Raw genomic sequence first — 144,179 nt, forward strand, 5'->3', positions numbered from 1 at the left:
TATTGTCACAGGACAGAAGTTTATCAGAACAGAATGTGTGGCGTGTAACAAAGTGGACGACGCCCCTCGGCTCAACCACAGAACTACGGTGGCCTGCAGGTCAGTCTGAGGAAACTCAAAGTTCAGATCATTATTCACCAATGAAAACAGGGATGATCTTTTATTCCGTGTCTGAGCAAATCGCCACGGGAGGAAGGTTTGGATTGATTCTCCATCAGAGAGAGAGAGAGAGAGAGTCCCATTGGGTCTGTAGGCACGTCATGATAATGCGTCAGGATAAGGTTCTTTTTTTTGGTCTTCATTTTTTTTCAAGGTAGGCATCAATGAGACATGTGAAGACGTCTTTAAGACAATCTGACGTTGCATGTGCAGATTTCTAGATGATGCTTATTTTAGTTATACGTATTTAGAGCAAGACGTGTTAAAAACATACAAAAAAGAGACAAAAAACAAAAAGAAAACAATGCATCACGAGGGAGTGATCTATTCTCTACTTTACATCCATTCATTTTTTAAAATAAAAAATCAGGTCCATGGGGTCTGTGAGACGTTTTTTTTTAGGTTCTTGATCAATGAGGTGATTTTGAGTCCTCCGGGTCCTGAGGAGAACCAATGAGGATCCAGATACCAGAACCAATGAGGCTCCAGATACCAGAACCAATGAGGATCCAGATACCAGCCCCAATGAGGATCCAGATACCAGCACCAATGAGGATCTAGATACCAGAACCAATGAGGATCCAGAGACCAGACCCAATGAGGATCCAGATCCAGCCCTCGATGTGGGACGTTGTGAATGTGTGGCTGAGTCTGACTTCCTGCTCCGCGGTCGTCATGGAGGCAGCCGGCAGCCCTCCATCGGGGGTCTGAGGCGGTGATGGATGGGCTGTGGAGACCCCCCCCCCCCCCCCTCTAGCTGCAATCAGTCTGCCCATCACCGCTGATAACACAGCGTGCCAGACCGGGTTAATGGTGCAGGAGGACCCCCCCCCCCCCCCCAGGTCTCCCGTAACCCGGTGGGTCCTCTCGTCCAATCAGAGCCGGTTATTGTCCCGCAGCGTCTCTTCATCCTCCTCTAAACCTCTTGACTGGGTGTCTGTTCATTTCTATATTCTTTTTTCTGCTTTTTATCTTCTCTGTTTATTTACTTTACCGCTTCATCTTTTACAGTGTTGAACTTTTAACTGTCGACATGTTTAAACATTTAAACCTGTTACTGATGAATAGTTTAAATGAAATACTGAACTTTGTGACACTTTTTCTGAGATAAGAGCAAAAATATATAAATATACCTTACTTACTTATTTACCGACTTACTTACTTACTTGCTTACTTACTTAGTTACTTACCTACTTTCTTACTAACTTACTTATTTGCTTTCTTACCTACTTTCTTACTTACTTACTTTCTTACTTACTTGCCTACTTGTGCCAGTTCCGGTAGGACACGCCCCCTACCCCACAGTACACAGGAAGGAGGCGGAGCTTGGCCGTGACAAATACAACATAGTTCATCTGTGACTCTCCTCAAGTCGTCTTCGTCGTAGCCTCCCGCTACACAGCGTTTTATTGGGTGACGCCCACGCGGCTCGAGGCCGGCAGCGCCACGCCGCCACAGACGCAGACGGGTAATGAGCATCAAGGGAGGAGCTGTGTCCTGATTGTCACGCGGACATTAATGACCTCGTCACGACAAGCACAACGCCCGTGGACGCGTCCCTCCCAACTTTGCTGAAGAGATGATTCGCCGTGGGGGGTTGTGATGAAGCCCGCGGCGCGGCGGACTCAAAAGGATCCGCCGCTCGCGTAAATGTTTGATGAGATGTTTTCGTTGATGTGCGACCGGCTTTTGCGCGATAGCCTCAGAGGAGTCTCGCGGGTTATTTATTCCCTCGTGCCCGTTGGTGTCAGATCGAGGACTGTGGGAGAGATGTACCGATTCCACACACACATCTCATTTGTCAAAGGTCAGCGGCGTTGATACGAGGAGAGAGCAATTACCATCGACACCCTGCGTTCAACAGCACGGGCCTCGTGGGGCGTTACCTCGTGTCCATCTGAGTCCTCAGAGCCAAGTCAAGTCTCTTCATACGGGATGGATCACAGAAAACACCTTCAGGCTCAGGGCCTGGATTTAGAGAAGGAAGCGTCACTCTTCAGGGAGAGCTTTCATCCTTGACATGCATATACTCGAAATATGTACTTCTATATATATAAATATATATAATATTTATATATATATAAATTTATACGTATATAAATATGTATTTATTTATATATAAATATACATATAAATATATGTATACATATTTATTTATGTACAGTATGTACTGTATTTATATATATATATATAAATTAATATATATAAATATATATATAAATAAGTATACATATATATATATGTATATTTATAAACATATATATATTTATATACTTATAAATAAATATAAATATATATGTATATATTATGTAAATGTATATTTATGCATGTATATATAAAGAGAGGGATTGAGAGATAGAGAGAGAGAGAGAGAAAGAGAGAGAGAGAATATGTGCAGTACAATACAGGGGAACAGATGGACATTGGGCCTAATGCAATAAACACTCATATGAGTACATTTCAATAATGTTTTTTTGTTTTTTTAAATCCGCTCTATCCAGAAGATGTGATTAAGGAATACCATGTCTTACTTTTAATACATTTGAATAATACAAATGTAAATCTAGAAAATACAGCTTTATGCAACATTCGAGTTCTATTGAAGAATCATCGACTTTCTTTTATCTGAGATTTGGTTCATGTTGTATTGACTGTTCATAGAGTTCATAGTTCTGCACACATGGCATCTATTATTCTGTCCATCCTGGAGGGTTTTTACCTTTTTTCCCCTCTTTTCTGTTTTTTGGGAGTTGTTCCTGATCCGATGTGAGGTCAAAGGTCACGGATGTTTTATGTGTATGAACTGAATTGAATTAACACCACTACTCTTTCTAACTCCTTGGTAACTTTGAAAGAATAGAACAGAACAGGAAGTCGTTGTCCAGTGAGGACTGTACGGACTCATGAACGATAACTCACCGGTGATCCGCTTAGCGCGAAGTTTAGGAATCTGCGTGGACACTCTCATATGGGCATGGCGCAACATAAACAGAGAGAAAAGTTGTTCAGGATAATAATTGTCGGCATTCATGAAGAAAACGGGTTGTGGTTTGCCATGTGCCACCAAATTCCGGTAGAAACTTTACCGAAAAACCTCCTCTGTACCGTGAAAACATGCAAGACACAACTCACAGAGGCAGGAGAGACGAGAACGACCGGGTCTCCTGTTTCCATTGGTTACGATACTGTCGTAAAGTCACTGAGACGTGGGAACATCTCTAAGCCTACATCCCGGGCTAGAAAAGAAAGGTCAGACGGGAAGTGAACTCCAGTCAACAACAGCCGAGCCGGATCGTATGAACCGGTGACCTCGGAGAGAGAACGGTTTCTATCACACCTTTCTGCCTGTCCGTCTGTGTGTGTCGGACAGAACTATGGTGCGAAATACAAACAGATGAAAGTAACTAACGACAATTGTCTTTGGCCAGAGTTGTGCATCTTCAACAGGCCTCCCCATGATAACTGACGAGTCGTGACTTAGATGCCTCTCAATAGGGCGCTCAATAGTTTCTTCTTAGCAAAGCTCTACGTGACTACGTGTTCAGAGAAATCTGGAGTCCTTTCTGTTTAGAAAGTGTTTTCAAATGTCGGACAGCAACAGCCTATACTATATATATAGATGTGTGTGTAGGTGTGTGTTCCTGTGAGTAACCTCCTCTCTCTCTCTCACCCACTTCTTCTGTCACTCTCCTAAAAAGACGCTCAAAAGCCATAAAACATCTTTAAAACATTTCTAACCGCACAATAAATGGCCGAAAAAGCCGAAATAATCAAGTAAACATGATTTTGATTTTATAGAAAAAGATTACATTTCTGACACATTTCTGACACATTTCTGACACATTTGTGACACATTTGTGACACATGTTATGGTATTAAGTGTTGAACAAAACATAAACGCTCCACGGTTGCACCTTCACGCCGGCTGAAGCCGTTAACGGTCCAAGGTTTCATCTAATGAGCCCAAATCTGATAATGTTACAGCGACAGATAATTGGAGCGTATATATAAATATCCTCCGGGGACTTCTACAAGACATTTATATATATATAAATATCCTCCAGGGAGTTCTACAAGACATCCGCGTTGGCCGACGAACGCCCCATGAATGTTTCATAGAATGTTCTGGGGACCTTTTTAAACCCAAACGCATCGCTCACAGCCGACACGCCGCGTTCCCTCGATAACGATGACGACCCACGTGATAATTCATCGGCGACTGCTCCGCAGCTCGGTCTCGGATGTGAGGAAACATTGTAGGTGCGATGAAGACCTTGTCGTGATGAAGGTTGTGGCTTTGCTGCCTCCCTGATTCCTGAAGTAATGCGAGTCGTTCTTTTTAATCTGGTGCTGAGACGGCGACTTGACAGAAACACGTACAAACATTTTGTGTTTACTGATGAAAAAACAAGTTGCGTCAGCGTCCTTGTCATATGATATGACAGATGTGGACATGCTCAGTTAAATAAGCTCAATATTCTGACTCTGCCAGGCAGTTTGAAGCTGTATGTAATGTTGTTGTTTTCAATACAATTCACTTTTCTTTATTTATATCAAAAAGGCTGAATTTGTGCCTATTGGAATCGCAAATCCTTATATTTTAATAATGGGACAAAATTCAATCCACATCAGAAAAAAATAAGCTGAACAACGAACCACCGGGGGTGCAACACATCGTATGTCTTGTATAACTTGAGTCAGGCTCTTCTCATCCAGCATTCGTAGCTATACTCCAAAGAAGTGATGACCGTAATTCATAGATAATACAAAATTATGATTGAGGAAGTGTAAGGGTCCAACAAACACCCACCTTCCAGCCAGGACACTGGTATTAGTTCAACATATGTCATTAACTCCACTTCCTTTGTATTTTTAATCCAAAAGACAAACCTTTCCTGAACCCAAATAATATTTCAGGGTCTTTTAAGGAACCTAACTTTATATATTTCTTCACGAAAACATAACCAAGTATTTCACAACCTTTTTTTCTGAACCCCAACCAAGTATTAAAGTTCCTGTTAGGATGCTCTTCACTCAACCTGTGCTTCTGCTTCCCTCTTCTCATTTACAGAGACACAAGGTTTTCATTTATTCTTCTTATATGTATCAGGTTGTTGGAACGAATGAGCCACACTACTATCAGAAATACAGGGAAGGAAAACGTGTGTTTAATTGAAGTGTTAATATATATATATATATACAGTATATATATATATATATGGATATAATGATATTATATATAATTGTATTGTATACATATATAATTATATTATATATATAATTATATATATATATTAATATATACAAATATGTATATATATAATTATATTATATACATATATAAACTTAGATATATATATATTTATATATAATGATATTATATATCATTTTATTATATACGTATATAATTATATATATATATAATTATATATTATACATATATAATATATACATATAATTATATATAATTATATTATATATAGATATAATTATCTACATACAAATTTATAGATATCATTAAATGTATATATATAATTATATATGTAGTATAATTATATATATAATTATACGTAGTGTAATTATACATATATATATATAATTATATAATATTTGTATGATATGATATAATTATATTTAATATAATATGTATATATATACATATATAAATATAAATAAATATACACTACCGTTCAAAAGTTTGGGATCACTAAGAAATGTCCTTATTTTTCAAAGAAAAGCATTGTTTTTTTCAATGAAGATAACATTAAATCAATCAGAAATACCCTCTATACATTGTTAATGTGGTAAATGACTATTCTAGGTGGAAACGTCTGGTTTCTAATGAAATATCTCCAGAGGTGTATAGAGGCCCATTTCCAGCAACTATCACTCCAGTGTTCTAATGGTACATTGTGTTTGCTAATCGCCTTAGAAGACTAATGGATGATTAGAAAACCCTTGAAAACCCTTGTGCAATTATGTTAGCACAGCTGAAAACTGTTTTGCTTATGAGAGAAGCTATAAAACTGGCCTTCCTTTGAGCTAGTTGATTATCTGGAGCATCACATTTGTGGGTTCGATAAGACTCTCAAAATGGCCAGAAAAAAAGAACTTTCATGTGAAACTCGCCAGTCTATTCTTGTTCTTAGAAATGAAGGCTATTCCATGCGAGAAATTGCAAAGAAACTGAAAATTTCCTTCAGCGGTGTGTACTACTCCCTTCAGAGAACAGCACAAACGGGCTCTAACCAGAGCAGAAAGAGAATTCAATTCAATTCAATTCAGTTTATTTGTATAGCCCAATTTCACAAATTACAAATTTGTCTCGGAGTGCTTTACAATCTGTACACATAGACATCCCTGCCCCAAAACCTCACATCGGACCAGGAAAAACTCCCAAATAACCCTTCAGGGGGAAAAAAAGGGAAGAAACCTGGAGGAGAGCAACAGAGGAGGATCCCTCTCCTAGGATGGACAGATGCAATAGATGTAATGTGTACAGAAGGACAGATTTAGAGTTAAAATACATTCAATGAATATGACAGAGTGTATGAATAGTTCATAGTAGGCATATTCCACGATGGAGACCTCCACGATCCATCAGGCAGATGGCGGTGGGGAGGAGGAGTGGGCGGAGTCTCAACAGGACAGTGGCGTAGTCATGAGCAGGAATTCCACGACCCAGACGATCCATCAGGCAGATAGATCTATGCCGTCTCATAGGGTCCGATGACCCCATGAGACGTAAAGTCAAAAGGACTTCCGGGAAGAAAGCAGAGTTAGTAACGTGTGATTGAGAGATGAAAATTCATCCTTAAGGAGAGAAAAAAGAGGAGATAGGTACTCAGTGCATCCTAAAACGTCCCCGGCAGCTATAAGCCTATAGCAGCATATCAAGGGGCTGGACCAGGGCAAACCTGATTCAGCCCTAACTATAAGCTCTGTCAAAGAGGAAGGTCTTAAGTCTACTCTTAAACGAGGTGACTGTGTCTGCCTCCCGGACTGAAATTGGAAGCTGGTTCCATAAAAGAGGAGCTTGATAACTAAAGGCTCTGGCTCCCATTCTACTTTTTAAGACTCTAGGAACTACAAGTAGTCCCGCATTTAGTGAGCGTAGCTCTCTAGTGGGGCAATATGGTACGACAAGCTCCTTAAGATATGATGGAGCATCACCAATCAAGGCTTTGTAGGTTAAGAGAAGAATTTTAAAAGTGATTCTTGATTTTACTGGGAGCCAGTGCAGAGCAGCTAGTGCAGGAGTGATGTGATCTCTTTTCTTAGTTTTAGTGAGAACACGAGCTGCAGCATTCTGGATCAACTGGAGGGACCTAAGAGATTTATTAGAGCAGCCTGCTAATAAGGAGTTGCAGTAATCCAGTCTCAAGTAACGAACGCTGAACCAATTTTTCTGCATCTTTTGAGACAAGATGTGCCTGATTTTTGAAATATTACGTAGATGAAAGAATGCAGTCCTTGAGATTTGCTTTACGTGGGAGTTAAAGGACAAGTCCCGATCAAAGATAACGCCAAGATTCTTTACAGTGGTGTTGGATGCCAGGGCAATGCCGTCTACAGAATCCACATCACCAGATAATTGATCTCTGAGGTGCTCAGGGCCGATTAAAATTACTTCGGTTTTGTCTGAGTTTAACATCAAGAAGTTGCAGGTCATCCATGTTTTTATGTCTTTAAGACATGCTTGAATTTTACAGAGTTGGTTGCTCTCCTCTGGTTTTATCGATAAATATAGTTGAGTGTCATCTGCATAACAATGAAAGTTTATGGAGTGTTTCCTGATAATATTGCCCAAAGGAAGCATGTATAAGGTAAATAAAATTGGTCCAAGCACAGAACCTTGTGGAACTCCGTGATTAACGTTGGTGGTTATCGAGGCGTCATCGTTTACAAATACAAACTGAGATCGATCTGATAAATAGGATTTAAACCAAATTAGTGCCGTGCCTGAAATGCCAATCGACTGCTCCAGTCTCTGTAACAGGATGTCATGGTCAATGGTGTCGAATGCAGCACTAAGGTCTAACAAGACCAGGACAGAGAGGAGTCCTTTATCTGCTGCCATTAAGAGGTCATTTGTAATTTTCACCAGTGCCGTCTCGGTGCTGTGGTGTTTTCTAAATCCTGATTGAAATTTCTCAAATAAACTATTATGATGTAGAAAGTCGCACAACTGATTTGCGACCACTTTCTCAAGGATCTTGGAGAGGAAGGGGAGGTTAGAGATCGGTCTGTAGTTAGCCAATACCTCTGGATCCAGAGTGGGCTTCTTCAGGAGAGGTTTAATAACAGCCACTTTGAAGGAGTGTGGTACGTGGCCTGTTAGCAGAGACACATTGATAATATCTAATAGAGAGCCGCCAATTAAAGGCAAAACGTCTTTAAGCAGCCTCGTCGGGATGGGGTCCAAGAGACAGGTAGACGTGTTGGAAGTAGAAACCGTTGAAGATAATTGGTCACGGTTGATAGGAGAAAATCCCTCCAAATATACACCAGGGCATACAGCGGTTTCCAAGGCCATTCCACTTGAGAACAGATTGGCACTGGTTATGGGCAAGAGATTATTAATCTTGTCCCTAATAGTTAAAATCTTTTCATTAAAGAAGTTCATAAAGTCATTACCACTAAGGTTTATAGGAATGCTCGGCTCCACAGAGCTGTGACTCTCTGTCAGCCTGGCTACAGTGCTGAAGAGAAACCTGGGGTTGTTTTTATTTTTCTATTATTGATGAGTAATAGGCTGCTCTGGCATTACGGAGGGCCTTCTTATATGTTTTAAGACTATCTCGCCAAACTAAGCGGGATTCTTCGAGATTAGTTGAACGCCATATGCGTTCAAGCTTTCGTGACGCTTGCTTCAGTTTGCGGGTCTGAGGGTTATACCAGGAGCAAACCTCCTCTTCCTCACTGTCTTCTTCTTCAGAGGGCTATCGAGTCCAGTGTCATTCTCAGAGAGCCTATGGCACTGTCAACAAGATGATCAATCTGGGACGGACTAAAGTTAGACCAGGAGTCCTCTGTTATATTGAGACGTGGTATCGAATCAAATACAGAAGGAATCGCTTTAAATTTAGCTACAGCACTATCAGTTAAACATCTAGTGTAGAAACTTTTGACTAACGGAGTACACTCCGTAGTATAAATTCAAAAGTTATGAGGTTGTGGTCTGACAGAAGAGGATTCTGTGGGAAGACGTTCAAATGCTCAATGTCAACGCCATAAGTAAGAACAAGATCAAGCGTGTGGCCAAAGCTGTGAGTGGGTTTCTGTACTCTCTGACAGAAGCCAATCGAGTCCAACAAGGAGATGAATGCAGCACTAAGGCAATCATTATCAACATCCACATGGATATTAAAATCTCCAACAATAATAACTTTATCGGTTTTAAGAACCAAACTTGATATAAATTCTGAGAATTCAGATATAAACTCTGAATATGGACCTGGTGGCGGTACAGAATCACAAATCGAATTGGCTGTAGTGTTTTCCAGGTTGGATGTGAAAGACTAAGAACAAGGCTTTCAAATGAGGTGTAGTGTAATTTTGGTTGAGGATTAATTAATAGGCTCGATTCAAAGATGGCTGCTACTCCACCTCCTCGACCGGTGCCTCGAGGAATGTGAGTATTAATATGACTTGGAGGAGTCGATTCATTCAGGCAGACATATTCTTCATGGCTCAGCCAGGTTTCAGTTAGGCAACATAAATCAATGTGATTATCTGATATTAAATCATTCAGTAACACAGCTTTAGATGACAGAGATCGAATATTTAGGAGACCACATTTAATAGACCTATTTTGTTGCACTGCTGAAATAATTGTGTTAACTTGTATAAGGTTATTGTGTACGACTCCTCTTCTGCTTACTTTTGATTTATTTAATTGAAGTGGCCGTGGGACAGACACAGTCTCTACTCTAGAGTCATGGGTGGGTAACTGCTCCAATGGAAGAGCAGAGAAGGGTGTTAAACTACAACTCTGCTCCCGGTTCCTGATCTGAACCCTGGGTTGTCATAGATTAAGTCCGGTGATCAACTTGGTCATATTCGCAGAAATGAGACGCGCTCCGTCCAACGTGGGATGAATGCCGCCTCTCCTCATCAGATCAGGTTTCCCCAGAAAGTCTTCCAGTTGTCTACGTAGCCCACATTATTCGCTGGGCACCACCTCGACAGCCAGCGGTTGAAAGACGACATTCGGCTATACAATTCGTCTGTCTGCAAATTTGGGAGAGGGCCAGAGAAAATTACGGTGTCTGACAACGTCTTGGCATAAGCACACACCGATTCCACATTAATTTTAGTGAGTTCCGAGCGGCGGGCTCGGGCGTCATTACCACCGGCGTGTATTACAATCTGACTGTATCTCCGCTTATCCTTAGCCAGCAGCTTCAAACAAGACTCCACGTCGCCCGCTCTGGCCCCCGGGAGGCACACGACTCTGGTCCGTGGCTTCGCTATTTTCACGTTCCTGACTATAGAGCTCCCGATAACCAGGGTGTGTTCCTCAGCGGTGGTGTCGCTGAGCAGGAAAACTGGTTCGGAACGTGAAGTGGTCTATGCACAGCGGCTGTCTGTGTAGACTTACGACTCCTGCGAACAGTTACCCAACCATCCGGCTGCACGGTTACTGCCGGGCACAGCTAACAGCTGACTGTAGCTCCGCGCCGACTACGGGAGAGGGCGGGCTAACTAGCATAGCTGTCTGAGCTTCGATAGCGCGGAGCCGTGCATCTAACCCACTTAGACCTGCCTCCAACCTAGCAAATAAACTACACTTGTTGCATGTATCGTTATCATTAAGGGAGGCAGGGGGATAACTATACATGAGACACACTGAGCAAGAGGGAGCGGGAGGGAGAGAAGAAGAAGTCATGCTCGCTGTTGAGCTGGCAACCAAAGCTTACCGGAAGAGTGAGATGATGCGTTCAGGAGCAGCTGGGAAAATCAGACTCCTTCTTCCTTCTCAACCTGTGAAGGATATTGCACTTATCACAGACCAAGTGTCACAAAGTGCAGTACAGTTGTTAATGAAAATGATTTTGGGTTCGATGGTTGCGGTGGGAGAAGTGGGAGGCCCCGGTGCACAACTCAGCAAGAAGACAAGTACATTAGAGTCTCTAGTTTGAGAAATAGACGCCTCACAGGTCCTCAACTGGCAGCTTCTTTAAATGGTACCCGCAAAACGCCAGTGTCAACGTCGACAGTGAAGAGGCGACTCCGGGATGATGGCCTTCTAGGCAGAGTGGCAAAGAAAAAGCCATATCTGAGACTGGCCAATCAAAAGAAAAGATTGGTGTGGGCAAAAGAACACAGGCATTGGACAGAGGAAGATTGGAAAAAGGTGTTCTGGACAGATGAATCCAAGTTTGAGGTGTTTGGATCACACAGAAGAACTTTGTGAGATGCAGAACAGGTGAAAAGATGCTGGAAGAGTGCCTGACACCATCTGTCAAGCATGGTGGAGGTCATGTGATGGTCTGGGGCTGCTTTGGTGCTGGGAAAGTGGGAGATTTGTACCAGGTAAAAGGGATTTTAAATAAGGAAGGCTATCACTCCATTTTGCAACGCCATGCCATACCCTGTGGGCAGCGCTTGATTGGAGCCAATGTCCTCCTCCAACAGGACAATGACCCAAAGCACACCTCCACATTGTGAAGAACTCTTGAGGGAAGAAGCAGGCAGCTTGCTGTCTGTAATGGAGTGGCCAGTCACCAGATCTCAACCCCATTGAGCTGTTGTGGGAGCAGCTTGACCGTATGGTCCTCAAGAAGTGCCCATCAAGCCAATCCAACTTGTGGAGGTGCTTCAGGAAGCGTGGGGTGACATTTCAACAGATTACCTCAACAAATTAACAGCTAGAATGCCAAAGGTCTGCAATGCTGGAATTGCTGCAAAAGGAGCATTCTTTGACGAAAGCAAAGTTTGAAGAAAAAAAGTAATACTTCAAATACAAATCATTATTTCTAACCTTGTCAATGTCTTGACTATATTTTCTATACATTTTGCAACTCATTTGATGAATAAAAGTGTGAGTTTTCATGGAAAACACGAAATTGTCTGGGTGATCCCAAACTTTTGAACGGTAGTGTATATATATACATTTATATTTATAAACACTTGAAATAAACACACAAGTTTTCCTGTATCTCTGAAGGTAGTGTGGCTCATTCATTGCATCAACACGATGCTCATGTTTTACTGCTTGACAGATCATGCTTCAGATATTTGGATCGAAGAAATTAAACTTTGGTCATTGTTGGACCTCTGTTCTTCTAGAACCCAGCTTATGGTCATAAACATCCATAAACTTCACACAAGGGAGATTTGCTTAATCCAAATGCATTACTTGAAGTCTTACGAGGTTCACTTTTGTGTGAACTTGTGATATTGCAATGATCCAGCTGCTGTGCGAGGTAACTAAACACCGGCCTCCAGGGAGTGAGTCTCAAACACCCGCTCCCTGGAGGCTAGAGGTGTGTGTAGGACTGGGTGTGTGTGGTGTCGCAGTTACACTTATTATTGTTAAGAATAGCCATATATGTGGTCAAAATGCAGTTCTGCTTCTCAACAGCCCCAAGGCCAACTCCTGTGATGACAACCAGAACTCACCAGGGGGCGACTCCTCTGGTTGTATAGAAGTCTATGCTTCATGTGTTAAAGCTGCATTCTCTCTCCTGACCACCAGGGGGCGATTCCTCTGGTTGTATAGAGGTCTATGCTTCTTGTGTTAAAGCTGCATTCTCTCTCCTGACCACCAGGGGGAGACTCCTCTGGTTGTATAGAAGTATATGCTTCATGTGTTATAGCTGCATTCTCTCTCCTGACCACCAGGGGGTGACTCCTCTGGTTGCATAGAAGTCTATGCTTCATGTGTTAAAGCTGCATTCTCTCTCCTGACATTACTTCCATTACAGCCGTTTGTATTACTAATTCATGTAAATATATGCAAATGTGAAATTATAAAATCAAAAACATTCCCAGGAGAGAAATGTGAATATTAAAGACGTGTTTAAAAAACAGTCATTTTGCTGACACATTAAGGTCTACGGTTGTTATAGAAAGGAATTATGTCACGATATGATGAGATAATTAATTATCTGATTTATTTTATACAAATAATTTAGGATATGAATATATGAGCATGTCTGCTTCTCCCTTTTCTTTCTTTCTGTTTTGTATATTAAATAGAATAATATTCTATTGTACATAGCATAATTTTCTTCTTTAAAGAATTCACCATATTTTAATAGAATAGAAACAAACAAACACACGTTGTGAAGACGCTCCAGGTGAATGTGGTAAATAAACTAATAAAAATCACTGTGAAACTCCCTCGGTCATGACATTAAGGCAAACAGCTTTGTTTAATATGCAAATGAGGCATTTTTTCCACGAGAAATATACAGATATGAATGAACAAAGCAGTAAAATAAATACAGAAATTAATTATTGGGATGTTTTATTTCCTTTAGTCTCAAAAAAGAATCATTATGAAATCACAATAGACTCAAAATTGTCTCGTGCATGAAACACTTTGATCTTTCCTGTCGTGTCTTAACCATAAAACTCCCTCAACCGCCTTATTGTATATTACAATCATGCATTTGTAGTCCTATCTGAAGGTGGACTGATGTATTTGTAGTCCTATAGGTGGACTGATGTATTTGTAGTCCTATCTGAAGGTGGACTGATGTATTTGTAGTCCTATAGGTGGACTGATGTATTTGTAGTCCCATCTTATGGTAGATGTATTTATTTGTAGTCCTATCTGCATATGGACTGATGTATTTGTAGTCCTATCTGCATATGGACTGATGTATTTGTAGTCCTATAGTTGGACTGATGTATTTGTAGTCCTATAGTTGGACTGATGTATTTGTAGTCCTATCTGTAGGTGGACTGATGTATTTGTAGTCCTATAGGTGGACTGATGTATTTGTAGTCCTATCTGTAGGAGGACTGATGTATTTGTAGTCCTATCTGAAGGTGGACTGATGTATTTGTCGTCCTATCTGAAGGTGGAATTATGTATGTGTAGTCCTATCTGTAGGTGGACTGATGTATTTGTAGTCATATAGGTGGACTGATGTATTTGTAGTCCCATCTGAAGGTGGAATTATGTATTTGTAGTCCTATCTGTAGGTGGACTGATGTATTTGTAGTCCTATATGTAGACTGATGTATTTGTAGTCCTATCTGAAGGTGGAATTATGTATTTGTAGTCCTATCTGTAGGTGGACTGATGTATTTGTAGTCCTATCTGAAGGTGGATTTATTTATTTGTAGTCCTATCTGCATGTGGACTGATGTATTTGTAGTCCTATCTGCATGTGGACTGATGTATTTGTAATCCATGTGTCGTGTGTGAAACTATATTTATTGTTATTTGTCTCATTTCTGTATTTTCTGTTGCTCACTTCTTGATTTTCTTTTGTTGTTCTCGTTGTTTCATGTTTTCATTTGAGCTCCTCTGATTGGTTCTCGGCCCTCCGGCTTTCACCTGCTCTCTACTTTTTGTTTTTTAAATCAAAACAAACCTTCCATCATACCCACTACTTCCTGTTTGTATTCCTCTTCCTGCCCGCTGCTTTGTGCAGAAGTGATGATAACATTTGGATTATAAATCTGGATTATAGATCTGGATTCTATATATGGATTATATTTATAGATTATAGATCTGGATTATAGATCTGAAATATATATAGATTATAGATCTGGATTATAGATCTGGACTATATATGGATTATATATATAGATTATAGATCTTGTTTATGGATCTGGATTATAGATATGGATTATAGATCTGGATTATAGATCTGGATTATAGATCTGAAATATATATATGGATTATATATATAGGTTATAGATCTGGATTATAGATCTGGATTATATATATGGATTATATATATAAATTATAGATCTTGTTTATAGATCTGGATTATAGATCTGGATTATAGATCTGAAATATATATATGGATTATATATATAGATTATAGATCTGGATTATAGATCAGGATTATATATATGGATTATATATATATATTATAGATCTTGTTTATAGATCTGGATTATAGATCTTGATTATATATGGATTATAGATCTGGATTATAGATCTGGAGTATAGTGAATGGATGGATGAATGGATAGATAGATAGATAGATAGATATATGGATGGATGGATGATGGATGGATGGATAGATAGATAGACTGATTGATGGATGCGTTATTCATTTGAAGCAGCGATCATGTTCACAATAAAATGAAATAAATGAGAAGAGAAGTTTCACAATGGTATCTTCGAAATGTATGTACGTAATTTTACAATTCATATTTTTGGGGTTTTTCATTTTTTAAATATTGTATTAGTAAAATCATCGTGAACATGTTTCACATGTTTCAATAAGTCCCGCGTTGAACACCAAAGATACTAAGACAACAACTAAAGAATATTTATCAAAATCTACACATTCATGAAATCTATGCAAATGACCACATGTCCATGAGGATGTGCTCACCTGGACACTTTACAGACACAAAGATGTCCCAGTGACTGAGTGAGTGGAGGGGGCGTGGCCAAGCGCTGCATGTCCCCACATTCAGATTCCAGCGGCACACAGGCCCCGCCCCCTCCCCGTTGACTCCCATTAACGCTGCACTGGTGTCGGATAGCCTCGAACACCGCGTAGACACGCCCACACAAATCACCCTATGCATAACAGAGATTACAGGGACGCGTTCCATTCCGCTTTTCTCTGTTGCGCAAAAGTTTTTGACGCATATCATTTAGAAAGTGAACTCTTTTTTTTTGGGCGCTCATCATTTTTCAAAAATAAAGGTCGCAACATTTAATGCGTTGACGCTGCATTGCGCGGCGCACTGTTTTTGGTGTGCGGTTTTTTTCTTCTTCTTCCTTAAATTAAGCAGCCAAGGTGACAGCGCGGGGAGCCGGATGAGGATCCGGATCAGGACTAGAGGAGCCGGATGAGGACTAGAGGACCCGGATGTGGACTACATGGTGGGTGATCCACTTGAGACTGACACGTCTCTCCTCCCGTCGCGCGGACACGAACACCGCAGCCCCCAGACTTAAGCACCGCGGAGCAGCCCACCGTCTCTCCTGCAGAGAGAGAGAGAGAGAGAGAGAGAGAGAGAGAGAGAGAGAGAGAGAACTTCACCGCCGCGGACTGAAGCTGTAGTTTTGCAGCATGCTCCATCCTCGGCGATCTCCGTCTAAAGCCGCTCGTCCAGCAACTGTTTGATTTTTTTTTATTAGCTGTTTTGTGTATTTATTGATTTTTTTCGTGGGGAGTGGGTGGAAGGAAACATTCTCCTTTTTTATCCTTCTTCTTTTCTTTTTCGGCTCTGCGACCTTCTCTCCATCTGAACGATGTGGACCTCTCACGATTCTGTTGGATTTGTTTTCATGGCCGGATTCTGTGTGCAGCTGGGATTCTGCTTTGAAGGTAAAACATATACATATATATATATTATTATTACATTTTTTTAAAAGCACATTTCCACCCGAACGACACGGCGTCGAGCTCCGGAGAGGAGAAAGTGTTCAAAGTGCGCAGTGTTTGTCGGAGGCTGCGAGGAGGAACCTTCTCCAGATGAAGTGAGGAAGAGTGATGAACACTCAGGACGTGTTGATCAGAACCTCATGGAGGTTCTATTGTTTTAATTATTGTTATTTTACCTCGTGATGGAGATCGAAATGCAACTGGTGCTTGTTTCACATCAAGTCGATTCCCCCCGCGAGGAGGAGAGCGCGCGCGCGCGTGTGTGTGTGTGTGTGTGTGTGTGTGTGTGTGTGTGTGTGTGTGGGGGGGGGGGGGGTTATGTTTTCATGCCAGTAGAAATAGATTCTCTTCAAAAGGAACGGAATTTATTTGAAGAGGCTCCGCACGTGCGGGTGGGTTCAGGCCCGCCGCGGACCGGGAGCTGTCCCCGGTGCTGAACCCACCGGCTCCCCCTCCTTCTCCTCCTCCTCCTCCTCCTCCTCCTCCTCCTCCTCCTCCTCCTCCTCCTCCTCGTGCAGCTGAAACCCACCAAATCGGTGATGAATGCGCGCGAGCCTGAAGATGCTCTGAACCCGGATTCACCCCCCCCCCCCCCCTATGAGCGTCCTCCAAACCAAACTCCCTCTATTTGTTTCCCTCATGCCCCCCCCCCCCCCCCCGCCAATGCTTTCTTCTGTTTACCCTGAATTCTGAGTTATTTATATAAATATATATTCGGTATGCATTCGCAGAGCGCGCGCGACACGCGGCCACAGGATGACTTCAGAGGATTTTAAATGTATTTGTTTAACTCCCGACATTCTCATCTTTATATGAATGAATACCGTTCTGGTCACACCGTGTTCATCTCCATCCCTTCAGGTGCACAGTTCACCCTCCACACGGAGGGCTGCGTCCACGCGCGCGCGCAGCAGCAGAGGATTCATAATTGTCCTCATCGTAACGCCCCCCCCCCCTCCTCTCGCCACGCAGGGCGCTTCACGGACGTGCCCTCCAACATGACGGTCAAGGAGGGCCAGAACCTGGAGATGGTGTGCGCGTTCCAGAGCGGAACCGCGTCCGTGTATCTGGAGATCCAGTGGTGGTTCGTGAAGGCACCGGAACCCACCGACAGCAAGGAGGAGGAGGAGGCGGGGGACCAGGAGGTACAAGGGGAGCTCTCTCTCTCCCTCTCTCTTTCTCCCTCTCTCTCTCTCTCCCTCTCTCTCTCTCCCTCCCTCTCTCTCTCTCCCTCTCTCTTTCTCTCTCCCTCTCCCTCTCTCTCTCTCCCTCTCTCGCTCTCTCCCTCTCCCTCTCTCTCTCTCTCCACCCAACAAGTGTTTGCGCGTTATTACGCGCCTCATGTCATCAGCTCGCGTGGCAACTGCTAGATAAAAGACCATGTGGCGTTCACTGCCGGTGGAACTTTTGTAACCTGTGGTGCTCTCTCTCTCTCTCTCTCTCGCTCTCTCTCTCTCTCTCTCTCTCTCTCTCTCTCTCTCTCTCTCTCTCGAGGTGGACGACGGTTATGATTGGTGTCACGTGTTGCGCAACATTCATGCAAATGAGGCGTTATGTCATTAACTGTGCGGCCGCGGCGCATGGAGTTATTGTTTCATGTTGATGACGTATGAGAGTCAAAAGTTCTCATGAGGACATTTTATATTTATTTCTATAATGTATATTATTTATTTGAGAATCCTGCAGCCATAAAACCATAAAGCCGCTCTGTGAATAACATGTATAAATAGGACGATGAATGATAGATGAACCCCTCGTTAAAAAAACCTTCAGAATAGAGAGAGAGGAATGAAAGTGGCTGTGAGGTCTTTAAAAACATGTTTTAGATTAATAAACTTATAGATATCACCAGGAAAACATCCACAGATTATTAGTGTGTTCATGTTTTTGAGACGGATGAGTTTTGAAGAACAACTTGTCTGAAATTCGTTTCAAAATGCAAATGAGGTCTTCTCTCATGGTAACGAGCCGTGCACTAGAAGAAGTTATGGAAGAAAGAAATATTATTGATCTGTGGATGAAACATAAGTTTATGAGCCGCTCTAAACTTGTTTAAAAGGGACGTTAAAATCACCTCGTATGTTTATGATTATAGTTTTGGCTTCTTTGCCTGAAACCCTTAAAATAATAAAACAATAAAATAATAAAATAATAATATAAGTAAATAATACAATAATGAAATAACGAAATAATAAAATAATGAATTAATAAAATAATAAAATAGTTCTCCTCCACACCGAGCTGTCCCATCTAAAAAATTAAAAAAAACATGAATCAAGAACTAGAGAGAGAGGAACAGAGCTGCTTCTGGACATGAGTCACGTGATCAATGAGGAAACGATCCCACTTCACGAAGGATGAAAACTGATAATCAATAAACAGACACATAATATTCTGGAGTATCGCCTCATTAACCAATAGGAGGGCTGCTTTGTGACAGCTGCTCTGAGAGAGACTGACAGCGACATCAAACACTGCTGCTTCCTCTTCTTCTTCTTCCTCTTCCTGTTCTCCTTCTCCTTCTTCCTCTTCCTCTTCTTCCTCATCCTACTTTTTCTTCTTCTTCTAATTCTTCTTCCTCCTCCTCCTTCTCCTCCCCTACTTCTTCTTTTTTCTCCTTCTCCCTCCTTCTTCTACTTCTTCCTACTTTTTCTTCTTCTTCTAATTTTTCTTCTTCCTCCTCCTCCTTCTTCCTCTTCTTCCTCCTCCTTCCTCCTTCTTCCTCTTTCTTAGTCTTCTCCTCCTCCTCCCCCTCCTTCTTCTTATTCTTCTTCCTCTTATTCCATGACAACAAATGAAGATAGATGTGTGTGTGTGTGTGATGGTTTCCACCATGTGGTATTAGTTATTGTCCCCTTGTCGCCGGTCTTTCACGGCGTGTCTTTGATGTTTGATCCCACGTGACTCCGGATGTCGGCTGAAGTGACTGATGCCGACGTCTCATTGTCCCCACATTTCTTATCGCGGAAAAGCCTGTTTGAATAATGAAAAGCCTTGTGTGTGCGTGCATGTGTGCGTGTGTGTGTGTGTGTGCGTGTGTGTGTGTGCGTGCATGTGTGCGTGTGTGTGTGTGTGTGCGTGTGTGTGTGTGCGTGTGTGTGTGTGTCCTGCAGTGCTGCAGAGTCAAGGTAGTGTCAGGGATGCGTCTTGGGAGTCAGCTGGTCTCCTGGACATTGAGGGGACATGAAGCGCACCACATCATGGAATTCATTCAAATATGTCTTTATTTATTAAATATAAGCTGTTTGCATGAAGAAAAAAAACAAGAGTTGTTGGATCTGCAAAAAAAGAGGAATTTCAAGAGAACACATTTAAAATAATGCCGGAACCTGGAAGTGCCTCAACTTGCATTCTTACTCTTGGCCAGCAGGGGGCGACTCCTCTGGTCGAGTTATCACCGACATTGTAAACATGAGTTTATTACTCTATTTCTAGTTTCAAGTCTTCTTATATACAGCATGATGTCATCATTTATACTTTATGGTCATTTAGAGTCAGACCATAAAGCGGGGGATGCTTTAGGGGCGGAGCTCCAGGGTGATTCACAGGTTTCCATCCACGACCTTTAAATAACCTTTTAGTTTATTTCAGGTCATTTTTTAAATTCAGTAACAGATCAAATCTTCTCAAATCTACTAATTCACATCGTGATTTTATGACGTATTGATACAAAATCGACGTCTGGAGACGAGATGCATGCTGGGAGATCTTTGGAAAACATTCACGTCTTCTACGGACAGCGACACATATTCTATAAAACATTTTTTTTTTAAAAGATTCTCCAAACTCTTCATCAGAAGTCATTTAGTAACGTGACTTCTAGTGTTGACATGAGGAAGAGGAGGAGACTCCAATAACAGAGGAAAGTCATCGGTGATGGAGTCCGCTGAAGATGTTCTGTGATGTTTGTGAATGAGTCATAATTACACACAAAAACTAAACATTCCCAAATCTCCGTGACGTCCGAAAGCAGATTCTTGGTGTGATTTGAGTATTTTTGGATCATGATCTGCAAAGACACAGAAGGAAATCATCAGTCTGATCATATTTAAGTAACGAGACTCGCTTTGAGCGCTTTGTACGACGCGTCTGTCTCTTTAAAAAGAACATTTTACGTTAATTGCAATATAATTTCCCAGCGAAGCCGTTTTCATTTTAAATGCCGGATTCGTTTCATTAGCAGATTTTTGGTCAGATTTTTGGATATTTTGGATTATGATCTGCAAAGACACGGAAGAAAATATTATTTTACGATGACGTTTGAAGTGATGATGCTTTAAGGGCTTGTACGACACATTAAAACATAATGTTTGTCGTTTATTGCAATATAATTACATTTTAAATGCTGGATGCATTTCTTTAGCATATCTTTGGTCTGATTTTGCAAAGACATGGAAGAACATATATTTTTTACGATGACGTTTGAAGTAATGATGCTTTGAGGGCTTGTACGACACATAAAAAAAAAAATATTTGTCGTTTATTGCAATATAATTTGATTTTAAATGCAGGATACATTGTTTGAATCCACTCCAGTTGGATGAGGGTTTTTTCTCTATTACAAACTGTTGGTCTGACTTTGGGTATTTTTGGATTCTGATCTGCAGAAACTGAAGAGATGCAGAAGAATATCATTTTTTTTACGATGATATTTTAAGTTACGAGCCTTTGAGCGCTTTGTTCGACACATCTGTCTCTTTAAAAAACTAATTTAACGTTTATTGAATATAATTTCCCAGCTAAGACGTTTTCATTTTAAATGCCAGAAATATTTTTTAAATACAAATAATACAATTAAAAGAGGTTTGAAGTATTCTCCCCCCCCCCAAATGTACTGGTGCGGCAAATATATGGCACCACGCCAATATCAGTGTGTGTGCGTGTGTGTGTGTGTGTGTGTGTGTGGGGGGGGGGGGGGTAAACGCGTGGACTGATTGTGCCATTGATCGGCAGAAAGATATCATCTGACAAATCGCTCGTGTGTACTTCAAACATTCAAGTCCATCCACGGATGACTCATTAGCCTCAGAGGGTTTTATATCTGTACGACATCCTGACCTTTGACCTCCCATCGGATCAGGAGATACCAAACAGAAAGAAAACACGGCTTCTCTCCCCGTGTCGCCTTCATGTGGTCACAGACACAAACGAAAGACTGCTTTGGAAATAAATATTTGAAAGAGATTATTAGAGTAGCTCCGCCTTGATGGGCTGGAGGCCGGATCCCAGTCAGAGACACAGCTGGGTGTGTGTGTGTGTGTGTACCTGACCCGGGTTTAACTGACCCGGGTTTACCTGACCCAGTATATAGACCCAGGTTTACCTGGCCCGGGTTTACCTGACCCAAGTTTACCTGACCCGGGATCTGTTAACAGCATGTCTGTAACAGTGAGATGAATTCTGAAAAGCCAAGTGGATCAGATCCGGGATCAGCCGCGGTCAGAATAAAACAGAGCGTTACATAAACATGGCGCCGCCACACAGAGCTTTACTCCTCCGGACCAGATCATGAGTTCAAGAGGTCAAGAGGTCATGAGTCCAGCAGCAGGAGGCCCTGACCTCTGGGTGACCTCAAGGTCGACCTCCTCCCACACTCACGCTGAGATAACAGCATCTGGAGTCAATGGGGTGCACCCGGTAACTGCTCATCACACACACACACACACACACACACACACACACACACACACACACAGGCACACACAGGCACATGCACACATACACACACATACACACAGGCACACACAGGCACATGCACACACATACACACACATACACACACACACAGGCACACACACACAGACACACACATACACACACACAGACACACACATAAACACACACAGGCACACACACAGGCACACACACAGGCACACAGGCACATGCACATACACACACACAGGCACACAGGCACACACACAGGCACACAGGCACATGCACACACACACATACACACACACAGGCACACACATATACACACACACACAGGCACATGCACACACAGGCACACACATACACACACACACACACACACAGGCACACACACACACACACACACACACACACAGGTAGGTCATGATTGTAACGGTTTCTCAGCAGGACGCCGCCATTTGTGTGAGAGCATCGACCGACATGTGGGAGGAGGAGGAGGAGGAGGAGGAGAAGAAGGAGTAAGAAGAGGACTAGGAGGAGGAGGAAGAGGAGGAGGAAGAAGAAAAAGAGGAGGAGAGGAGGAGGAACAGGAGGAGAAGGAGGAGGAGGAGGAGGAAGAATAATAGGAGGAGGAAGAAGAGAAAAAGTAGAAGAATAGGAAGAGGAGGAGTGAGAGGAGGAGGAAGAGGAGGAATACATTGTTTCTATATCAGTCTAAAAACACAATAATATCATGAATATAGTTAAAAGTGTCCTCATTATTCTGATTGATGATTTCATTCACTTGAACTACTTCATATATTTTATTAACTAAACATCGGTTGGTGGACGGCTGGCTGTCAGCTGCTCTCCTCAGGGGGCGGGGCTTATTGGAGCTGCTGGAACACCAACCCTCCAGACCGGCCAATCACATGACAGTATTTCTGTGGTGGCAGATGTTTGATTCGTGACTTGAGAAGATGAAGCAGCAGATGTTGACGCTTCTGAAACATTTCAGATGATGATTTTAATCATTCGTCAGGTTTTTGAATTTCGGATGAAAATCATAAAAAAGTCTACAATGGAAACTTATGATAAATGTTTCTCTGAGAAGCCGAAGATCCTCAATTTATTGACGAGTGACAAAAGCATGGATGTGGAGGAGGCGGAGGAGGAAGAGGGGGAGGAAGAGGAGGAGGAGAAGGAGGATGTGGAGGAAGAGGAGGAGGAAGAAGAGGAGGAGGAGCATGAAGAGCAGGGGGCAGGAAGAAGAAGAGAAGGGGGAAGAGATGGAGAAGGAGGAGGAAGAAGAGGAGAAAAAGGAGAAAACATTGTTACTAGATCATAGTGCGGAGGAGAAGTAGGTGGAAAAGGTGGAGGAGGAGGAAGAGGAGGAAGAGGAGGAGGAGGAGAATAAATAGTTACTATATCACAGTGCAACAACTCATAATGAATACAGTTTAAATTGTCCTCATTAGCATAATGCCCTATTTCATATACAATATTCATGTCTCTATCATTATTATTATTGATGAATTCATGTAATAACTTGAACTACTTTATATACTATATATACTATATACTCGACTATGAATAATAGATCATAGTTTACAAGTTGATTTATTTTTGGTTATCTGAAAATGTAACCAAACGAGTAGTTATGTCCAATAAATGTCCTAAAAATTAAACACGGATATTTATATATATATATATATATATATATAGTAAATATATATATATATATAAATATGGTATATATATGGTATACCATGTATATATAAATATGGTATATATATGTGGTATATATATTTATATATAATATATATATACCAAAAATATATATATATACATATAGTATATATATATATATATATATATATTTATATATATATTTCACTGTGATGTAAATACTGCAGTAAACAAAGGGCTTATGAATAAATATGCTAATGAGCTACATTATCAACACAAATAGTTAGAATCAAATGTTTCTGTGTTCAGCTGCAGGTCATTCAGGCTGAATATGAATATTAATGAGAATATGAAAATGTCTTTTACAAAGCACCAAATAACCAATTCAGACGTCTCACGAATATGTATTTAAATGTTCTCGGAGGTTTTTTAGTTTATTCCACCAGCCTGTGGAACAGTGACACACACACACACACACACACTCACACTCACACACACACACACACACACACACGAGTCATCGGGTTATGATGACATAATGTGTTTTTGAAGGTCACGTCGACGATTTTCATTCTTTCAAACATTTGATTTTCATTCAGACATTTTGTTTTATTTGTTTAACCTTTTGTTCTTTTGCAGATGAATACGGTGATTGATCCAGTCTTCATAATAAACCAACGTTTACTGTAAATCCCACCGGCGCCTTTACAAAGACATGAATGCATTTGATAATGTGTATGAAGAGGGTTTCCATGGAAACCAAAGAACCAGACATAAGCCTTTGGATGTATATCATATTAAATGTAATGTGTTCCTTAATATTTACTCAGAATCCAATAAAATCACCTTCAATTAGCAAAGGGAGAAATATAATAAGAGTGCGATAATCGCAAAATAAAAGAACTTTGTCATACCCTAATCGGCCAGTAGGGGGAAATGCAACACGCTGCTTTAATAGTTAATTATGAGCTGAACATAATGTTATGTAATGTAATGTCTGCAATATTTAGATGATGACAAATCAAACCCGTCACACCGGCTAACGGGGCTACGACAACCTTCACAACGCATTCTCACACAACGATTTTTATTTTTTATTTTTTACTTTTAGGATCGTGACCAAAACATCTTCCCCTCCTGCCGGCTCTTTTGAGCTTCGGTTGTCTTTATACTTTTTTTTCATGATTACGTGGATAACGTACCGAATAATTTTGTAGGATATCTACGGTATTTCTCCGTAGGGATTACTACGATGCTACGATGCTACGATGCGACAAGCCTGACTTTCACAGTCAGCCAGGCAGACGAGACTAACGAAGGTCAAGAAATGAGTTGATCCTCGTTAATTCTTTCAGGCACGCATGAGGAAAATATATCATCATATTTTATCTGCAGTGGCTGTTATAATTCTATCTCTATTTAAAGGGATCTAGATCTTCTTAATGGAAGTCAGAACTTTTATTAATTCATCATTTCAAATGTTGTAAAGCGGTTTAAGTCAGTAAAACATATTTATCGAAGCAGGCGCACATATTTAAAAAAAATCCACTTCCTTTTCAAACAGTGAAGAAAACCTTTTTAAATGCCACTGTTTGTCTGATCGGGGCATGTGGAGCCCGTTCATGTGCCGAAGAATGAAATGATGGAGGGATGAGCAGATGGAAAAAACATATGGGAGATGTGAGGCAGTAAGAGTACGGGGAACCTTTGGGGGAAAAATCTGTAGCAGATTCACACATGCAGAACCAATAATCCTCCGTAACCGCCCATGAGCCTCCCACGGCGCCGCACGGCTGTTGGACATGAACGCAGTCGGCTCACAAAGTACGGAGCAGGCAGTCGGCTCACAAAGCAGGCAAGCAGTCGGCTCACAAAGCACGGAGCAGGCAGTCGGCTCACAAAGCACGGAGCAGGCAGTCGGCTCACAAAGTACGGAGCAGGCAGTCGGCTCACAAAGTACGGAGCAGGCAGTCGGCTCACAAAGCCCGGAGCAGGCAGTCGGACGAGTAAAAATAATTTACTTGAAAAAATAACTTGAGTAAAAGTTAAAGTCACCGATGAGAATACTGCTTAAGTAAAAGTCTTAAAGTATCTGATATTTACTTTGCTTAAGCATCAAAAGTAGTTTTCTGATATTGAATGTACTTAAGTATTGAAAGCAAAAGTAAATGCTATTAATAAAAAAAGCAAAGGGTTTAAATTGTGAGGATGTTGAAGTTTATGGTTTAAGTGCTGCGGCCACAATGACCGAGGACACGTTGTGTTGGCTTTGATCCACCGGGAGCAACGCCGCTCTCCATAATGTAGTGAACACAGGTCTGCTGTTGCATCTACTCTGGACATCATGTCATCATAAATCTCAGGAAAGCAATATGACACCATGAAGTGCATTTATACAGATGCTCGACTAGAGGACGGAGAGGGCAAACACATGAAACGTGTTGTTTTGGATGCGTGAAGTTGTAAACAGCATTATATTAAGTTGTAAACAGCATTTCTTTAACCACAGACTCACATGAACCATGGACTTAGTGAGCTCATTCAAAACTTCTCCCATTGTGTAAGTAAGCAAGTAAATGACATCATCAGCATACATTTGAATATTGGTATCAGGACATCCTGATGGAAGCTCATTAAAATATAAAGCAAATAGTAATGGGCCCAGGACAGAGCCCTGTGGGACGCCTGTGGACACGTGCAGGGCAGTAGATTGATCGTTCTGAATTTGGACATTTTGTGATCTATTTAGCAAATACGATTCAACCTATTGAAGTGTACCTGAGGAGACATTGTAACGGTGCAGCTTGGACAGAAGAATGCTTTGACTAACAATGTCAAAGGCCTTCTTGAGATAAAGAAACACAACTCCAACCACACCCCCTTCGGCCAGTAGAATATAGATTTTTTTCTTCCTGTGAAGAAACAAGTGGCGGTGTCAGTAGAATAATTGGCTCTGAAGCCGGATGTCATTGGATGAAGGGCAAAGGGACTGGTGTTCAAATGGCAGATGATTTGCTCGGCTACCAACTTCTCCGTAACCTTCGATCCCGTCGGCAGGACTCAGACGGTCTGTAACGAGAGGCAGAAAGGGATCTCCGGGTTTGAACCCTTGAAGAACAGCAGTTGTTCAGCATTCACTGAGACAACATCTCTCAGCTGTCAACACGTCCTCAGCTCACGAACTCGCTAGCAATCTGTCTAGCACACTAATTGTCTCATTTTATGTTACGATAGCTAGCGAAAATTAGCCTATCTGTTTTGGTAAAAAATATATATATAGTTGTGATTGAACTGCAGGAGACTATGAAACATCCAGACACTAATCTCCTGAAAACAATTAATAAATGCAGCTGCAGCGTGGGTAGCGTGGTGTTTTAAACGACAGCAGCTGGGATCCACTCGGGCAGCGTTGTGCTCCCTGAAGCTCCGCCCCCTGGAGGAGAGGACGCTGACTCATCGTCATCGAACCAATATATCATGCTTTTTATTCAAGCCTGTAATGAGGCGTATGTGAGAAGTATTTATAAAACGTGTTTCTTTGTTTCCGAAACATTAATATTCAATGTGACACAAACAGAATGTTTGGCAACGTTGTTGATTCAATACAAATAAGAACAAAGCAATGTTTAAATCCAGCCTGTACAACTGATTGGAGGTCAGTGTGAGCGGAGAGCAGCGGGTCATAACTCTCCTTCATCACTCACAAGTGACGCTTTTCACATGACAGTCATGTGATCCATTGTTCATATTAACGTATTCATTAGTGCAGCTTTAAATATCCTCAGAGACACTGACACCTATGAGGAGCTCTTTGAATTTGATTCTGAGCTCCTTGTTTCTCTTTTTCATTCTTTTTTCTTTGGTCTTAATATCGACACACAGAAACATGGAGGTTCCATCTGGAACCCGAACATGGTTCTTCAAACATGGTTCCTAAAGGCACCATTTATGGTTCCACACAGAACCTTTGAAACCAGGGTTGTTTAAAGAACCATTTCCTTAAAGAGTTCTTCAAGGAACCTATAAAGCTGTTTTAAAGAACCTTCAACAAATGGTTCAAGGCACCATTTATGGTTCCACACAGAACCTTTGAAACCAGGTTTCTTTAAAGAACCATTTCCTTAAATAGTTTTTCAAAGAACCTATAAATGTGTCTCAAAGAACCTTAAAACATGGTTCTATAAGGCACCATTTCTGGTTCCACAGAGAACCTTTCAAACCAGGGTTCTTTAAAGAACCACTTCCTTGAATAGTTCTTCAGGGAACCGATAAAGGTGTCTCAAAGAACCGTCAAGAAATGGTTATTTAAGGCAACTTTTATGGTTCCACACAGAACCTTTCAAACCAGGGTTCTTTAAAGAATCTATAAAGGTGCCTCAAACAAAGAAAAAAAAGGTTCTTCCTAATAATAATAATAATAATAAACATTTTATTTATAAGGCGCCTTTCAAGACCCTCAAGGTCGCCGTACAACACATTAAAACAGTGAAGACAACCTCCAGTAGGTGACGGTTCTCCGTAGAACCACAAAGCCTTTTAACAACCATTTGAGAGCCATTGTTTTTCTGCGTGTCCCGAGAAGTTGAACTCGCTCCAACTACAAACTTTTCATCTATTTTTCCCCTCCCCTGAAATGAACTGCTGGACAACCGTTCAAAACAATAGAATGTAAAACCTGCATGAGTACGGGAAGAAAATATCCAAAAACTAAACAACCCCCCCAACTTCCACACATCATGGATTAAAAAGCAACCAACAGAAGCTCGGAGCGCAGCCCACGTCCATCAGTCACTTTCCTTGCAGCCGATACATATTTACCAAGCCGCTTCTCCATAATCCGCCATATTCTTTTCGGTGCCTTCATCAGCAGCAGATAATGACCGATGATTACAGGAAGAGAGCTCATGGACATCGCAGTGGGACAGGAAATTAAACGTGGATTATGGAGACGGTTTATCTTTTGCTGTTTGATCACAGAGGCAGATAATTACAGTCCGGTAATGACGGAGGTGTTCAGGGCGACTGACTTTAACTCCACGGAAACCAGTTCCTCTGCAATGTTTTCATCAACTCTGTTTCTTATGTTATATTGCTGATATGTCGGTGAGGATTATGTGGCAAAAAATGATGCTTTAAAATCATCGCGCTTCCCTGTGGCGGTGGACGTTTGGGTATTTTTCGACCTTGACTTGGCATCCAGAGGAACCCATTGACCTCCATCGTATTCATTCATAGAACAAGTTTTTTAAAATTGCTTTCCTGCGTCCCGCTGGGGGAACCGGACCGTCCTGAGCTGCAGGCCAAACTCTTGTCTCTCTCTATCCGGCCCAGACTTGTTATTTTCTCTGGCGTTGCATTTGTTCAACGGCGGGGAGAGAATCCAGCGCTGCAGACGGTCGGGGAAAATGAAAAAAGAAAAAACAGCAAAGTCACTTTATTGCTTTTGATGCTGACCCCTTGAAAGCGGCGAGGAGGCAGCAGGCGTCTTCAATATCTGCCTCCTTCTAACAGCTGCTGCAGATAATTCAATCTGCCGTCACTGTTCCTCTTGACCGCGCCGTTAGCCGGTCACCGGGAGAAAGGGAACGGGAACGGAATCCGTTCGGAGAAGTACTTTTCAAATTGAATCAACGGCTTCTCCAAACGCCTCGGATGACGTCCGTGAGTCTGGGAGCGATCGTCCGTCGTTGGAGACGCTGCCGAGCCGCCGCCGTCCAATCACAACTGTTTATGTGATAGTTATCATGACTAGGTGCTCATGCACGTACATTCCTTTTCCAACGTTATATTTTTTGTAACATTTTGGTCAAATGTTGGGGTTGATATATAGATGAATAAAGATAACTGAATTTAGAGTTGGAGGCGGGGCCTCGTTTATTCCTATTTAAGTTTTCTAAGTGATGCGTGAAGCAAGACACATGTAAGTTTAGACACCAGCCACTAGCCACCAGCTACTAGTCACCAGCCACCAGCCACTAGCCACCAGCCACTAGCCACTAGCCACTAGCCACCAGCTACTAGTCACCAGCCACTAGCCACTAGCCACCAGCCACTAGCCACCAGCTACTAGTCACCAGCTACTAGTCACCAGCTACTAGTCACCAGCCACCAGCCACTAGCCACCAGTAACGGGCAGGAAGTGAGGCGTCGGCGGCCATTGGCTGTTTCCAAACGGGCCGCGCCGGGTGGTTTCTTTTTGTTGAGAAAGTGAGACGCACTCGAGGTCCGAGCGCAAAGACGAACACGACGGAGACGCTCGGTGTAGCAGAATGCGGAAATCACTGTGGACGGACACACACACACACACGCACACACATACACACACACACACATACGCACACACACACACACACACACACACACACACACACACATACACACACACATACGCACACACACACATACACACACACACACACACACACACACACACACACACACACACACACACACACACACACACACACACACACACACACACACACACACACACACACTCTCATTGGGTCTAATGATCTCCTGGCAGAGAGGCTGTGGTCCGTCAGCCTTGGCAGGAGGCTGACTGTTGAAAGGTTTTTCTTAAACCAAAACTAAAGTCTACGCACTTATCCTGGGATGGTCCGGGCCGCCAGGAGCCGCTCACAAAGTGTCCAACAACAGAGCCGACTCAGCTTCTTTTGAAGTAGCAGGTTTATTTTTTACTGAGTAAAATGTCGAGTTTTCTGAATTGGACCTCCGGAGATTTAAAAATAAGAAACGCAAGTCGTTAGGAGAAGAAGAGCCCGAGGAAATCACCTTCAGTGCGTTTACATGCTTAGTCGGACTGAAATCGAATTATCCGTTTCATGTAAACACCTTCGTCGGACTATGTGCGGTCCGACTTCGGTCCGATTAACACCCTGGATAGCTCGATCCGATCCAGTTGATAATTCGACTCTCGCGGCATGTAACGGTGAATTCGATTCGGAACTGGACTTTGCGTCTTTGCGCATGCTTGAGATCCCACCGCCCTCCTCCTCCCTCCCTCCCTCCCTCCCTCCGCCCTCCTCCCTCCCTCCCATGTCGTGACCCGGAAGTCGAAAGAGACGATAAATTAAATTCTCTGTGTACCTTCGGCGACGGCGTCTTCTCTCCGTTATCAACTCAGCCAATAGCGCCATTTGCATTCGCTGTCCTCCTACTAACACCATGGAAGAATAGTAGAGGGATGTAGCTTCGCCTCGCTCTCTGTTCGCCATCTTTCTCCAAATGTTGTTGTTGGTGGTGGTGAAGAGGTCAAGCGGAAATGGCTGTATCACCACGAGTTGTAATGAAAACAGCGCCGCCTATCGTATCGGATATGACATGCTTTCAAAGGCCAATGATTCAAATCACTCACTGCCATGTATATTGGGATAACAGCAGATCCCCCAAAAGAGAGCAGAGTCCGACTAAAGCAAGATTCGAATTATACCATCATGAAAACGCACTGATTGAGACCAGATGAACCACCTGGAGACCACATGAACCACCTGGAGACCAGATGAACCACCTTGAGACCAGATGAACCACCTGGAGACCACATGAACCACCTGGAGACCACATGAACCACCTTGAGACCACATGAACCACCTGGAGACCAGATGAACCACCTGGAGACCACATGAACCACCTGGAGATCAGATGAACAACCTGGAGACCACATGAACCACCTGGAGACCACATGAACCACCTGGAGACCACATGAACCACCTGGAGACCAGATGAACCACCTGGAGACCACATGAACCACCTGGAGACCAGATGAACCACCTGGAGACCACATGAACCACCTGGAGACCAGATGAACCACCTTGAGACGAGATGAACCACCTGGAGACCACATGAACCACCTGGAGACCACATGAACCACCTGGAGACCAGATGAACCACCTGGAGACCACATGAACCACCTGGAGACCATATGAACCACCTTGAGACCAGATGAACCACCTGGAGACCACATGAACCACCTGGAGACCACATTAACCACCTTGAGACCAGATGAACCACCTGGAGACCAGATGAACCACCTGGAGACCACATGAACCACCTTGAGACCAGATGAACCACCTGGAGACCACATGAACCACCTGGAGACCAGATGAACCACCTTGAGACCACATGAACCACCTGGAGACCACATGAACCACCTTGAGACCAGATGAACCACCTGGAGACCAGATGAACCATCTGGAGACCACATGAACCACCTTGAGAGCAGATGAACCACCTGGAGACCACATGAACCACCTGGAGACCACATGAACCACCTGGAGACCAGATGAACCACCTTGAGACCAGATGAACCACCTAGAGACCAGATGAACCACCTGGAGACCACATGAACCACCTGGAGACCACATGAACCACCTTGAGACCAGATGAACCACCTGGAGACCACATGAACCACCTGGAGACCACATCAGAATCAGATTCAGAATCAGAAACAGTTTTATTGCCAGGAATGTTTACACAAACGAGGAATTTTTTTTGGTGGAAGGTGCAACATTTGGACATGACAAACAAACAACAATCAACACGACAGAAAGACAACAAGTAATGTGAAAGTGTTTGGGTGTGTGCTTCAAGTGGTGTGTTTTAGTTAAAAGTGTATGTTACGCGTGGCGTGTGTTTAAGTTAAAGTGCATGCAAATAAAGTGGCATGTGTGTGGAGGAGGCCTCAAGTTAAAGTGCATGTTAAAGTGACGTGTGGAGGAGGGAAGAAGAAGGAGGAGGGAGGAGGACTGGGAGGAAGAGGGAGGAGGAGGAAGAGGAAGGAGCGGGAAGAAGGAGGAGAGAGGAAGGTGAGAGGAAGGTGGAAGAAGAGGTGGTAGTCCTGGGGGTGACAGTCAGTCAGTCCGGGTTCCATTGATGAGCCCGACTGCCGACGGGAAAAAACTTTTGGTGTGGCGGGTGGTCTTTGTCATGATGGACCGCAGCCTCCTCCCCGAGGGGAGGGACTCGAACAGGGAGTGTCCAGGGTGGGAGGGTCAGCGACAATCTTTCTGGCCCGCTTCAGTGACCTGGAAGTGAACAGGACCTGGAGGGAAGGCAGATTGCAGCCGATAACCCTCTCGGCCGAGCGGATGATGCTCTGCAGCCTGCGCTTGTCTTTGGCTGTGGCTGCAGGGTGCCAGACGGTGATGGAGGAGCAGATGATGGACTCAACGATGGCCGTGTAGAATTGTACCATCATCTTCCCTGGCAGGTTGAATTTCCTCAGCTGCCTCAGGAAGAATATCCTCTGCTGGGCCTTCTTGGTGATGGAGCCGATGTTCAGCTCCCACTTGAGGTCCTGGGAGATGATGGAGCCCAGGAAGCGGTAGGACTCCACAGCGTCGACGGGGGAGTCACACAGGATGAGAGGGCGGGTGGGGCTGCATTCCTCCTGAAATCCACAACCATCTCCACTGTCTTTAGAGCGTTGAGCTCCAGGTTGTTCTGGCTGCACCAGGTCACCAGGTGGTCAGTCTCCCACCTGTAGGCGGTCTCGTCCCCACCAGAGATGAGCCCAATGAGGGTGGTGTCATCCAGGAACTTTAGGAGCTTGACGGACTGGTGACTGGAGGTGCAGCTGTTGGTGTACAGGAGAACAGCAGAGGGAGAGAACACAGCCTTGGGGAACCTGTGCTGGTGGTCCGGGAGCCTGAGACGTGTTTCCCCAGCCTCACGTGCTGCTTCCTGTCGGTCAGGAAGTCTGTGATCCACCTGCAGGTGGAGTCGGGCACGTGCAGCTGGGAGAGCTTGTCCTGCAGCAGGGACGGATGATCGTATTGAAGGCAGAGCTGAAGTCCACAAACAGGATCCTGGCGTAGGTTCCTCGGGAGTCCAGATGCTGGAGGATTTAGTGAAGGGCCATGTTGACTGCATCGTCTGCAGACCTGTTGGCTCTGTAGGCGAACTGCAGGGGGTCCAGGAGTGGGTCGGCGATGGTCTTGAGGTGTGACAGGACCAAGCGTTCAAAGGACTTCATGACCACAGAGGTCAGGGCGACGGGCCTGTAGTCATTGAGTCCTGTGATCTTGGGTTTTTGGGACGGGATGATGGTGGAGGCCTTGAAGCAGGCTGGAACGTGGCATGTCTCCAGGAGGTGTTGAAGATGTCGGTGAACACGGAGACAGCTGGTCAGCACAGTGCTTCAGGGTGGAGGGGAGGCGGAGTCCGGGCCCGCTGCTTGGGGGTTCTGCTTTTGAACAGCCTGTTGACGTCTCTCCAGGATGACGAGGCGTCGCTGAGTTGATGGAGGGTGCTCCAGAGGTGTGAGCCCTGATGGGCTGGGGAGGGTGGGCTGATGGTCTGTGGCTTGTTGATGGGGCTGTGGGGGATTGTCTCAGGACTGCTCCATTGTCTTTCAAAGCGGCAGTAGAACTCATTGAGCTCGTCTGCCAGAAGCACATTGTTCATGGAGTGGGGTGATTTGGGCTTGTAGTTGGTGATCTGCCTGAGCCCTCTCCAGACAGAAGCAGAGTCGTTTGCTGAGAGCTGCTGTTGCAGTTTCTCAGAGTACAGACGTTTAGCATCTCTCACCGCCTTGCTAAACCTGTATTTGGACTCTGTGTACAGGTCCTTGTCCCCACTCCATGAACCACCTAGAGACCAGATGAACCACCTGGAGACCACATGAACCACCTGGAGACCAGATGAACCACCTGGAGACCAGATGAACCACCTTGAGACCACATGAACCACCTGGAGACCACATGAACCACCTGGAGACCACATGAACCACCTGGAGACCACATGAACCACCTTGAGACCAGATGAACCACATGGAGACCACATGAACCACCTGGAGACCACATGAACCACCTGGAGACCACATGAACCACCTGGAGACCAGATGAACCACATGGAGACCACATGAACCACATGGAGACCACATGAACCATCTGGAGACCAGATGAACCACATGGAGACCACATGAACCACCTGGAGACCACATGAACCACCTGGAGACCAGATGAACCACATGGAGACCACATGAACCATCTGGAGACCAGATGAACCACCTGGAGACCACATGAACCACCTGGAGACCACATGAACCACCTGGAGACCAGATGAACCACCTGGAGACCAGATGAACCACCTGGAGACCAGATGAACCACCTGGAGACCACATGAACCACCTGGAGACCAGATGAACCACCTTGAGACCAGATGAACCACCTTGAGACCACGTGAACCACCTGGAGACCAGATGAACCACCTTGAGACCAGATGAACCACCTTGAGACCACGTGAACCACCTGGAGACCACATGAACCACCTTGAGACCAGATGAACCACCTTGAGACCAGATGAACCACCTTGAGACCACGTGAACCACCTGGAGACCACATGAACCACCTTGAGACCAGATGAACCACCTTGAGACCACATGAACCACCTGGAGACCAGATGAACCACCTGGAGACCACATGAACCACCTTGAGACCACATGAACCACCTGGAGACCACATGAACCACCTGGAGACCAGATGAACCACCTGGAGACCACATGAACCACCTTGAGACCACATGAACCACCTGGAGACCACATGAACCACCTGGAGACCAGATGAACCACCTGGAGACCACATGAACCACCTGGAGACCACATGAACCACCTGGAGACCAGATGAACCACCTGGAGACCACATGAACCACCTTGAGACCAGATGAACCACCTGGAGACCAGATGAACCTGCACCAGGTTCTCAGAGGAACCGGTCGGTTCTCCTGGTCCATTTCTAAACCCGGTGGCGAGCTAGGAAAGAGGAGTCAAGCCCACTGGCCTCTCACATTTTCACTTAAATACAATAAAATACATGTAACTCTTCACTAAATACACTTAAATATATTTAACTGTTCACTTAAACACACTTAAATACATGTTACTCTTCAATTAAATACACTTAAATATATATAACTCTTTACTCTAGATTCTGAAGCCGGAGGCCCGAGGAGATGAGGTGACATGGGGGGGGGGGGCGGTATGGAGAAATGAGATTGAGGTCTATTTCATTGGATGTGCTCAGTGTGCCCTGGAAGTGTTAAGATGTTAAGAGTGTGTGTGTGTGGGGGGGGGGGGGGGGGGGTATATATAATGTTAAGCCCACTGAAGCCACAGCGGCCAATGGGGCAAAATATGAGGTGTCAAAATGAAGAAAATCAGTTTCAACCTGCCGCACCCCAGAGGAGGAGAGGAGGAGAAGAGGAGGAGAAGAGGAGAGGACGAGAGGAGGAGAGGACGAGAGGAGGAGGACGAGGAGAGGAGGACGAGGAGAGGAGGACGAGGAGGAGAGGAGGAGGACGAGGAGAGGAGGACGAGAGGAGGAGGACGAGGAGAGGAGGACGAGGAGGAGAGGACGAGAGGAGGAGGACGAGGAGAGGAGGACGAGCACATTAGAGGGCGAGATGTGATGAGAGCGCTGCGGTGCTGATGTGAGGCTGACGTTGACGGGCTGGATTTGAGACTTGATGCTGACTGACGGGGAGGAGGAGGAGGAGGAGGAGGAGAGACAGGTAATGAAGGAAGGGAATAAAATAGAGGAAACACAAAAGGGGATTATTTCAAAAAATGAAATAAAAAACGAGAAGACAGAAAAATGTGAACCGGTTGGCGTGTGCGATATCGCCGCGGTGCATCTCGTTAAAGATGGATGAGAGAGAGCGTGTGTGTGTGTGTGTGTGTGTGTGTGTGTCTCCAGGCCTCCTCTATCCAGGGATAATGGAGCTGTCACAGTGTTGTGACTCGGCGCATTGATTCCTCCTCTAATTGCTTCAGGCCTGCGGCTCGCCGGGCGGCGGTCCGAGGATATTAAGCGTAATGTATCGCCGCGCCGCGGCGGTTATGACGCTGATCGCGCGCTGATATGTACTCATGTGTTGTCAGCACCAATAATCCTTTTTTTTATCGATCGGGAAGGTCCGCCTCCAAACAATTACGCCGTGGTCGCGGGGCGTAACTCAGACGGAGCGTCGATGTTTTATGGAGTCACACTTGTGGTTTCCTGCATCCATCGCCCTCTGGTTTCAATACGGGGACAATGGACGGACCTGGAGAACACGGATCACCAAATTGGGCTGCGGGATTATGCTAACGTTGGAATCACCTGGAAACGCCGGGGTTCGCCATCGACTCTCGTGAATTCAGTCGCCATCAGATGAAAGACGTCTCGGCGAAGGGTTCTCGCCCGGTGATGCGTCTCTTGGTGAAAGGTGTCCGAGTCCCAGAGGTGGTTTCAAGCCAAGTGGTTCCTTCCCCTCCAGAGATGGTTCCTTCCCTCCAGAGGTAGTTCCTTCCCCTCCAGAGGTGGTGTCTTTCCCTCCAGAGATGGTTCCTTCCCCTCCGGAGATGGTTCGTTCCCCTCCAGAGATGGTTCGTTCCCCACCAGAGGTGGTGTCTTCCCCTCCAGAGGTAGTTCATTCCCCTCCAGAGGTGGCATCTTTCCCTCCCAGAGATGGTTCCTTCCCATCCAGAGATGGTTCCTTCCCCTCCAGAGATGGTTCATTCCCATCCAGAGATGGTTCATTCCCATCCAGAGATGGTTCCTTCCCCTCAAGAGATGGTTCCTTCCCCTCCAGAGATGGTTTATTCCCATCCAGAGATGGTTCCTTCCCCTCAAGAGATGGTTCGTTCCCACCCAGAGATGGTTCCTTCCATCCAGAGCTGGCTCGTTCCCCTCAACCTCGATTCAGTCTGTCGAAGAAGCCAATGCATATCACCCCCCCACCCCCTCCACCTCCATCTCCCCCCCCCCCCCCCTGACTGCAGCAGACATGTATCAGTGCTCAGGGACTGGATCGGGTTGGTCTGCCCCGTCTTAAGTGACGGGTGGAAAAATGTGAAAATCCCCTTTGCGTCTGCATTAAATGTCAGAAAGGCCGACATATGACGGAGAGGACGGAGGACATGACGGAGCAGCAGCCGTCCTCCCTCAGGACGCCGGGTGCTGCTCTAAATAACCTTCTGGCCGTCAGCGTTGGTCTCAGAGGCATGATTCCATGGCCTGCTGATGCCCAACCCCTCTCCTCTCTTCCTCCGTCTGGCTCATGGATCGTGGAGCTCTGGCCCGTGGTCCATGCCTACGACTCATTTTTCATCATTTGTGTCATATTCATTGAATTGTGTTGTAACTCCGTTCATCTGGTCACATGACATCTATTGTTCTGGGATCCTCCTCTGTGGCTCTCCTGAAGGGTTCTTACCATTTCTTCTTTTTTAGGGGGGAGTTTTTCCTGATCCGATGTGAGGTCAAAGGTCAGGGATATCGTAATTGGACAGATTGTAAAGCCCTCTGAGGATATTTAATAATTTGTGATTCTGAGCTATAGAAAATAAAACTGAAAAATCTAATACGGTGGGAGAGCCGACTCCCTGAATAACTTGCAACAATTTATGGCATTTACAAAATAACTTTAAGCGCTTTAATAATGTATTTGTAATTGCTCGTCTCAACACTTACCTGCTTAGCGATGTTTTTATAATCGCTCTCCGCTGTTAGGGCTAATTGTTGACTGTAGTTAGCTCACCTTAATGTAGCTTTTCTTAATGAAGTTTCATATTGGTTACCCAATGTTTACAGTTATGGGGCCTTTTAAGGAGAAGAGGGCGTGATTGTGGTCTAATTAAACTCTCGAGTGTAGTGCAGTGGAAATCTGCACTGTACTCAAGAAAAGTGCCGTACAGGTCCATAGACATCTATTTTTTTACGATTTTGAAATGTAGTAATAAGGGACAATGTTTAAATATATATCTATATTTATATATATACTGTATATATATACTGTATATATATATATATATATTTATATCTTTAAAAAATCTATGTATATTTCAAAAAATATTTCAAAAAATGATGCACAACTAAAGTCGCAATACTAGAAATGTCTATTGACCACAATACCAGTCAAATATCTAAATTATTTAACTATATAAACTTAGAAATAGCTCCTTTGCTCTTGGCATTAATTCTAACAATTTCAATTGAGGGACCAGCATATTAAAATCAATGCTTTTTTCACTTAGCAAATTCCATCAGTTTGTCCACAGACATCACGAACTCTAAACACATCAGTGTTGCATCGGTAGATTTTGACTTTCAACAAAACACGGACAGAATGTTAAGGCCACTTAAATCTGGGCTCATCCAGTGAGCTTTAGTTTGGATTACTTCCAGCCTGTTGCTCTTCTTTCCTCTCTCCATCTTATATATTTGTGTCTGGACCCGTGAGCCATGAATGTCACCATGGCAAAGGTCTCGGAAAACAGAAGAGACGGGACGAACGGGAGGATGATTGCTGTTGCTGTGGAAGTGAAGACGAGTTGTCACAAGCTTGGATTAACATCGAGGCAATTTTTTCACTTCGTGTTTTAAAGATGATGAAGCCGCAGAGCTTTGGCATTCAGGGGTGGAGGGAGAAGGGGGGGGCTGCAATTATGAAGTATTTACTGAGGTCTTCCCGGGCATGTCCCCAGATGAGAGGGCACAACGCTGACATGTGGACGAACCACATGGCTATAGCTTCTGAAGAGAACATCTCAGGAATAGAATTCAACAGAAGAGAAAAGATAAGGTAGTCATGTTCTCCAGACACTGTTTATTCAAATTCCACCATTGCACAATCGATTGGTGGCTGACTACATAGATTGAAGTGAACACGCCCCCTGCAGTTCCATCAGTCTCCGGTCACCACAGTGTGAAGGCCAGCATGCCATGGGGACGAACTCTATGGCAATGGCCTCTGAAGAGAACATCTCAGGAATATAATACAACCAAATAGGTGAAATAAGGTAGTCATGTTCTCCAGACACTGTATATTCAAATTCCACAATTGGACCAATTGATTGGTGACTGAATACACAGATTGACGTGAATACGCCCACTGCAGACACTGTAATGAGAGTTCTATCAGTCTCAGGTCACCACAGGGCGAAGGCCAGCATACACGTTGAATGAAGATAATAATACGTTCTGTGTGTGTGTGTGTGTGTGTGTGTGTAGGTGTAGGCAGGAATGACTGATTCAATATCCTCATGTGGAAGCAAACAGAAAGCACTTTGGGTGAGTAAAGAAAGTAATTTTGAGCTGTCAATCAAAGGCAATCGCAGACATCTGCTCGGAGGTGGAGGTATCAATCCCCCAGAGTGCAGTAGGGGTTTACACATGGTAACATGTGACATTAGACTCCAGGGTGAGGACTGGTTAATAGGGATCACTCTCTGCTCATGATGGAATGGAGAATCTGTCTCTTTAATTCATTTCATGAGTTGGTTACAGCTTCTTAGTATCTTTAATTTTGGGTTCTTAAAACAAAAACAGAAATAGACTCATGGTTTTGTGTCTCTGTGCTCATCAGGTGGGCATCATGTTCCATCAACAGTCTGCAGACGTGCTACGGAACATTAGTTTTGGCAGGTATTGACTTGATGATGGTTGATGAAGTGATAACAATTTCTCCTTACGGGAACAATAAGCTCGCAATAGGATCTTTCACTAGAACTGAAAAGTGTGTCAATCTGCTGGTAGCACTAGAAAGAAATGTCAGAATAAACCATGAATGTCTTTTTTCAGTTGTGTAGATCCCAGTGTGAGTCCGAATCATGGCTGGAGTAACCTGTTTGAGAGGCTCGGGGTAAAACAAGTGCCCCTGTTGCCCCTCAGCTCTCATCCAGCACATCCCTGAAATTTATAGATGCTAATGTGATGACATTCAACCTCAGGGGTTCCAACCAACAACTCTTATCACCAATTGATCTCCTGATTATTTCCTTGATTAATAGCTTCATCAAGTGTGGGGCCCTCTCCAAGACAGGAGCAACATATGATGTGATGGTGGCAGAATCCTGTTGATATTGTACTTGTGTTCAAACTAATTGCCCATCCTTTATAATACAGATGCAAAGTAGACATGGCTTTGTATTAAAAAGTCCCCATCATGGTTTCTAATTGCAGACCATTGATGAAAAACTATTTTTAATTGACAGGTTCTGTTCATGCCTAACACATTCAGAAACTAGAATGGGCACTCTGTAGAGCGCATACCTTCGCATATCACAAGATTGGGCATTGAATTATGAACATTTTGGCATTAGTTGCATGCCAATTGGATACAAATTGACCGCGCTATTGTAAAAAGAAGATTTTGACCTTTTCTTGAGCTTGACCTTTGAACCGATCGATCCCAAAATCTAATCAAATGGTCCCCGGATAATAACCAATCATCCCACCTAATTTCATGTGATTCAAGAAGATGTTGACCTTTTCATCACCTTGACCTTTGACCCGATCGATCCCAAAATCTAATCAAATGGTCCCCGGATAATAACCAATCATCCCACCGAATTTCATGCGATTCAAGAAGATGTTGACCTTTTCATCACCTTGACCTTTGACCCGATCGATCCCAAAATCTAATCAAATGGTCCCCGGATAATAACCAATCATCCCACCAAATTTCATGCGATTCGGTTTAATGCTTTTTGAGTTATGCGAGTAACACGCATACAAATAAATAAATAAATACACGGCGATCAAAACATAACCTTCCGCATTTTAAATGCGAAGGTAATACGATTTCTAAGAAAACAGGCACAAGACAGGACACCTTCAAAAGATGTGACAGCGAGAAAGGTGTGCGGATAAAACTCAAATCAAAAAAATGTCAAGACTTCAAACCTTTATCCTGAAAAGTAAACAAGCGGGGCGAGATGATGGATACACAACTGCAGCAAAGTTTGTACCATTCTATTTAAGTGAGGGTTAGTTAATCAGGCGGCTTCCTGCTGATGGACAGGTGGGAGATTAAGGTTCAGTTGTGTTCAGATAAGAACAGAATGTCTGATAGCTTCTGGCAAAATCTCTGAGCTGTGTCCCAGGATAGTGTGAGGTAAGCTCACGAACAACAGCAACACAAACTTTTGTCTAACACAAACCCTTCGGATGTTATCCTTCAGACATGGTGGCAGGAGAAGGTAGGTAGGTGGATAGATGGATCGATGGATAGGTAGATTGGATGGATAGGTAGGTAGGTGGATAGGTAGATATAATGGATGGATAGGTAGGTAGGATGGATAGGTAGGTAGAATGGATGGATAGGTAGGATGGATGGATAGGTAGGTAGGATTGATAGGTGGATAGGTAGATAGAATGGATGGATAGGTAGGATGGATAGATAGATGGATAGGTAGGTAGAATGGATGGATAGGTAGGTAGGATGGATAGATGGATAGGTAGGTAGAATGGATGGATAGGTAGGTAGAATGGATGGATAGGTAGGTAGGATGGATAGATAGGTAGAAAGGATGGATAGATAGATGGATAGGTAGGTAGAATGGATGGATAGGTAGGTAGGATGGATGGATAGGTAGGTAGGATGGATAGGTAGGTAGGATGGATGAATGGATGGATAGGTAGGTAGGATGGATAGATAGGTAGGAAGGATGGATAGATAGGTTAGATATATAGCTGGATAGGTAGGTATTAAGGTAGGTAGGATGATGGATAGTGTAAGGTATTCTCAAAACTGGGGCACTGCGCAGATGGTGGAAAAACAGGCTTCCGGACGCGCATGGATTAAGTTATCAACATTTAATGGCAAGAAGTGTAAAACAAACATTCAACGCGCTCTCCCTCGTGTCCAGGCTGCCGGCTCCCGGCTGCTTCCGGAAGCACAGCCTCCTCCGCCCTTACCCCAAAAGAGAACAAGAAAACACGCTGTTTCATTATCCTCCCTTGCGCCGGTCAAAACCGTCACTTCCGGTTTCAGTCGCTTTCACAATAAGATTCCCGTCAATAAAAGTCACCTTCACAATAAAAGTCTCTTCACAGTTTCAACCGGCTTCTTCAATCTATAATACTAACATACAGTCACTCTCATGCAATATACACTAATTCTTGCCATTTACATTTGCATAGAGTAAACATTACCCCTATGCTTCATAATACATTAATAACAATATCAATATTCTCCTTAATATTGTCTATTATAATATCTTTCTATATGTATTAATTTAAACCATAAGACCTCTGCAGATGTTATCAAAATAAACTATTACAACTTAACAATCCCTCCTTTTATACTTATCCAATAGTATAAACAACCCAGTAATAGCCCTTTTATTTTGACCCTCTATGTAAACAAACATTGTATAACATTTTAATTAGCACTCATCATTCAGCATCCCTGTGGAAGAAGAACATCACTCCCTCCTTGCATCCCTGCTTCTCAAGGAAACTAAATAACACTAAGTGTCAGTGTGAATGTATTCATCACACAGGTGAAAAATCTTGCTGGGATGGTTCCGGTTGATGATACGTGTGCACTGTCTAAGTGTCTATCTGTGCAGGTGTCTGTGAATCCAGTCCCTCCGCATACATGCTCTGCAACTCCAGTTCCTCCAAGCAGATTGTCAATGATGGTTGCGATTGTCCCACTCAGCTGAGGGAACATGAACTACTGCGTCCACAGACTGCAAGCAGTTAACTGTCTACCAGCAATTCACACTCACTAAATCTCAGCTGAGGACTTCTCAAGGATCTCGGCCTACATGCAGCTACCTGCATGCAGTGGTTCTCTGCCGTCATCCAAAAGGTCGGAAAAGCCTTGTCTCTCTGGAACCTGTCTCATACCTCCCGGGCGTCCCAGCCCCTGGGGAGATATTATTCCTCATGGTTTTCACTGGCTGAGCCGTCGGTGGATTCGCATATCCACATGATGTCATCTGTCCCTCTTCCTCTGCATCGTTCTGTCCTCTGCTCCGAATGGCATTGCAGGGGTCCTCAGCATGGCTCCGTCTGCTCCTCAGTCTCTGAGCCGGGTGATGATGGTGTCCGATGCTCCTGTGGGCAGCTCCTCATGGCAGGTCCTCACAGCAGGCAGCCAGCACACGATGGTCGATGCTGGAGCGTCAGCTGTAGCTGTTGAAGAGAATGAGAAAACACAACACAACACGCCGGCCACTAGGCCGGATCTATACAGAATGTGACACTTGACTATGAAAAATTGTCTATATTTTAATTTCTATATTTAATAAGTATCTAATACTTTCTAGGCTTGAATTCGCAATTTTTAACTGAGTCCAACAGAGTCTCAATTACTTATCCAATCCAATCTAACTTTATTTATCTTTACCGGTTATGATAAGTGTAATTGATCCTATCTATGGCCCTTGACTAGGGCATAGAAATATTCAAATCCTACTAGGATCTGATAGCAGGCAGGTATTCGTCCAGCACCCTCCTTTCTCGTGCTTGAACCCTAAAACAGCTTATGGGGAAAAACAAAACATTTGCACATTGAGGTGCCATTAATGACAGGAGACAGTGAGAGTGTCGATGTTATCTGCACACATCTTCCTGTGTTGCAGTCCTAACTCTCGCCTAATGTCTCAGATATGAACATAATTACAAAAATGTGAAATGGTGTCACTTGTGTGAGACCACTCACATCGAGGGCGCTCCGAGGTCCTTGCAATGACTTCAGAGTACCCCATTCGCCTGGACTTAGTCCACTGGCTCCTGGTGGGCTCCGGTAACCTGCTCAAAGAAAAACTTAACTGTGGTTAGTTCATTTCTCAAACATTCTCCAAAACCACGCCCTGGGCTCTGCTATCCCCTCCCTGGGCGATAGTCTGCTCCTGTGAATGTGTTCTCTAGATATATTTCTTCATGTAGGTGCTTGTTTCTAAATGTGTTACGTGTTTGGTTGCAAAGTTGTGCCAGTCAGACCTGATCTAGATATATTTCTTCATGTAGGTGCTTGTTTCTAAAAATGTTAAGTGTTTGGTTGCAAAGCTGTGCCAGCCAGACATGATCACTCCTCGAACGCCACATCTCGGTACCAGCCACAACTGTCTCTGCATCTCCCATCCCTCCTTTTTCTGAAACAACCTTTGATTCAGAAAACTCAAGGTGGATGCATGTTGCAGTGAACTTCTTGCTTGTTAAGGGGGATCAGGTACTGAGGCTTAATATATGTAAGGAAATGTAAATGTAGAGAACAGAAATTCCTAAAAAATTTCAGATCAAAATCCCTCAAAAATCGTAAATCGATTTTTCGAAAGAAATCAAAGGGAAATTTATTCTACACTATGTGTCTAGTTTGTGGATGCGGTGCAGTTGGAAAAAAATGCAAATTGGGGTGAATAATACAGTGATATTGAACAGCATACAAAATACATAAGAATTTTATGTAAATTGGGGTGAATACAGTGCAATTGAACAGCATACAATATACATAGAATTTTATGTAAATGTATACAACCCCCACAACATGTGGTCGGACAAAGGACCAAATGTCCCTTGCTCTCACAACCCCCCGACCATGTGGTCGAACAAAGGGGAACTACCATCCTTCCTTCTCAAGCGAACTCAAAATGGTGGATTTAAAACAGGACAAACAAAAAACAAAAACACGCTGTACTTCTCGCTTCCAAGTGTATTCAGTGAGTCCTCTTTTGTAACTGCGACACGTTCAACACGACGGTCGACACGCTTACACGAGCAACCTCACTGATTTATGCGGTCTAATGATCTTGTAACTACGACACAATTCAAAATGACGGCCGCCACGCTTACGTTATGTAACTTTAATCTCGTAAATAGCAACGATCACGCACTAATTTAGGATTTTATATTGGATATCTAGCGTTGTCTCAGTGAGACCCCGCGTCGTCTTCGTCCGATTAAACTATGTGCGTCAAACTAGCAAACTAATGTACAGCCACACCTATAGGCCACAATGGGAGGTAATGATCCTGATCCACGAACTGCCACGCGACTGCACACATCCTGCTTCTAGTACTAACTCTCATGCACATCAAATAGCCGCAAGTCTTGTCCACAAAAACGTGTTACTCACAAAATAAACGAACAACGAGGACGCACAATATGACAAAAACATGAACCGCGTAGCACACAAACGCTGTTGCAGCAGCGACACACCTGGTGTAAAGCGCACACACAGGCCACACTCACCCGCACCACGTGGCAGCTCACACGCACCACGTGGCAGCATACACGCACACAACACACAAGCTAACACATAGAAAAACGTGAAAAGAGAGTGGAAAAATCTCCACAATAACACAAGGAACAACAGAAAAAAGACTAGAAGTGGAGAGAGTCTCCACACGAGGAACGGTAAGAGAAAACAGGAAAAAGAAATCACGTGAAAAGCGCGAGACAGACATACGAGGAACGCACAATAGAAAAACACATAAAAACACACACACACAGCGTCGATTGCTTGTTAAACTCTCCGGCGGGCTTGTGCCCTCCGTCCTGTTCTGACGGCATAAATAGTTCGATAGCTTAGCGCGAGCTACTCACCTCATGAACGCGTCCTTAGTCCCGTAACTCTGGCGGCCCATCTCAGTTTCGCCTTTCGTGGTTTCCAAATTGTAAGGTATTCTCAAAACTGGGGCACTGCGCAGATGGTGGAAAAACAGGCTTCCGGACGCGCATGGATTAAGTTATCAACATTTAATGGCAAGAAGTGTAAAACAAACATTCAACGCGCTCTCCCTCGTGTCCAGGTGCACAGCCTCCTCCGCCGCCTTACCTGTAAAAAGAGAACGAGCTCTCTAAAAACACGCTGTTTCATAATCCTCCCTTGCGCCGGTCAAAACCGTCATTTCCGGTTTCAGTCGCTTTCACAATAAGATTCCCGTCAATAAAAGTCACCTTCACAATAAAAGTCTCTTCACGGATTTCAACCGGCTTCTTCAATCTATAATACTAACATACAGTCACTCTCATGCAATATACATGAATTCTTGCCATTTACATTTGCATAGAGTAAACATTACCCCTATGCTTCATAATACATTAATAACAATATCAATATTCTCCTTAATATTGTCTATTATAATATCTTTCTATATGTATTAATTTAAACCATAAGACCTCTGCAGATGTTATCAAAATAAACTATTACAACTTAACAATAGGTAGGGAGGTAGGTAGGAAGGACAGATAGGATAAAGGATGAAGAGATTTTGTATTATCATTGTTGTTATGCAATGGCATTTAGTTTGAGGGCCCACAGCCAGCCAGTAGCAGCACACAACAAAGGTAGACAATGTACAATGTAATAGATACATATATATATATAGATGGATGGGTGGATAAGTAGATAGATAGTATTGTCCCCAAAGGGGAATTCGTATTTTCCAACCAGTGCAAGCAGCGCTCAGGTAGTTCTGTTTCCTGACCTTGACATTGTCCTTGGCTATGGGAGCATAGATTCAAACCAGTGGGTCTCATAACGTACGTGATGGTCACAGAGTTGTATGGCTATGAGACACATGATGCAACTAGCTGCCATCACTACCAAAGACTTATAGTCCTGATGCATTTGTCACACACATAACTGCGGTGCCTCTATGAACCGAGCCGTTGTGCTTGGATGCCCTCACAGTCCATAGCTTTGGGCTTATGCCAATGAAATAGAGTCCTCACTTCTTGCTCACATATGCAGATTTATGCTTTTACCTGACTATCATGAGTCTTATGCATTGGTGAACCTGCAAGGCTGGTACATAGAGGCAGAGTAATTGGTTGAAATAAACCGTGACCAAAGCCCAGTAGCATTTACATAATATCACTCCCTGCCTCAGCAGTGACACCTGCAGAGGTGGTGCTGTCCTCCCTTCGTACTTCACCTCTTTTATCTCTTTAATGTATTCCACTTTTTTGATATTGGTCAAAACGCGTAAAATGACGCTCCAGGAGAGGACGTCCGGCCTCGGGGGTCAAGCGACCACTATAGTAGGATATCAAGATTACGCTGAAACGGCGATTTACAAATGACATTAACAATCTGACCATGTGACGAAATAGTGGGAAAGAGATACTGTAAATAATTTAACAATTTCGCCATTTTTACTTTTAAACAACAGAAATCCCCTTTTGAAAATCCGCCATTTTAATTGTGGGTTTCCTCGTCATCAAGAGGAGAATTTCTCCTAAACGTGGTGCCTCAGAAGAAAAGAAATGTCCAAAGTGATTCATATTCTTGGGGTTATAGATATGCACAACTGTCTTGGTGATCTGGCCATGATCTTGAGATAACTTCCTCTGGACCAAAGTTTCGACAGACGACAGACAGACGGCTCGACTTCGATGAATCCCATTTATTTTGTACCTTTTACCTCCACGTCAAACCTTTCCTGTTGTAGCCTCAGACATCTGCAATACAGTTCCCTCCTTCACATTTTCTTCCTCTCCATCTGCCTCCCGACGCCTCCGCAATCTGCCGTGGATGTTTACCTCATAAAAATTGATTAAGACGCTCGCGGTTGCCTGCGAGAGAGAGAGTTGAAGAAGTTGTCCAAGGTTGCATCCTCGGATTGAAACGACGCTATCCATTACAACATGCAATTAAACGACAGGACCGACTGCTGTCAGGCTGATGAACAGGCTGGGGAGGCTCATCCCTTGTGCTATCTGGAACCAACGCTTTAACTGTGAGAGTCCAAGCTCTGATGAATGAAAATGTTCAATGATGAAATATAAGCCTAATATTCAAGGAGTTAAATCTTGCGCGGTATATCAGGCTCACTTTTAGCAGGATCATGACTTCTTAGTGCAAGTCCTCTCCTCCCATGCTTTCATTCCTCTCCCTTTTAACTTTGGGAAATTGTGTGATAACTATTGCATTACCTTCTGAAGTCAGGCATATGAACTTTAAAGCTGATATGGATTGGTACCAAAGTATTCTGACTCTCTCTCTCTTTCTTGGTAACTTTTTATCTGCTTAAAAGCGGCCTATTGCTTGTAGAATCAAAGCACTGCTGGAGCACACCCCCTCAATAATGCAGCACGCACATCTTACCTGGCTGCGGCTCAACGAAGAGGAAAGTGAAGAGGTTCTTTTCCAAATCCCAGAGCAATTGTTAAATTCATTGATTTGAACCACCTGCCGCATCATCACATTCATTTCCACCGCGACGGACCGAAAACAGCTGCGACGCAGCGTCTCCATCGCCACGACTCTGAGCTCGTTCACATATTAATATGACTCCCCGTGTCACCCCCATGTTTAATCTTGTGATAAAAATTCCCTCTGTTTTTGGAACATGATTAAACCTGCGATTGAATTTAGCATCCATTTATTTTCCCGAATGTGTGATTGATGTGCCAATTAATTTCCACTGGAAAAAGATAATATCTTAACACTCTTATACACCCCGGCGTAAGTAATAGCTTTCGCATAATCACAGTAATCATTCAGCGTGGATATGACAAAACGCCTTAATGGCACCGCGATCACAACATGTTGCGGAGTTCGCGATTAGATAGGGATGACTCGTGTTTTAGGACTTACCTTTAGCCAGAAGTTTAGTTCCACGAATTTTAAAGCACCTCCTGTTTGCAGTGCACCAATACGCAGACGTATCACTTCCACTAAAAACCTGATGGTTCTTAGGAAAGTTGTTTGGTATATACAGGGTATACACAGGGTATATACAGGGTATATACAGGGTATACACACGGTATATACAGGGTATACACACGGTATATACAGGGTATACACAGGGTATACACAGGGTATACACAGGGTATACACACGGTATATACAGGGTATACACAGGGTATATACAGGGTATACACATGGTATATACAGGGTATATACAGGGTATACATAGGGTATATACATGGTATATACAGGGTATACACATGGTATACACAGGGTATATACAGGGTATACACAGGGTATACACAGGGTATATACAGGGTATACACAGGGTATATGCAGGGTATACATAGGGTATAAACAGGTTTTATACAGGGTATACACAGGGTATATGCAGGGTATACACAGTGTATATACAGGGTAAACAAATGAAGCAAAGATTGCTATACAACCAGAGGAGTCACCCCCTGGTGGTCAGGAGAGAGAATGCAGCTTTAACACATGAAGCATAGACTTTTATACAACCAGAGGGGTCGCCCCTGGTGGACAGGAGAGATAAATCAACTTTAACACATGACGCATAGACTTCTATACAACCAGAGCAGTCGCCCCCTGCTGGTCAGGAGAGAGAATGCAGCTTTAACACACGAAGCAATAGGATGTGATACAACATGGCATATTCAAGTCCTGTCCATACTCCATGGGATATGCCATCCATCATCTGAGAAAAGATGGACATAAGCAAAGCCATTACTGGTGCATGTCACCCCCCCCCCCCCCACCCTCCATATGAGAAATGGGCCACAATAAAACACCAGGATTCATTTTGTCTTTTCAAACTCACCTTGATGCAAATGACAACTGCCAGGAAACGTCCTCAGAGAAGTATTGAAAGAACACATTTTTGGAGCGGAACCAAAATATTTGACTGAGCTCCCTCAGAGGCGGATATTTTCATCTGTTTGTACTTTTTACTGTGAGAAAACCCACAAATCATCCTGCTTTCTAAACAGCAGAGCATGCTGTGTGCTGCAGTTTTAGTGATCAATAGTGACATGTTTACCATTTCTTTCCACAAAGATTTTGAAAATCTCGCAGCTTAAGTTGTCAAGCGGAAAGGTGATGGACCGTGTTCGCCTGTGGGGAAAGATGCTGTTTGCTTTTTTTGGGGAGTCAAAAATATTCTGATGTGAAAAATGTGCCAATCGTTCCCTCCTCCCTGTGACATTCATGAGGACCGGTAAACCTACACTGCTTCATGAGGACCGGTTGGTTATGCATTTTAAAAGTAACACAGGATATTACAGAAAAGCCTCCCTGAGCTGTGATGTGCGTATCGTGACGTTAACACTGATTGTATAGAAGTTAGACATAGACATGTATACACATGTATATATATATATATATATATATATATATATATATATAGGTATATGTATATGGTTCTCTAAAATAAGTATTTTCATGAAATCATAGGTTAGGGCATTATAAGCTTGATAGCTTCAGCCTTGACCGTTTCGGTCAGCCACTTTCTTCTTTTGTTGAAATTTTGATTTTTGGATATTATTGCTGATCGAAATAAACTAAACTAAACTAAATAGAAGTTAGACATGAATAATCTTCTTTTGACATTTTGAGGCCCAAACTGGAGAATACATTCTGTTCTGTCACACTTCACTGATCTGATTCAATATATTCACCACTGAAAAACAAATGGACACGTCTGGCCAATTCTGCGTCGCTATGGTGATGACCTTGGTAGAAGTGTGTAGGCGTTCTGATACATGAGGCAATGTGTGCAAAATTGTTTTAAAAAATCTGGAATTTATCCAACACAGTCTCACGGTAGTTCGTGAAATAATGCGAAAAACTGTTGGTCCGTACTGACTTTTCATTTTTTTTATCACATCAGGATCGTTTTCCTGCCGAGCGACACACAACTAACTGTCAACTCGCGTCCCTGTACACAAAACAATGATGTCACTGTGTCACAAACAACTCCACTTGAATACCAGTTCTTCTCTCGGGGTCGAGAGGTCAGCTGGATGTAAAGTTCCACACAACAGGAAGTCGAGTGCCAAAGAGGATCTGTAGCAAGCTACAGCAAGAAAGCAAAGTTCAGCTAACCCATAACTTTTTTATTTAAATATAGGTTTGCACTGACTGGAACCAAACCAATTGGACCCCCTATTTTTGTAAACGGTGTCAGATTTTGTACCTTTTGAGTTCGTAAGTTATGGAAATGTGGCTCAAGCAAAAGTTCAGTCAGGAAGACTCTCAACACTCTGGTTCTTCCATAAGCGGTCTCTTAGTCTCGCATGATGAATGAACCAATCGGAGGCGACGCAGTCCTGTGAGCCAATAACAGCGTCTTTAAATAGGTTCTCCTCGGGTGTGCTCTGTGCCTTGAGGGTGAGGAAGAGAAATGCCAGTTTCTAATAGGATGCAAAAGTATGCGCTACACCCTCAGTTTATAGCTCTCTCCCTCAGGTGGAATTTGAATAATGGATGCCCGGCACAAGTTGGTCGGCACACGGAACCGTGTGGGGGTTTCAAAACGGCTCAAAAGCTAAAGTAAAATGGTAATATGATGACTAATGGAAAAAAAGTCATAAGTAAAGTCATAACATGACTTCCTGAGGGAATAATACCGTAAAATGTAAGATATTACACGTTCTGAATAACTTGCTCAACGCCAGGTAGAAGGGAATGAGAACAGCCGGAGTCCATATTTAGAGTTTGTTCTTGTTCATGAAACAACTCTTTGAGCACTAAAGGGTAACGATGACTTATAAAGGATGCGTCCAGAGCATCTGGAGCCCGTTACCTGAACTGATCCGCCACTTTCTTCGGCAGTAGTTGGAGATATCGTGGTTTTCGGAATTTGTTGGTGAAAGAACTGAAATCCTAGCCGGGATGATAGAGTTCTTCCCAATGATAATGACCGATGCTCTTTACACTCAAGGAAAGGAGCTTTTGTGAGAGTTCTTGTTGCACATTTCCTGAGGTCACAGGTCCTTGACCCTGAGCTCCATGTCGGCCGTGTTTCTTCACCGAACATACAATTCAATTCAGTTTATTTCGTATAGCCCAAAATCCCAAACTCCCCTCAGAGGGCTTTACAATCCGTGCACATACAACATCCCTGACCTTTGACCTCACGTCGGATCAGAAAAAACCCTTTCATGGTAAAAAAAAAGAGGTGAACAGCGTTACAGAAATACTCTGTAATGATTCCTTCTGGTCACATGGCATCTCTTCGTCCGACCATCCTGGAGAGGGATCCTCCTCTGTTGCCCTCCTGAAGGGTTCTTACCTTTTTTCCTTGGGTTGTTTGTAAACTGAATTGAATGGAATTGAACACATTCAATGAATTTCTGACAGAATTATGAATAATTAGTAGTAGGCATGGAAGACGATCCAGATATTCACAATCCATGAAACAGCAGGACCACGGAGGCAGGAGGCATAATTGTATGTATCTACCATTGCAGTGGCATAAATCAATCAAATAAGTATGCACAGACAACATGTACTTTTTCAATTTGGTGGAATCAATACAACTTGATTTTTTTCTTCTGGTGAGAGTAATTTCTCTGTTTTTTATCCTTGTGACCAGTCCCCTTGCGATCCGGGCATCTATTGGTTGTCCTGGTGGCGGTGAGAAGGCGTTCTGCAGAGCGACTGCCAACTTCCCTCTCCACTCGTCCCCTGCTGACACATAAACTGCTAATTGTCATTCGACGAGATCGGACTGCATCTGTAATTGTGATGGAGTTAATTCAAAGTCCGCCTCTATAATCGTACCACCCGTGCCGCTCTTGTTTTTGGTGACAGTCCCACACCATCACCGTAAGCAGAGCTTTGAACACACTTTCCGCCCTGTGGCTCACGCATCACGTCTTTGTATCTCATGAGGAATCTATCCTGTGGAGCTCGATGTGTTTATTGTGCTAAGATCATCAATGTGTGTCTGAAATGTAAGTGATCTCATCGGTTCTATGTCCAAAATCGTAATAAAGCTGACATATTATAATGTATTTATAGAGAAGCCCTGATTGGATTCCTCACATGAAGAGCAGATAACTCATGTGGACGTTGGTAGTCTTGACTCTAAGCTGTAATCTGCAGTCGATGTAAGCGTCCAATATAAAACCACAAAGGATAGCCGGGAGAGAAAAGGTCTTCCCGTTAATTGAGCGGCTGTAGTTCCAACCCTTTCTCCCAAATGAAATGCTTGTGTGAAAGGTGTCTCCGCCTTGGCAGTGAGCAATGCACGACTCCTCCGGGGATTTTCTGGGCCATTTCCGTTCAGGTCTTCTTCTTTTTTCGGCAAGCGGTTGTCAGTCGTCGCCGTCAATGAACCCAACGGCCCGGCGGAGCTTTAAAAACCGGACGGACCGCCATCACAAGCCGGCCTTCTCCTCAAATGTCACCTCTCGGCTCTCATTAGGCATTCCCGTGGCGGCCAGTGAGTACTTTGTCATTCTGGGAGCCGCCGTCGACTCAAATTGACATTTCACTCAGTGTCTTCTCGTTTCATTCAGTATTCTTTGGAGACTTCCTTTCCGCCTTTTCGTCCCCTCAATTTCCCAGCTGGGCCGTTTCAGCTTTTTTTTTGTCTCCCTGGAAATGGATTAGCCGTCCAGGACGGAAATTAAAGTGTCAAATCAATTAAGGGTTTTTCAGAGAAGGTGCAGCATCATTTTCACGGTTGTTCATCGCGGCCTTCTGTGACCATCCTCCGATTATTAGTGTGCCAATCTCCAAAGGAAGACGTTTAAAAAGGAGAGATGCTGGATATGAGGAGTCCGGGTTTTGCAATGACCGCTCAGGTCCAGGAACAGAAGAGTTTGAGTTAGGAAAAGTAAAAGTAGCTCATTTATAATCCACTCACATTCAAACCTGCTTTGCTACTCGGTTTCTTTGAATAATTGACATCTTTTTGACAGTGGATGATACTCACGGTCCCCAAGTGGATCAGACACTATAGTCACAAGCTAAGCACGTTAGCTACCTAGCTGCTACGGTGCTACAGTATTTAGTCACCACAACTAACTATAATATCTCCATCAATCCATGTCCGATCATTGAATCAATAACCAATCAATTGTTATGGAAAGTTAGGGGTACATCTTCTCTCTTGTAGGATATGATAATGAATACACTATTTTTGTGTATTCTATAGCATGAAATGGCAGGTATTTGTTTTGCTATTAAGCAAATGGTTGAAATGAAGGTAAATATATTCAAACCAAAATTGCCTTTACAAATATACATATGTATGTTTTAGACATGCATGTCCAGACATTTTGTTCACATGGTTTTGAGCTGGAATTCTGATTCACGTATGAAACAAAATAATAATATTTGTATAACTGCAGCAATGTTGATGAGACTTGAAAAGATGCTCGAGGAGACGGATGGTGTTCCCCCTTCCTTCAGGTCAAGTCCATGCAATGAAACATTCTGAATTATGTTTTGAGGCAAACATATTTTGTAGAGGATTAAAGTTATTAGCTATAAACGTCAATGAATCCCCCGGAAGTGAGCAAAGGGAGGAGGGGGAAGGCCGGTATGAGGTCATATCAGTCTCAATCATTGCAAATGCAAACACAAAGACTCACACATGGACACACAAAGACTCACAAATATGTTCGATTTGTTGAAGATGAGGGAGACGTCTGATTGGCTACAGACAGGTCTATGCTAAAAAGAACGCATTTAAGAATCAAGCCACGTCAGGGGAGTCTCAAAAACCCACAAATAAATGTGAAGCGATCCACAAACAACCAAATAGTCATTTATTTATCGTTCTGCGTGCATTTGTGAGTCTAATTTATTTGTAAATCCTTCTTCGGGGAGTTTTGGAAATCGAATATATTTGTGAACTTTTGTGTTTCATTTAATTTGTGAGTCTTTGTGTGTCCATTTGTGAGTCTTTGTGTGTCCATTTGTGAGTCTTTATGTTTGCATTTTTGAATCTTTGTGTGTCCATTTGTGAATCTCTCTCAGTGCATCTGCATCTTGAGACTGATCTGACCCCGCAGGCCGGTGCTATCCTGAAGACGCACTTGTGTTGCTGAATAAACCCAAAGTTTTGAAGCTATTGCTTTGTTCCAATTATGTATTAATTTAAAGCCATACCTTAAATGTTTTCTATTAAACTTAACCAAGTATCGGAGGGTTTCGTTTCGATTGACAACGTTAACCAAGTATTTCCGGCTGTGACCCTGTGGAGGAGACTCAGAGGGCAGTTGATTCCTCCAGTAACCTGACATGCTGCAGAACATCTCACAGTTCAAGAAGAACGTCTTCTGGTTTTTAACTCCTGCGACGGCTCATCAAAAGGACCATTTCCCCTTCACCGGATAAAGTAATGGAGTAATTGTACATAATTTTGAGGACTTTCATGTTTTTCTCCATGTACAATTGCAGGCTTCACATGTAATTACCATAGCTCTGGTCATAAACCAACGGGCTGTGAAGGGGCTTAGTGTTTGCGAGTGAATGGGACCTGTGTCAGCTGTGGGATGTAATTAAGGGTTAACAACTAAGCTCAGACCCACAACATCTTCAAGCCCGAGTCAGTGAGCATTGTAATTAACACGCTCTCCACGGGGTAGACTACTGTGCTTTATGTGCTCTTAACTTTCCACCCACTCCGGCCTCACTCTGTTCTAAAGATGGGGGCACGCCGCCGCCTCCGACAGCTTCTCGGATTTGCAATGCATGAGGCATGCATAGCTCATTATGGGATGTGATTAAGTTGCCCTGGCTCTAATGGATCTCAATGGAGCCAAACGCATCCATCACAATTGGTGATGTGTCACAGGGTATCAATGAGCTGTCCGCTGTGTAGGTGCCTCACGCTACCGTTGCCTTGGCCCGGAGGTTCGTTGATATGTCTTTCATAAGATGATCGACGTCACGTGGAGACGAGGGAGTGTTGGGCTCGCTCTCGTGGGAGTCATGTGAGTTTGAGTCGAGCTGTGATGGTTTGGGATTGAGGAAAGAGTCCAACGTTACACTTTTTGCATGATTTTCGGGGATTTCCCACTCATTTAGAGAAGCGAAGAGAAGGTGGTTTTGTTTGGTAAATTCGTGCAAGGACAGTTTTTGATTTTTGGAATTGCTTTATAGACAGTTTTATGTATTCCTCTCGTGTGTTATCAGCCGATACAGTATTAGTGAGACACTTGACACGTTATACTCTTGCACTATTAAAACATACGCACACATCTATCTTATTTTACTTGGTGACTTGTTTTCAAATGGATTCCTCTTGTGTATTTGTTCTCCTGTACATAGTTTATCTTTGTTGTTTGCTGCTACTGGCTGTGGAGCATCAAACGGAATTTCATTGTATAACATTGACGATAAAAACCTCTTCATTTTTTGCTGATGACATCATACATGGATGCTGTCAGTCAGGAACTCACAAACCTATTTTTTTAGGATATAATAAAAACAATAAAAACGTGTTTGAAAGGATTGAAATGCTGTCAACGTTGGTTTTGTGTCTTTATAGAAGCGCCGACACTCCCATGTGTCAATATATTATATATTACATAGTTTACTCGGACCTCTGTTCACGTCCCTCAGAAACCAAAAGTAATCGTTGTTACGTGACGTCGTCATGCTTGTAAAGTAGTGTAAGAAAGTCTGCTGAGGGTGTTTGTTAGTTTATTTTATTAATTGTGCGCTCATTGATGACGAGCAGCCTCGACCGAACCTTCCTCTCACAACGTTAACCATGTGGCATTGTGTGTTTCTGAGAAACATCGACTTGTTTCTGACTCATTGTGTTGTTATGACATTCAGTCACAAATAGTTTGTATTACTTTCCATCAGATGAATATTTGTAAAATCTCCAAGAGGTTGGGGATGATTCATTCATGATTTATGAGGAAAAGAAGAATGAATATGGCGATACGATACGTATTGTGTTTCGGCTGACGGCTTCTGCTATCACACCTTTCGTCAAAGCAGTGGGCAGACAAAGCTGGAGTTTAACATATAATGCAGGCATCCATGTTTCTCTGTATTGATGTGTGCGGTTGGTTTAGCCGGTCGGACTGTTTGTGTCTTTCCGAGATTGTTCTGATCTGATTACGTCTTTTTCCGATATTCATCGAATGGATTCAGACCAACGACGTGTTTCTCCTCTTAATCTCCATGCTGCCATTTTGCAGATGTATTTTTTTTATCTTTCTCAGCATCAAAAGTAAGATCTTGAATAAGAAATCTGCACAGATGCTCTTTCCTTGTTTAACATCCTCAGTTTGTGACGGTTGGCGTGTCGGCGGTTGCCTCATCGATCTCGACTTCATCTCATAGCGCCCCACGTTCCTCATCAATAGGCCATCGACTCATTGCCTTCCATCAGAGAGGCTGTACGGGCGTATAACCAGTGACAGTATTCAGTCATGGGTTACATTGGTCTGTGTTCCCTGTTGCTGCCGTGGAGACGATGTTGTCTTCTCCTCTTCGATGACGGATCTCTTCTTTCATCACTACTGAGCATCGGCGCAAATGGCGTCTCTCCAAAGAAGCCTCGCTCTCTGACTCTGAGACTCTGACACAGCGGGTAAGAGCTCTGAGACACGTTGGACTATGAAACCTTCGTCTCCTGCACGGGAAATATTACAATATTGCGTCATAGACTGCACATTTGGCCCGTTACTCATAAATACAGATGTGCAGAGGACTCAGTCCACAGCTGTTGAGGAATGTTGGCGATTAAGGCACAAAAATAAAATACATTCTCACACCAAACTCGTCGAATAATCCGGATCATTTCGTGGCGCTCATCTTTAAGCTACGACACTCTGGGTTCTCAAACAGAGGTTTCCAAGGTGACGGTCCTGATTTAGTTGGAGTCCTTCGTTTGGAAGATCGGCGGTTGAATCCCAGAATCCTCCGGTCCGCATGTTCAGCACGAAGAAGACGACTCCAACGTCCGTCAATTGTAACATAGGATTTCATTGACTAAACTTATATTTCCGCAGACAGAAATCAGCTGAATTCCTTTGCAAATGAGTCTGACTGATGATGCTTTTAATCATTTATCATAATCAAAGAATACTTATACTAATCAGAAGCATTAAAGTGCAGCGTGAACCTGTGATTCCTTCGCGTGGATACTTATCGTTAGCCGGAAGTCTGGATGACTTCATGTTTACTGGGATTTAAAATGTCACTTTGAATAGGAACCAAAATGCAAGTTTTAATTATTGTTTAAAAAAAAGTCTCTTGGTCCAGATCAAATGAGGTGCAGCTGGACAAGCCGCCTTAAATCCACACATCTTGAGGCAGATTGTATTAAAGTGATGTATTATCGCCTCTTAACATATTTAAACGACAATTTAGAGGTCTTTTCTTTTCATGTGTATTTCAATACCATCACATTGTGGTGGTGATAATCCATCCACTTGCAGTTTTTAATAACACAGTTCACCCGCCACCAGAGCTTCAGATCAGCGGGTTTAACGTGTCGCGTGAAGTCCACGGCCGGAGTTTCACCCCCTCGCCGTTTGTGTTTGTGCACGATGATCGCCGGATAAAATCATTTCAATAAATCTGCGGTGCGCGTCGATCATCTCGGGGTCGGGGCCCGTTTCCCGTCACAGCGAGAGCCGAAACACAATCACAGCAGCGCCGGGCGGTCGTGTCCATATTTCAGTTTAAATGCCGTCTCTCTTCATGTGACGTTAATTCAGTCGCCAGCAACTCGACGGAGATTGTTTTTTTCTTCTTTTTTTTTAGGATGCACAATAATTGCAGAGCACATTTTTTTATTTTTTTTACGAGGAGTCAATTTGAGATTTGCATTAAGAATGTCCGTGTCACGGTGGAAAGGGTTTCGCAATAAAGAGACAAGCGATCGGAATCGAGATAGCGGGCTTCGGCTCCGAAGACTCTTTACGCGATAGGAATGAAATATAAATGGGAAAATAATGGAGGATTTTATTTCAGACGGTGTCATTGGAAACTTTTTTTTTTACTTTTGCTGACGCGCCCCCAAAACTTACCCAGGGGGAAAAAAATTAGGTCCAAATTTAGAAAAAAAGAAGAGAGAAAGTCTGACTCGACCAGTTGAGACAGTAAATGCCACAGAGTGATTATTCTGACACGTTCTCCAACCTCCGACATCTTTTCATGATGAATGCCCTGATTCTGAATTAATATTGGACATTCATTAAGTCACAATTACCTTAATAGCATTTGCACAGCGCCGGGTGACTAATGGGTTCACGCTCGTAAAGCACTGCTTCAGCTTTTGGGTTTCAGTGGCTGCAAATCCAAAATAATGTAAATACAGATGTAGATTTATTCCACATCGGTGATCCCCGTCAGCGGACCTGAGGACCGCATGAGACACACCAACACATTATTGATATTGTCCTTCATTCGTAGCTGTCGGCTCCTTTAAAATATGTCTTTGTGGGATGAGTGTGCAGCTGGATGCTGTGTATGTGTGTGTGTGTGTGTGTGCGTGTGTAGTTGTGTAACCCTGATGCACCTTGAGAGCTTTTCTGGAGTTGATATGCTGACTCATTTGCTGGATGAGCTCAGTGGCAGCTCTGAAAGGAAATAATACATCGTTAAATGTGAATAAAAAGCCAATTAGCTCAAAACTATATATAATATATACACGTCATTTAAAGCTAATATGATGGAAATGTTATTCCTAATTATGATATAACTAATTATCTCCCAGAGCAATGTCCTCCTGATGAGGGGCCGCTGAGTAAGATGATGTGACGACTGAGTCCAACGAAAAAGTGTCATTTCATAAACTAAACTGTATATATTCTATATTCAATGAGACACGGACACACAGCGCTGTGTATGGAGAACCACTGTTCTACTGCACCTCTCGAGCTAGCGCAGCTAATTGACCAGATGCTAATTGGGCATCCCATTGCAGTCAACAATGAACACACTTTACTCCGACACAACAAATGTCTTGAAGGAACACAAAAGGATCCGAATACGTTGGATTATAAAGTTTAGAGCTGGCTTTCCTTAAAAAAAGGGTTAAAGATGATGAAGAGAACGAGGGAGCCAAAGTGACAAGAACATTGTGAAGTAGGAGGACGTTCCCAGAGAGTAACTCATAAGTCAAGTCAGTCAAATGCATATATATATATATATATATATATATATACGACAGTAGGCCTTAATAATGCAATAATCAATGGAGCAATTCCAACACTGATGTAATAAGGACATCTTATTTATACAATTCAGTATATATATATATATATAAATATATATATATTCAGTATATTATATATAAATACCATGAAATAAAAATATGTAATATAAATACCATACATATATTATAATAAAATATAAATATTGTATATTGTAAATCACATATATACATATTAAATCTAATATAACCCTATAAACCTTGTTTGGGTTAAAGTGAGCTTGTTTCAGACAATTCAGTACATTAATATATATATATATATATATATCATATAATAATATTCAGTTTAATATGATATATAAATACCATAGAAAATAATAATTGTATAATATGAATCTTATATATATATATACGACAGTAGGCCTTGATAATGCACTAATCACTGGAACAATGAAAACATATAAAGAGTTCTAATGATATGCCGTGAAGTTTATAAAGGAGGAAGAATCTGAAATTGATGACTTGAAGCCGTTTAGAGTCGAGACCGGAGCACGATTAATCCTGCCTGGCCGTTAAAGACGTCTCATTGGATTCAATGGGGGGGGGGGGGGGGGCGGAGTCGAGACATGAGAGTCGTGCATACATGCAGACGGAGGGACGCTATGGCTCCTATTGCTGCTCATTAATCACCTGTCGGCCAGCCGGCCTCCAGAGAACAGCACCCCGGTGCTCCGAGGTAATTACTGCCGTGACGGAGCGCTCATAAGTAGCCATCTTATCTCTCCCTCAAACCCGGCCTGGGTTTTTCTCTTCTTTTTTTCGGCTCGACCACCGAGCTTCCTGTATCCTCTGGAGAAACCTCCTCCTCCTCCCTCCTCCTCCTCCTCCTCCTCTTCAGCTCTTCTTTTCTTCCTCCCCGGGCACACGTCCATTTTCCATCCAATGTGAGATAAATATATGATGGCCTCTAAAATCAATGCTCTGGTTAATGATGTGGGCTGTCGGCGCAGTGCTAGCAGGTAGCCACCGGGGGCTCAGACAGGAGCATCTCTTCAGCCCCCGGAGCGACAACGCCTGTTCACGACTTTTGGCGCTTTCATTTCTTTTCTCGAAAATGCCATTTTAGTATTCGCCATAAGTTTTCATGAATAATATAACTTTTACTGCAGAGGCTGATGGAGGTTTTTTGATGCATCACTTGTCTCAGGAAGCTGTTAGCCTGGCACGCGTCATCCTGCCGCTCTGGACGACTTTTGTGTGTCCCCCCCCCCCCCCGTGATTCAGTGCTGTAGCTAGAAAACAGTCTAATTTCTCCAAAGAGCCACTCAAATAATCAAAAAGGATAAATCAAAAAACACAACTGGCTTGGAGCGACATCTCTGCATTTATTTTTTCCGCCAGCGATGCAATCACTTAGTCTGTAAACGGCATGTTGAGAGATTTCCAACCGTCAGCAGAAAGTTGTAGTTTTAAAGAGACTCGCGTAACACAGACGACAATGTGTCCCCAGCTAACGCGCTCTCTCTCTCTCTCTCTCTCTCTTGTCTCCCTGTGCTTCCAGATGGAGATGGTAGACGAGCCGGATCCCGATGACGACGGCACAAAAATAAGTGTGAGTTCAGTTCCACGCCTGGTTGCAGCCCAGAGCTTCCTCCATTGTGTCAGGACGCCAGTTTGATGGCGTTTCATTCCCAGCAAACAACAGCAGCTGATTTTTCCCCGGAATAATCCACCTTGCAACCAGAGAAAGGAGCTAATCAGTGAAATCAGCGGCAGTGTATTATTGCTGTCGGAGTGGTTCCTTTTCCCCACCAACCGCTCTGCCCCCCCCCCCTTCCTGTCACTCTGTATGCGCATTCTGTGCTCGCGGCAGCTCACACTTCCTGCCACCGACCTGACTGGAGTCCTCAGAGAGTCGGAGAGCGATGTGCAATGTAAAAAGGGGGGACGGGGGTCTGGGCTCTAGGTTCCTCCAGACCGCCCACGCTGCCCTCTTCCCAATGTGGGGGTTCCACAGAGATAGCCAACACAATTCAATTCAATTCAGTTTATTTTGTATAGCCCATTTTAACAAATTACAAATTCCCCTCAGTGCTTTACAATCTGTACACATAGACATCCCTGACCTTTGACCTTTGACCTCACATCGGATCAGGAACAACTCCCAAACAACCCTTCAGGGGAAACAAGGGAAGAACCCTTGAGGAGAGAACAGAGGAGGATCCCTCTCCAGGATGGACAGGTGTAATAGATGTCATGTGACCAGAAGGAATCATTACACACAAATGAAAACACAGTAACAACACAATCAATGAATATGACAGTGTATGAATAGTTGGTATATTCCACGATCCAGACCTCCACGATCCATCAGGCAGATGGAGGTAGAGAGGAGGTGTGGACCTCTCCCTCTCTTGATAATCCATACAAACATTCATGCAGATCAAAGTTCAGATTTCAGCAATTAGGGGTTAAATGCATGCTAAATAAGTTACAGTACATCCTGCAATGTTACTTTGATCCATGAATATTTAATGAAATGGAGCAGTGCTTACATTTTTTTTTAATTTTTTTTCGCCAAATGTATTCAAACCGACCAGACTTGCAGACAACGTTGCAAATCGATGAGCAGCGCTACTTAATTAATGCTAATATTGGGTTTATAAGATTGCTGCGTCTTTGTGATTAAGTACCTTAATGTGTGCCAAAACCACACATTACCATTCAGCTGTTTTATTGATAACCAGTTTCCATGAGGACTCTGTAAAACCTTCACGCTGCAATGGAACCGCATGGATTTCAATGTGACTGCATTGCTACAGCTGGGTCCATTGTCCATGAGTCATCGACAGTGTATTGCAAGAGTAAATAAGCTGGGACACATTTTGAAATAGTCGCTATCCAAATAATTACTTGAGTTGCCCTGATGTCACTCGAAGGGGCAAAAAATGCCACATAATCTCCTAATAATTCTGATAATTTAATAGTGCTTTGTTCTTGTTGTGTGTGTCCTATCTGTATGGCCTGCCGGTATAGGTAGTACACAAGAAATTAATAAATATACATTTTATTATTAAAAAAAACAAAGAAATAAGTTATAATTGTTAATAGTACAATAAATAACCACAAAAAAAGAATACAATTGAATATGATTGTCTGATTTATGTTTTCTGTTTGTTTTTTGTTTAAAAAAATCTCAGAAAAAAACTTTGAATTTGTAGATTACTGCCTAAAAGTCTTATTATTACAATGTGTATGACAATTGCTAAGCCTAAATAAGTGTATTTATTATTTTGAACAACTGTTAAATGTGATTTCACAAGTTTAAAAAAGTGCCCCCAATTTCATTTTTTATCGCCCATGGATTTCAATCAGTGGGGGAAAAACTTTCCCCCCAAAACATATGTGAATGTCCTACCCTGGTTCATGTGATGTGATGGTTGATGGATAAAAAGGCAATAAAAAGGTAGTTCGGAGTCCTCAAGGTCCAGAGGAAGATGGAAGGAAAATCCATATTTTCTAAAACGAAACACCATTTAAAACCTCGACATGTGCGTCTAGCAATATGATTTAATCTGTAATCATCATTCGCCAAGTTTGTATATGTTTGGATACACAATAGAAACAGATGTTGGAGGTATAGCCACTCTAACCACTCAATTCATTTCAGTTTATTTGTATAGCCCATTTTCACAAATTACAAATTACCCTCAGAGTGCTTTACAATCTGTACATATAGACATCCCTGACCTTTGACCTCACATGGGATCAGGAACAACTCCCAAACAACCCTTCAGGGGAAACAAGGTAAGAACCCTTGAGGAGAGAACAGAGGAGGATCCCTCTCCAGGATGGACAGGTGTAATAGATGTCATGTGACCAGAAGGAATCATTACACACAACTTAAAACACAGTAACAACACAATGAAGATGACAGAGTGGATGAAGAGTTGGTAGTCGGCATATTCCATGATCCATAACCTCCACGATCCATCAGGCAGAAAGTAGTCGGCTCCCGAGACGATCCAGTTTGAGCAGTTTACAGTTTACTAAATTTACAAAACGAGATGTTGGAAGTAAAGTTCACCGTTGAACATCAGGTTGCTTAGTAAAAGTGATTTCTGCTTGTATTTTCTATGTTGTGATAGTGTAACCATCATGCGTCATGTCGCATCACCGTCGTGACTCTGTGGTCTCTTAACCCCTCTCGCAGACGGTGAAGGTCCAGGGCAACGACATCTCGCACAAGCTGCAGATCTCTAGGGTCGGCAAGACCGACGAAGGCCTGTACGAGTGCCGGGTGACGCGGGCCAACTACGGGGAGATCGTAGAGTACAAGGCCCAAGCCTGGCTGAGGGTCAACGCCACGGTCCGGCCACGGCGGCCACTGGAGCCTCCCAAGAAGAGCTCCCCGCTGCACCTGACGGACAAGAAGCCCAGGAAGTCCAACTCGCCTCTGGGCCAGGACAGCATGAGCTCAGACCAGAGGGTGGCCTCCACCTCCACCTCTCACACGTCCTCCAACACAGGGAAACAAAACCCTGGCTCAGGTAAGGCCCCGGGGGGGAGGGGGACGTAACGAGGAAGACTTGTTGTGGACTCAGAGTCTTTGACAACCAACTTCTAGTCTGGTCAGCAACCTTCCTGGTGGTTGGGTTGAGCTAGAGAACAATCTAGTCAGTGGTCAGTGGTCAGTAAGTACGTCTTTCAATCAGGGGGTTGGTGGTTCAATCCCCACCCTAGTCGATGTGTTCTTGAGAACAATAAACCCTAAATTGCTCCACAGGATACTTATTATCGAATCAGAAGGCGGTCAGAGTCTTTGACAACCAGCTTCTAGTCTGGTCAGCAACCTTCCTGGTGGTTGGGTTGAGCTAGAGAACAACCTACCACAACGTCAGCTTCTATACAGCAGTCAACTGCCTCGCATAAAGGTAGCCACGTTTCAAGGCAGAGAGTCACTCCCATGATGCACCCTGTCCAGCCAATGAGCCGAGAATCTTCAGCATCTGAGGGTTGTGAACAGACTTACCTCGTCTACATCTTGTTGAAGGTTGTGGGTCAGTGGTCAGCAAGTACATCTTCCAATCAGGGGGTTGGTGGTTCAATCCCCACCCTAGTCGATGTGTCCTTGAAGACACTAAACCCTAAAATACTACCCGCAGCTGTTTCTTCTTTTATAAATTAAATAGATAATTATTATGGAAGCAGGAGGCGGTCATGTGGTTGCACATGTCCAACGTATCCTCACATATTGATTTGTAAAGTCTAATCCCTGCATACATCTGTGAAGTGCTGAGCCCTTCAGCTCCACACAACTCCAATAATACTCATGTTAATACCACCGATAACCAATTGACTCGGGTTGTGAGTCTTCAGATGAGGAGTGCAGCCAACATTAGGTCTTTTCTCCCAGTCCCTATCGATATTGAAAAACATCTCATTTGGAGTTTTACGGTTCACTTCATTGAAGTATCAGTTGCCTCCAGCATCCCCAAAACGCTGCTGCTCCTCTAATCCTGGGAGACGAGAACACATTCCAGCCTTTCGAGTTCTGAAATTGATTTGAAGATTTTTTTTTCTGGTAATGTTAGGGGGCACCACGTGGTCTGGCCCCCAGCTATGTTTTAGAAATGTTCTTCCCCCCACGAGCAGCTTGTGAGCTCCTCAGGCAGACCTCCTCTGGAGCTTCTTAGAGCTCACCTTCTCACCGAGGGTGTTCCAGCCTCAGGCTGCCGAGCTCTGGGACTCTCTGCCGGCCAATCAGGAGCAACTTTCTGCATTATGTTCCACATGTATTTCCTTTTGAATCTCGCCGTTCTTAATTATAATCCGAATTCACTCCAGACTTTGCCACGGTGGTGGAATTGGAACACGTGGTAGAAAGGTACTTAGGTAAAGGTCTGATAGCGGCACATGCGCAATATAGTCTCATTTCTCTACACACAAAATGTAATGCTGTTTGAATTATTTGACATTTGCTATAATCACATCAAAGTGCGAGACACGCTGACTTTTAAGTTATCATTGTTTTTCATTGAACATGAACAAATGGAATTCATGAGATTGACTTCAGTGCGTCTCCATCACGGGAATATAAAAGCTCGTCTGTAATTACGTTCAGCAAAGAATAGCAAAGTTACCTTTTGTGTTTCATACACGACGAGTGCAGCGTGAATCATATCCGCAAACACCACTGCAGGAAATGGAATCATGTATCGCTTTAATTATTGTTGAGTCGATAACTCACTTTCTGTAATATTTGTCAGGGGAATGCTGAGTATTACTTAGTTTTGTGAGTTGAGGTTATTAAGACTTTTCAACTTTTTGAGTTTTTTTTGTAATAATGTAATTCACATAGGAACAAAACACTCCGTGGGTTCATAATACTCCTGTAACTCAAACGAGACCACTGATATCGTTTGTTGTGACTACGATAATATGGAAGCAATCGAAAAATATATGTCTAATTTTATTAAAACCAGCATGCTAGATCAAATGATTGGACACATGTTTTGGGAGAGAGCTACATCTTATGCATAAATAAAGTATAATTTTCAAGATACAATAAAGCTGGCCAACAAACCAAAATGCGGAGCTTCGCGAACGTTAATGTTGCTTTCTCAATTTTTAGCTAAACATATGCTAACGTTTCGTTTCGAAACAGTCAGGAACTAGCCAACGTGGAAACTGAATCATATTTAATCAGCGTTGTCGAGTTTGTTCTGATATCGTCATTCAACCGTCCCTCATACATTATTTGCATGACCGTTATGTAGTCTTGTCTTATGCTCTTTATTTTATATCTCTCTCATGTCAGCCTCCTCACCGCCGCTCCACATGCAGCAGTGTACACCTCTTTTCCTCGATCTGGCTCCTGTTATTCATTTATTTGTTGCTCTCGTAAACTATTCTTGCATTCATTTTTTTTCTCCATCAATGAATGTATTTCCTACCTGGTCAGTAAGAGCCGTGCTCTAGATAGACTTCTGCACCCCGAGGCGAAAACATGGAAAGATATTACTTTGCCATTGAATATAGGTACAAAAAATAAATTTAAAAAATGGAGAATAATCCCCGAGGCTGCCGAGTCAGAGATTATGAGGCAGCCAAATTATGCTGACAACCGTGTAGCAGTGAGTCGGTGACACTGATAAATGCCTCTCCGTGCGCCGCCGCCTCCTCTGAGCGTCAGCGAGGTGTTACGGCTGAGGGCGACGGCTAGCTCCGTTACCCGGGCACATGAGCTACAACAGGTAAACGCTCCCGGGTGAAATTAAACCTCGGAGAGAGCGCAGATATTTTTCATTTTCCGCATTGCTGCGTTCTGTAAACAACGAGGCGCTTCTCTTCCAGGCGGACGGTCGGCATCTCTGCCGGGTGGAGCGGCTGCGTGTCAGGAGTTGTTAGATCACAGCTCGGCCTCCATCGTTTTTGGCAGTGTTGGTTTTTCTCCGAAGCTTGGAGGTGATTGCGGTGCGGGAAAAAAAATAAGGAGAGAATAGAAGAAGAAGAGAAAAAAGTCCGGAGGCCAAGCCTGGTTACTGCACGAGGAAAGGAAAACTAATATGGACTCAAGCTTCTTGCGTAAGCATCCATCCACAGGAAGGAAGGAAACACTGACCTTGTTTTTAAGAAGCACCGTATATCTCTTAAACTGCACAAGTCTGAGGAGAGAACACCAGTGAGTCATCACTCCAGGAGCTGCTGTACACGGCTGCCTTCGTGTTGCTTCGGCAGTCGCACGCAACGTCAATGTGTCATCCCTAGCTAACGTGGACGCCTCGATGGCTCCTTCCTTCCTCACACGGGGCTCTTTTTGGGGGGAAAACGGATTCTGAGATCCTGTAAATCCACTGAGATGTGGCTCGATGTGACCTTCTGTGACCTTCAGAGTTCTCTGCCATTTGATAATCAGTGCAGATTTATTTTTAACCTTTCTGGTTCAAACATACTTTTATGTGATCACACTCATTTGTGAATGGATTTTTTAAGTGCATGTTTATGTTTGTGTGTACATATGCAGAGCTGTATTTTGCATAGTGTACTTCCTGAGGGGTCTTTGGAGAAGTAGTAAACGTCTAAATACTCATTAGGATTTGTAAAATGTTGTAATGACGGCACTCTCACGAGCTCAGAACATCCGGCGAGTCCAAATGAGATACTTTAGATTTGTTTTTCCATGAAGTCATTCGGTTCAGAGGCAAAATCATAATTTTGCATGCTCTGGTACATTTTGAGGATTTTTTTTTTTTACTTGTATAATATGCACGATTTTCCATCCAAAATACACATCGAGTTGTTTATTTTACGACTTTGTCTATTTGCATCGGCGGATTTCTCCTTAATTGGCCGGAGTTTGCATTAGATAAAGCCTTATTTACATATTTAAACATAACATTTCATAAATAAACCGTCAAAGTGTTATAGTTCAAATGTTTTACCCTTTTTACTCACATTTTAATGAGGTGGAAGTGATTAGACTACGTCTAAGGAATATATTGTCATCCTTGATTGTCGTGAATCCTCCAATTCATCCCCAATCACTTAATAAATGTCACTATCTTTGTGCCCTACATGTCCTCAGTGACCTCTGACCACCGTGACGTCTCTGTAGCACTCTGAGATTCTTTTTTTAATGAAGAGTGCTTTACAAAAAAAATGCTATATTATTATATTTATATCACATTTGACCTGTAAAGTACTTTTCATTGAAACTAGGGCTGTGAAACGATTAAAATTTTTATCAGGTTAATCACAGGTTTCTGTGGATTAATCATGATTAATCACATATTACCGATATTCTCTATATATTTTGTGAGAACATAGAGATTTATGACAAAAGACGGATATATACATTTATACATTCTTCTATACAATGGTGCTGCAACTCAGCAGGTATTTAGCAGTTTTCTTCCATATGGAACATTAATACATCTTCATCTTAAACAGAATGCTTAACCCTCCTGTTACCTTTCGGGTCAATTTGACCCCATTCAATGTTTAATGTCGGTGTTCTTTGGGGTCAATTTGACCCCAGGCTGTTTTTCACTGTCAAACTTATAAGAAATATCAACTTTTTTATATATTCAATGGGCTATTTAGGTAGTCAACAAACAAACATAAAGTACCTCACACTTAAACTTGGGAAACAATATTAATTCTAATAATTTTCTGGAGGTTTTAATTGCTGGGGTCAAATTGACCCCGAGGGTAAAATATGTTAGTAAATGTAAAGGTAACAGGAGGGTTTACCACTTCCACTCCACTGAGGATGCCGGCGTCCTTAAGACCCTCCCCTTCCCTTTAAACGACTTGCTCACGCAGACCACGTCAATCTCTGCCTGTCTGACCGACATCTCTCAGTGGATGTCTGCTCACCACCTGAAGATCAACCCTGACAAGACTGAGCTACTATTCCTCCCAGGGAAAGGCTCCCCCACCCACGACCTGACTATCACCTTCAACAGCTCTGTGTTGGCCCCTACCCTGACTGCCAGGAACCTCGGGGTGACACTCGACAGTCAACTCTCCCTGACGGCCAACATCGCTGCGACGACGCGTTCCTGTAGGTACATGCTGCACAACATCAGGAGAATACGTCCTCTTCTTACTCAGAAGGCGGCGCAGGTTCTGATCCAGGCTCTGGTCATTTCACGCCTTGACTACTGCAACTCCCTCCTGGCTGGTCTACCTGCTAAGGCCATCCGACCCCTGCAGCTCATCCAGAATGCAGCAGCTCGACTGGTCTTCAGCCTCCCGAAATTCACCCACACCACTCCGCTCCTCCGCTCTCTCCACTGGTTACCGGTGGCTGCCCGCATCCGCTTCAAAACACTGGTCCTGGCGTACCGTGCTCTAGACGGATCGGGCCCCCTCTACATCCCGGATATGGTCACACCGCATACCCCGCACGTCACGCCGCTCGGCAACAGCCAATCGTCTTGTGACTCCTGCACCTCGAGCTAATCACTCTACATCCAGACTGTTTGCTGTCCTGCTCCTCAGTGGTGGAACACGCTCCCCACTGACATCAGGACAGCAGAAAGTCTCTACATCTTCCGTCGGAGACTGAAAACACACCTTTTCCGACTATATCTGGATTAAAACACAGATTAGCACTTCAGTGGCACTTAGATAGCACTTACTTATGGTACTTTTGTAGTTCGACTATGTTGAGGAAATGTTACTTCCTGTATTCTTGTTGTTCTTAGTTTGTACTCTAGGTTGAAATGCACTTATTGTAAGTCGCTTTGGATAAAAGCGTCTGCTAAATGACATGTAATGGGGCGGCTTTAGCTTTGGGGCGGCTTTAGCTCAGTGGGGTAAGAGGGCCGTCCTGCAACCGCAGGGTTGTGGGTTCGATCCCCGCTCTCCCCATTAGTTGCAAGTCGAAGTGTCCTTGAGCAAGGCACTGAACCCCCAGTTGCTTCCCGGGCGCTTCACCGCAGCCCACTGCTCCTTAATAACTAAGGATGAGTTAAATGCAGAGAACTAATTTCCCCTTGGGGATTAATAAAAGTGTATATTCTTATTCGTAATGTAATGTAATGTAAACATGGGCATGTTTGGTATCCCAGCATTCAACATATCCTCATCTTTGCAAAGAACATATACATTTTCTTTTATTTCGTAATAATTTTTCACAAGAGGAGCCCTAACACACAATGTCTAAAGTCGCGATAAATGCAGCAAGTCGGGTCTTGCAACATTTCGACGGAGAAAACGTACAGAATACACTTTCTAAGTAGATGTATTAGCGGAGGTATTAGCGGAAGTACTAGCGGAAGTTAGCAAAGAGCTAGCGGAATCAGAAAAGGTAACAAGTTTTACAAAAAAACTATTTTTTTGGTGCGCTGTGTCTTCCCTGACAGTAACGTGTTGAAGCCAGGAGACCGCGCTGTCTTTGCCCAGGCCATGAACACGGTGATTTGCTCCGTTTTTGTTTGACTACATTTTATGAGTAACAGTTAGGGGGGTGCAAGTGACTTTTCATGCGCGCAGACCGGCATCTGAACTCTGCGGCAACCGCGATCGACATATTGAGCACCCCTGCATTAAAACATTGGTGCAAGTGACTTTTTTTCGTCCCGATGTGCGCACACACGCCGGCATCCGAGCTCTGAGTCATGTTAACGCGACACGTAGAGGCAGAATGACATGCTGCTGGAGAGACGACCAACAACAGACGGATTGGAAGCTCATTCTGCGCATGCGTTAAATGCGTTAAAAAAAATAACGAAGTTAAACCTGTAATTTAATTAACTGAGTTAACGCGTTATTTTTCACAGCACTAATTGAAACCCATGACAACTGGTAAACATTTACTATCGACAAAACATTCATGAAATCCGTATTTATGCTCAAGGAAGTAAACAGTGAGGCCACATTTACACATAGCCGGGTATTTACAGAAACAAATATTTCTGCCCTTCCGTTTTCAAAAATAACGTTGTACACACAAGGTCGTTTTCAAAAAAGTTTCTGTTTATATGAACCGATAAATCGCCGGGCGCCATCATAACTATGCCAAACCTGTAGTCGGCAGTGTAACGAGAAGGATAAAGACATGCAAACCAATCAAAATTCTCAAAACCAACAACAACTACGAAAAACACGACCAACTTCCTTTTCCTTTCGAGAGTAAATATGGCGCGAGGTTCATTTGTATGGACAGACAGCGAAGTGGAGCTGCTGCTTCGAGTCGCCTTCGATTATAAGACAAATAAAGCACTCGATAATGTGGATTGGGAATCATGCCAAACTAAATATACGGATATGTTGGCATTGTTCTTAGAACCCGTCAGAGACCTCCGAGGAGTATCCTCATGTCAAGGAGGAAATAACTCGGGCGCACCTGACAACGAAAATGAAGGCAGTCAGAGGAAAGTACCGGAATGCAGTCGACACTGGACGTAGGAGCGGCCAAACTAACTGTAAACATCGGACGTTCACATGACGTGAAGCATTTTTAGTCGCATACTGTGACGTTTGACAACCTAAAACTCCGTTTGACCTCGTTCACACGCAAACACAAAAACTGAGTTTTCAGAAATCTCCACTTTGGCCGGAGTTTTTAGAAATGATCGTTTTCCGTGATAAAACCTCCGTTTTTGTGTAAATGAAAGGCCAAAACGCATGAAAATATATGCGTTTTCCCATCGTGTAAACGGGGTCTGATACTCAAACAGACGTAACAACCCCGCGGTGGGCGTTCCGCTGGAATAGATTCCGGTTACGCGTGTCGTTGATGGCGAGATGCTTTTGGAAGATGGCTGCCGTGATGTCGGCCAGGACACACGACTGCAGCTGGGAGCCTTTCCGAGCGCCTCGGATGGTCCTTTTGGAGCTTTTCCTCCATCCCCCTGCTAGACTGGTGCGATCACATTTTTTTCTACACTTATAGTTGAACAGTCAAGCTGCAAGGTAATGACATCCAGTTGGGTTAAACCAGTCGGTCAGCCAAAAAAAGACCAGTCGGATAGAACGAATCAGTCAACAAGATAGAGGGTTTTATCACGGAGCCGGCGGGCCGGTCCGGGGGATCAGCAGGATGAGATGGACCTGGCACCGAGCCAGCGTGAGCTCCCCGTGGTGATTCACCTCCACCCTCGCCGCCTCTCGCTCGGCCTGGAATTGATATTCCACGTCGCCATCTCACACAGCCAGAAACATTTTTGGCAAAATGCAGTGTGTGTGTGTGTGTTTTTGTGAGGTTAAGTAGGATAAAATGAGGAGGATTCAGCGTGGGTCCATTCTAACCCGGCGTTCCCCGAGACAGAACCTGGCGAGGTTCCCGTTAGCCGGATATTCTCTCTCATTGGTTTTCAAGGACAGACGTCGCACGTGGTTCTGAACCCCGAGACACGGTATTTTTGTCATGAAAAAATAATTTGTTTTCCCTTATTCACATTTCTTTAAGCTTCCCTTCTTCAGCGGCAATAACCAGGCAAGAACTCGGCTGTACATTAATCTGAAATGACTCGTAAAGACATCGCGACCTTGTAAACCGAACTGTGACAGGAAGTGGGCGGAGATGTTTTTTTAGCCTCGGTGAAGGATGAGAGAAATAATACGATACTGCCAAAATGAAAAGGTCCTTTTTTTATTGTGTGTTCAGCTGTATTGCCGGACTCTTTGTTTGTACTCTTTCTTTACTCGGCAATTAAAAAAGGCATCGGTAGTGTAGAACAAGGATTCACCACCAATGTTCCTCCTTTGTTGTTTCCTTTAAATAGCACAGGAACACAGCAGGTACCTTCACCTTTAGTGAAAGGTTCCTTTTGAAGTGAAAAATCTGCAGAACGTGTGATTTATACGAGAAAGACAGAGTTGCTTTTCACTTGTTTGTGGATGGCTTTTCGTGCCTTTTCAGGGCCGAGGAGAAAACACCACGGAAACAACTTGACACCAGATACCGGCTCGTAGATGAAGATAAACCAGTGTTGTACGTGTGATATAAGTCTCGTACATTCGGACTGTATTTCAAAATAAAGGACACCGCTGTGTGGTGAAGAGAGAGCTGAGACTCTTCATCTCACGCCATTAAGCTGACACTTTTATCCAAAGCGACTTACAATCACGATTCATACAATTCAGGGTTAAGTGCCTTGCTCAAGGACACGTCGACTCGGGCGAAAGACGTTCCTTCTAGCCGCTGACCGACAGTCGAGCCTCTTCACCAGTCCGTCTACATTCTGACCCTCATCTACGATCACGAGATTTGGGCGGTGAAAGAATACGATTGTACAAAAAAAATGTGATGTTGGCATTTTAATAAAAAGGTTTTCTATCAGCCTCGAATCACGATGGCAGAATGTCTCAATGCCACATGGATAACGGTGTGAAGCATCAGGTATCAATGAAACCAGTGGCAATTAATAACAATCAATGAAACTAGTGGTAATTAATAACCATCAATAATATCATTGGTAATTAATAACAACCATCAATATAACTAGTGGTAATTAATAACAACCATGAATAAAACCAGTGGTAATTAATAACAACCAATCTTAGTTGTCTTTCTCTTATATTGTTTCTGAATAAAAGTCGATGTTTCTTACAGGACACGCGGCGGCCTCCTTGGTGAAAGTCCTGTGTTTGTTCTGCACGGCGATCCAAAGAGTAGAATGAACTTATAAGACTTACAGACTGTTGCAAAAGCACAAATATGAATATACCTCAACATTGTGACACTAGAGAAACGTGATGTTACTCAGGAAGTTAAGGACAAAAGGTATAAACTCCTGTTGTCTGTGAAAGTCTTCTTCAGGGCTTTGAAGACTAATTCTGTAAAGTGAGTCAATCTGAAGAAAAGTGTCTCGCGATATGACTTTTCATATTAATAGAGAAAGCATGTTGCTGGTGTGTGGCCCTCGGAGCTGCAGCTTCCTCCGGATACCATCGCATCCTCGTGCTTTACTTTCTCAGATGACCAGATTGAAAAACGACTTCACAAATAGCGACTAAAGCAATAGAAATCTCGACAACAGCAAATCAATAATGTATGAATAACAATCCCCCAGCCGCCCCGGTACGAGTGTGGCTCCGTCGCCAGATCCCAGAGGAACTGTAGCGCGGCTAAGAGTTGCTTCAATGAATCTGTAATAATTCATCTGGAGAATGGAAGGAGCCAAAGAAATGACCGCGCACAGCAGAGCAGCGCCTCATGCTCGACGAGGAGGATATCTGGCTCAGTGTACGGCAACCGCGTGTTGTTGTTTCTCCAGTAACACATAGTGAGATTATTTGTGTTTAACGAAATTATTGTTTTACATCCCGGTTCTAACGTCTTTAAAGATGGCGGTCCTGACCGTGGAACCCTCGTTGGGTCCCAATGAGCCGGCTGGTTCTTGTGGATCAATACAAATACATTTCTTAATAATTGGTGATACCGAAGTGATCGAGCAACGATGAATCACTTCATTTTGATTGGTCTGAAATAAGAGCATATAGAAATAATATATACACATATTATTTATATATATATATATACAAAAAATGTATAGTGGAATATATACATCTTATATATATATATATATATTCCACTACATCTTGTATATATATATATATATACACACACATGCACTGATTGGCTTATAGCAGGGCATTTTACTTGTACTAGTCCTGTTGAACTGAAACAGGAAACACTTCCTTCACAGACAATCACAGTTTTGCTAGTATTTTCTTTATAAATCATAAATATATAAACACCTCTCTTTGTAATTTCTTTTTTTTGTGGTGAACCGTTGATGACCGGGCTCAGGGGGGGGAGGGGTTCACCGCTCAGACGCTCACCCTCCAAAACCTCCTCGCCACTTCCTCATGATTAGTCACGCCGTGCAGGAGGAAGCCACACGGTGATTTTGACCTCATTGAAGACGAGCGCTGTGGAACTCGTCGGTTGGTTATGATGAAGCATTCACGTGGCGCTGTAGGGAGGTCAACCTGCACATGTGCAGTACGGCAGGAGGCAAGAAGAGAGGGCCGACGCAGTCGGGAGGGTGTCTGGAACGTAAAGAAATGTGTCTCCACTCAGAAATCATCGTGTTGCATTCTGAGCCGACTCCTGATTCATTTGGGATGCGTGACCTCATGACCTGATGGTGTCTGGACAGATGGAAGAGGGGCAGCGGAGGCTGCAGCCATCGGGCAGATGGTGGACGAGCTGCACCTTCACAACTATGAGTTACTGAATACGTCATAAGAGTCATCAGCACTTTGTGTTTTTAATATTTTAATGCGGGTGTGTTGATGTCAGTAATAGTTTAAGAGTTGATCTTCGGTTAAAATGGTGCTCTTCCAATCATTTTATTTTAAGTTTTTTACAAGTTACCAGGCAACAAATAACAACAACAAATCAATAACAATTACATAACAGCACAACAGCCAACTATACCAACAATCAGACAGAAAAACACAGACAGAAATTGAACATAAATCATCATCATCCTCCATATCCAACGATAACGATTGTATTTATATCATTTTATTTTCAATTCATCCAGGCTACATGTCAAATGCCCCCCCCCCCCCCCCCACACACACACACAAAAGGAGGGAGTATGTTCAACATGCTATTTCTTATTATTTATTAATATTATTATTAAATATGTCCGAGTGAAGAAAAAGGTCGAGGTAGATCAAATGTGTGTTTTCATATAATTCATTTTTGACGTGTACAACTTATAATTAAAAGGAGCATCGTCTAAACCTGTGAAGCACCGGCTGGATGCTGGGATGGATAATGTCGTATTGCGTCATCATCCACACACACGTACACAAACACACACACACACACACTGTGTGAAGCGGAACGAGACGTTCAGATTGGCCGAGCTGCTCAGACTCTCAGGTTCTTCACGGCCACCAGGAAAACACCGAGGAGAAGACAACAATAACAAAAGGATTCTTCCTTTTTGTTGTAATTAAATTGTGCGTCCTCCACGCGGCTAACGAGCCGATGATTGCAGAGCGCCTGGCGACCGTGAGCCGGCGCCTCGCCGCTGGCGACTGATTAATATTCCCCGTGTGAAGTGTTCTGGCCTCGGAGTGATTGCCGCTCCTCCGTGGCTCTCCGGTGGAGCCGAATGAGATGTGGTGGTGGGGAGGAACAGAGGGTCAGAGCCCTCCACCCCACTCATCCCCCACAATGCACGGCGGCCCAGACAACCCAGAGCTAATATATAATATATGTTATTGTGTTCATAACATTATAATATAAGTTATTGTGTTCATAACATTATAATATATGTTATTGTGTTCATCACATTATAATATATATTATTGTTTTTATTACATTATAATATATAATATATGTTATTGTGTTCATTACATTATAATATATGTTATTGTGTTCATTACATTATAATATAAGTTATTGTGTTCATAACATTATAACATATAATATATGTTATTGTGTTCTTTACATTATAATATATAATATAAGTTATTGTGTTCATAACATTATAATATGTTATTGTGTTCATAACATTATAATTTATAATATATGGTATTGTGTTCATTACATTATAATATAGGTTATCGTGTTCATAACATTATAATATATGTTAGTGTTCATAACATAATATATGTTATTGTGTTCATTACATTATAATATATGTTATAGTGTTCATCACATTCTAAAAATCGCGTTTCTCTTTGTGTGAACGTACCTTTAGGCAGAGGGGTGTGGCGAAGCGTCCATATATGGGCGCTAGCTGGTTCTGTGGCTTCCAGCTGGAGGCATTGTGTGTCAGTGCTCTGACGCCCTGTTCATCGTGAAACAACGACATAACAAACCGCGTCCCTCTTGTGCCCTCAGGTACCAGGACACCGGGCTCCGCCTGCGGCCCGGCCGTCCTGCTGCTGGCGTGCGTTCTGGTGAGGGCCGCCTTGCTGTAATCTGAAGAACTGACGTGGGTTTCCCAGCTCCGATCTCGATCTCTGTTCACTCAACGTGAACACGAAAAAAATCCCTCCCTAGCCCCGCCTCCCTCCACCCTCACACACACACACACACACAGAGCGTCATGACCCCGCCCACCACCACCACCGCCGCTCTTGCTCCCAGCACATCGCTCTCAAACCCCCGTTACCTTGACGACGCCCGGATACCTTTCGTCCGGCCGGCTGCGGCTCGCTGGACAACTCTCACGGAAGAATGACTTTTCCTTTCATGGTTTCCCTGTTCCGGTCCCCACGAGAAGAAGAAAAGGAGAATCTATATTTGTGTAATGTATATGATTCTATATATATATATATGTTTTCTTTAAAGACACCTAGCATTACTGTCCATACCGACTCTGTTGTGAATAGGCCGTCTCAAGGAAAACCAGATCAATTCAAAGTCAATTTAGACTGCCAGCATCACAAAAAGGGTTTAAATTCTCACTTCTGGAAAAGATCCAACGTGCATCCTTTGACATCGTGCGGTCGAAACGCGTCCAGGCGAGCATGCTTATTGACCTGGTGGCGTGCGCGAGGCCAATGTCACTTATTTGAGCTACACGAGTCGACCCGTTTGGGAGTTCGGTGTTACAGTTTGTTGACTTTAGCTTTATTTTAATGTGCTAGCTTTGATGTGATATATAGATAAATTGTCCTTCCCCACTTCCCCATCATCTTAATTTGTATCGCAGTAGGAATTTAAAAAAAGGATGTCACAACGTACGCGTCATTGGAAGATCCTGATATGTGACCGTTTGGATGGTTAATTTTAATTGACCTCAGCTCACTGCAGAGGGTGAATGAGAGTTCACCCGCTTTGGATTACAGGTACCGCTCGTGTGTTTCGTTTTCTGACGCACACACACACACACACACACACACGCGCATGTTGCAGGTCGACGTCGGAGTGGATGAGTTGAGATGCAGTGTCATCAACACCGTGTATGAAGAAATGAGTTAGTTTAGTCAGAGCGTCTCTTATATCTCGCTAATATATTTTTAGCTTTATTTTCAGATGATATTTCATAGAGATTGTTATCCTCGCAGAGCTTTTATTTAGCAAAAGGCTTTTGACAATCTGACACAAACACCGACAATGGTGTCTCACAGTATAACCTGAATTAAATAAATGCTACTCCTTTGTTAACTTTTGAGCTGAAAAGACAATTACACACACACACACACAAGCTCCAATTCAAGCTGAAATGTGTATAAATAAAAGAAGAGTTGATTCATGTCTAAGTGGATGTTATCCACCACGAGGGTCATGCAGCCCGAGTGCTCCGGTTGCCCTGCAATAAGAGTCAATATTTAATTTCTTGGTTGACCCCCGAAGCACACGCTTGATTTCTGCTCATTTAATGGCCCAAATAAGGTAAAGATGAAGCATGAATATGTCGGTTTTTTTCAGGTGATGTATGGTCTGATCTGACAGTCACTGACATGACATACCCCCCGTACCCCCCCCCCCCCCATCCCATGTATAGTCGCACTGCATTCCCAAAGAACTGCTGGAGGGAAACTTGCTGATTCAGCATTCAAGAGTTCTTTGTCGTGCTTTGGAATCAGACCCCCGACTCATCCGGCGATCGGCAGCTTCCAGCGTGGGAACACGATGTGGTGGAGGGTAGAAGGGTCCGGATCATCCCTCACATTTACCAAATAGCTCCGGGGGTGAATCTGGACAGTTAATCCATCGTCACATGTCACGTCGTGTATTCGCCAATCTGCTGCAACTGGAAAAATGGATCGCTGTGTTTTGAAATGTGATGTACAACGATTCCGATTGTTCACTGAGACGGGATTTATGGAGGTTCATTCTATTGTTATTGGAAAGTCTGACCAACCCTTGTGTAAAAAGTTACAGACCTGTACAAGTTGTATATGAAATAATCAGCATGTTATCTCTTTTTTCATTTTTTTTTCAACATCCATCTAAAAAGGCGCTAGTGATGTTCTGTACCTGTAACAACGGTGTCATGTACTCATATTCAAGTGTTAACGAATCCAAAGTGGGTTTTTCATCTCTTTGAAATGAACTTGGGGAAAAAAAATGTATGACTAAAAAAAAAAAAAATCTCTATATATAGCTATGAATATTAGAAACATCTCCTTTTATAAGGCTTTCATCCTAATCTAGTGGACTCGCTGGACTGCGGGTCCTCGCTACTTACTGAATAACAAAGAAGGACGAATTGATTTGATATTGGAGTAATGAAAACTTGTAGTTGTTCCGATACCATTCTTTTCTCCTGATGCCGATTACTATACCTAAACTTACTATGATTACCCTTCGTAAAACATTAACAGATACATAATGAATGCCATAGAGCTTTTTTCTGTGACCGGCGATACACTCGAGAATCCGCCGATCCAGAGGCCTCTCAAAGGAGGTAAGGAAGAAGCGAGACGTCTCACTCCTCAAAGCAGCCCGTAGGATATCCGACCAAAGGTCACTCCTCGGTTTTCCTTCGAAAGCCAGTAGCCAACTATTCTAACTAAACTTCTGGATTCACAGTTTAGGTTTCAGGAAAAGATCGTCACATATTTGGTTATGGCAGGAAAAGAATACCGCATAAGTACCGTGTTATGGAAGTACTGTGTTACGGGAGTGCCATGTTACGTAAGTGCTGTTTTACGGAGGTTACGTGTGACGGCAGTGCCGTTACGGAAGTACCGTTTTGCGAAGGTTACATGTTACGGAAGTTACAGAAGTGCCATGTTGCGAAGGTTACGTGTTACGGAAGTTACGCGTTACAGAAGTGCCGTGTTGCGAAGGTTACATGTTACAGAAGTTACGTGTTACGGAAGTTACGTATTACGGAAGTGCCGTTACGAAAGTACCATTACGAAAGTACCGTGTCGCGAAGGTTACATGTTACGGAAGTTACGTGTTACGGGTTTTTTTTGTTACGGAAGTGCTGTGTTGCGAAGGTTACGTGTTGTGAAGGTTACATGTTACAGAAGTTCTGTGTTAAGGAAGTACCGTTACGAAAGTACCGTGTTGTGAAGGTTACATAAGTTACGTGTTACGGGAGTGCCTTTACGGAGGTTACGTGCCAAAAAACATCAACAATGGTGGACGAACCGTGGTCACCTGGCTGAACGATTGGTGTTTATTGGACCCGCCCACCTCACTGTGTGCATTAGCAGTCTCTATACTTCCTGATTCACGATTACATGGATAACATACTCAATCATGTTTTTAGAAATCTACATCACATAGTTTTTGCTATGAATACAGGACAAGACTTTATTTGGAACCGCTAGTGGACGGAGACATTTATCTTCCTCCTCATCTCGGTTGAATCAGACAGGAAGTGCAGATCAAGTGCACGTGAAGTCGAAAATGAGCTGGTAAATGAGGTGATAATGCGACATCGATTGGTGAATAGACTCACGTACTTTGCTAAAATCCCGAGGCAGCATTTTTAGGCTGTATCATTTATGGTACTGGTATCGGAACAACTCTTTAAAAACTAAAGAAAAGAAAAAGATGCTTATTGACGAACTGAGTCAGGAGTTTTGGCTGAATTGCTTTCTAGCAACACGCTTTGTTCCTGAAGAGGAGAACGGTTTCACGATGACGGCTAGAGCAGCGGTTCCTTCACCCGGGAAGCTATTTCAGAAACACAACCATTCTTCTGTTCCGTTTTATATGCCACGCTACTCATCCACACTCTAGATGTGTTTGTTTATTCTAATGTATTTAATTTCAATGCAGTCCTGTCTGTTTGTTGAGCTGTCAAAAAAAAGAAGAAATGCTGATGAATTCTAGTTCTCTTTTCTTTGGTTATTGTGTGATGCTACTGTACTGGAACATTGCAACAGTTTGTATTATAATGACAATGCCAGAATAATATTTAAATAAAACCATTTTCACAGATGAAATTCAAACACGGAGGGATCTGTTTGGTTGATAATACACCGAGCTTCATACTAAGTGAACTGAAGAGGGCCGACTAAGCCGAGGACTGGCCTGGCGCCTTTTATTTGAGCTTACACCACTTTTCACTTGATAGTTCTGTGAAATGTCTCTTAAAACCAGACCGTCCTTCATTCATCAGGGTTCGTACGCTCATGGAAAACCTGGAAAAGTCATGGAATTTTAAAATGGTCATTTCCAGCCCTGGAAAAGTCATGGAAAAAACTTTAATCATAAAAGTGTTGGAAAAGTCATGGAAATTTGTTAGAATCACATGTTCATTTACACCGAGTTTGAAATATGTTTTTTAAAGAACGAAGCTCAAAATATAAGCCGGCATACGCTCTCAATACGCAAGGTTTTATACATTATTCATGTTTATACCGAGATTTCAGTTGGGTCATGGAAATTTGGTTTAAAGTCACGGAAAAGTCCTGGAAATCCATTGGTCAAAATGTGTAAGAACCCTGACTCATGCAGTTAGCCAGAAATAGAGAAATACGTTTTTTTTAAATAGAATGGGATGAGCATAAAATGAAACGAGAAAATTGATTTGAGAAAAATACTCAAAATCATGTCTCTCAAAAACCGGTCCGTCCTTCATTCACACAGCTAGCCAGAAATATAAAAATATGTTAAAAAAGACAGAATGGGATGAACATAATAATGATGAAAATGATTTACTGAGGGAAATGAGTGTGATTGGCAGCATGACATTGGCTGAAGATGATTTGGTTAAGAGATGAAGCTTTGCAACACTTATGAAGTATAAATAATAGTAATTCAGATACAGAGAACGGTAACAACCTTCTGTACACAGCTGCCGAGTTATGACTACAATAGGATCGGCTAAGTGGACGTTAATGCATCATGCAACTCATAACTCAAAATCAAGATCAGAATTGATGGAACTTATTAATAGTTACCTATTCAAGCGTGGAGCGCGGTCTGTAGATGTTGAATTATGATACGGCACGGCAAAATGAGACTCCACAGCCTTTTATACGAGACATGACATAACTCAAAATGTAGACGTCTTCATAATGAAATCATGTCGAGGTAATTGGTGCGTCAGAGTTATCACAACATACGCGCGTTATGAACACATTCAGACTTAAGTGGCCTCCATGGACGGTAATGCAATATGTTAGACAGGGTTTTTTGATGTTTTCATTGACGTTTTTCATTTTAACCGTCATATACGTTTAGGTTTTCTACCTAGACATGCTACTTTTATCATTTTTCTTATTATTTGTACTTATTTAATTGCTTAAACATTTACTTTATATAAAATGTTTCCTTATGGCCAGACACAGGTTTAATTTATTTGATCCTTCTTTCCTTTCAAAGGATTTTTTAATTATTTAACTGTAACAATACCTAAATAAAATACTAGGTATCAAAAATATAAAAATAATAATGTATTGATGAATGAACAATGTTTAATGTACAAATATGTAGAATAAAGGTTTTTTTTAGCTACATGTAATGAAAAAAACCCAAAGTATATCAAAACAGTTACAGAATTACGCAAGACCAAATAACGAGATCATTTCGAGAACACAAACCAACCCGGATGCCTCTCCGATTATTCCTGTGATGTTTGAGGAGGGGAAATAGAATAATTTTGCAGGTGATTTTGCAAATTGGTCTTTCTGCCAGTCTCCTGGCTTTGGAAGTCAGCCTTCATCAGTGAAAACCTTGGAAACAGGAAACTACTAAAAAATGGGCCTGTCAAATCTCATCCCCCATTCATCTGTTTGAAAAACAAGATAAAGGAATGAAAAATGAAGAGAGGGAAGAAAAAAAATGACATCCTCTTTGGAATTAAGGAGTGAATTTGGCAGCGGCGGCGGCTCCGCTAATCAGGTTTACTTATCAGTGAATTCAGAATGCAAAGTAGCAAGAGAGAGTGAAGGCAAGCGAGATAGACGAGGAACAAAGCAAAATTAAACCATCGCCTGTGTTGGTAAATCCGGCGAGGACACAATTATCCAAGTGGAGGCAACGAGAGGCGAGCCGCCGGCCGGCCTCGGGCTCGACGATCCGGCCACGGAGAAACCCGCGTACGGCAGAGACGACCGAATGTGCTTTGGTGTGTCTAAATGTTGCATATTCAAAATGTATCACGGCAATGCAGAAGGATCACAGATGGGAAAGATTGTCTTTCAGTTATGCTTCCATCCGTCGCAGATTAAAATAACGCAGTGAGATAAGTGAAGTTTACATTTTCACATGAAATATCATGAAATATACACAGTGGAGACGGAATCCATGCCAAGCGAGAGAGACACGCTGCGATCCTCGGTGGAGAACACCCCACTGGCTTCTCGACTGCTCCCCCCCCCCCACACACACCTCGAGGATGACATTGTATATCAGATAAAAATAGGGAAGATCACGCTATAATAACATGGTGGGGACGCCGCGGCCTAAAGGTGAGAGGAGTGGATTTGACTTGAAGGAACTTGGCAAGAAAAAAGAAGAAAATGTGCCTGAAAGTCTGAAGTCTCACAAGTAGCCCCGACAACAGGGGTTATTGTGTCCCTTTTTAATGTTTAAATGTACTTTTTCATTTTAAAAAGCATTATATAACAAGTAAAGGATACAAATAAATTAAAAATATTATTTTTTATGTGGAATCGCTGTGGATACATATTCAGACAAAGTGATCCAGTCAACTAAAGGAAAACAACTGAGAACTTTAGACTGCAATTTTAGATTGTGACCTATTTAAAATCTGTATGAACTAAACTGTGATCGTTCTTTCTTTCAATCATTTTAAGTTTTTACAAGTTACACATTTCCAGACAACAAAAAACAACAACACATAGATCAAAATTACATAACAGCATAACAACCAACTATACGAACAATCAGATAAAGACAGAACAGATGGACATAAATTGAACATAATTCACCATCCTCCATATTGAACCTGCTACAACAATTGTATTTATATCATTATTACCACCATTTTATTTTCAATTCATTCAGGCTACGTGTCGGATGTCCCCCCCTCTACACAGGAAGCCAGACTCATCGACAATTTGTTTAAATTTCAAACAGGTTATTAAAATTGTAAATAGGGCTGTAGTTATAAAACGCCTTTCTAGTCTTCCGAACACTCAACGTGCTTTAACACTACATGACATCATTCACCCATTCACACCCATTCATACACTGGTGGGAGGAGCCATCTTAATTGTCCTGCCCAAAGACACATTGACATGGATCACCAATTGCGCTCACCAAATGCCAAGGCTACTACACTTTACAATGTCTCCATTGAGTGGTTGTTATTCGGTCCAGGGACTATTGGATGCTGAAGTCCAGGAACAAAGTCTTCAAGCCTCAAGGACAAACATCGCCTTCCAAACGAGACGCTAAGGTTCCTGACCAAACATTTTATCTTCCAAAGATTTCAAGCACACTGCTTGACCTTCCTCAGTGGATGGATTTGCTGGATTGCTATGGAAGAGGTGGTTATCAGAAGAAAACGTCACGCTTACACCAAACAAATATTTTCTGATTGAGAAAAAGTTATTTTTCAGTGCCCTCTATAATTTAATATGTGGCCAATTTCAGATTCCGTGCATGGTTTCAAGTGTTTATGGAATGATGATGCTCGTGGTTCAGCGGCCTCTTGTGTCAAAGTCATTCACAAGAGGCCGCTGAACACAAACTTCAACCCAAACTAAGGACAAGAAAAACACAGGTTTCTTTAAGTATTCAAGTCTTTTATTTACGGCTTTCTTTTAAGTAAACAAACACTTTAATGGCGTCATTTTTTTTTTTTTAGATGAGCACAGTTCTATACATCAGTAAAGTTCATCCACTGCACACAGAAGTGCACGAGTATCCACGACTCATTTGGACTGAGACTCGTCCGGAACTTGACCATTCAAACGCAAATTCTTTACACAGAGATGATTACCAGGAAACTCGTATATCTTCGAGGGAACAGTCAAATAATCAGAAAGGCGAGCATGAATGCTGAGATATCGTATAAGAAGAAGGTCGGAGCGATAGAGGGAGTTGTGGGAACAAGCGGTCTGGGTACGGAGGTATTAGCAGAGTATCGTGGAGTAGAAACCGTCACGTCGTTCACCGACACAGACGTTCCTCATCAGTCAGCTGGTGAATGAGCCGGTGATTGTGAAGCATGAATGAGCTGCTGCCCGCGTGGCTTCAGGGCTCCACCGGAACTAATGGGAACTCACGGATATCCAGGCCTAACTTCTGTATAGAATAGAATAGAATAGAAATAGAATAGAAATATACTTTATTAATCCCCAAGGGGAAATTTGTCGAGCCAGTAGCAGCAACACAAGAATAAAAAATAAAAATAAAAATAAAAACACAAAATATAAGAAGGGTTAGGGTGATCTGGCAAGAGGTGAACTGTTGTAGAGCCTCATAGCCGTCGGCAGGAATGTTCTCCTGTATCTCTCCTTGTGGCAGCGGAGCGTGAGGAGACGTCTGGAGAAAGTACTCCTCTGTCCCTGTAGGAGGTGGTGGAGAGGGTGGTCCGGGTTGTCCAATATGGACACCAGTTTCTTCAACGTCCTCCTCTCCACCACCTGTTCCAGGTGCTCCAGCTGGCAGCCGATGATGGAGCCAGCCTTCCTAACCAGTTTGTTAAGACGGCTGGTGTCACCGGCTCCGATGCTGATTGTGACACTGGATACTGATTGTGACACCGAATGAAGGGTCATGGCATGATGGCCATCTTTGGGGGACCATGAATATCTCCACCAATGGAGATATGACCATTTACTGTTGAGGAAACTTGTTCTTGTCGTAAACGTGGTACAGACGGACATCAAAGGTCTTTTTTTATGCTATTCGTCGGGGTCTTTCATGTATTAAATGTGACAGTGAGGTCTATTGCCAATGTTTTGTTTGGTATTTGGCTTCTGAAACCAGGTAAGATTTCAAGTAATCCAGACTCCCATGTCATCTCTCATGCAGCAATAATAAAGGCTCATAGTTACTGTACATGTAAAGCACTGTTCTAGTCTCCCGACCACTCAAAGCACGTTAACACCACATGACATCATTCATTGATGGGAGGAGCCACCTGCCCATCAGGACTAACTAACATTCACACGCCGTAGACACAGGAGCAATTCTGGTGTGAAGCGCCTTGCCCAAGGACACATCGACCTGGGCCAGCGGGGCCGGGGATCCAACCGCCGATCCTCCGGCTGAAGGACGACCCCGCTCAGCACTGAGCCGCCGTCGCCCACCAGTCGCCGGGTAGTCAGAGTCTTTTTTTCCACGAGAACAAACCTACTCTGCAGACTTGACCCTGAACATCTCGTTTCAACAACATCTCTAATCGTCGCCTCGAAGAAGTTGTCCTATACTCTGGCCTCATTTCGATTCCCCAGAAATTAATACAAATCTTTACCAAATGCTGACCGGCGGTCCTGACCTCCCGGGGTAACGGGTCCTCTGACACCGGCGTCTTAGTGGCTTTGGGATCTGGTGGTTGGCAAAGTGCTAACAAGCAATTCTGATCAAAGACATTTGAACAAAGGCAAAGCAATCGAAGGGCATTCAACTCTACTAACATTTATGTTGCTTGTCTGTGTGTGTGTGTGTGTGTGTGTTTGAGAATGGTCTTGCATTATTTATTTGCCCTCATTAAAAGTAATCAATTGAAACTGGCATTGATGTAAGGGCCTTCATTGGGCTTTCAGGAATCCGTCACCGTAATGTACCGCGCGACTTTCTAACCCTGCTTGATTGTTTTCTTCCCCCGAACCCCGAGAGGAATGGAAATGTGTTTGTGCGGAGCCATCACCGCTAAGCATCTCTCACCGCTGGAGGATTTACAAACCCCAAAAAGACTTAGGTGGAAAATCATATCGGCAAGTATAGTCAAAACAAAAGCGCGGGCCGTCCGTCAACTCGCGGCGCAAAATAAACGTCCGTGTCACCTTAAAGCGTCTGACAACAAAGCTCTGAGTTTAACCCGACATCAGAGGCAGCCGTGTGAAGGCAGTTATGGAAATGTGCTGCTCTGCTTTATGCGAGTGGGCGCGTTGATTAAAAAAGAGCCCGGGAGAATAGAGCGTTGAATGCGTGTTGACAGAATGCGAAGTCTGCCTCATTAAACCGTAGAACCGGGGACGGGCCCGGACGGTTCTCCCGAGCACGTTCCTTACATGTAAACAAACAAATTAGTTCCCATCACTATTAATCATAGATGTTGAAAGATGTGTGCGTGTGTGTGTGTATGTGCTCGTTTGTGTGCGCGGTGGGGACCACAGTACGTTATTGGGTCTCTGTATGCAGCATGGAGAAAAGGCTGTCATGCCGCAGTTCCAGATCTTAAGTGGCATCCGGTCCTGAAGAAGCCTCGGGCCGAATCCTCCGTTCTCCTTGAAGACGTTGCGTGTTGTTGCCATGGCGCGTGACAGGAAGTGAAGCGCGTACACGGGAGGACGTGAGAGCGACACGTCCACGCCAAATCAATTCAAGGTTGATTCGACAAGTCCTTTTTGCTTTGCACCGTCTCTGCCTGATGGGCTCCAAACCATCCGAGTTACACTTAAATAGATTATAATGACTGAGATTGTATAATAAATGTGTTTGTACATCTTTGTAACAGCAGATATCCCAATGAAGGTTTACTCTGACAATTTGGGAAATGAATTATTTGCTGGCTGTTACATCAGAATCTGAAAATAAACAAGACATATTGATCTGTTTAGCGTAGCTTAGCACAAAGAGTGAAACAAGAAACATGTCCTCAAGTATTTAAAAATGTCTTATAAATACATACAAACATTTGGGGTGGATACATTTGAGAAAATATGCTATAATTGAGATTAGATATGTTAAAGGTGGTTAGACAATGCTAAAATATCTTTACAAAGGAAATAGTTTGCTGCTATATTGATGCTCTGAAGTTTTTATTTTGGATGAAGAATTTCATGCTACAGGTAATTTGACTTCCAATAAACTTGGTTGCCGATTTACATCTAGCTTGTAATAACTTTATAATTTCTAATCTAAATTATGATTCCCTATAGTGTGAAAATAATGTAATGACAATTTTAGAGTGGAAATATTAGACTGCATCACATCTGTTCCAAATAATGAGAGGAATTCTTTCCCATCTCACATAAAAGTGATGGAGACATCACATGTGTTTATTGCTAAAGCGCCAGCCATAACAGAGCAAGGAGAACAGATTATATTCTAATTATAGTCTGCAGGATAATTAGTTTTGCATACAGGTGAGCTTCTCTTAAGATAAAAAACAAAAGTCAAAAACAAAAATATCCGAAAATGTTAATTAAAAAACTTCGGCCCCGGGCTAAAAAGTAATTCATCTGTTGCTGCACTAGCCAAGGCCCCCGAAGAGGAAGAATGGGGGGGGGGGTTAAAAGAAGACTTTTACTGGGGGGGGGGGGGGGGGGGCGTTAACTAACCGAGTACAACCAGGTGCACTATTTAAGAGCCGCATCTAAGAAATTTGAGAGAGAGGTTTTTGTAATAAAACCTCTCTGACTTTGTTCTGCTTCACTTTTTCAAAGTCAATCTTTTCAGGGAGAATGTTAACATATTTTAATATGATTTGTGAGAGTTTTAAACATTTCAACTGCCTCATCCCAAACATATAATCATCCTGGAAGTGCTTTTTTTTAATTTGGACCTGACATTTAATATTTTCATCTTCATTTACTGGTACCCAGTAACATATAGACTGATATTTACACATCTGAACAAAAAAAAAAAAAAGGTAAAAATGTAAAACTGATTAAAGTAGCCCTAGTGGTTGCAGAGATACAGCCTTTTTAGTTTGGGGATGCACTTTTCGTAGCAGAGGCCTAAAAAAAGCTTGGTGCTGAAAAGGTTAAAACTGCATGCAAAGAACCGCATTAAAGATCCCATATGAAGAACCGCATATTAAGAACTGCATTTAAGACCGCATATGAAGACAAAGCGAGGTTTTTCTGTGAAAGAGTTTCATTCATATTTCTGTTGCTGTTCTACAATAAAAGAAAGGATGAAAGTGACACTAACAAAGAATACTCGTTGATTTTACTGACCGCTCCTACAAAGATGTTACTTTGAATTCATTCATACAAATCTTCTAATATGCTATTTACTTAGTTAAGAAACACCAAAAAAAAGAAGCAAAGAAAGTCTTACATCCTGCATTGATAATGTACATTTTTTCACAGATGATTTATCTCAGGATATAGTGGATGTAGTCATTATTTCTTAAAGACCAGCTCCTTTAAGTGTGGACTGGCAGAACGAGTAGAACCAGTGTCACATGGTTCAAACCGCTTCACTCACGCACACCGAGCTCTTCACATCCCCGCACTACAATCCGGCCTTTTAAAGCATTTAGCATCTTTTCTCTGAGGAAAAGAGCTGATAAGATAAAGAAAACGGATGTTCTAGTGGAAACGAGGGCTGTGTCATTATTATTAAGTGATCCCAGATGTGAGGCCGCCTTTGCAGATGGATCTATTAATGTATGCGAGGGCAATTCATGATGTCTCACCTTGTTTGTGAGACTTAATTACGGCTGCGTTCCGTTTTCTCGGCACACACCGTGACATAAGTGTGGCCGTCATTTCGTGGCTCCTTGAAGAACAGCCTCTCTCTCTTTCTGGCCTGTCCGTCACCTGGGATGCGGCTTATTGCTCCCCCATCTTTATTTCTTTTTTAATGACGGACTTCATTTCAAAGATAGCAGAGCCGACATTGAGAGAACCTTCCGTCGCCGTTCTGTGGATCTCATTGACTGGCATCGTAATCCATGTCCAATGACAGGAAGAATGGCTAATTTAAATAATACCTTTATTGATGGATATGTCTGAGCTGGTGCCTGGATGCTAATGATGCTAACATCGTGAACAGTGCTAATAACAGCCGACAGAGCGAATGGGGTTAAACTAGATGGGAACCGGAGGGGGGCTGTTCCACTCCCACACCAACATGGCCCCGCCCCTCTGGCAATATGACTCCGCCCCCCACTGGCTCAACTAGCGAGCCAGCGGGTCACATGCGGCTTTCGATCACATAATTAATATCACACAAAGTATTCTTCGGCATATGGTATCACTTTGAGGATTCTGGTATTGGCTTGTTTGTCTTTTTTCGCAACCCTCAGCCAAAATCTGCAACGCAGAATAATCCTGCACACGAATGCAATGGAATGGTTTCAATGATACAAACTAAATGTTGCATAAAACCCATTAAATGAAGTGAGTAAGTGCGAGTGTGTGTGTGTCTAACTGACTGATGTGTTGATAAAGCATGTTGATATTGCCAGGGACACAAGGCATTCTGGGAACTGAGTCAAACACAAGGTTGATACCATGGAAACGAAATGAAGGATAATTCCGTTCCAGTTGTTGCTCATTTATTTGTCTTCATGTGTCAAAATTAAATGCACCATGTTTGGGGTTTCACTCCCATTTAACAGAACATAGAGAAGACAAATTATGAGTATTATGACCTTCACACTCAAGACAGTAAGTATCCTCCTTTCACAATCTTTTATAAATGTCAAGTGTATCTCTAAATGTCCTTCAAGGACGGGTTCACAACGTCTTCAGACTCGACACTCAGGTGTTATGAGCATGGAAACAGATTGTTCTAATCTTTAATGAGTAAACAATGGCTCCCTCCCTAATGTGCTTTGAATGAAAGTGGTGGGGGTGAAAATGTAACAGATTATATTGTATTATACTTGTTATATACAATATATTGTATTATACAGGTTGTGATTTTGGGCTATACAAAATAAAGTGATCGAATTAAAGCACATGTGCTTGAACTTAGAAAGGGAAAAGTGCAGTTTGTTCAATACCAACGTGTATTTATTGTACCTGAACCTTCTATGAGGCTGAATAATAAGTCCTATAGAAGTAAACTGAAGAGGTTACTCTTTAATAATGCTTATTTCAGGGCTGAATCCGGTTCACCTGGTCCAAACTCATTTTCATCATCATGGCTGCCCTCTTAACGGGCCGGAAACTCTTTATAAACTGCTTAAACATATTGTTATATAACTCTCTTTGCATTTGATTATTGTTCATTTGAGTGTAGAAATATTGCAAATAAGAAAATGTCTTGTATTAGCACATAAATCCATTTAACTTGAAAGCTTCAAAATAAAAGCATGGGACATTTTTCTTCAATTTCTTTAAGAAAAGGGGATCACGTGTCTTTCAAGCTGTCAGGGGCCACGTAAAATGATGCGGCGGGCCAGATTTGGCCCGTGGGCCTTGTGTTTGACACCTGTGTGCTATCAGCTTATAAGCTCAGGGACACCACATCATGTTTTCTTCAAGGCAAGTACTTTATCCTGGTAAACCCTCTTTTCATGTCATAAACAGGAGAGAAAAAACACGTTGATTAGGCTTTGAAATGGGATTCGCTGAAAATATACATTTTTTAAATATCCAATCTTGCCATTCAAAATCTGCTCGCTGTGATTGCAGTGTTCAGGTTTAATTCTAAAAAAGTCGACAGCAAATTGAGTCACATTGTTTATTAACAGAAACCCTAATGTTCAGGCCGTGGCCTCCGTGCTGCTGCTCTGTGGCCCTTCAGGGATGTCTAGCTACTTTAGGGATGTTGTTCGTCTCTTAGCGAGCTAACACGAGAGAGATGACAGAAAATGAAAGGAGAGATGGGGAATGGTGGCCCAGTGGGAACACTTCAGTTCTGTCACAGGTTCACACGGGTAAGCTCAGGTGCAGAAGAACCGTCCGACTCCAGGTTTGAGGAACACATGTCTTTACTTCGAAACAGACTGGACACGAGTGAATCGACACAAGGGAGAAAACACACAACAATCAGGCAGGGAACAAGCCAAAGACTGGGAGAATATATAAGGGGGGAAACACAGGTGTGGGACATCGGGGATCAGCGAGACGGGAGTGGCTGGGGCAGGTGACGGGAATGAAGCAATCAGGAGAGGCTGAGGGCAGGTGACGGGGATGACCAATCACTGGGGAGACAGACACACAATGAACAGGGTGTTACAGGTTCATGGAAGTAGGTAATCCCATGTGGCTTTCCCGTCATCAAGGGAAACTAAAGAAGTGCGTTGTTGGTCGTTTGGTTGCGGCAGCATTCGGCTCCCTGTCTTTGGGGATGTGGTGACATCACTGAAAGGCTTTAAATCCTCTCAACTGAAACCACTCATTTGGAAGTGAAACCCATAAGTTTAACAAGGTCATCTGCGACGTTCATTTCCACATTGGGTTCTTAAACTTTAAGGGAATGTTCTCAGATAAATTTGTTTACATGGTATTAATAAAACATGCATTACATCTGCTTACCATTAACATGTGCTTCTGGCAACTCAAGTATGATTATGTTGTTTAGTCAACTTGAGCTCACACACCCGTTAATATTATTTTCTGCATTTGTAAGTCTCAGTTATTATATTGCAGCCCTACTTCTGGTGCAACGGGACTCACCGCCGGCGGGAAGCTAACGTAAGTGTGCAGCAGGTTCACAATGTAAAGGACAAAACGTACGTTTCTTTGCATGAACACACGCAGCCTGCCGACCAATCGGGTGGAGGACGCCGCGTTCCCTGTGTCCGTTCCGCTGCCGCGTCCTCCCTGCTGTTGAACCACGCGGCTCGTGTCCAAGAGACGTTAGCCGGAGCGACCTGAGACAGAAGAGCACTTCGACTCCGGGCCTGGCTGCAGGCACCGCCTAATTAACATTTTAATTAACACCAAATATTGTTAACTGGAGGCCATCCTCGGAGCCGTGTCTGGAACAGACTCATTACATTCGTAGTTATCCTTCTCCGCGGTTCCCCTCCAACGTGAGACCTGCTGCAAATGTCATCCCACAGAAAAAACCAACAGATTGTGATGGATTAGGATCTCGGGGAGCATTGCCGCTTCCACACAAATTATGTCGAGCGTCACTCAGAAGCAGTTTGGAGCTTTTACATAATGGAGGTTAGATTTACATTCAAAAGGAGATGCATGTTTATTCAAGTCACGTGCAGTCACGTACACTTGTTGATTGACGTTAGCTGACAGCCGGCCGGGAGGTCGACCGGCTCCACATATGGCAAAACATCCTTCTGTCTTCAGAAAGGGAATAAAAAAAGATAACTGGAGCGCTGTGATTACATCATTTGCTTTAAGATTGCAGCAGAGAGATGCAGCATGCAGTTTTAATGTTTCATATCCTCCTTTTGATCGAGGGTGCTTCATCCTTCAAGACTTAACATGTGCCGTAATCATCCTTAAAGGCACAGTGCATCCATGAACACAATGCAACTATAGCCATTCCTCGAGATGGTGATGCCGTAGATTAGAAAAGGCTTTGAGATATTAGCTACGTCTAATATGATGCAATCTGAATAGGAACAAGAAATCTGGTTCGAGAAATCTCACATAAACAGGGTAGAATTTGAAAAGTCCCAAAAGACTCTATTTCCGTGGGCTTGTCAGATATGTCCCTTAGAGGGGTTGCAGGGTTTCGTCTATCCGAGGCAACATTGATGATCTCTTGACCTCGACCGGTGGCGATCTGTCCTCAAGTGGAGTGGCCTTGGAAACCGCTATATATCTGTGTATATATATATATATATATATTCAATTCAGTTTATTTGTATAGCCCAATTTCACAAATTACAAATTTGTCTCGGAGTGCTTTACAATCTGTACACATAGACATCCCTGCCCCAAAACCTCACATCGGACCAGGAAAAACTCCCAAATAACCCTTCAGGGGGAAAAAAAGGGAAGAAACCTTCAGTAGAGCAACAGAGGAGGATCCCTCTCCAGGATGGACAGGTGCAATAGATGTAATGTGTACAGAAGGACAGAGTTAAAATACATTCAATGAATATGACAGATTGTATGAATAGTTCATAGTATATATATATATATATATATATATATATATATATATCGGTGTATATCTGGATGCTTTCCTCCATCAACCTAGACCAACTGTCTTCAACGGTTTCTACCTCTAAACCAGAATATATAAACTTTCATTGTTATGCAGATGATACTCAATTATATCTATGGATCCAACCAGAGGAGACCAACCAGCTCACTAAACTTCAAGATGTCTTAAAGAGATTAAAACATGGATGACCTGCAACTTCTTGATGTCAAACTGACAAAACTGAAGTAATTTAACACCTCAGAGATCAATGATGTGGTGATGTGGTGTCTGTAGACGGCATTGCCCTGACATCCAACACCACCGTAAAGAATCTTTACGTTATCTTTGATCGGGACTTGTTCTTTAACTCCACTTGAAGAACATCTCAAGCACTGCATTTTTTCATCTACATAACATTTAAAAATCAGGCACATCTCGTCTCAAAGACATGCAGAGAAGCCGGTTCGTTCTCTTTTTTCAATCATAATTTCATTTTGGACGTACTAATCGTTATTAGTAGTGATCCAAAGCTGAATTCAATTTATTCGAGAGCCTGTGTTTAGAACCCGGTCACCCATAAACATCAATTTACAAAGCTCAGTATTTATATTTCAAATCAGATGCATGAATATGAGCAAAGGCAGCTTGGTGTACAGCGTCACACAGAAGGTATGAACAGTGGCTGAGATAAAGGGGGCGGTTCTGTCAGGAGGTTTCAATATCTTAACTTTGGAGATTATCTGACAAAGTCATTTGCATACAGACTTCTGACGGAATCTCTCACGCCATCAAAGGCCTGTGGAATGTTCATGAAGCAGGAAGTGCCCCTCGCTGGGAGTGATACCATGCATGTGCAATCATTGCAGGTACTGCTTTGACATCAGTAATAGTTGGATGATCAAACTCGTCTAGGAATCTTACCGCCGACGGTCTTTGATGAATAATATAGTCCGCCATCATTTCCTAATCAATGAAACATCCTTTTAATGTAACTTTTGGTTTTAATCTGCACAGTCCAGCCGTTTTTCAAAGTTTAGAAAAACTCTTGAAGCGTTGTTTAAAAACATCTGTGCGTGGCTGTAGGATGTTTAGGCAAAGGGTCGATTTTAGTTCTCCGAAGAGTTCTGGTTTTCTTTTGTCGTCCCGAGTCGTAGATTTGTCATGTTTGGAAAGTAGGCGTCAGGGGATGGAGCGCCAACGAAGACGAGGAGGAGGAGGAGCGGGAACAATGAAACGATGTCATGTGAAAATGCTTCAATAAAACATAAAACATGAATAAGGACCAACCAACAAAAGGAACTAGGCTGGTTTGTGTAGTTACCGGCTAACGGGGACTCGGTGAGCAGAAGGTCTGAAGACTGATGACAGAACAAGAGGTGCCTGCTGGGTAATTGGACCGAAGCACTGGCCTGGGATATACATATATATATATATATATCAATTGTTCACACATGTCTATCTCCACCTGCTCTACAAGAAAGCCTCTCAGACCCCTAAGCTCCGCCTATTTAGATTTCCCGCCATTTTGAATTTGGTGAAAAACGCATAATTTGCCATTTCTCCTGCACGCTTGGTACGATCCATACCAAACTTTCTGTAGGTCATGATTGAAGCTATATCACCTAGATATATAAGAAGCTCTTTAATATCTCATTGTGTTCAGATTATATGGACCAATGAACCTCTTAGAGGCGTGTCTTGTTTTTCAACGCTCATTGGGAGTATTCACTCAAAACTTACAATTCAATTCAATTCAATTCAGTTTATTTGTATAGCCCAATTTCACAAATTACAAATTTGTCTCGGAGTGCTTTACAATCTGTACACATAGACATCCCTGCCCCAAAACCTCACATCGGACCAGGAAAAACTCCCAAATAACCCTTCAGGGGAAAAAGGAAGAAACCTGCAGGAGAGCAACAGAGGAGGATCCTCTCCAGGATGGACAGAACAATAGATGTAATGTGTACAGAAGGACAGATTTAGAGTTAAAATACATTCAATGAATATGACAGAGTGTATGAATAGTTCATAGTAGGCATATTCCACGATGGAGACCTCCACGATCCATCAGGCAGATGGCGGTGGGGAGGAGGAGGGCGGAGTCTCAACAGGACAGTGGCGTAGTCATGAGCAGGAATTCACGACCCAGACGATCCATCAGGCAGATAGATTTATGCCGTCTCATAGGGTCCGATGACCCCATGAGACGAAAGTCAAAAGGACTTCGGGAGAAAGCAGAGTTAGTAACGTGTGATTGAGAGATGAAAATTCATCCTTAAGGAGAGAAAAAGAGGAGATAGGTACTCAGTGCATCCTAAACGTCCCCGCAGCTATAAGCCTATAGCAGCATATCAAGGGGCTGGACCAGGGCAAACCTGATTCAGCCCTCACTATAAGCTCTGTCAAAGAGGAAGGTCTTAAGTCTACTCTTAAACGAGGTGACTGTGTCTGCCTCCCGGACTGAAATTGGAAGCTGGTTCCATAAAAGAGGAGCTTGATAACTAAAGGCTCTGGCTCCCATTCTACTTTTTAAGACTCTAGGAACTACAAGTAGTCCCGCATTTAGTGAGGCAGCTCTCTAGTGGGGCAATATGGTACGACAAGCTCCTTAAGATATGATGGAGCATCACCAATCAAGGCTTTGTAGGTTAAGAGAAGAATTTTAAAAGTGATTCTTGATTTTACTGGGAGCCAGTGCAGAGCAGCTAGTGCAGGAGTGATGTGATCTCTTTCTTAGTTTTAGTGAGAACACGAGCTGCAGCATTCTGGATCAACTGGAGGACCTAAGAGATTTATTAGAGCAGCCTGATAATAAGGAGTTGCAGTAATCCAGTCTCAAGTAACGAACGCTGAACCAATTTTTCTGCATCTTTTTGAGACAAGATGTGCCTGATTTTTGAAATATTACGTAGATGAAAGAATGCAGTCCTTGAGATTTGCTTTACGTGGGAGTTAAAGGACAAGTCCCGATCAAAGATAACGCCAAGATTCTTTACAGTGGTGTTGGATGCCAGGGCAATGCCGTCTACAGAATCCACATCACCAGATAATTGATCTCTGAGGTGCTCAGGGCCGATTAAAATTACTTCGGTTTTTGTCTGAGTTACACAGTATGTGTGCACATTATATAACTATATATATATAGTTAGTTCTTTTCCCTAGAGGCTGTTGTTGTCAGACCAATATGTTCTGAGTGTGTGCTGTTGGTGCATGTAAGCGTGCCCCACCAGGTAGCTCACTGCTCCCACTCATACAGCTGATTAAGCCATATATATACATATATATATATATATATATGTATATATATATATATATCCCTCGAGGCTGTTGTTGCTGAGCGTGCCCCACTACATAGCTCACTGCTCTCACTTAAACAGCTGATTAAGCCCCCCCCCCCTCCACCCTCAGGTTAACACCGTCTCACTGCCTTGACTGTACAGTATGTAGATCAAGAGGAACAGAGATGTGTGCTGAGGTTTTCTAAATGTCAAAGACAACCCGTGACCCCTCCAGTGTGCGGTGTGCAGCAGGAACACACAGAACACACAGGTCAAAGGTCAAAGGGTTGAACTCTGCTGGTCACATGGTAATCAGGGGGTGATACATGTCACACTTCTTTTTTTCTCCACGGCTTCTGTGCGTTTGATTCTGAGACCACTCGATTGAAACCCCGGTCATGTATGAGGTGTTTTTTCCGTGTTCATGTTCACCGACTGATCTCAGAGAAACGCTCATCCAATAGAGAGAGGAATAAACCTGCGATACCGAGAAGGAAGATAATCCTCCAGGACCTTAAATCCATCAGATGAACCTTCAGCACCGACACATTTCACCTCTGAGATGTGGCTCTGAGTTCTGATGATATTCACCGCACATACATAAGCTGACATCTGTGGCAAAAGTTTATACCAAAGCTACCAGTTATATAAGCGCACACACACACACATATATATATATATATATTTATTCTCATATCAGACAGAATCCTGTCAGTGTTTTCATCTTTATTTCATCTCTTGTGAATCTCTTAATAGATTAATTTGTTTATTTTCCTGATGTTTTCCTCTCGTCGATCAATACAAATAACAAATACTCAAGTTTTCTGTAATTAAGTAAATATAGAGCGTGAAAATAAAAAGGCAAACTTAGATCATTTATGAAAAACACATTTCACTTTGCATTGACTGTCAGCGCCACTTTTGATCATTAGTTTGAGTTATTTTTTATTCATTTCAATATTTGATTATTTCTTGTTTTTCATGCAAGACTTTAATGATAATTAATATGTAACTAAAAAGTAGTAACGAGTCAATGAAGGTGTGATTTCATACCTTTTTGGACATTTCAACGTTAGCTACGAGTCATGAATGTTTACTTGATGGGGAGAATGTTTGTCCTTCATCGTAACAAGACAAGGTTATATAAACTGTTATATGATAAACGTTCCCAAAAAAACACATTTCCAATGTAAACAACAAGACGTACAGCTGGAGCTGATGGGAATGTTTTAGTTTTAAAGTGTTGGACCACCTGGAACCTCATTATGAGACACAGCGCGGGAATTCTCCAACGTTGCCATTGTTCAAGTTTTATTTCAGTTCCTCATTTGACTTTGGCTGAAAGACTTCAACTCCCATAATGCACCACCGGCAGGCCAGCCTGCTAATTACTTTAAGTTGGAACACCTGGAAGTGGGCGGTCCCTCAGCTCTCTCTCTGCAGCAACACTTCTGGAGTGATCTTATTTATCGGTTGAATTAATGTGTTGGATTAAAATAGTTTAAAGTTTATTTACATTTTTGTGTAACTTTTGCTTTTTGAAAGTTTTTAACCTGATGATCCAACCAGCCAACCAATAAGAAAGAAGGAACGAATACACATTGAGCCGTGTTGGAAAGAGTGGTCCTGAGCGTGCTTTGGGTTCAGGAAGCAGAACATTTCAAGTTGAGCAGGAGTTGAAGGGAAAACACGTAGGAACTTGACGTACATGGACATATTAAATCAGGAGATGACCAAAGTCGGGAAGCTCAACAACCAACCAATGAACTCCTCCATCCCGTTGGCCATGCTGCTTCTTGGATGACACATTCCTCTCACCCAGAAACACCCAGAAACTCAGTGTGAGACGACCAGGCTCCTGATGTTTACAGAAACTGAGGAAGTGTAAGGAGTAAAATGTTCTGCATATGACATTGGGGTCGTATCGGACCACCAGACGGGACTTTCACCAAGCCACGAGTTTCATGCCTCGTCTTTCCAGAGTAACAGAACCGGAAGTCTTCAGTTGGAGACAACACAATTACAAATGTTCTGCAAAAGCAATTAAAAGATGCAGCTTGAGGAAAAGATAGGACCGTGACAATTAGTGGAGGAAAAATGAGTGCCCCAGATGACGAGGGAGAACGTTAAATCAACACCTTAGAGGGAGAGAAAAGTCTTTGATTACATGAGATTAGCATAACCAGGCAGCTCTGAAACAAACCGACATCTTTAATGACAGATTACAGATTTATTCAGGATTCTGATCACCAAGGGTCCTAAAACTCTCCAGCTGTCGGAGGTTAATATTGTTCTGAATGAAGACGTCCTTCACTTCTTGTAATATCACCAGTTGGCCAATAGAGGGCCACGGGCCCCACCTTGAGCCACAACAACAAAAAAGTATACAAAAATAATAATAATGGTCAGGTATGGAAACTTCTAGAGTTCAGTACGCAAAGCTTTGGCTATCTGTATATATATATATCTTAATACATAAACATGTTCTATTAGATTTAATATGCTTATATGTGATTTATATTATAAATATATAATATAACATATTTAATTTCTATTTTATTATAATATATTTATGATATTTATATTGCATATTTATATTATATGGTATTTATATATATTATACTGACTATATATATGTATTCTTAATTGTATAAATAAGATGTCCTTATTATGTCATTGTTGGAATTCAAATTAAATATTTAACCCTATCAAGGTTCATAGGAGCATTTTAATATATAAACATATGCTCTTAGTTTTCTTTTTCATATATGTGATTTATTTTATACAATATGTACATATTGTAATTATATATCATATTATACTGAATATTATATGATATATATAAATATAAATGAACTGAATTGTATAAATAAGGTGTACTTATTATGTCAGTGTTGGAATAAATGTTAAATATTTAATTGTGTTTGATACTTTTGGGTTGAATCATTATGGGATGTTTGCTGAATTTGATTGGATGGCCCTTCCAAAAAAAAGCAGTGAAATCCACTGAATAGCCCTCTTTTTCACTCCCATCAGCATCTCTCCTGAAACCGACACGAGCTGCACTCCTTTTGACTAACTTCAGCTTTTGCGACGCCGCGGCCCGGTTTCCCGCTCTTTTTTCCCCGCTCTTTTTTCATTTTCTCTTAAGAATGATGAAAAGCCCACTTCACAGCTTATTCTGACGACAAAAAAAAAAGAAGACTCATCTTTTCATTAAAGATGCCAAATTATGAAAAGGCAGAACCCCGCCGGCAGATGTGCTTTTCTTTCATCAAGCCGGCTCCCATCGGCTCGGCTTTATCCGCCAGGCGACGGAAGTACATCTCGCGACGGCGATGACGAGCGGACCCGATCCCGTGACGAGGAACATTCATTGTGGTGAATTCATTTATTTATAGGAAATATCCGGCACAGACAAGGGAAAACGGGAGTATATATATATATATATATTTGTATGTACACATGGGAGTCACACAGTCTGTTACACACAGCTTCATCTACTTTCCTGAATAACTCACTGGATGATTTTAAACTACTGTTCACTTAATTTATCTTCAACAACCAGATTTATCTTTGCAACCGAGTGGAAATAAAATCCAGAGTTTCTAATTTTAATCGACTTTTTCGATCGTCACCAGAGCAACGAGGTCCCGGAACTATAGTCTCATTCTGCATCGTCTTATTTCGAAAAGGATTTAACATTTCAACAGCAATTTATTTTCTCTTCCTGCTCAACAGATGTATATTGTGTGTGTGTGTGCAAGTCCATGTGCACACACACACACACACACACACACACACTCACACTCTCCAGGGTGTGTTCTGGTCTCTTCTCCCCTCGTTGTCCGGGTCCTCAGGCCGTCTGCTCTCCTCGTCCTTTTCAAAGCTCCTACATGCAGAGTGAGATTCTTCCCCCTCCTGGAATCAACCATTTCAGGGCCGTCCCATAACTTAAGACACTTTCCAGCGCTGCGAGGATTTCTCCATTTGCCCATTGAGACGTACTGTGAGTGACCCCCCCCTCCCCCGACCCCCATCCCATTCTTCCATCTCGCTGGTTTCTTCCACGCTCATCCCCACACTTCAGCTCTCGCTCTACATGCAATATTGGGCCAAGATTTCAATTTGTTGCTTGACCTTTTCGCAGCTACATTCTCTGGGAAAGTGCAAATAGCGTTGTTCTCCCGGGACTCGCTGGAGGGAAAAGCCCATCTCAATTCTTCAAACACGTCCTCTCACCACTCTACCTTTATATTATGGACAGGTGTTGAGATTCTGGCCAACACGGGCGATATAATGCGTCTCCGCTGGCGCCGCCCCCAGAAGCGCCAACGGCATTCGGATGTTTGTTTTTACATCACCGACGGCAATTCCACCGTGCGAATGCAACCGGGATCATGAATAAGCGTGTTCATTTTGTTCCCCGCCCCGCTGTTTGATGACAAATCGCCCGCCGTGTAAACATTGTCAGCAGATGGCAAAATTACTCAAGCGAAGGGTGTGTGTGTGTGTGTGTGTGTGTGTCGTGATATACTTCTGGGAGTGTTGTAATGGCGGGGGCTGTGTCTGACAAAGGGAATGCTAAGTGATGCGGGGGGGGGGGGGCTCCGTTCATCTCCCGCTGCATCCATCACACAACGCCTTCCTCCTCAGACTGAGATGTGCGGCGGGAAAAAAAGGCGGGAACAAACACGCCACCATTCCCTACTAACGCATCTCGTCTAAAAACACGAAGCGCCGTATGAATATTCCACAGTTGCCGAGCTCCATAGGCTTCTGCAACAACAGCGCTCACCCATGTGTGTGTGTTGAGTGTGTGTGTGTGTGTGTGTGTGTGTTTGTGTGTGTGTGCATGCCTTCTGACTCCATTCAAGTGAATAACCGTTGAGACGCATGAAGTCGTCATTCGCAATTACCGACTTCAGTTCGGGAAGTGGCAGTTGCGCAACGCGGACCAGATTGTCATCGGGGTCGTGGTTATTTTCGCCAATTATTTCCCGTCCTCTCCGCCCGTTTGAAAAGAATGAAAGAGATTAGAAGAAGAAACAAACGACCTGTAAATCAGACGTGGTGAATACGGCTCTGGGAATGAATGAATGGGCTCATTGTGGACGCCGAGAGGCAATTAGGCCGCCGCCGGGATGATGTGGTCGTTGGTGCTGTGGAGGTGGGAAGGGGCGCCGGAGGCCGGTGGGAGTCTCTTTGTTTCACAGCTGGGACAATCTGAGGGTCAAAGGTTAAGACATGACCAGAAATCCTCATGTTCCGACGCAATGACGGATTCCCCAGAGCCGTGGCGCTCAACCGCTCTTCAGTTACGTAACGCTGTGAAATATTTCATTCAGCCGAGTTCCTCCTGTTCAAAAAAAGATGTAACACTCAGCATTTTGCATATAATATACACAATTCAGTTTACTGAACTTACACATATATTTGAGTGAATATTTAGTGAATAACTATTTTCAAAGGTTTTTTAATGGATGCTCATTGTAAATATATTTAAAACAAATCTCACGTACCCCCAAAGGGCATTCATCTACCCCTAGAGGACCTTCACGTACCGCTAGAGGACCTTCACGTACCCCTAGAGGGCCTTCGCGTACCCTAGAGGGCCTTGGCGTACCCTAGAGGGCCTTCACGTACCCCCTAGAGGGCCTTCGCGTACCCTAGAGGGCCTTCACGTACTCTAGAGGGCCTTCACGTACCCCTTGAGGGCCTTCACGTACTCTAGAGGTCCTTCACGTACCCCTAGAGGGCCTTCACGTACCCCTAGAGGACCTTCACGTACCCCTAGAGGACCTTCACGTACCCTAGAGGGCCTTCGCGTACCCCTAGAGGGCCTTCACGTACCCCTAGAGGGCCTTCACGTACCCTAGAGGGCCTTCACGTACCCCTAGAGGACCTTCACGTACCCTAGAGGGCCTTCGCGTACCCCTAGAGGGCCTTCACGTACCCCTAGAGGACCTTCACGTACCCTAGAGGGCCTTCGCGTACCCCTAGATGACATTCACGTACCCTAGAGGGCCTTCACGTACCCCTAGAGGACCTTCGCGTACCCTAGAGGGCCTTCACGTACTCTAGAGGGCCTTCACGTACCCCTAGAGGGCCTTCACGTACTCTAGAGGTCCTTCACGTACCCCTAGAGGGCCTTCACGTACCCCTAGAGGACCTTCACGTACCCTAGAGGGCCTTCACGTACCCCTAGAGGGCCTTCACGTACCCTAGAGGTCCTTCACGTACCCCTAGAGGACCTTCACGTACCCTAGAGGACCTTCACGTATCCCTAGAGGGCCTTCACGTACCCCTAGAGGTCCTTCACGTACCCCTAGAGGGCCTTCACGTACCCCTAGAGGGCCTTCACGTATCCCTAGAGGGCCTTCACGTACCCCTAGAGGGCCTTCACGTACATGATTACGTGGGTTAACACAAAATGACCGAGAAAAAAATGTCATACCAAAGAACTTAAATGCCATTATGACATTAATAAGTCCCTTTGAAACTTTATTTCTGACTGATTGCTCTTGCTGGATAAAGATTAAACACACATGCAGTCTAATCCCACCTTGATGATGAAGGCAAACACATCCCTCATTTTAATTCTCATTAAGATCAATAACCTGATATTCACTTCAGAGATAAAGTTAGTGTTTAAGAAGCGTGGGCCGATTCCAACCTCTTAGCATAAATGCTAAACAAAGCTTTGATTTGAAGCGAAGGAGGCGGAGCCGCTAGTGACTGAGGACTGTATTAACTCACTATGCTAATCCTCTCAGCCGCGCAGCTGGAGTCCACGTTAGCACGGCGCTCAGTTCTCAGGTTGGGGTTATTTTAAGACACAAGGAGCGTCTTTCAAAGGAGCTATAGAATGAGAGAGCCCTATAGAGAGATAATTACCTTATTCTCTGCAACACTAATTATCCTCCTTGTTTTTTTGACAGCGGTAAAAAAAAGTGAGGCCACGTCTTCATTCTTTTTTTCCAGCTAGTGGAGCCTTGCCATATTTCATGATTTCATCACTCTGTGGAGAGAGCGGTAAACACCACGGCGTGAAGGATGATCAAATATCGGCAGAGAAGCCGCCGCCGCGTCCTCTCAGTCATCAGATTGTTAGGAAATGGTACGCTCAGAGAGAATACACCGTTGAGAGACCCACCGGGTCGATCCATTTCTTTCCAAGGCTTTCGGAGACACCAGACGTACACTCAAAGATCAGTAACAATCACAAAAGGTTCTCTCTATAATTAAGCTCATTCGTCTTCACAGGTAACGATGAAAAAAGGTCTAGATGAAGGGTGTCAGAAGCAGAAAGCAATTTTGAAGTTGGCTCTCCGGAGAACTTCAAAGCTGTAGTCTGAGTCTGCCGGAGACGCCTATCCATCACATCTGTGAGGGTGACTGTGACTCGAGTGTCGGGCACTTTGAATACGTAGCAGTAAATATGGATCGTGTGCCGACTGGTGGAGCGAAGAAAGAAAACGTTTCGGCACAAGGGAGGACGAAACGTTACCCGGGCGGTTCGCGTCCCACTCATGTCGCTTGAAAAGGTTTCCTGCATTAAACTCCTCAGATGTTTAACCTTTTGACCCTGAGCAGCTTCAGGGCGCATTGCTCCTCTATGGAAACAGAACAATCACCAAGAACTCAGATATGTCTTTTGTGCAGAATAACAGTAAAATAAATCATTAAAAAGTGAAATTGCTTCATACTTTATTTTACAATAAACACTAGTACAATGATCTGTATATATATATATATATATATATATATGTTTACATATATATATATATACATATATGTATAGATACACACATGTGCATGTATATATGTATATCTATGTATATATATATACACACTCACAAATATATATATATATATACACATGATATTGTTGTATTGAACAAGTGTTTACAGTTTTGGAAAAATGTGTTTTAAGAAAAATAGAACATTATTATTGTTTCATTCTGTCTCTTTGTTGTTTTTTATCCTATTTTTTACACTTCTTGCTGTATTTACGTACATATCTAAAAATCTACAAATGCAATGTCAATTGTCTGAAAGACATCTGTAAATGTCTCATTGATTCCATACTTTACATTTTTTTAATTATTATTATTCTCATTCATTTGAAGCTGAATTCAAACCTTTGAATCCTGCAGTATGTGTATCCTTATATTTTTATTGTTTTTAAGGGATAATTTAAATGACAAAAAATGAAATGAAAAACTTCTAATCAGTTTAAAAAGAAGAAGAAGAGGAAAGCATGATACTTTTAAGGATTATTCTGATTCATTTGCTTCTTTCTTTCTGTCTACAAATGAAACGTGAGACTGGAGTACGTGTGTGTGTGTGTGTGTGTGTGTGTGTGTGTGTGTGTGTCTCTCACTCCATCTGAAATGGGAACAAACACCAGGCTTGTGAATTGACAGCAACATGCTTCAGCAGCTTCAAGCCAAACATCCCTTTTCTGTTGAGATGACATTTTGTGGTCTTTGCTGTTTGAATACTTTTGACACATTCTGGGAGGCTGAGTGCTTCCCCTCCCTTTCTTAACCGGAGCAGCGTATAGGCCTCGACCCCCGCGGCGCGGCGGCCGCCGACCCGCTGGGATCCCGGCACATGCGGACCGGAGAAGTTGCCGAGGATTATTAATGCGGTCCTGAGTTGGTTCATGACCTTCTTCTTGTATTTCCTCTGAGACCTCAGCCTTCTTCTTTAATATAACTGAATATATTTGGTGAGGAGAGAGAAACTGGCTGAGCCATGATGCTGCAGGTAGAACCGACGCATTACATTAGAATATTAAAAAAGCATCAAACGAAGCCTGGATTTATGTTCAATGGAACCGTTTTTCAGATTGTGTCTTTTAAATCCAGAAAATGATCGGTTTATTGGTAAATTCTTCAAAAAATAATAACAAGTTTTGTATGAATCAGACCCAGCGTTTAGGAGATGGGAAAAACAAAAATCAACCTTATTTTCAGAATCAGCTCAGTATGTGTGTGTGTTTTTTATTACAAAATTCAATCGGAAGATAGAGTTCAGTTATTTTGTGTTTGTAGCTAACGTTTTTTTTTTTGCGACATCAAATAAAGACAAAATGAAAAGAAGGATACGATCTCAAGTTATTGTCGAAAGGAAAAGGAACTCAATGTGTCTCAGAACCTATGAATCCTGCATTCTGTACATCCTTGGTGTTTGTTTATATGGGATAATATATAAATAATAATTCATGTGAAAATGCACTGCTTATGTGCCTTTCAAGTCCTTCTTCTCAGACTATGGAGTGAGACCTGCATCGTTCCGGCGGTGCTCTGGAATGACCTCACTGCCTCCATTCACGCTCACGACTTCATCTCCGTTTCTAACTCTAGACTTATGAAACATCGTCAAGCAGAGCTTTTTCCATCAACATTCTTTTGGGCTCATTATCAGTATGTAAAGTGTCCTTGGGTTTCGTGAAAGCCGCTTAAAGTTGAATTCATTATTTTTCTTATAATTGTTGTTGAAAACAGGGCTTCTTCTCTCCGCTAATGAAACGTTAATGTTTTCCTAGGACGGCAACGAAAGGTAATTAACGAAGATGGGTTTTCACATCACAGCAGAAAAGCTCAAAGTTCCTGAGCTCATTTACTCCCTAGACTTGTCAGCCTGGTCTCGAACTGTATTTCACCTTTTGTTCTTGTTTTCTTTTGGTGTTTTGCTGCATTAACCTGCTCTCAGAAGCGATGGTATCGTGTTCATTTCCACGACTTCAATGACCAAACCAACTTGTGAAATCTCGGAGTCTATACCTTAAATGACACAAATGAATGAGACACACTAGTTTGATTCAAAGAATACATACAGGACTGTCAAATATAAATGATAAAGTTCTTTTTTTTTCTCTCTTTTATTAAAAAAAAAAAAAAAAAAAAAATGTCATTTCTTTACAAATCACAAAATCAAATATTTAATTTTTTAATTTTTTTTAATTTTTTTTTTTTAATTTATTAATAAAAGAAAGAAAATAAAAATAAAATTATCTGAGACAGTCCTGTATTATGATGCGGCGGTGCAGCGTGAGAGTGAGAGCGTGAGTGCAGTACTGTGACAAGTCTCCGTGAACACCACGAGGCTCCCGGTACTTGCTCTGATGGCGATCAGCGCGTCCATTTTGTTGACGAGAGCCCTCACGTTCACCACGATGATGGAGGGTAGGGCGGGTTTAGAACGTCTTTCCCTGGCACGACATTTCTGGTAGAAATGCTATACTTGGCAAGTATACAGCACATTGCACTGCAGATGCACATCTAGATGATCTCTTTGACCGACTTTTAGAATGTTCACACCAGCATGCTGTTGTAACCCCGTAGGCTTCATGGACATCAAACATCAGAAACCCCTCAAAACACAAAAATATGCAGTGAAAGTCCATATAAAACCACTCACCGGGAGACGTTTGGTTGTCCAGCTGACCATAAATCATTTTAGTGATCAATAACTAGAAAATCCCATGTGGGATTTTGCCCCCAAGCATCAACAAAACAGAGAGAACAATGGCAGAGAAAGTCGGTGACATCATCCCGCAACTAAAGCAAATAGAATTATATTAGAAGGTGTACACAGATCAGTCATGACACAGCTCAACCATTATATACCTCAAACCTGAGAGCCCCTCTGATAGAAATGACATTTTCCATTCAGTGAATGGAAGCATCTACAGTCGGCTGCATGGCAAGTTGGGTGGTCTAGATACCTACTTGTTTGTGACAGCCCAGACCTGTTACAGTACGTTAACAGGGAAGGTGAAAGGACATTAAGGCCCAATACATATACCGTATTTTTTGCACTATAGGGCGCACTAGATTATAAGGCGCACTGTCAATGAATGGTCTATTTTCGATCTTTTTTCATATATAAAGCGCACCGGACTATAAGGCGCATTCAGCGGGAAAAAAACAGTCAGATAAGTCAGTCGATCAAACTTTATTAAACGCGTTCACAATAATTCTCAACATTATTCAAACGTTAATGAGCGTATTCACAATAACTACCAACCTTATTCGGTTGTATTTTGGGATCCTTATACACACTGTAATATTATGGCGAAGCACAGTATTGTAACGGACTGAGGGAAATGTTATGTCCGGATGTAAGTGAACGTCTCACGAGCTGGTAGCTGTGAGGCGTGTCTGTGATTGGACAGCGAGTGATGTTGTGTGTGTGTTGTTGTGTTCCGCGGGTTCGGATCGGAGCTATGACCCGGAGCAGACGTGAAGCTGGTTTTGAGGTTTCACGGCGGTTTGTTGTCGTTTTGGCGTAGGCTACGCCAACAGTAGCTTGTTCTATGTTCCTTGAATAAACACCCTATAAGCCATCTACGTCTCGTAGCGTTCCTGACCCAGGGTCGCTACAGTATGTATTACTCGCGACGCCCTGGCTACGGTAGCCGTAACGCTGCAAGTGCGGCTTTGTAGTTTACCAAAGTCGCATAAAACATTTTGACTTAGCGCCGTGAGCGCCTTGTACCACACAAAATCGCTTAGGTCAGTAAACAAAACCAGAATTAATCCATATACGGCGCTTCGGATTATAAGGCGCACTGTCGTTTTTTGAGAAAATTAAAGGCTTTTAAGTGCGCCCTATAGTGCAAAAAATACGGTACACTAGTGATGGTGAGATGAAGCCTCATGAGGCATCGAACCACTTCAGCCAATTGGTTCGAGAAAGGGTTCATTTCTCGAAGCTTCATGTGCTCAAGAAACCACCTAGTGGCCAAGTGCATAACCACAGGCAGCTGTATCTGAACCACATCATGTGATGCATTGAATTTTTGTTATGGCTGTTGGGAATGAATATGAATGACACAAATGTATGACCAAATAATTTCTGTACATAAATTATCACATATGTGCATAATAAAATATTTTTTGAATGTGTGTAAATGTTCCCAAAATGGTACTATCATCTGATATGGCAGGTTGTGTAATAATGTTATTATGTCCCTTTAGGAAAATGTCATGGGCTTAAGCAGGCAGAGGACAGTGAACCTGTGTGTGTGTAACTAGGAAGAGGGGACTGAATATGCTTGTGTATCTTGGACAGTGATGTACAGCAGCGGTCCCCAACCTTTTTTGAGCCACGGACCGGTTCCGTGTCAGAAATTATTTTCACGGACCGGCAATATAAATGAGGTAATAAATATGACGTCATACAATGATACGAAGGGCATAAAGTGCCAAAACTACAACTCATCATGACGCCGAATGAGTGTGAGCCGTTTGCTTGTTTACCTGCAACGAGCCGCTGATGGAGACGGCGACACAGACGTGTGTTTGGTCCGCTGCTCCTAACCGAGTTCTGGTCGCTGTCATTAGAACACCGCAGAGTTTGTGTGTGAAAATGTCCTTCAGGCCACCGCCATTTGCATCTCCCACACATGTTCTTTCTAGACGGGACGATTCGATCCGGGTGGGTTTGTTTACAAATGGGTTGCAGGTCTATCTTTTGCAGTCGGTCTTTTGTGGTTGGGAGTACCGCAAAAACTCTTTTAAAGCCTCTTCCGCCCGGTCAACGCTGAAAACATGTAGAATGTTCCGCTGTTCACTTGCCCACAGCAGCGATTTATCGCAACTTGAAAAACAGTTGTCGCTTCCCTGAAGTGACAGAATCATTGAGCAGGTTGAATGTTTTTAAGATTCTTTGTCACTGTGTCGCCAGCAGAGGGTTCGGCGCGTGAGATTCGCCTGCCGCGATAAACCCGAACTTTAAGGCCACGTTTACACATAGCCGGGTATTTACAGAAACGAATATTTCTGCCCCTCAGTTTTCAAAAATAACGTCGTACACACAAGGTCGTTTTCAAATAAGTTTCTGTTTATATGAACCCGCATAAATACGCCCAAGGCGTCATAACTATGCCAAACCTGTAGTCGGCAGTGTAACGAGAAGGATAAAGACATGCAAACCAATCAGAATTCTCAAGACCCGAGACCTCCGAGGAGTGTCCTCATGTCAAGGAGGAAATAACTCGGGCGCACCTGACAACGAAAATGAAGGCAGTCGACACTGGACGTAGGAGCCAGTGTTGCCAGGTCCGCGGTTTTCCCGCAGAATTGGGCTACTTTTGAAGTGTTGCCGCGGGTTGAATTTTTTGTCCGCTAGTGCGGGTAGACCTATTTTGCATGCAAATTACATGAATATCTTTAAATAAAAATCCATATTTTAAATGAAATAATTTATTTATACACAAATCCTACCAAACTGACTCCAGATCAGCACGTACACACATGGACATTGGACACGTCCACATACACACACTTTAAAAGCAGTGTATATGGTTTGGCACGGGCATATTTTGAGTTCTGATATTGGGCTGGTTTTGTCAGATCTGGCAACCCTGGTAGGAGCGGCCAAACTAACTGTAAACATCGGATGCTCACATGACGTGAAGCAGTTTTAGTCGCATACTGTGACGTTTGACAACCTAAAACTCCGTTTGACCTAGTTCACACGCAAACACAAAAACTGAGTTTTCAGAAATCTCCACTTTGGCCGGAGTTTTTAGAAATGATCGTTTTCCGTGATAAAACCTCTGTTTTTGTATAAAATTAAAGGCCAAAACGCATGAAAATATATGCGTTTTCCCATCGTGTAAACGGGGTCTAAGACTCCTGAACGCGGCTCAGACGTACACACGGGTATCCGGTCCTTTTTCAAAATAATATATTTTTCCGACTGATTAAAAAAAAATTGTTTACAACTTTATTTATTCACTTTTTTTCCGAGGCCCGGTTCCAACCAAGCGGCCCGGGGGTTGGGGACCCCTGATGTACAGGACAAGGGACATTTTATTCATTTTTATTCAGAAATTACAGTTTCTCAACAGTTCCATCTTATCACCTATCCTTCTCTCCTCACTCTCCTAACTCTCCAAACTATCTCTCTCTCTAAACTCTCCAAACTCTCAACCAACAACCCACATGTTGAATGGAGCCTGAGGGGTTTATATTGCTGTCAAACCTCCCGGCAATATCTGAACCGCTTCCCGAAGCAGTCACGTGGTACAGCCGGGCAGCGAGGCTTCGGACGTCATCATTTTTGGCTCCTCCCCTAAATGAAGCAAGCCTCGTGGAAACGCCCCCTCCATTACTCGACACACGCTTCGAAGCGTCGGCACATCTCGTAACAACACTAATATACACCCTTTGCCCATACCCCTTAACCAGGAGTAGGACAATGCGTCGGATCTTGTTATGACAGACCATCAATGTCAAGGGTGCAACACATACCATGTCTTGTGCTGCAGCAGTGAAGTCCCCACGAAGTACCCGGCATTAAATGGGCTCAAAAGAAAAGGAAAATAGCAAACCAGGATACGCAAGTGAAGCGGAAAAAGCAATCATTGGTGTGGGAATCTCTGAGTCCCTATGAAGTTTTTTTTTTGTACTGTGACCACTTAGCAAACATTAACTAGAATTAAACCCTGACCCCAACCACTGAGGGCAGCACTATGGGACACACTGCTCACAGGACACCCTCAAGCATCGTCCTCCCCGAAAGCTGCCAACCGGACGTTTCCACACTGTAGTTGAGTCCAATGACGGCCCACCCGACACGGTTAAATGAGCAATGCATAGGTCTCCTTTATCAGAATCAGAATCAGAATCAGAAACAGTTTTATTGCCAGGAATGTTTACACAAACGAGGAATTTTTTTTGGCGGAAGGTGCAACATTTGGACATGACAAACAATCAACACGACAGAAAGACAACAAATAATGTGAAAGTGTTTGGGTGTGTGCTTCAAGTGGTGTGTTTTAGTTAAAAGTGTATGTTACACGTGGCGTGTGTTTAAGTGTTTAATTAAAGTGCATGTAAATAAAGTGGCATGTGTGTGAAGGAGGCCTCAAGTTAAAGTGCATGTTAAAGTGACGTGTGTGGAGGAGCCCTCCAGGAGGGAAGAAGGAGGAGGGAGGAGGAGTGGGAGGAAGAAGGAGGAGGAGGAAGAGGAAGGAGCGGGAAGAAGGAGGAGAGGAAGGTGGAAGAAGAGGTGGTAGTCCTGGGGGACAGACAGTCAGTCCGGGCTCCATTGATGAGCCCGACTGCCGACGGGAAAAAACTTTTGGTGTGGCGGGTGGTCTTTGTCATGATGGACCGCAGCCTCCTCCCAGAGGGGAGGGACTCGAACAGGGAGTGTCCAGGGTGGGAGGGGTCAGCGACAATCTTTCTGGCCCGCTTCAGTGACCTGGAAGTGAACAGGACCTGGAGGGAAGGCAGATTGCAGCCGATAACCCTCTCGGCCGAGCGGATGATGCTCTGCAGCCTGCACTTGTCTTTGGCTGTGGCTGCAGGGTGCCAGACGGTGATGGAGGAGCAGATGATGGACTCAACGATGGCCGTGTAGAATTGTACCATCATTCTCCCTGGCAGGTTGAATTTCCTCAGCTGCCTCAGGAAGAACATCCTCTGCTGGCCCTTCTTGGTGATGGAGCCGATGTTCAGCTCCCACTTGAGGTCCTGGGTGATGATGGAGCCCAGGAAGCGGAGGGACTCCACAGCGTCGACGGGGGAGTCACACAGGATGAGAGGGCGGGTGGGGCTGCATTCCTCCTGAAATCCACAACCATCTCCACTGTCTTTAGAGCGTTGAGCTCCAGGTTGTTCTGGCTGCACCAGGTCACCAGGTGGTCAGTCTCCCACCTGTAGGCGGTCTCGTCCCCACCAGAGATGAGCCCAATGAGGGTGGTGTCATCCGCGAACTTTAGGAGCTTGACGGCCTGGTGACTGGAGGTGCAGCTGTTGGTGTACAGGGAGAACAGCAGAGGGAAAGAACACAGCCTTGGGGAACCGTGCTGGTGGTCCGGGAGCCTGAGACGTGTTTCCCAGCCTCACGTGCTGCTTCCTGTCGGTCAGGAAGTCTGTGATCCACCTGCAGGTGGAGTCGGGCACGCAGCTGGGAGAGCTTGTCCTGCAGCAGGGACGGGATGATTGTATTGAAAGCAGAGCTGAAGTCCACAAACAGGATCCTGGCGTAGGTTCCTGGGGAGTCCAGATGCTGGAGGATGTAGTGAAGGGCCATGTTAACTGTGTCGTCTGCAGACCTGTTGGCTCTGTAGGCGAACTGCAGGGTGTCCAGGAGTGGGTCGGTGATGGTCTTGAGGTGTGACAGGACCAGCGTTCAAAGGACTTCATTACCACAGAGGTCAGGCGACGGGCCTGTAGTCATTGAGTCCTGTGATCTTGGGTTTTTGGGACGGGGATGATGGTGGAGGCCTTGAAGCAGGCTGGAACGTGGCATGTCTCCAGGGAGGTGTTGAAGATGTCGGTGAACACCGGAGAAAGCTGGTCAGCACAGTGCTTCAGGGTGGAGGGGGAGACGGAGTCCGGGCCCGCTGCTTTGCGGGGGTTCTGCTTTTCGAACAGCCTGTTGACGTCTCTCTCCAGGATGACGAGGGTCGTCGCTGAGTTGATGGAGGGTGCTCCAGAGGTGTGAGCCCCTGATGGGCTGGGGGAGGGTGGGCTGATGGGCTGTAGCTTGTTGATGGGGCTGTGGGGGATTGTCTCAGGACTGCTCCATTGTCTTTCAAAGCGGCAGTAGAACTCATTGAGCTCGTCTGCCAGAAGCACATTGTTCATGGAGTGGGGTGATTTGGGCTTGTAGTTGGTGATCTGCCTGAGCCCTCTCCAGACAGAAGCAGAGTCGTTTGCTGAGAGCTGCTGTTGCAGTTTCTCAGAGTACAGTCGTTTAGCATCTCTCACCGCCTTGCTAAACCTGTATTTTGACTCTGTGTACAGGTCCTTGTCCCCACTCCTGAATGCCTGGTCCTTCTGCAGTCTTAGCTTCCTGAGCTCCGCTGTGAACCAGGGTTTGTCGTTGTTATAACTCACCCTGGAGCTGGATGGAATACAGCTGTCCTCACAGAAGCTGATGTAAGAAGTTACAGCCTCTGTGTACTCATCCAGGCTGTTGGTAGCAGTCCTGAAGACATCCCAGTCAGTACAGTCCAAGCACGCCCGTAGATCCTCCAGAGCCTCACTGGTCCACTTCTTGAACTTCCTCACCACAGGTTTGCAGAGCTTTAGTCTCTGCCTGTATGAGGAATCAGATGAACCATGACGTGGTCAGAGTTTCCCAGTGCAGCTCGAGGGACGGCGTGATAGGCCCTGCTGATTGTTGTGTAGCAGTGGTCCAGAATGCTCTTCTCTCTGGTAGGGCATTTAATTAACTGTCTATATTTAGGAGTTCGTGGCTGAGGTTTCCTTTGTTAAAATCCCGAGTACAATAACTAAAGAGTCCGGGAAGGTCCGCCCACACACCGTATCTGTTCAGCGAGGGTCCGCTGTGCCTCGTGCACGTTCGCGCGGCATGTAAACTCCGCCAGGATGAATGAAGCGAACTCACGTGGGGAGTAGAAGGGTTTGCAGTGAATGATAAAGATTCCAGGTCCGGCGAACAGTGCTGTAGAATCACCGTTACGTCGTTGCACCAGCCGTTGTTGAGGTAAAAGCAGATTCCTCCACCCTTTGTTTTTCCGGAGAGCTCCGTGTCCCGGTCCGCTCGGAACAGCTGGAAGCCAGCGAGCTGGAGCGCAGAATCTGGTATCGATCCACTTAGCCATGATTCCGTAAAGCACAGGATGGAGGATGAGGAGAAGTCTCTGTCTCTCCCCACCAGCAGCTGGAGTTCGTCCAGTTTGTTGCACAGTGAGCGGACATTGGAGAGAAATATGCCCGGCAGCGCTGTACGAGATCCCCGTTTCCGTAGCCGCAAAGCGCCCTGAACGTTTCCCTCTCCGACGGCGTCTCACCGCGTGGGCGAAGGTGAGCACACCTTTTACAAAAATGTCCAGTAACTCCACAGAAGTTAAAAACGTTGGAAATAAATCCGCTGGAGTTGTTCCCCTGATGTTCATGAGCTCTTCTCTGGTGAAAGAGCTCCGGGAATCACAGCAGAAAACAGTATTTAAGACAAAAACAACAAAAAACATCGCGCACCGAGGCGGCGCCATTTATTTATTCATCAGGTAAGTTGCTCAGAGACATACTGGCAGTGGAATTGTATATTTAAGAAGAGATTACGTCTTGTTTTCCGCTGGTTACGGGGTAGGTTACTTGGCTGAAAAAATATTTCACAGGGGGTACATCAGTGAAAAAAGGTTCAGAGTATTAGTTTCATAGCAGGTAAAAGTTACTCAAAGTAACTTCAAGTAGCTCTCCGGAATAACTAGCTAACGGAGAGCTAATGAGGTTTAGAAAGCAGAGAGTTAATGAGGTTTAGCTAACAGAGAGTTAATGAGGTTTAGCCAGCGGAGAGTTAATGAGGTTTAGCTAACGGAGAGTTAATGAGGTTTAGCCAGCGGAGAGTTAATGAGGTTTAGCTAACGGAGAGCTAATGAGGTTTAGCCAGCAGAGTTAGATAATGAGGTTTAGCTAACGGAGAGTTAATGATGTTTAGCTAACGGAGAGCTAATGAGGTTTAGCTAGCGTTGGGTTAATGAAATTTAGCTAACGGAGATTTAATGAGGTTTAGCCAGCGGAGAGTTAATGAGGTTCAACTAGCGGAGAGTTAATGAGGTTTAGCTAACGGAGAGTTAATGAGGTTTAGCCAGCGGAGAGTTAATGAGGTTCAACTAGCGGATACTTAATGAGGTTTAGCTAGCGGAGAGTTAATGAAGTTTAGCTAACGGAGATTTAATGAGTTTTAGCTAATGGAGAGTTAATGAGGTTCAACTCGCGGAGAGTTAATGAGGTTTAGCCAACGGAGATTTAATTAGGTTTAGCTAACGGAGAGTTAATGAGGTTTCGCTCGTGGAGAGTTAATGAGGTTTAGCCAATGGAGATTTAATGAGGTTTAACTAGCGGAGAGTTAATGAGGTTTAGCCAACGGAGAGTTAATGAGGTTTGACTAGCGGAGTGTTAATGAGGTTTAGCCAACAGAGATTTAATGAGGTTTAGCTAACGGAGAGTTAATGAGGTTTAGCCAGTGGAGAGTTAATGAGGTTCAACTCGCGGAGAGTTAATGAGGTTTAGCCAACAGAGATTTAATGAGGTTCAACTAGCGGAGAGTTAATGAGGTTTAGCTAACGGAGAGTTAATGAGGTTCAACCAGCGGAGAGTTAATGAGGTTTAGCTAACGGAGAGTTAATGAGGTTTAGCTAGTGGAGAGTTAATGAGGTTCAACTAGCGGAGAGTTAATGAGGTTTAGCTAACGGAGAGTTAATGAGGTTTAGCTAGCGGAGAGTTAATGAGGTTCAACTAGCGGAGAGTTAATGAGGTTTAGCTAACGGAGAGTTAATGAGGTTTAGCTAGCCGAGCTCATTCATCAGCAACAAACGCAGCAAGAGTCAAATTAGCTGTAAACATTTCGCATTCTTTGATATTAACACCATGTCAGTGGACGGTGGATGAATATTTCACTGTAGTGGAATCTTCTAGAAGCAAGAGAATCTGCCCTGAGATGAGTCATTCAGTATCTCAGAGGATACCAGGACACCTCGGTGCCTGGTAATCCACTCGCGATTAAATAAAAACTTCTGAAATATGACCGGTCTCCTGTGTGGCCACTCAGGTGTGTGTGTGTGTGTGTGTGTGTGCCTTTGAGAAACACAATGACATCCTAACAGCTTTCCAGGTGAAGACACGGCGTCCCCCCTTTGAGAAATGTATGTTTATCGCAGTCAAACCCCCCCCCCCCAAATGAATAAACACCGAATAAACAGCGAAGGCTCCTTCACTTCCTTCACGTGAAGACAAAGTCGACGAATATGCCGGCGACATCCCATTAGCTCGATGCGCTTCCACCACACTGACACATTACTGCACCGCGAGTGGCCCTGAAGGCCACATTTCATTAGCGGCGTCCCCCTCCCCCACCCTCCTCCCAACACTTTATCCGTGTCGTGATTGTTGTGGGATTTGGCGTGGTGGCGAGGCGGCGGCGGAGGAGGACGCCGGAAATGAAATTGATGTTCAGACAAGTGAGCAGCTGTCAGGAGCAGCTACCTGGGGGGGGGGGGGACGCCGCGTCTTCTATTGATGAAAGTCTCACTTTGTTATGCGTGACTCGCTGCTCGCCGTTAGCTCAATTCCACTAAACCAACTAGCGGCGTCCTCCGGTTGGGATTAATGGAGTCGTGACGGGGCCGTTGGGTGTTGTGCACGCCATGTTAAAGCCGACAGAGCCGAGGCATGTTTGTGTGTGTGTGTGTGTTTGTGTGTGTGTGTGTGTGTGTGTCCTTCAGGGCCGCATGCAGTGTGATGATTACCAGCATCTAATGACCAGAGAAAGGCATCAGCAGCGCGGCCTGATGGAGGAAGTCGGGGGACGCTGTCTGGCAGTGGAATGCTGATCACATCAATTTGTCTAATCAGACTTAATTTGCTTCAATTAAAATGACACTAACCCGCTGCACAGCTTTATTTATGCGGCGGGTCTCAAACTGTGAAGTGAAGAGAATATTGTTGTTATGTATAAAACTAAATGATCTGGTGTGAAGACATATAATAGTATACCCTGCAGTCGAGGGGCATGTTGGTGACGGCTTAGATTCTAGAACCAGGAACGAGCCCAGCAGGTAAAAAGTAAAAATGTTTTGCAACACTACCGGTTTTGTCCACAGGGAGCGCCACATTCAACATAAAAGGACATTTTAATTGAATGTTAAAAATATTAAGCAATTAAAGGGTACAGTGGTGTTGTTTTGGGGTGACAGCGACAACACAGTTATAGTTTATCACTAACTTTTATGTCGTGGCTCATTTAAATATTTTGTTGTAGTTTGGCGAGCTATTTGTTCGTTGAACAAATTACACGACAATTTTAGGACAAACCATTGAATAAGTTGAAGAAAGCTTTTTGCTGTCGATTTAAACATTTATCTGAAGAGCTGGTGTCCAGCTTCAGAATAAAATATAGTAAAACAAAACATGTCATTAACTGATACTGAATTAAATCTGTATTTTTATTTGTCGTAATATATATATATTACATATAAATATATATATATATCTACACATATATACATATACATATATATATACATATATGCACATATATACACACTTATATGTACATATATGTATAAATACATATATGTAAACACTTATCTGTACATATCTTATATACACACTACATATACACGCATACGTGTATATATATATATATACACAAACAAAAATATACACATATACACACATGTATGTACATATACGTATATATACATATTTACACACACACATATATATATATATAGACACATATATACTTAGTAGTAAACAACTTAATAATTAGTATTCTAAGTGATTATTCCACACAAATCTGTGTAAATCAGGATAAACTAGAACGGGCACTCGGTAGAGCGCATACCTTCGCCGCAGCCATTTTGGTACCTTTTCATGACCTTGACCTTGACCTTTGACCCGATCGATCCCAAAATCTAATCAAATGGTCCCCGGATAATAACCAATCATCCCACCAAATTTCATGCGATTCGGTTTAATACTTTTTGAGTTATGCGAATAACACGCATACAAAGATATAAATACACAGCGATCAAAACATAACCTTCCGCATTCTCAGAATGCGAAGGTAAACATGGCGTGGCGGCGTGTTGGGGCAACATGGCCGTGCAGCGGCGTCCTCCTTCCCTCTGAGTTCTCCTTTCATTTGGAGCCGATGATCCAGCAGCCGGCCGGCGAGGGTTTGAAGAGGTCCGGTTAATGGAAGCATCATGTACCCAAAACAGAACGTCCCGATACGAGCCGCCCGACTCCTTAATCTCACTTTGTTGAAGCGCTGCTGGAGCAGAAGACCCCCCCCCCCCCCCCTGAATGACTGTCCGTTAGCATTGACTTATGACTGCAGCTTAACTCTTGGCCACAGTAAATGTCCCGCTGATAGTTTTGCCTTAATATCACAATTTGTCTTGTCGGGCCGGCGCCGGCGGCGTGGAGGCGGCGGCCCGGAGGAGCGAGCGGCGCCCGGCAGCAGCTGAAAGATGACAGGCAGCATGTCTCTGTCAGCTCCGAGCAGCAGGTAACGGACCCGCCCGCCGCGTCGCAGAGAGAGAAGAGTTATGGCCGGAGCGCCGCGGCAGGACGGCGGACAAGAGGGGCGGCGCCATGTTTGATGAGGGGAATCGGAGCCGAGGCCAGGAGCCTAAGATGGATGGATTAGCCGCGTTACCGGAGAGGCCGCGCCGGCTTCTCATCACATCCAACGGGCCGATCCGATTCGTGGTCCTCTCCGTCTTCCTCCTCCACGTCGGCCGTGTTCCTTTACAGGCGCTGGACGACGGGTCTGAGGGTTCTACAGGTGATGAGTTCTGAGTCCTGGTTCTGACTGTTAAAAAAAAGACAACGAAGAAAGTCCAACAGCATCACTGGTCCTCAAGTAGTCCCTCGTGTGTGTGTGTGGATGTATATATATATATATATATATATATTTATATATCCACACACACATATACACAATTATATATATATATATATATATATATATTATAACCATACTATATATAATTTATACTTATATGTGTATACATAATATATACTTATATATGTGTATTTATAATACATTATTATATATGTAAATATATAATACATAATTATATATGTATATATACTTATATATAATATCTACTAATATATGTAGATAACATATATGTATATATACTTATATATTTAAAATATACTTATATACTGTATATATAATGTATATTGAATATATAGTTATATATATGTGTATATACTTATATATAATATCTTCTGATATATATATATATAACATATATATGTATATATACTTATATATTTAATATATACTTATATATATATATTTTCTTCTTCTTCCATTGTATAGAAACTTATATGTATAGGTATGTGTATATATGGTATATATGTGTATATGTACATGTGCTGCCTGGATGCCTCTGTCTCCTGATTGGAGCTGCAGCGTCGTTTTAAAGATGAGGGATCGGCTCCATTATCATTTAAATCTGCTCCCGGCTTTGTTTAGCAGGACAAAGCTCGACGCGGCCGGCGACGGAGCGCTCGTCTCTGCGGACGCAGCGTGTAGCGCCCTCTTGCAGAAAATGAATATGTCATTAGCCTGGTTAACCCCAGAAGTAAATTGTTTTAAATCCAGGCCGTGCCATATGCATAATGTGGAGGAGTCGTGGATCGGAGCGAGACCATTACTATAAAGCATGATGTCTCCTCCACGCACTTAATTTGAAATGATTCTTCAATGAGAACTTAATTTATTTTTGATTTACACGTCGTATCGATTTCATGCTCGCATGACTAACCTGGCTCAATAAAAAAAATCTCAGTTCTTTCGAAATTAATTATCCTCTCAGGGATTCAAAACGTTTCATTTTGTTTCTTTTCACGTATACGGAAAATCTCACATATACTTTTAAAAAGCTTTGAATGTAAATGTAATGTAGGAAATGTGAGCTGAACCTCCCGAGCAACGGAGAGGAAGACAGAGAGGAAACGTTTGGAAAGATTGAGCTCTGCTAAGGAACAGATCGTTGCGTTACCAATACTTTGGAGCAATAAGTCCGAAATATCTTCAGATTTCCTCATAAATGTCATAATTTAGATTCAGGGGTGGCAGGTGTAATTTGGTTTTGGTCGGGCCGTCCAATCAGTTTCAGCAAACATCCCAGAATAATAGGGCAGACCGGCGGAGAGGAACGGCAGGAAAAGCAGATATTTTGGAAAGATATTCTATTTTCCAAATATTATTCCGTGTATTACATATCTAAAAAACTAATATTGACAATTTGTATAATTTAGAAATATAATTAATATTGTTACAATAATCTTCGTATACTTTTTCACTCACCTTTTTTTTGGACTTTCTTTTCAATAGAGGGCAACAGGGCCAAAAAAGGCCTAAAAGTCCCAAAAAGGTGGATAAAAGCAGATATTTTGCAAATATATTCTATTTTACAAATATTACTGCGTATATTAAATATCTAAAAAAACTAATATTGACAATTTGTATAATTTAGAAATATAATTTATATTGTTCTAATAATCTTTTCTTTCTTTTTGTGTGGCTCAAGGTGGGCGGGGCCAGGCCCTGTGGCCATGCCCACTTTTTTGACTTTCTTTTTAATAGAGGGCAAGTCCAATAAAGGTGGGTAAAAGCATATATTTTGCAAATATATTCTATTTGACAAATATTACTGCATATATAACATATCTCCAAAACTCAAATAATGACAATTTATAAATATAATTAATATTGTTAAAATAATCTTTTCATACTTTTTTTTTGTATCTCAAACCTTGTGACCACCTTTTTTTGACATTATTTTTCAACAGAGGGCCAGGTCCCGTAGCCCTCTATTGAAAAGAAAGTCAAAAAAAGGTGGGTGTGGCCACAGGGCCTGGCCCCACCCACCTTGAGCCACAAAGGTGCCGCTGGCCTCCACCCTGATGCTGCGTCCTCCCCCCCCCCCACGTCTCTGTAAAGCGAGCTGCCCTCCCTGTAGACACTCTGTCCTCGTCCCTCCTCCCGTGGTGGTTGATAGAAGATTGGGTTCACGTTTCCAGATCCTCCTGACCCCCCCTCTGTCCTTCACGCCTCCGCTTTATTGGAAGCCACCGGAATGCTCCTTCACGTCCTCGTGAATACGAAGTCAGGACTCAAAGCGCTCCATGTCTACTGGGACCCGCTGTGGGAAGAAAAGAACAAAGCCATCCTTAAATGCTAAAAATACATCCGTGATCCGTGCCAACAGCAGGCCTGCCCCGGCTCCACCTTCCAGTCACCGGGGTGGAGCGGTTCAATGACTCGCTCGACACCAGCAGAGCTGTCGGCCCACACTGAGGCCTGACGGAGGTCATTTAGTTGATGGATAATCTGCCCACTCGGTCCAGCCGCCCGTCGCCCAGCAGACGTCCGACAGGAGCTCCACATGTGTGCCGACTAATGAGGGCCGAGGAGGAAAGACGTCCGTGAGGAGGCAGTGGAGACTGAGATGAACTATGAAAACATGAAGCACGAGCCGTCACTCCTCCAGCCTTTGAATCTTTAAATGTAAAGGTGTTGAGGATTTATCCACCAAGGTCCCAACCAACAGGCTGTCAGTGCAGAGACGTCTCATAAAACCAGAGAATGCAGCGAGCTTTGTGTGCGTGATTACGTTTGGACACTTCTTTATTTTATATATATATATACAGGACTGTCTCAGAAAATTAGAATATTGTGATAAAGTTCTTTATTTTCTGTAATGCAATTAAAAAAACAAAAATGTCATGCATTCTGGATTCATTACAAATCAACTGAAATATTGCAAGCCTTTTATTCTTTTAATATTGCTGATTATGGCTTACAGCTTAAGAAAACTCTAAAATCCTATCTCATAAAATTTGAATATTTCCTCAGACCAAGTAAAAAAAAAGATTTATAACAGCTGAGTGTTTGTCAAGGCTCAGGAAACCCTTGCAGGTGTTTCGAGTTAATTAGACAATTCAAGTGATTTGTTTAATACCCTACTAGTATACTTTTCATGATATTCTAATATTTAGAGATAGGATATTTGAGTTTTCTTAAGCTGTAAGCCATAATCAGCAATATTAAAGAATAAAAGGCTTGCAATATTTCAGTTGATTTGTAATGAATCCAGAATGCATGACATTTTTGTTTTTTTAATTGCATTACAGAAAATAAAGAACTTTATCACAATATTCTAATTTTCTGAGACAGTCCTGTATATATATATATATATATATATATATAAATAAATATATATTATCACATAGTTGTCTATGAGAATGCACTCTTTATTTTAAATATATAAAAAAATATATATATATACTGTATATATACAGTATATATGTATATATATACATATATATTATCACATGGTTGTCTATGAGAATTAACTCTTCTGTATTATATATATATATATATCTACATATATACATATATATACATATCTATATATATAAATATATATATATATATATACATATGTGTATATATATTTATGTATGTATATATATTATCACATGGTGGTCTATGAGAATGATCTCTTCTTTAGTATATATATATATATGTATATATACATATATTTATATGTTACCACATGGTGGTCTATGAGAATGGTCTTGTCTTTAGTATATATATATATATCTATGTATCTATACATATATTTATATATTATCACATGGGGGACTCCTCTTTATTATATACAGGACTGTCTCAGAAAATTAGAATATTGTGATGAAGTTCTTTATTTTCTGTAATGCAATTCAAAAAACAAAAATGTCATGCATTCTGGATTCATTACAAATCAACTGAAATATTGCAAGCCTTTTATTCTTTTAATATTGCTGATTATGGCTTACAGCTTAAGAAAACTCAAATATCCTATCTCTAAATATTAGAATATCATGAAAAAGTATACTAGTAGGGTATTAAACAAATCACTTGAATTGTCTAATTAACTCGAAACACCTGCAAGGGTTTCCTGAGCCTTGACAAACACTCAGCTGTTATAAATCTTTTTTTTTACTTGGTCTGAGGAAATATTAAAATTTTATGAGATAGGATTTTAGAGTTTTCTTAAGCTGTAAGCCATAATCAGCAATATTAAAAGAATAAAAGGCTTGCAATATTTCAGTTGATTTGTAATGAATCCAGAATGCATGACATTTTTGTTTTTTTAATTGCATTACAGAAAATAAAGAACTTTATCACAATATTCTAATTTTCTGAGACAGTCCTGTATATATATATTATAATATCACATGTTGGTCTATAAGGAGCTGTTACAGATGTTGGTGGTGGCGGGGCGTGGTGAGGCTCAGCTGCAGAGGGGGATGGGGAGAGGCCTGATTGACTCATGACTTTGCCGATCCTCTGACTTTTCCTCTAGTGCCACCAAGAGGCTGACATTTGTGGGTTTTTTTTTAGAGTGAAATGTCTCATTAACTATTCGATTTATAGCCATGACATTCTGTGGAGACGTCGGTGTTCCACACGGGAGGAAGTTTACCCACATTGCCGATCTTCTGACATTTCCTCTCACTCCGTTTTTTAAGGTGAACATTTGAATTCTTTAACAGAAATAATCCCTCACCATTTTCAAAAAGGTTGAAGTCTGTGTCCGTAGACACCGGCGTTATCGTAGATTCAACAAGTCTAATCAAGTTGACCGCATATTTACCTCAAGTGTCCTTTGAAGGTGGCAACACATGCATACTTTAACCTTTTGGAAACCGCAATGGAAAAATATAGTTTTAAATATTAAAAAAATATTATTATTTATTTTTTCTTCAAGAGTTATAAAATGCTGTATTTGGATATATTGTACATCATGAGTAACATAGAAGTGAACATATATGGTTTGTTACATGACAAAAATTCAAAGAAAGATTTGACAAAATGGCCGACAAAATGGCCGCTTTGACACATTTGAGTTTTTCTGTAATAAAACCTTCTGACTTTGTTCTGCTTCACTTTTTCAAAGTCAAACTTTGCAGGGAGAATGTTAACATATTTGTATATAATTTGCGAGAGTTGTAAACCTTTCGACTGCCTCATCCCAATCATTTAATCATCCTGGAAGAGATTGTTTGTGAATGGGAACATTACCTCTTCCCATTCACATTCATCATGAGAGAACAGTCTTTCCCTTATGCTTCATAATACATTCATAATAATATGCTCTATAATACTTCCTATTATAATATCTTTCTATATGTATTAATTTAAAGCATAAGACTTCAGAAAAAAAAAGTACAAATATAATGTGATTTATTGATTATACTCTTGCATTAGGCCCATGCAATCCGTCACATGTGTGCATACATGTGTGTCCGTGGGTGAGTGAGCATCTCTGTGTCCGGCCACGGATATTGTTGCATTCTGCTGCAGGAAACTGGGTTTTATTGTGGGTCCATTGTGGGTCCATTGTGGGTCCATTGTGGGACAGTTTGCTCACTTTTATAGTTTTGGTTCTTTGGCTAGCCGCTAACAGAACCATATGTTATCGATGTTGATAATGACTGCCTTAGTGCTGCATTTATCTCATTGTTGGACTCTCTTCTTATTTATTATATATATATAAATATATATATAATATATACACATATATTATAATTTATATGACATACATATATTATAATATGTATATATATAATATATAATATAAACAGTATATATATATTTTAATGTATATATATCAAATATTTATTACATTTATATCGTAGAACAATTACACACATGAAGTAATATATATTCTAATATATACATACATATATATATATTATAATTTATATGATATACATATATTATCATATGTCTATATATATATAATATATAATATATACAGTATATATATTTTAATGTATATATAATATATTATGTATATTTACATCATAGAACAATTACACACATGAAGTCATATATATATTATAATATATAGACATATATAAAATATACGGCTGAGTGAAGAGCGGCAAGTGATGACAAAAAAAAGAGCTTGCTTCAAAATAATTGAGGTTGATGGAGGAGCTCAGACGACGGTTTCCTCTGACACCATTTCGTCAAAGTTTAATATCCTGGCAGCCCATTTCTGTCTGAGCGGGACGAGAGGAGAGGAGACGAGGAGACGAGAGGGCGAGGAAAGATCAGAGCGACTTTGTGAAGCCCCAAAACGCAGTCATGACACTGGAGGAAAGAGACTTTTTTTCATATTTGCTGAACCCGCTCTCCATGCTTTCACCGGTAATGGATCTGTTACTCGGGAACACATTTCACTGTCGTTGCATATTAATGACTGAATGTCTGCGTCAACACGGAGAACCAGACACGATGTCATCTGCTCTCCAAAGGTGAAAGGAATTAGTTTTAAACGTTCGACTACCTCCCCGCAGTGACTCACACACACATACACACAGTTATCACGCTAAACGTTTACTCATCGAGGAATCTGAGTCCTTCATCACTAGTGTCACCGCCAAGCTGGTTCATTCTGATTAAACACCAATTGTGGATTAATACGCTGCATTAAATAATCCCCAACAAATGCACCATTTGCTCCTAAAAACCCAGAAATGATGACATCACATTCTCAAACATTCCTCTTTCGTAGAACGCAGAAGGTGTGAAGGTCCAACATGAAACAAGAGAGATGCTTTGAAGACGAGTGAGAACGGATCTCTGTAGTTATACAAGTAAGTTTACTGTAAACATGAAGGCTAAAGAAGGGATTACAAGAAGATGTATTCCTATTGTAGGGGTCCAATTATGGAATAACGTTAAAATGGATATAACAATGTTTTAACTCATTTTTTGTTTTCAAAAGGATTATTTCCAAAACAATTATTGAGAGATTTAAGTGCGATTGAAATGTATTATATGCAAGATTTATGTGGATGTATATATGTATGTATAAATGCTTATATATATATATATTTATATATATTTTTTTATTTTCTTTGTTATTTTTCTTTGTTTGATATTAATTTTCTGATTTATTAGAATAGAATAATATTGTATTGTATTGCACACAAAAATACTTCTATTATTAACACAACTCTGACCAATTTGTGACGAGACAAAACTCTTTCTTCAACTTCTAGATACTTTTTTGCTGATCTAGTTTGCATAAATGTGGAAATGTGAAGAGAAGAAAAAAACATTGAAAAATCAATATATCCATCAATACACCGCCCCCCCCCTCATGGAGGGTGACTAATGAACATCTCGACAGCCGCTTTCCTCAAATCCTCTACTTTTAACAAGCTGCGGCTGCATCTGTTTCTGACCCGTATGCTCTGTATTATACATATACAGGACTGTCTCAGAAAATTAGAATATTGTGATAAAGTTCTTTATTTTCTGTAATGCAATTAAAAAATTATTAAATATTAAAAGAATAAAAGGCTTGCAATATTTCAGTTGATTTGTAATGAATCCAGAATGCATGACATTTTTGTTTTTTTAATTGCATTACAGAAAATAAAGAACTTTATCACAATATTCTAATTTTCTGAGACAGTCCTGTATATATATATATATTTATTGTATATATATTTATATTATCAAATGGTGGTCGAATCCCCTTTGACACGTTACTCTCTCACCACTTGTTCATTAGTGTTATTGTTATATTGTATTTGGTCTTATTGAAGACAGAAGGAACTTGCTGCCTTACTGTTGGTTTCCATTCATTTAAGTTCCAGACTTTTTTTATTTAGTACTTTTGGGGTATTACTGATGCTAATGTTGAAGAGTTGGTCAATGTCTATTGTCCCACTGTGACGATGATAGACGGCCCCGTCCCCAGCCGGCAGTCAAGGGCACATCGGAGTGGCTTGGGTATCCTAAATTATTCATCCTCATGTTGGTGACCTTCACGGAGCACTGGGATGGTTTCCAGTTGAAGTCCCATGGTCCTCTGCCATGGTGGCACCTCGAGGCCCGGTGTCATGGCCGCCGGGGCAAGAGCATTTGCATCGATTGGTTTCATGTATGAGGACACGAGTCGCTCCGGATGAAAACAACGCCAACGGAAAGTCAATCAGGTTCTTTTGATGTATATATATATATATATTTGTATATATAATTATATACATATATAAATATATATATATATATTTATATATATATAAATATTTATATATATTTCTATATAAATATATATATATATATTTATATGTATATGTTTATATATATATATACTGTATATATTTATATATTTATATATATATATTTCTATATAAATATATATATATAGATATATATATAAATAGATATATGTATTTGTATATATATTTATATATATATATATATATACATATACAGGACTGTCTCAGAAAATTAGAATATTGTGATAAAGTTCTTTATTTTCTGTAATGCAATTAAAAAAACAAAAATGTCATGCATTCTGGATTCATTACAAATCAACTGAAATATTGCAAGCCTTTTATTCTTTTAATATTGCTGATTATGGCTTACAGCTTAAGAAAACTCTAAAATCCTATCTCATAAAATTTTAATATTTCCTCAGACCAAGTAAAAAAAGATTTATAACAGCTGAGTGTTTGTCAAGGCTCAGGAAACCCTTGCAGGTGTTTCGAGTTAATTAGACAATTCAAGTGATTTGTTTAATACCCTACTAGTATACTTTTTCATGATATTCTAATATTTAGAGATAGGATATTTGAGTTTTCTTAAGCTGTAAACCATAATCAGCAATAAATCAGAATAAAAGGCTTGCAATATTTCAGTTGATTTGTAATGAATCCAGAATGCATGACATTTTTGTTTTTTTAATTGCATTACAGAAAATAAAGAACTTCATCACAATATTCTAATTTTCTGAGACAGTCCTGTATATACATATATATACATATATATACATGTACACCCGTAGGCTCACACAGCTCGGTGACCTTCCCCTCTAGTCTGAATGTCTCTTCAGCTCCACTCGAGCAGCAGTTACAGTCACCACCGGAGGAGGAGCAGCTCAACGCTGATTGGCTCTCGCAACTTGGCGTGGGGCGATTATTTCACAAAAGTTTAAATATTTCAACTTGAGGCGAAAGAGGTTAAAATTGGCTTTTGGGATCTACTGGCGTGAAACATTCTCAACTCTGTTGGTGTGAACGCAGCTTCAGGATTTGGCCTGATTGTGACTTTATTCTAAATCCTGTGTCGGATAACTTCCTCACAGACGTTCCCTCCTGTTGGTCCATATCAGCTTTAATTTGCTCTCGGTAATGTGGGCGTCAGATAGAAGCTATTTGAAGCTCCTTGATTGATTCTGCGGCGCTCCCAGTGTAATGAGAAGTGACGGGAGGAGAGCATCAACGTCCAGGATCTCAGAGCTCTCGTCTTTTAACTTTGAACAAAGGACAACGCTCCTGTTTGTTCACATTATTCCTGCCTCCGCCTGACATTTGAAGTAAAGTGAGACATCAAGGACGAGCTGACTTCATTTAGCCTTTTACGTGACATCATCATAACGTCTGCATGCAGATTGTATCTCAACTCAGTCAGAGTAGATGCATGTAGGGCGTGCTGTTACATTGGGGATTACCACATGGTGGTCTATAAGTAGGGACTCTTCTATATAATATATATATATATATAAATATATATATATATATATATACATTTATATATGTATATATATATAATACCAAATGGTGGTCTATGAGAAGGGACTCTTCTATATTATATATATATATATATAATCACATGGTGGTCTATGAGTAGGGACTCTTCTATATTATATATATTTATATATATATATATATATACGTAGACATATATATATGTCTATATATACAGGACTGTCTCAGAAAATTAGAATATTGTGATGAAGTTCTTTATTTTCTGTAATTCAATTAAATAAACAAAAATGTCATGCATTCTGGATTCATTACAAATCAACTGAAATATTGCAAGCCTTTTATTCTTTTAATATAGCTGATTATGGCTTACAGCTTAAGAAAACTCAAATATCCTATCTCTAAATATTAGAATATCATGAAAAAGTATACTAGTAGGGTATTAAACAAATCACTTGAATTGTCTAATTAACTCGAAACACCTGCAAGGGTTTCCTGAGCCTTGACAAACACTCAGCTGTTATAAATCTTTTTTTTAACTTGGTCTGAGGAAATATTACAATTTTATGAGATAGGATTTTAGAGTTTTCTTAAGCTGTAAGCCATAATCAGCAATATTAAAAGAATAAAAGGCTTGCAATATTTCAGTTGATTTGTAATGAATCCAGAATGCATGACATTTTTGTTTTTTTAATTGCATTACAGAAAATAAAGAACTTCATCACAATATTCTAATTTTCTGAGACAGTCCTGTATATTATAATATTACATGTTGGTCTATAAGAATGGACTTCTCTTTATATATATTTATATATACAGTATATTATGATCACATGGTGGTCTTTGTGAATGGACTCCTTTGTGACACCTTGTACAAAATAAATCTTCTCGATACTCAGATATCTAAAAAAAGAAAATATAATTTAGTAAACATCATTTTTGGCCAACAAAAATATTGAAAACATATTCCAAACAGTTCAAATACATTTTTTCTCTGTAAGATCTGTATTTACTGCAAATGTGTAGCATAAAGTAATGATGTTCTGGTACCCCGACACAAAGCCTTGTCATACATCCCCATATGGATGAAGTGCCTCCCTCCTCCTTCCTCTCCGTGGGGGGGGATTGATTCTCACTCTTTTGACCATTTTGAACCATAAATGATGTTTGTCATAACGGAGGAGGTTTAGAATAATCACCTTTGAGTGTGTGAAGGATAAATTGTTCCGGGCTTTCGTGGTTGAAGCTCAACTATGAGTGCGCAGTGAGCGTTGCCGTGGCGACGTCACGGCCGCCTCGGCCACCTCCAGCTGCTCTCTGGATGTCAGGCAGGATTAGCTGCCGGGCTCCTCAGGTGGGCTCAGGCGTTCCCCTCACAGCTGCTGCTTCTTCTCTCATTACCCAGGTGTCTCCGGCTCGTGGCCGCGGCCGCTCTCGGCTCCTCTCGGCTTGTTATTTCCGTTCCCGCGCTCCGCTCGGTGACCCTGAGGTTGATCGCTGACAGGCGAGACGTGTCATCAGTAATTGACGTTCCTTCTTAATGCCGCCGGGCTGAGAGGACATTTCAGGCACGGCAAACGTCTCCGATGAAGAAACTCATTTGCCGGAGTCACCTGACTTGTAAGTGCTGCCGTTAGCCAGCAGGACGGACGTATCGCTCGTCCGTTGGTCCGGCATCTCGATGCTTTGGACTTTAGCACCCGTCTCCAGCCTGTCGTCGGCTTTTAGGGACGGGTGTCGAGATGTTTCTGAATCTGAAGTCACGTTCTTTGTGGCGTCACTCGACACACCAGGGACGAGTCATGCTGACCAACAGTCTGTTGTGGCATCCAGCCGGAGCAAATGAAATGGAACAATGTGATATGCAGAACAAGTGATGTAATATATCCAGCGGCCAATGTTGAAAATGAATAATACAACAACGATAAAAAAAATTCCAAAAGTAGGTGGGAGGTGCAAACACAGGACTTAAGTGCTCATTAACCCCCGACTGATCCCCCCTCCCACTGGCTGTTATCGTAGGATACCTGCTATGGGGGGGGGGGATCACTCGAGGCGTAAGTAGCTATGACGATATACAACCACGTTGATGGCTATGAAGCCACCAATCAGGACAAGGTTTATATGGTGACCCCGCTGTGAGGACTGCTGTAGCCGGCCATGGCTCGGGAATATGTGTTCTGCTTGTGCAGAATGACGTAGCCATTATCTTGGTATAATTCCTGGTGCTTTTATCAGTGAACAATTTGGGACATACGGCAACAACAAAAATCCAGTTAGAAAAATTCTGAGACGCACGACCACCTGCAGAGCCTCGGAGTATCACGCGCCGGCTCACCTTTAGTTATCATAACTTAATCATGGGAGCATGTGAAATGAAACGCCCACAATCTTTAATGTGATATAACATATGTTGTCATTTAAAATCTGAAATGCCTTCAGCACATGTGTTACTCCTTCATCCTCTGCACAGCAACAAGGTCACCTTGAGTCACCTCATGCCACCACTCTATTGAACACATCATTGATGTCCTGATGTTGGTCTTAAGCTGTGACTGAGCTGTATTCCTTGGAGTAAAAAAGACTTTAATACTGTATCTACCGTGCGAGGAAAAAACCCAGCAAATATAATGTTCTTGCCGATATCCGATATTGTTGAACAGCTCATCTTTACTTGTATTTTCTGCCTCTGCCGTAATGGCCGAGTCACCGGGGACATTGTATAACATATTAATAACACGTTCAATCTGATGCACACACCCTCAGTGCACTTTTGTCTACCATTAACAGCATAAACAATACAACATAGTACTCACCGTCAAGCCATGATATTTGTTCATTTCTACTCCGAACATTTGGAACAAGAAATGCAGATTACGGGAAAACAGAGCGGATCGTGCATGTGCAGGCCGGCCGGGTCCTATTCTGGGCTTTTAAAGTGTTGAGGACAAGGGTCAAGTGCACCCACTGGCATTAAAATGCAGCGATGGAACAGCTGGAGGCAGAATAAATGGAGTTCACAAGGAGGCATGGACATCAGAAAATCCATTTTGAATCCCGGGACGTTTCTCTCTCACCAAAGACTCCTGAAGCTTCCCTGAATTAAATGAGCTCAATTTATCAGAATAACTTGAATATAAAAAAGGAGTGAGATATTTCAGGATTTGTACGGGCAATTTAGGGGGTTCATTGAATTGTTAACACCGGTTCAGGCTACTCTCAGACGGTTTGTACGAAACCAAACGGTCACCGGCCTGGACTTTAACTTGTGTTACACAAGTCAGCGTGCAGGGACATTTAAAATCCCCTTTGACTTCTCAACATGCCACTGTCACCCCTCCAGAAAGACCGCCATTTAATCCCATTCCTCAACCGTAGCTACTTATTCTGTATCTATGAGTTATCAAATAACTACTGTGAGCTTCAATTGACATGTGCCCAAAATAAGTGACCACCCTCCATGTGAGCAACGTTCACATCGAGTTCATTTGACGTCAAAAGCTTTCAGCTCCATGCAACAGTTTGTTATGATAAGTGTGACGGGTGGTGAGGTAGAGAGTGGAGAGGGAAGCTTCATGCAGGGAGAACATACCACAGGGGGGGGGGGGGGGGGGTTACCGGGGCAAGGGCAAGGTGGAGGAGTTCAAACCGGCAGAGGGAAACCAGACCGGAGGGGAAAGAGCTGGATGGTCTGGAATAACACGGAGAACGATCAATGGAATTGATCTGGAAGTGTGTGTGTGTGTGTGTGTGAGGAATACTGAAGGAACGAGGTGCAGCAAGATGAGCATGTTAGAGTGATGGAGCTCACGAGGTGGGCGTGACTAACATAATAAGGTGATGAGGTGGGCGTGGCTAACATAATGAGGTGATGAGGTGGGCGTGACTAAGATAATACGGTGATGAGGTGGGCGTGGCTAACATAATGAGGTGATAAGGTGTGCGTGACTAACATAATAAGGTGATGAGGTGGGCGTGGCTAACATAATGAGGTGATGAGGTGGGCGTGACTAAGATAATACGGTGATGAGGTGGGCGTGGCTAACATAATGAGGTGATAAGGTGGGCGTGACTAAGATAATAAGGTGATGAGGTGGGCGTGGTTAAGATAATATGGTGATGAGGTGGGCGTGGCTAAGACAATAATGTGATGAGGTGGGCGTGGCTAACATAATGTTGTGATGAGGTGGGCGTGGCTAAGATAATAAGGTGATGAGGTGGGCGTGGCTAACATAATGATGTGATGAGGTGGGCGTGCCTAAGATAATAAGGTGATGAGGTGGGTGTAGCTAAGATAATAAGGTGATGAGGTGGGCGTGGCTAACATAATGAGGTGATGAGGTGGGCGTGACTAAGGCGATGAGGTGGGTGTGGCTAACATAATGAGGTGATGAGGTGGGCGTGACTAAGATAATAAGGTGATGAGGTGGGCGTGGCTGGTGGGTGTGGCTAACATAATGAGGTGATGGGGTGGGCGTGACTAAGATAATAAGGTGATGAGGTGGGCGTGGCTAACAGAGTGAGGTGATGAGGTGGGTGTGGCTAACATAATAAGGTGATGAGGTGGGCGTGGCTAACATAATAAGGTGATGAGGTGGGTGTGGCTGGTGGGTGTGGCTAACATACTATGGTGACGAGGTGGGCGTGAGAGTAAGAGGTAGAATGGCAGTTTGTTGGACATGCCATTAGTTAACTGTGTTAGTTACACAATAAAATAAGGTGAAACAATGTGTGTATTTTCTTAGTAATGAATCTTGAGAATAATAGCCGTTGGTCTTTTGGACGACTGTCCGACAAATGGGCTTTTGGTCCAATCTTTTGTGTAATCGTGGTTAGGGGGTAATATGAAGTAATGTTATGTCACCATTTAAAAGTGATTCTTGATTTTACTGGGAGCCAGTGCAGAGCAGCTAGTGCAGGAGCGATGTGATCTCTTTTCTTAGTTTTAGTGAGAACACGAGCTGCAGCATTCTGGATCAACTGGAGGGACCTAAGAGATTTATTAGAGCAGCCTGCTAATAAGGAGTTGCAGTAATCCAGTCTCGAAGTAACGGACGCGTGAACCAATTTTTCTGCATCTTTTTGAGACAAGATGTGCCTGATTTTTGAAATATTACGTAGATGAAAGAATGCAGTCCTTGAGATTTGCTTTACGTGGGAGTTAAAGGACAAGTCCCGATCAAAGATAACGCCAAGATTCTTTACAGTGGTGTTGGATGCCAGGGCAATGCCGTCTACAGAATCCACATCACCAGATAATTGATCTCTGAGGTGCTCAGGGCCGATTAAAATTACTTCGGTTTTGTCTGAGTTTAACATCAAGAAGTTGCAGGTCATCCATGTTTTTATGTCTTTAAGACATGCTTGAATTTTACAGAGTTGGTTGCTCTCCTCTGGTTTTATCGATAAATATAGTTGAGTGTCATCTGCATAACAATGAAAGTTTATGGAGTGTTTCCTGATAATATTGCCCAAAGGAAGCATGTATAAGGTAAATAAAATTGGTCCAAGCACAGAACCTTGTGGAACTCCGTGATTAACGTTGGTGGTTATCGAGGCGCCATCGTCTACAAATACAAACTGAGATCGATCTGATAAATAGGATGTAAACCAAATTAGTGCCGTGCCTGAAATGCCAATCGACTGCTCCAGTCTCTGTAACAGGATGTCATGGTCAATGGTGTCGAATGCAGCACTACGGTCTAACAAGACCAGGACAGAGAGAAGTCCTTTATCTGCTGCCATTAAGAGGTCATTTGTAATTTTCACCAGTGCCGTCTCGGTGCTGTGGTGTTTTCTAAATCCTGATTGAAATTTCTCAAATAAACTATTATGATGTAGAAAGTCGCACAACTGATTTGCGACCACTTTCTCAAGGATCTTGGAGAGGAAGGGGAGGTTAGAGATCGGTCTGTAGTTAGCCGATACCTCTGGATCCAGAGTGGGCTTCTTCAGGAGAGGTTTAATAACAGCCACCTTGAAGGAGTGTGGTACGTGGCCTGTTAGCAGAGACACATTGATAATATCTAATAGAGAGCCGCCAATTAAAGGCAAAACGCCTTTAAGCAGCCTCGACGGGATGGGGTCCAAGAGACAGGTAGACGTGTCCGAAGTAGAAACCGTTGAAAATAATTGGTCACGGTTGATAGGAGAAAATCACTGCAAATATACACCAGGGCATACAGCGGTTTCAAGGCCATTCCACTTGAGGACAGATTGGCACTGGTTATGGGCAAGAGATTATTAATCTTGTCCCTAATAGTTAAAATCTTTTCATTAAAGAAGTTCATAAAGTCATTACCACTAAGGTTTATAGGAATGCTCGGCTCCACAGAGCTGTGACTCTCTGTCAGCCTGGCTACAGTGCTGAAGAGAAACCTGGGGTTGTTTTATTTTTCTATTATTGATGAGTAATAGGCTGCTCTGGCATTACGGAGGGCCTTCTTATATGTTTTAAGACTATCTCGCCAAACTAAGCGGGATTCTTCGAGATTAGTTGAACGCCATATGCGTTCAAGCTTTCGTGACGCTTGCTTCACTTTGCGGGTCTGAGGGTTATACCAGGAGCAAACCTCCTCTTCCTCACTGTCTTCTTCTTCAGAGGGCTATCGAGTCCAGTGTCATTCTCAGAGAGCCTATGGCACTGTCAACAAGATGATCAATCTGGGACGGACTAAAGTTAGACCAGGAGTCCTCTGTTATATTGAGACGTGGTATCAAATCAAATACAGAAGGAATCGCTTTAAATTTAGCTACAGCACTATCAGTTAGACATCTAGTGTAGAAACTTTTGACTAACGGAGTACACTCCGGTAGTATAAATTCAAAAGTTATGAGGTTGTGGTCTGACAGAAGAGGATTCTGTGGAAGACGTTCAAATGCTCAATGTCAACGCCATAAGTAAGAACAAGATCAAGCGTGTGGCCAAAGCTGTGAGTGGGTTTCTGTACTCTCTGACAGAAGCCAATCGAGTCCAACAAGGAGATGAATGCAGCACTAAGGCAATCATTATCAACATCCACATGGATATTAAAATCTCCAACAATAATAACTTTATCGGTTTTAAGAACCAAACTTGATATAAATTCTGAGAATTCAGATATAAACTCTGAATATGGACCTGGTGGCCGTACAGAATCACAAATCGAATTGGCTGTAGTGTTTTCCAGGTTGGATGTGAAAGACTAAGAACAAGGCTTTCAAATGAGGTGTAGTGTAATTTTGGTTGAGGATTAATTAATAGGCTCGATTCAAAGATGGATGCTACTCCACCTCCTCGACCGGTGCCTCGAGGAATGTGAGTATTAATATGACTTGGAGGAGTCGATTCATTCAGGCAGACATATTCTTCATGGCTCAGCCAGGTTTCAGTTAGGCAACATAAATCAATGTGATTATCTGATATTAAATCATTCAGTAACACAGCTTTAGATGACAGAGATCGAATATTTAGGAGACCACATTTAATAGACCTATTTTGTTGCACTGCTGAAATAATTGTGTTAACTTGTATAAGGTTATTGTGTACGACTCCTCTTCTGCTTACTTTTGATTTATTTAATTGAAGTGGCCGTGGGACAGACACAGTCTCTACTCTAAAGTCAAGGGTGGTAACTGCTCGAATGGAAGAGCAGAGAAGGGTGTTAACTACAACTCTGCTCCCGGTTCCTGATCTGAACCCTGGGTTGTCATAGATTAAGTCCGTGATCAACTTGGTCATATTCGCAGAAATGAGACGCTCCGTCCAACGTGGGATGAATGCCGTCTCTCCTCATCAGATCAGGTTTTCCCCAGAAAGTCTTCCAGTTGTCTACGTAGCCCACATTATTCGCTGGGCACCACCTCGACAGCCAGCGGTTGAAAGTCTACATTCGCCATACAATTCGTCTGTCTGCAAATTTGGGAGAGGGCCAGAGAAAATTACGGTGTCCGACAACGCCTTGGCATAAGCACACACCGATTCCACATTAATTTTAGTGAGTTCCGAGCGGCGGCTCGGCGCCATTACCACCGCGGTATTACAATCTGACTGTATCTCCGCTTATCCTTAGCCAGCAGCTTCAAACAAGACTCCACGTCGCCCGCTCTGGCCCCCGGGAGGCACACGACTCTGGTCCGTGGCTTCGCTATTTTCACGCTCCTGACTATAGAGCTCCCGATAACCAGGGTGTGTTCCTCAGCGGGTGTGTCGCTGAGCAGGGAAAACTGGTTCGAAACGTGAAGTGGTTGGTGCACAGCGGGCTTCTGTGTAGACTTACGACTCCTGCGAACAGTTACCCAACCATCCGGCTGCACGGTTACCGCCGGGCCACAGCTAACAGCTGACTGTAGCTCGCGCCGACTACGGGAGAGGGCGGGCTAACTAGCATAGCTGTCTGAGCTTCGATAGCGCGGAGCCGTGCATCTAACCCACTTAGACCTGCCTCCAACCTAGCAAATAAACTACACTTGTTGCATGTATCGTTATCATTAAGGGAGGCAGGGGGATAACTATACATGAGACACACTGAGCAAGAGGGAGCGGGAGGAGAGAAGAAGAAGTCATGCTCGCTGTTGAGCTGGCAACCAGAGCTTACCGGAAGAGTGAGATGATGCGTTCAGGAGCAGCTGGGAAAATCAGAGGTCTTCTTTGTGGTTAATCAGAAGCTCCACAAGTGATTCTTGATTTTACTGGGAGCCAGTGCAGAGCAGCTAGTGCAGGAGCGATGTGATCTCTTTCTTAGTTTTAGTGAGAACACGAGCTGCAGCATTCTGGATCAACTGGAGGGACCTAAAGATTTATTAGAGCAGCCTGCTAATAAGGAGTTGCAGTAATCCAGTCTCAAGTAACGCAACGCGTGAACCAATTTTTCTGCATCTTTTGAGACAAGATGTGCCTGATTTTTGAAATATTACGTAGATGAAAGAATGCAGTCCTTGAGATTTGCTTTACGTGGGAGTTAAAGGACAAGTCCATCAAAGATAACGCCAAGATTCTTTACAGTGGTGTTGGATGCCAGGGCAATGCCGTCTACAGAATCCACATCACCAGATAATTGATCTCTGAGGTGCTCAGGGCGATTAAAATTACTTCGGTTTTGTCTGAGTTTAACATCAAGAAGTTGCAGGTCATCCATGTTTTTATGTCTTTAAGACATGCTTGAATTTTACAGAGTTGGTTGCTCTCCTCTGGTTTTATCGATAAATATAGTTGAGTGTCATCTGCATAACAATGAAAGTTTATGGAGTGTTTCTGATAATATTGCCCAAAGGAAGCATGTATAAGGTAAATAAAATTGGTCCAAGCACAGAACCTTGTGGAACTCCGTGATTAACGTTGGTGGTTATCGAGGCGTCATCGTTTACAAATACAAACTGAGATCGATCTGATAAATAGGATGTAAACCAAATTAGTGCCGTGCCTGAAATGCCAATCGACTGCTCCAGTCTCTGTAACAGGATGTCATGGTCAATGGTGTCGAATGCAGCACTACGGTCTAACAAGACCAGGACAGAGAGAAGTCCTTTATCTGCTGCCATTAAGAGGTCATTTGTAATTTTCACCAGTGCCGTCTCGGTGCTGTGGTGTTTTCACAAATCCTGATTGAAATTTCTCAAATAAACTATTATGATGTAGAAAGTCGCACAACTGATTTGCGACCACTTTCTCAAGGATCTTGGAGAGGAAGGGGAGGTTAGAGATCGGTCTGTAGTTAGCCGATACCTCTGGATCCAGAGTGGGCTTCTTCAGGAGAGGTTTAATAACAGCCACCTTGAAGGAGTGTGGTACGTGGCCTGTTAGCAGAGACACATTGATAATATCTAATAGAGAGCCGCCAATTAAAGGCAAACGTCTTTAAGCAGCCTCGCCGATGGGGTCCAAGAGACAGGTACACGTGTTCAAGTAGAAACCGTTGAAAATAATTGGTCACGGTTGATAGGAGAAAATCCTCCAAATATACACCAGGGCATACAGCGGTTTCCAAGGCCATTCCACTTGAGGACAGATTGGCACTGGTTATGGGCAAGAGATTATTAATCTTGTCCCTAATAGTTAAAATCTTTTCATTAAAGAAGTTCATAAAGTCATTACCACTAAGGTTTATAGGAATGCTCGGCTCCACAGAGCTGTGACTCTCTGTCAGCCTGGCTACAGTGCTGAAGAGAAACCTGGGGTTGTTTTTATTTTTTTCTATTATTGATGAGTAATAGGCTGCTCTGGCATTACGGAGGGCCTTCTTATATGTTTTAAGACTATCTCGCCAAACTAAGCGGGATTCTTCGAGATTAGTTGAACGCCATATGCGCTCAAGCTTTCGTGACGTTTGCTTCAGTTTGCGGGTCTGAGGGTTATACCAGGGAGCAAACCTCCTCTTCCTCACCGTCTTCTTCTCCAGAGGGGCTATCGAGTCCAGTGTCATTCTCAGAGAGCCTATGGCACTGTCAACAAGATGATCAATCTGGGACGGACTAAAGTTAGACCAGGAGTCCTCTGTTATATTGAGACGTGGTATCGAATCAAATACAGAAGGAATCGCCTCCTTAAATTTTGCTACAGCACTATCAGTTAGACATCTAGTGTAGAAACTTTTGACTAACGGAGTACACCCGTAGTATAAATTCAAAAGTTATGAGGTTGTGGTCTGACAGAAGAGGATTCTGTGGGAAGACGTTCAAATGCTCAATGTCAACGCCATAAGTAAGAACAAGATCAAGCGTGTGGCCAAAGCTGTGAGTGGGTTTCTGTACTCTGACAGAAGCCAATCGTGTCCAACAAGGAGATGAATGCAGCACTAAGGCAATCATTATCAACATCCACATGGATATTAAAATCTCCACCAATAGTAACTTTAACGGTGGTAAGAACCAGACTTGATCTAACTCCTGAGAATTCAGATATATACACTGAATATGGACCAGGTGGCGGTACAGAATCACAAATCGAATTGGCTGTAGTGTTTTCCAGGTTGGATGTGAAAGACTAAGAACAAGGCTTTCAAATGAGGTGTAGTGTAATTTTGGTTGAGGATTAATTAATAGGCTCGATTCAAAGATGGCTGTTACTCCACCTCCTCGACCGGTGCCTCGAGGAATGTGAGTATTAATATGACTTGGAGGAGTCGATTCATTCAGGCAGACATATTCTTCATGGCTCAGCCAGGTTTCAGTTAGGCAACATAAATCAATGTGATTATCTGATATTAAATCATTCAGTAACACAGCTTTAGATGACAGAGATCGAATATTTAGGAGACCACATTTAATAGACCTATTTTGTTGCACTGCTGAAATAATTGTGTTAACTTGTATAAGGTTATTGTGTACGACTCCTCTTCTGCTTACTTTTGATTTATTTAATTGAAGTGGCCGTGGGACAGACACAGTCTCTACTCTAAAGTCAAGGGTGGGTAACTGCTCGAATGGAAGAGCAGAGAAGGGTGTTAAACTACAACTCTGCTCCCGGTTCCTGATCTGAACCCTGGGTTGTCATAGATTAAGTCCGTGATCAACTTGGTCATATTCGCAGAAATGAGACGCCTCCGTCCAACGTGGGATGAATGCCGCCTCCTCATCAGATCAGGTTTTCCCAGAAAGTCTTCCAGTTGTCTACGTAGCCCACATTATTCGCTGGGCACCACCGACAGCCAGCGGTTGAAAGACGACATTCGGCCATACAATTCGTCTGTCTGCAAATTTGGGAGAGGGCCAGAGAAAATTACGGTGTCCGACAACGCCTTGGCATAAGCACACACCGATTCCACATTAATTTTAGTGAGTTCCGAGCGGGGCTCGGCGCCATTACCACCGCGGTATTACAATCTGACTGTATCTCCGCTTATCCTTAGCCAGCAGCTTCAAACAAGACTCCACGCCGCCCGCTCTGGTCCCCGGGAGGCACACGACTCTGGTCCGTGGCTTCGCTATTTTCACGTTCCTGACTATAGAGCTCCCGATAACCAGGGTGTGTTCCTCAGCGGGTGTGTCGCTGAGCAGGGAAAACTGGTTCGAAACGTGAAGTGGTTGGTGCACAGCGGGCTTCTGTGTAGACTTACGACTCCTGCGAACAGTTACCCAACCATCCGGCTGCACGGTTACCGCCGGGGCACAGCTAACAGCTGACTGTAGCTCCGCGCCGACTACGGGAGAGGGCGGACTAACTAGCATAGCTGTCTGAGCTTCGATAGCCGGAGCCGCATCTAACCCACTTAGACCTGCCTCCAACCTAGCAAATAAACTACACTTGTTGCATGTATCGTTATCATTAAGGGAGGCAGGGGGATAACTATACATGAGACACACTGAGCAAGAGGGAGCGGGAGGGAGAGAAGAAGAAGTCATGCTCGCTGTTGAGCTGGCAACCAGAGCTTACCGGAAGAGTGAGATGATGCGTTCAGGAGCAGCTGGGAAAATCAGAGGTCTTCTTTGTGGTTAATCAGAAGCTCCACTGCATTATTTATGAGACTCCCAATGGCATGTTTAAGTTTTAAACAAAAGATATTGTGTAAGGGAGACCCCGGTGGCTGTATGTGTGTACTGCATATACACATAACACCAATTCCTGCGTGCCGTCTGAGGAGAGACGCTCTCCACATGTCTTATTATTCATAATAATGCCATCTCATCAGAGGAGTCCTCTTTGTTGTAACGCTACCATGTGGCCACCAGGGTACACACACTGTGCAACACACCAGCAGCACAGGACTGACAAGTTAAGTTAAACAACGACCTGAACTTCTATTACGAAGTAAAATGATTCTCTCCTGGAAGTTATTCTGACAGCTGGATCAAAATACATGGAAGCAGAAGAGAAACTGCAGCTTGAACATTTTTATTGCGGATGTTCCATCTTTTTATTCCTGTAGTACACATCGTACCACATGTGTGTTGTTGTTGTTGTTGTTGTTGTTGTGATTAGCAGACTGTATGTGTGATGATGATCTGAGGCCTTGAGGTCTGTTGAGGGTCTGCAAGTTACTTTGACGATTTCAAGCCGGAAATCTGAAAAGCTTCAGTCCAACGTACCTCGGTAACCCACCGGGGCCCGGGGCAGTGCCCCATGACACCGGGTAATACCCTGTGTCACTAGATAGTACCTCCATGACACCGGATAGTACCCCCATGACACCGGGTAATACCCCCTGTCACTAGATAGTACCCCATGACACCGGATAGTACCCCATGACACCGGGTAATACCCTGTCACTAGATAGTACCCCCATGACACCGGATAGTACCCCCATGACACCGGTAATACCCTGTCACTAGATAGTACCCCATGACACCGGATAGTACCCCATGACACCGATAGTACCCCATGACACCGGTAATACCCCTGTCACTAGATAGTACCCCATGACACCGGATAGTACCCCCATGACACCGGGTAATACCCCCTGTCACTAGATAGTACCCCCATGACACCGGATAGTACCCCCATGACACCGGGTAATACCCCGTGTCACTAGATAGTACCCCCATGACACCGGATAGTACCACCATGACACCGGGTAATACCCCTGTCACTAGATAGTACCTCCATGACACCGATAGTACCCCCATGACACCGGTAATACCCCTGTCACTAGATAGTACCCCATGACACCGGATAGTACCCCATGACACCGGTAATACCCCTGTCACTAGATAGTACCCCCATGACACCGGGTAATACCCCCTGTCACTAGATAGTACCCCATGACACCGGATAGTACCCCATGACACCGGGTAATACCCCTGTCACTAGATAGTACCCCCATGACACCGGATAATACCCCCTGTCACTAGATAGTACCCCCATGACACCGGATAGTACCCCCATGACACCGGGTAATACCCCCTGTCACTAGATAGTACCCCATGACACCGGATAGTACCCCATGACACCGGTAATACCCCTGTCACTAGATAGTACCCCATGACACCGGATAATACCCCATGACA

The 144,179-nt window shown here is 42.8% G+C and overlaps 1 protein-coding gene across 1 annotated transcript; it reads left to right on the forward strand.

Moving 5' to 3' along the window:
- Nucleotides 1-16,564: 16,564 nt before the first annotated feature.
- vstm2a (V-set and transmembrane domain containing 2A) lies at nt 16,565-78,016 on the forward strand. The gene is made up of 5 exons (XM_056434228.1): nt 16,565-16,640; nt 17,670-17,842; nt 62,165-62,215; nt 64,817-65,153; nt 77,930-78,016. The coding sequence occupies exons 1-5, from the start codon at nt 16,565-16,567 to the stop codon at nt 78,007-78,009; spliced, it is 717 nt and encodes a 238-aa protein (XP_056290203.1). The 3' UTR covers nt 78,010-78,016.
- The last annotated feature ends 66,163 nt before the right edge of the window (nt 78,017-144,179 follow it).

Source organism: Pseudoliparis swirei, chromosome 16 (assembly GCF_029220125.1).
Source record: "Pseudoliparis swirei isolate HS2019 ecotype Mariana Trench chromosome 16, NWPU_hadal_v1, whole genome shotgun sequence".
Lineage (NCBI taxonomy): Eukaryota > Metazoa > Chordata > Actinopteri > Perciformes > Liparidae > Pseudoliparis > Pseudoliparis swirei.

Excerpts from the sequence above, each read along its gene's own strand:
- vstm2a (XM_056434228.1), top strand. The coding sequence starts at position 16,565 with ATGTGGACCTCTCACGATTCTGTTGGATTTGTTTTCATGGCCGGATTC. Across the intron at positions 17,843-62,164 it reads AGGAGGCGGGGGACCAGGAG|ATGGAGATGGTAGACGAGCC; the intron begins GTACAAGGGGAG and ends CTGTGCTTCCAG. Across the intron at positions 62,216-64,816 it reads ACGACGGCACAAAAATAAGT|ACGGTGAAGGTCCAGGGCAA; the intron begins GTGAGTTCAGTT and ends CCCCTCTCGCAG.